This window comes from Herpailurus yagouaroundi, unplaced genomic scaffold (assembly GCF_014898765.1).
Source record: "Herpailurus yagouaroundi ecotype Mexico unplaced genomic scaffold, PumYag 196, whole genome shotgun sequence".
In the NCBI taxonomy this organism is placed as follows: Eukaryota; Metazoa; Chordata; class Mammalia; order Carnivora; family Felidae; genus Herpailurus; species Herpailurus yagouaroundi.
Window position 1 is genome coordinate 23572263 of NW_024412427.1, and position 144179 is coordinate 23716441.

Below are 144179 nucleotides of genomic sequence, written 5' to 3' on the forward strand. Positions count from 1 at the left end.
TATTTGTTGGGTTTCTTTCAAATCTTTGCTCTGCACTCAGGAATATGCTTATGTGAAAATATAAACAGCTGAAGTTCCTCAAGAAAATTGCTCCCTTCCAAATATGCATATTGGTGTCAACATTTTTTCTTACTCATCTATGCTGAAATCTTTCTGAAATCTTGTAAATAATGGATGCCCCAAAACAAATGCTATGCTGCTTGGTGGGAATGCAAACTGGTGCAGCCGCTCTGGAAAACAGTGGAGGTACCTCAAAAAATTAAAAATAGAACTACCCTATGACCCAGCAATAGCACTGCTAAGGAATCTACCCAAAGGATACAGGAGTGCTGATACATAGGGGCACATGTATCCCAATGTTTATAGCAGCACTTTCAACAATAGCCAAATTATGGAAAGAGCCTAAATGTCCATCAACTGACGAATGGTTTATATATACAATGGAATACTACTTGGCAATGAGAAAGAATGAAATCTGGCCATTTGCAGCAACATGCATGGAACTGGAGGATATTATGCTAAGTGAAATAAGCCAGGCAGAGAAAGACAGGTATCATGTTTTCACTCACATGTGGATCTTGAGAAACTTAACAGAAGACCATGGGGGAGGGGAAGGGGAAAAAAAAAGTTACAGAGAGGAAGGGAAGCAAACCATAAGAGACTCTTAAGGACTGAGAACAAACTAAGGGTAGATGGGGGGTGGGGGAGAGGGGAAAGTGGGTGATGGGCAGGGAGGGGGGCACTTGTTGGGATGAGCACTGGCTGTTGTATGGAAACCAATCTGACAATAAATTATATTTAAAAAATTAAACAAAAATAATTGCTATGAATTGAATCCTAACTGATACACTAGGCAAGAGTTTTATAATCAACATTTCAACGTAATACCTGTAGCAGATTATTTTTTAAAAAAACATACAGTAAACTGGGGTACCTGGGTGGCTCAGTCGGTTGAGTGTCCAACTTCAGCTCGGGTCATGATCTCACAGCTCATGAGTTCAAGCCCCGCGTCAGGCTCTTTGCTGACAGCTTGGAGACTGGAGCCTGCTTCGGATTCTGTGTCTCCCTCTGTCTCTGCCCCTAACCCACTCGCATTCTGTCTCTGTCTCTCTAAAAAATAAATTAACATTAAAAAATTTAAAGAAAAACATAAAGTAAACTTAAAAGTATTTTTTAAACAGTGATAAGTTTTAATGATAGCTTTCTAAGCAAAATTGAATACACCTTTTGTCCACATTTTAAGACATTTATTTCTGTGTCTACTGTATAACTTAAAATTATTTCTAATTGTCTTGAAAGTGCAATTTATTTTCAGTTTGAGTTATCATTAACTTATCTTATTAATAAGTGACATGTATTTTAATATGATACTTCTAGGAAGTTTTTTCTTTTTAATTAGAACAATGATGAGAAAATTTGAGTTACTTACGTGTGTGTGTGTGTGTGTGTGTGCATTTTCTTTTCCTGTGGGACCATGAAGTATGTTCAAATGATCCCAAGGTTGGGATGTTGGAAAAAACTGAACCTTTTTATTTTTTTTTATTTTTTTTTTCAACGTTTATTTATTTTTGGGACAGAGAGAGACAGAGCATGAACGGGCAAGGGGCAGAGAGAGAGGGAGACACAGAATCGGAAACAGGCTCCAGGCTCTGAGCCATCAGCCCAGAGCCCGACGCGGGGCTCGAACTCACGGACCGCGAGATCGTGACCTGGCTGAAGTTGGACGCTTAACCGACTGCGCCACCCAGGTGCCCCAAAACTGAACCTTTTTAAAATTTATTTGAATTACTCTTGTGGAAAATTACCTCAGATTAATACGTTTTTCAAAATGTGTCCTATAGCTGAGTTATAAATCTCTCGTAATTTACCCCCCTAATTTCTCATTTTGGTCTGTTACAAGTCGATGTTAATGTGAAATTAATAGTGTGTACACTCTAACAAATTAAGAGGAAAAGGTTATCTGTTTCATCATTCTTATTTTATATGAGTTTATTAAATACATTTTTGTTGGCATTGATGTGCCAGATACATTGCAAAATAAGTTAATCATTCATGTCCTGATCAGATCCTATAATAAGCTGACAGAAATGTGTTCTGTAGTGAAGAAATAGAATGAGTCTGTAAATAATTCAGCCTTTAATATTGGATGTAAGCAATGTTTACCACTACTTGGTGGTTTGGTCCCACTGATTCATTCATTAAACACTGGCGATTTCCTTGAATCAACACTGTGCTAGACCCTTGCATATGAAGTAGTTCTGTCATGAATTAATATTTTAATGGGTTTGGTATAAATACATAGACTTAAATACCTTAGGTGCTATAATAATTTATATGTAAAATGCTGGGAAAATCTAAGAGACAAAATTCCATCTAGCAGAATCCTTTCTCCAAGTGTGGGTCATTTGAGCAGAGACTTGAAGGGTAAATAGGGAATTTGTCAGGCAGAGAAGAGGAAAACTACCCAGGCAAAGGCACAGAAGTATAATACCACATTAATTGTCAAGGTTTGGAGAGAAGCCAGTGTGGGCGCCACACAAGGATTGAGGAGGGAAGGCAATAAAAGCTAAGGTGACATGATAAATAGAGCTTACATTATAGAAGACATATGCCAGGTATATAGATGAGAATTCTGAGTTACAAACAACTGAATTCAAAATAAATGTCATCAAAACCAAGGAAGACAGACTTTAAAAAAATTGGGAGTGGGAAAATATGACAGACAATGCTGAGATATTAAGTAAAACAAGGGTTGAAATCCAGTGGTTTTACTAGTTATTAAAGCTCTATTGCCATAGCAAGAGAATTTCTGTAAGACAGTGATTTTCAAAGTGTGGTCCACTAGATCAGTAGCATCCAATTATCTAGAAACCTGTTAGAAATGCAGAATCACAAGCTTGACTCAGAATCACTAAATCAGAAACTCAGGGATGGGACCCCTCTATTTGCATATTGTAAGATGAAATTTGAGAATCACTCCTGGAGTGTGACTAGTAAAGAGGATTTTTGTGGCTTGGAGGTTGATAGAAGTAAGGGCAGAAAAACTAGATTGCCCTTCTGAGAATTTTGATAGAAAAAAAAAGAAACCAAGTAGTTTGAGCGGGGAGGAGATGGGGTTATGGAAGCATAACAATCCATCATGTATTTCATTATTGATGGCATTTAATTTTCCAAATAGTGGTTTTTTCATTCACCAAAGTTTTACCTTTTTAAGCAGTCAAATATTTGTAAGTTTGGAGATTATTTTCCATTGCGAACCTGTTCACTTATATTCCCATATTTTCTGTTAGTTTGACATATTTTTTCATTCTTCCGTTTCACATTTAAAAAATACATATCTGGAGCTTATCTCAAGGAATACTGGGAAGAGTGGCTCCAAAGTGATATATTCTTTCCCCAAAAGCCAGTTTCTTCATTTTTACGTACTATTTGTCTCTTCCCAATGTTATGAGCCCCTTCTTTTATGAGATATTAGGTTCTTATACATACTGCATGCCGCTTAATGCAGCAGACAACTTCATTATATCTTCTGCTCAGAGGCACCACACTATTACCTCCTGTTAAGTTTATGATCAGTTAAATCTTCGGGTTGTTTTCAAATCACTGCTTTCAAGTGAAGTCTTCCTTATTCAATTTTTATATTGTATGAACATCAGTGTAGATATACTATAAATCTATACTATAGATATATAAATTTAATATTTTAATCATAAATATGTTGGAGCTCAATTTCAGGCTAGGAATAGAGATCAGCTGTAGGTCAGTGATTCTCAAAGAGCCAGGCCCCACCCTACTTTAGGGGACCTGGGCCTCTGTGTTCTATATTAGCTCTGTAGGTGATTTTGTTACATACCAAAGTTTGAGAACCACCACTCTTTGCCTTCAGATTTTAATTTATTCTTTATCCTTATACACACCTGAGTGGAGGTGGAGTAATGAGGCCAGAATTCAAATTATGTAAGGCCTAGACACACTCACACAGAGACACCCATATTTGTAAAGAAAGATGGTTCTTGGACTGGCTTATCCAGAGAGGGCATCAGTAGCTGCCCTGAGTAATTCTAATGGTTTTTCCAACTGAAATAGTTAACAGTCATGATCAGATAAGCATTTTGGAGCAACTGGCTTGCAACTGTTTCTCATGATTAAGTATTGGAAGATAGGTACAATTTGGACATGTTTCTGTATCTTAAAAATCTGTGAAATTAAAATTGCCTTAAAGGTAGGGTTTGAGTTATATTCATATTAATATTCCAGTGAGTAGTACAGTGTTTATCTCTTAATGGATGTTCATTAAACCTGTGTTTATCATGGAAGGGTGCTAGTATTTATGAAGTATGCACACTATAATTGATTTAAAGTTATATTTTTTATATTTTGGTAAAGATCAAAATTCTCTTTAGTTTCCTTCAAATATTAACTGGAAGAGGGAAGTTAACTCCCATGGAAAGATATTAGATTTTCAAATTGGCTAATACCTTTGTATGTTTCTCAGCTGTAAATCTTTTAGCAAAACTGAAATATATTGGACCAAATACATATTTTTCCTTGAGTACTTTTAAACCAAATTTATTTCAAAGGAAAATTAATCCATCTGTTTCTTTGCATTACATTAATAAAATGGCCATTTTAAAGAACTGCTTAATGGCCATGCAATTCTTTGAGAGATTTTCTAAGAGAAAGCTAAAAAGACCTTTGAACAAAAATTGATAATAAAATAAATCATAAATATTCAGGTCTGTAGTTTGGATCCTGGAAACCAAGGTACTGTTAACATCTAAACATGGGGCCGGGATATGGGGAGGAATTGGGAAAACCCCTTATCCAGCTTCCTGAGAACGCCTAAGCATTGTTTCATCTTTGTATAAGGTATCGACAATAGGTATTTAACACAGAGCTCTGCCCAGTCACAGCATTAAGTTTCTTTCTTATCTTTAGTTTTCAAAGAAAGCATTTCTTACTTTTCTCCACCTTTTTCAAAAGTTTTTTAATTTTAATTTCAGTAACCCCACCCCTTTTTGGATAAATTCTACAATAGGATCTTCGGAAAGTTACCCCCTGCCACACATATATACTTCCTAATCCTCCTATCCCAAAACGTGACCCACCACCAGAAGATAGACATAGAGGGGTTGAGTCAGTTATCAGAAAGTACCTGAAAAGGGAAATTCAAAAACTGTACATTCACATCGTAAGATGAAAAAAGCAGAGAAATGAAAACCCTTATGTTTCTGAAGCACTAGATTTCCAAGTGCTTTCTCATTACAATGGCTATAATAATTACTAGTGATGTGTGGTTCAATTGGTAGAGTGATTTAGTGGGAGTTGAAAAAATGTTCTAGTACCTGGCTTATCACATACAGTTACATTTGGCAAATAGTATAACCAATTGTAAAACCAAAGATAATCATACCACTGTATCAAATTGAAAATCCAGTGTACCTTCATCAATGAAGCAGTGTTTTCTGTCTCTTTCCTCTTTGTAGGCATTGGAAATACATGCCTTTATTATAGTGTTGTTGTGTTGAAAAACATGAAATTAATGCATCAGGGACTTAAACAACACGCTCAAGGAAAATAATTTCATCTTTTCTGAATCACAAAATCAAAATTTTATCCATATTAACAGATACTTCATAGATTACAGATACCTTTTTAAACTGGCGATCTTCCATGTGTTGTAATTAAATTATATGTATTATCTCAGACATTTGCATTTCCCATATTATAGTCATGAAATTCCTGGTATATGCTGTAATGGGTTTTTGGCAAATGAGAGTATATTTTTACTTGTTAGATTGAAGTCCTTTTTGGAGACCCAAGAGAACTGTCAACTCTCCCAGGCTCACTGAGTATCTGTGACATGTGAATAGTTCAATATGCAGTATGGTCATTTTTCTATTCTAAAGGTCACCTTGTAAATAAAACTATTTAGTTGAGAAAAGCCATTGAAAATACACATACTTATCTTACAATGCTAGGAAAACACTAAACAGCAAAAGGATATGGCCCACATAATAAAGTAAATGACATAAGGTCAGTATTTAAAATATGATTCCTGATGTATTACACTTCCAGGAAGTGTTTGGTGGACTGATACATTTCACTTTATGTTTTTTTTTTAAAGTAAAAATGAAACTTACTAAGGTTTCCTATGATGTAAACTGAATCTAAGAAGGAGAAAGTTATGGGTACAGTTACAGGCTTCACTTTATAGAAGTTGTGATGTTTGCATAGTCAGGGCCAGTTCCTCAACAATCTAGTTCTCCCTGCAGAAGCATATTCATCCTTTAGCAGCTAGTCAAGAGCAAAATTGAAATATTTAAATAACCCTGATGCCACAATCCTTTGCTGCTATTAGTAAACATAGGTATATAGAGTTTTCTCTACAGGACTTTTGGCAACAAGAACAAACTAGGTTACAAGCTGATGTTTTTAATTAAAACATCCATTCATCCTGGAATGAATAAGTCACAGGAATAAAAGATACAGCATAGGGCATATATAGTCTATGATATTGTAATAGCATTGTATGGTGACATATGGTAGCTGCATTTATGGTAAACAGCATAACATAAACTCTTTGAATCACTATGTTGTACACCTGAAATTAATGTAGTGTGTGTCAACTATATTTATAAAAAATTAATAAAAATATCTAGTCTGGTACGTTTTTAAGCTCCAGATCTCTGACAGTCATTTATTTTTGAGCATTTCATGCACTTTCCTTAATAGGACAGTAGGCTTAATGATCATAGAAGACTTGCTCTCTCCCTTCCAAGTCTTCAAATTCAGCTCAAGTATAAATTAAGGATGTTTACTTCAAGTTAACTTACAAGATTTTGATATCTATAACACTGTGATGGTAGAGTAATGAGGCTTAGTTTTCCATATCACTTCTTAATTCACACTGTCATTTCAAGTTGTCAATTTAGGGACTTTAGACAAATTTAAAGAATGCTGCCTTTGCTTAAAATAATCTTGACTTTCTTTTATGAAGTTACAATCAGGCACAATCACTTTATCAGCCTAAACTGTACTGCAAATCATCTTCTGGAAGGGAGATAACGATCTTTGGAAAATATGTGATGGGGTGAAAAGTCTGGTCCCTAATTTATGTAATCAAATACGGTAATGCTATTTCTCTTCTGAAAAGAAGTAAATGCCTGTATGTTCTTTAATGGCTCACAAGCCGAGATACTTGATAATTTAATTCATATTGATTAGGAACTCAGTATTTGAGCCAAAATACCATGGCTTTTACTCTGAGTAAACTGGAAATGAATGAATGAATTGGTTCAGGTAATATTGGTTGAACCCCTATTATGTGACAGGCACATTTCTAGATGTTGAGTTAATAGTTCTAAGCAACAATTCCTGCACTCTGTGTTTATATCCTACAAGGAGAGAAAGAGGAAAAAAGATGGGTAAAATAGATAAGATTAAGGGTGGCTTAGGTGAAAAATTAAGTAGGAAGGGAGAATAAGTCATGTTGGAGGAGGGTTACAAGTTTTAGATAATGTGCTCAAGGATTTTTTCACTTTTTATCACCTTGGAAAGATGCTACTTGAGTGGGGGCATGAAGGAAGTGAGGGAGGGAGCCATACGGATATATGGGGGATAAGCTTTCCATAAGAAGCAAATGACACATGGTAAGAACCGTTGGCAGAGCTCTTACTGGCTAGGCAAAGTGAATGAAGGTGGAAATAGGAGGTAAGGAGTGAGGAGATCATGTGGGACCTTGCGGGTCAACAAAAAGCTTTTATTCTAGGTGAATCAGGAAGCCATTTGGAAGATTTTTAATAGCCAAGTGTCTTGAACTCATGTATGCTTTAAAAAGATCATTCTGGTGGTTGTGTTGAGAACAGTATAGAGGCAGATAAGGGCAAAAGAAGTGGGACCTGTTAGGAGGTTATTATAGTAATTCTGGTAGTGATGATGGTGGTTTAGACTAGTGAAAAGTTTTGGTCAAGTCCCCAACAAGAAACAGGTAGCAAACTTTAATTTTTATAATTCATAGAATTTTGTTTGTTTCACAAAGGGATTAATTATGAAGTGTAGATGGCATATTGGGGAACCAAAAGAGATGGTGTAGTAATCCAGGATGAGTAACTCTTACTGTGTCTAAGCCAAAAAGGATAAGGGAAGAAAAGAGTTCCAGAACAGGAGAAAGTTGTGTAGAGAAAGTCCCTCTGAGCAGGGACTTCACAGGGTGAGCCACAGTAATAGACATCAAGACCTCACTTTCTTCCATCCATCCAATATCCTGTCAAAGTCTATCCTTTGACTAAACTCAGTCAGGAGCTACAGGGCAAGGGAACCATCAATGTCCTTACAAGGTCAAGCTCCTGGGGCAGAAAGCAGATGAAAAGTAGATCTGGAGAGACAAGTAGAAGTTATTCACCACAGTCTACTCTTGTCCTCCAGCTTCTCTTTTCTTTCTTCTGTGTTAAAAGTTTGTCGTCTTCAACCTAGGAAATGCATGAAATCCCATAAGATACCACATTATTGTGGATGTTGTCCATGCAGTCATCTTCCTACCTACCATCTATAATAATAAGCACCACTTGTATTATTCATATCAGGTGGTAGGGAGAGAGAAGAGAGAAAAAAATTAAGTGACATAGAACATAGCTACTACAGGCTATGTTTCTGCATTTGATCTTGAGCCAAAATTGGTAATCACAATAGTCTTCCACAGAACATTGCATACTTCTCCTTTCTGTTGGCTAGCACTTATATGGTCAGTGTTTTCTACCTGGTAGAATGACACAAAACTTCATTCAGGTAAGATCTGAGCCCTTGATTGTCTTGCCTTTTTTTTGGGTTGCCACAGTTTTCCACTGGTTAAGGACTTTTGGTAGGGGCACTTGGGTGGCTCAGTTGGTTGAGCATCTGATTTTGGCAAAGGTCATGATCTCATGGTTCATGGGTTCGAGCCCCGCATCAGGCTCTGTGCTGACAGCTCAGAGCCTGGAGCCTACTTCGCATTCTGTGTCTTCCTCTCTCTCTGCCCCTCCTACCCCATTCCTGTCTTACATTGAGGTCTTACATCCATTTTGAGTTTATTTTTGTGAATGGTGTAAGAAAGTGGTCCAGCTTCATTTTTCTGCATGTTGCTGTCCAGTTTTCCCAGCACCACTTGCTGAAGAGACTGTCTTTATTCCATTGGATATTCTTTCCTGCTTTGTCAAAGATTAGTTGGCCATATGTTTGTGGGTTCATTTCTGGGTTCTCTAATCTGTTCCATTGATCTGAGTGTCTGTTTTTGTGCCAGTACCGTACTGTCTTGATGATACAGCTTTGAAATACAGCTTGATGTCCGGGATTGTGATGCCTCCTGCTTTGGTTTTCTTTTTCAAGAGTTCTTTGGCTATTTGGGGTCTTTTCTGGTTCCATACAATTTTAGGATTGCTTGTTCTAGCCTGTGAAGAACACTGCTGTTATTTTGATAGGTATTGCATTGAATATGTATATTGCTTTGGGTAATATTGACATTTTAACAATATTATTCCTATCCAGGATCATGGAATATTTTTCAATTTTTTTTGTGTCATCTTCAATTTCTTTCATAAGCTTTCTATAGTTTTCAGTGTGTAGATTTTTCACCTATTTGGTTAGACTTAATTCTAGATATTTTATGGTTTTTGGTGTAATTGTAAATGGGATCAATTCCTTGATTTCTCTTTCTGTTCATTGTTGGTGTATAGGAATGCAACCAATTTCTGTGCATTGATTTTATATCCTGCAACTTTGATGAATTCATGGATCAGTTCTAGCAGTTTTTTGGTGGAATATTTTGGATTTTGCATATCGAATATCATGTCATCTGTGAAAAGTGAAAGTTTGACCTCCTCCTGGCCAATCTGGATGCCTTTTATTTCTTTGTGTTTTCTGATTGCTGAGGCTAAGACTTCCAATACTGTGTTGAATAAGTGGCAAGAGTGGACATTCCTGTCTTGTTCCTGACCTTAGTGGGAAAGCTCTCAGTTTTTCCCAATTGAGGATGATATTAGCATTGGGTTTTTCATATATGGCTTTTATGATCTTGAGATATGATCCTTCTATCCCTGCTTTCTTGAGGGTTTTTATCAAGAAAGGATACTGTATTTTGTCAAATGCTTTTCTGCATCTATTGAGAGGATCATGTGGTTCTTGTCCTTTCTTTTATTGATATGATGAATCACATTGATTGTTTTGTGGATATTGAACCAGCCCTGCATCCCAGGTATAAATCCCACTTGGTCATGGTGAATAACTTTTTTAATGTATTGTTGTATCTGGTTGGCTAATATCTTCTTGAGGATTTTTGCATCCATGTTGATCAGGGAAATTGGTCTATAGTTATCCTTTTTAGTGGGGTCTCTGTCTGGTTTTGGAATCAAGGTAATGCTGGCTTCATAGGAAGAGTTTGGAAGTTTTCCTTCCATTTCTATTTTTCAGAACAGCTTCAAGAGAATAGGTGTTAACTCTTCCTTAAATGTTTGGTAGAATCCCCCTGGAAAGCCATCTGTCCCTGGACTCTTGTTTTTTGGGAGACTTTTGATTACTAATTTGATTTCTTTAATGGTTATAAGTATGTTCAAATTTTCTATTTCTTCCTGTTTCAGTTTTGGTAGTGTGTATGTTTCTAGGAATTTATCCATTTCTTCCAGATTGCCCATTTTATTGGCGTATAGTTGCTTATAGTATTCTCTTATTATTGTTTATTTTTTTGCTCTGTTGGTTGTGATCTCTCTTCTTTCATTCTTGATTTTATTTGGGTCCTTTCCTTTATCTTTTTGATCAAACTGGCTACTGGTTTATCAATTTTGTTAATTCTTTCAAAGAATCAGCTTCTGGTTTCATTGAGCTGTTCTAATGTTTGTTGTTGTTGTTTCATTTTAATAGCATTGATTTCTGCTCTAATCTTTATTATTTGTCTTATGCTGGTTTTGGGTTTCATTTGCTATTCTTTTTCCAGCTGTTTAAGGTGTAAGGTTAGGTTGTGTATCTGAGACCTTTCTTCCTTCTTTAGGGAGGCCTGGATTGCCGTATACTTCCCTCTTATAACCACCTTTGCTGCATCCCAGAGGTTTTGGGTTGTGGTGTTATCATTTTCATTGGCTTCCATGTACTTTTTAATTTCCTCTTTAACTTCTTGGTTAGCCAATTCATTCTTTAGTAGGATGTTCTTTAGTCTCCAAGTTTGTTGTCTTTCCAAATTTTTTCTTGGGGTTGATTTCAAATTTCATAGGGTTGTAGTCTGAAAATATGCACAGTATGATCTTGATCTTTCTGTACCTGTTGAGGGCATATTTGTGTCCCAGTTTGTGATCTATTCTGGAGAATGTTCCACATGCACTGGAGAAGAATGTATATTCTGCTGCATTAGGATGAAATGTTCTGAATATATCTGTTAAGTCCATCTGGTCCACTGTGTCATTCAAAGCCATTGTTTACTTGTTGATTTTCTGTTTAGATGATCTGTGCATTGCTGTAAGTGGAGTGTTGAAGTCCCCTGTTATTATGGTATTATTATCAATGAGTTTCTGTATGTTTATGATTAATTGATGTATATATTTGGTTACTCCCATTATTTGGAGCATAAATATTTACAGTTGTTAGGTTTTCCTGGTAGATAGACCCCTTAATTATGATATAATGCCCTTCTTCATTTCTTGTTACAGTCTAGATTGTCTTTAAAGTCTAGATTGTCTGATATAAGTATGGCTACTCCAGCTTTCTTTTGTTGACCATTAGCATGATAGATGGTTCTCCACCCCCTTAATTTCAAACCGAAGGTGTCTTTAGTTCTAAAGTGGGTCTCTTCTAAACAGCATATAGAGGGGCGCTTGGGTGGCACAGTCGGTTAAGCATCCGACTTCAGCCAGGTCACGATCTCGCGGTCCGTTGAGTTCGAGCCCCGCGTCGGGCTCTGGGCTGATGGCTCAGAGCCTGGAGCCTGTTTCTGATTCTGTGTCTCCCTCTCTCTCTGCCCCTCCCCCGTTCATGCTCTGTCTCTCTCTGTCGCAAAAATAAATAAACGTTGAAAAAAAAAATTTTAAACAGCATATAGATGGATCTTGTTTTCTTATCCATTCTGTTACCCTATATCTTTTGACGGGGCATTTAGTCCATTGATGTTTAGAGTGAATGCTGAAAGATATGAATTTATTGCCATTATATTTCTTGTAGAGTTGGAGTGTCTGGTGGTGTTTTCTGGTCCTTTCTAGTCTTTGTTGCTTTTGGTATTTATTCATTCATTTATTCATTCATTCATTCATTTATTCATTCATTCATTTATTTATTCATGGATTTTTTCTGTCTTTTCTCCACTCAGAGAGTCCCCCTTAAAATTTCTCACAGAGCTGGTTTAGTGATCATGAACTCCTTTAATTTTTGTTTGTTTGGGCAGCTTTTAATCTATCCTTCTATTTTGAATGACAGCCTTGCTGGATAAAGAATTCTTGACTGCATATTTTTCTGATTCCGCACATTGAATTTATCCTGCCACTCCTTACTGGTCTGCCAAGTTTCTGAGGATAGGTCTGCTGCAAACCTGATCTGTCTTCCCTTGTAGGTTAAGGACATTTTTCCCCCTTGCTGCTTTCAGGATTCTTTCCTTGCCTGAGTATTTTTTGAATTTGACTACGATATGCCTTGTTGATGGTCGGTTTTTGTTGAATCTAATGGGAGTCTTGTGTTTCCTGGATTTTGATGTCTGTGTCTTTCCCCAGGTTAGGAAAATTTTCTCCTATGATTTGCTCACATAACCCTTCTACCCCTTTTTCTCTCTCTTCATCTTCTGGGACCTCTATGATTCTGATGTTGTTCCTTTTTAATGAGTCACTGATTTCTCTAATTCTTAAGTTGTGCTCTTTTGCCTAGTCTCCCACTTTTTTTCTGCTTCATTCTCTATAAGTTTGTCCTCTATCTCACTGATTCGCTGCTCTGCCTCATTTATCCTTGCCGCCATGGCATCCATTTGAGATTGCAGCTGTTACAGCATTTTTAAAAATTTTATCCTAACATTTACTTCTTTTATCTCTGCAGAAAGGGATTCTAATATATTTTGACCCCAGCTAGTATTGTTATTTTCATGATTATATATTCTGGTTCAGACATCTTGCTTGTATCTGTATTGGTTAAGTCCCTGGCTGTCATTTCTTCCTGCTGTTTCTTTTGGGGTGAATTCCTTCATTTCATCATTTTGAAGGAAGAAAAGTAATTGAGGTAAAAAAAATTAAATTAAAAAAAATTAAATTAAAAAATTAAACACACACACACAAATCAAATAAAAGATGTTAGATCCTAGGTGTGTTTTGGTCCAGGTGTTAAAAGGGGATTGGTAGATTAGGGAAATAAGGGGAAAAAGAAAAACAAACCAAAAATAAAGGAAAATGTTTGAAAATTTGAAAAAATGAATACAATGAAATAGAATGAAATGAAATGATAGAAGTAAAATAAAATTTGAAAAAATTACAAAAAAGTAAAAAATGTAGAAAAAAATTTTAAAAATAGTAAAAATTGAAAATAAAAATAAAGTTTTTCTCTTTCTGTATTCAAGAAAAGGAAAAGAAATGAAATAGAAAAGAAAAACATTGAATAGATGGACCAGCAAACAGACTGAAATACGATTGAAATTATATCGTATTGCCCTAGAAGTCAAACTGTGAAGGATTTTATAGTCCGTAAACTAAGCAGGCAGAGACTTGTAGTGTTACTGAAGACCGAGGTTAGCCCAGTCAGGCGGGGCTTAGTGTAATGGCTCCATTCTCTACTAGATGGCGCTGCTTTGCTTACTGGGGTGGATTGTTGTGGCACTTGTAGTTGTGTATACACACGTGTGGGAGGGGTGGAAATGACGTCACCTAGCTACCCAGTCTCTAGTATCAGAACTCTGCTTCCTGATCAGCAGTTGCGCACCTGTCCTTTGTCTCTGGCTTCTGTCCGCTCCCCACTTTTACACTGTCCATGACCAAGCTGTCAAGTTGCCAGGCACACCTCCCCCCTGAGTTTTATCTCAGATGCAGCTGTTTTTCCTGACCCCTTACTTCTGAGGGACTGCGGCTTTTACCTCTTCTGCCCCCTGCAGGAGGGTTTCACTGAGCAATGCTGGGTGCTGGCCACACCCAGGAACATTCGCAGGACTGTGCTGCTGCTGATGTCAGAGAGTGCGACCGGGTGCCAGCCCATAGCAGAAAAAGTTCACACGATTGTGTAGCAGGAGCTACGGGGATTATGGAAAATCACAACACACATCTGGCACCAGGCTTCACCCTCAACAACCTTGTTCCAGCACCAGCGAATATGGTTGTTCTCCGGGGTCCACTGGGGCCTTTGCCTATGGGGGTGCTGCACAGCCTCTACCAAATGTCCTCCCAGAAGGGGAACTGCCTCTCTACATGTGGCTCAAGGACCCCTGGACTTCACTGTGTTCCTGGGGATGCACCCTTCTTCACCAGAGCACTGTCAGGTATGGAGCAGCGGAGTTTCAGACTCTGCACTCCCCCTGTTTATAGAGTCTTAATGGAATTTTAAACCCTCTCATTTCTGTTTTTAGTTCAGTCTCTACGACTGTTTCAGCTTTTCCACTTTCTCTCCAACTGCTTTTGGGGGAGTGCTTTTCCCATTCTCTGTCCTCTATTCAAAAGCAAAAACATCTCCCTGTCCTCCGTGGCTTCTCTGTCCCCCAGTTTACCTCTCTCTGCCACCCACCTGCTGAGTTCTGTGGTTCAGTTCTGCAGATTGTTGTGTTAGTCCTAAAATCAGTTTTCTAGGTGTGCAGGATGGTTTAGTGTTGATCTGGCTGTATTTCATGGATGAGACACACAAAAAACTCCCATGCTGTTCTGCCATCTTGGCTTCTCCCTCTAAAAATAGCTTTTCAAATAGAAAACAGTTATCAACAAAGGAGAGCATGTCTTTACTCCAAAACCCTAGGTATCTGTATAAGATTCTATATTTGGGGATTTTCCAGAGGATACATTCAACAAATCTACTACAGACAACTATACTATTATTGGTTGGGCGGGGTCATAGGCCCAAGTGGTAAGGAAGTTTATACCAAAGCCTATATTAGCTGCAGAATCTTTTTTTGTGCCCTGAGCCCCATTTGAAATTGATGGTCCTATATGTTATCAAGTAAATGATTCAAATCAGCAAACCCAGTTGTGTTACATATTACCTTCGAAATCCAAACAAGTCTCCCAAGTACTGTGACTCTCTCTTTATGATAAGTGGTGCAAGGTGCAGAAATTTGTCTCTCACTTTAGAAGGGATATCCTGCCAAGACTCCTACTGCTGAGCTCCTATAAAATTCCAAAGTGGTAGGCTGTTGAACTTCGGCAAAGTTTCTCTCTCACCATCTGGAGTACCTAAGGTGTCAAAGGAACATGGTACTTCATGCTAACCAGGTCCAATCAATATAATGTGATCAATGAATTGGATTGGCATAATGTTTTATAGGATTTTAGGTTAATCACATTCCCTAGAGACTATATTATGATAGAGAACAGGGAGTTAATATAACCCTGGGAAAAGTGTTAACCTTCTTGATTGTAAAGGGAAGGAAAATATGAGATCAATAGCTGCATATCAGGTGCCACACCTTGTGTTGATTTGTTGTAGTAGAGATTAACCATTTTGTAACTGTATTTATGATTCTCATAAATTTTGATGACTAAATTTTGATAATCTACTTTCATTCTACCAGAGCCACTTGGTATTGTTTTCTTTTCTTTTTTTATTAAACCAAAAAGGTGAATTAAAAGACATATAACAGAAATGATCACTTCTGCATTTCTCAAGCATACCTCTGTAATTTTCTCAGGAATATGATGAATATTTTGGTACACTCTTTTACCTTTATTGGTAAGGAAACTCAGAATAATTTGGAATTTAAAGATTCTTAGCCTCACCCTTATTTACCCAAGTATCCCCATGCTATACATAATGGTTCTAATCCTTCCCCAATATTACCTTTACTTTACCATAAGAGACCTGGTAGAGTTGAACATGTAAAAGGCACTGAAATTATTCAGCTCTTATAACCGTCAACCATATTTGCTCTGTGACTATAGGGGATAAAAGATTCTGCCATAAAGGTCTTTTGATTTCTCTCATTTTCTTAATTTTATACATATAGTTTATGATTTTTATCATTCTCATGTTTATTCTCTTGAGCCATAATAAAAATAAAGTTTCCTTTATTATAGTCTTTATAATCACTAGTGTTGACACAATGACAAAGTGTTGCAGTCACTTGATTTCCTAATACCTTGCCTTACATTTGCACTGCATACCATGTTTACTGGAGAAATCTTGCTACTGTTGCTCTGGATTCCTCATGTCTCATTTTTTCCTTTGTTAAATCCTGTTTCTTGGGTTACTTTATGTATGTATGTGTGTGTGTATGTATGTATGTATGTATATGTTTGAGAGAAAAATAGTGAGCAGGGCAGGGGAAGAGAGAGGGAGAGAAAGAATCCCAAGTAGGCTCCGTGCTGGTAGCACAGAGCCCAATGTGGGGCTTAAACCCATAAACCGTGATCATTACCTGAACCAAAACCAAGAGTTGGATGCTTAACTCACTGAGCCACTCAGGAACCCCTAATTTTTTAATGTTTTGTTTTTACTTTTGAGAGATAGAGAGAGTGAGCACAAGCATGGGAGGTGCAGAAAAAGAGGAGGACAGAGAATCCAAAGCAGGCTCTGCACTGACAGCAGTGAGCCTGATGAGGGGCTTAAACTCACAAACTGTGAGATCATGACCTGAGCCAAAGTCAGGCACTCAACTGACTGAGCCACTCAGGCACTTTTTGAGTTACTTTTGATAGTAACTACTGTCATTCAAGTTCTCAATCAGGAAGCAAGTGCCATATTCAAATTAGGATAATTTAAGAAGGTCTGGGGTGGCTGGGTGGTTAAGTATTAAGTGTCCACCTCTTAACTTCAGCTCAGGTCATGATCCTACAGTTCGTGAGATCAAGCCCTTACATTGGGCTCTTCACTGACAGCACAGAACCTGCTTGGGATTCTTTCTCTTCCGCTCTCTCCACCCCCCCTCACTCATGCTCGCTCACTTGCTCTCTCTCTCAAAATAAATAAACTTAAAAAAATAAAGAAGGTTTATTCACAATATGACTATTTACAAAGATGTAAGTGAGTTATAGGGAAACTAAAAGGGATAGTGTGATGAACTGTTGTAATTACCAGAGAATTTGTTATCATCCCTGGTCAGAAGGGATTGGGATGACTGTTACTGGAACCCAGAAGGAGAAAGTGGCATCAAGTAGGCTGCCTTGGGAGGAACAGGAACCTTCAATTAGAGACTCATGAGCCTAGGAGGACTGCATGATGGGGACCAGGAATATGACTCCCCTGAACTATCTCCATTTTCTCAAGCTCTTGTCAATGCTTCCCATGGTTGAACCTAACTGACAGGGATCAAGGGAGCTAATTTAGGGGAAGGGTAGAGACGGGAAAATGGAAGATATCTGGATATCTGTGATAGAAGTGATGAGATATGTAGGATTCTCTTAATTTGAAGAGCGGATAGAATTTGCTGATAGATAAAATATGGGGTAGGAATAAAAGTAAGGATGACTGTAGATTTTTGTTTTCTGTTTTTTGGGTTTTAAAAAAATCTGAACAACTTGAAGGGTGAAATTGATATTTACTGAGGTGGAGAAAGTGAAAGGGTAAGGTGTGGGTGGGGTAAATGTAGATATTTAATTTCTGGACATGTTCCATTCTGATACATATTAGACATCAATGAAGAAGCTTAGTAGGATGTTAGATGTATGAAACTAGTGTTCTGGGGAGAGGTCCATGCTTAGAAATATGTAAAGCTATGAGTCTTGATGAGATTACCAAGAAAGTGAATAAAATAGAGAAGTGTCCTAAGGACTTAACCTAAGAAGGACACTGATTAGAGTTTAGGAAGACCAAGAGGAACCAGAAAATCTGATGGAAGAAAATCAAGTGAGTTTGATGTCCTGGAAGCCAGATGTATAAGTTCTTTCAGGGAGGAGAATAATCAAATGCTGTTGAGTGAATTAGATGAGAATTAACTACTGTGTTTAGCAAACTTTATGCCATTGATAACCTTCACATTTAGTAGAGTAGTTGGGAAAAATCTTGAGTAGAGTGGGTTCAGAAGAGAATGGAACAAGATAAATTCGACAGTAGGAATATAGATACCTCTTTCTGGAAGGTTTGCTGTAAAGGGAGAAAGGGTTTTTTCTGAGGGGGGGAGTGGGATTAATAGACAGTTTTGTTGTATAATGATGAGAAATATTAAGGGCCTGATTATGGTGATAGGAATCATCCATAGAAGAGGAACCATTGATAATGCAGCAGAAAGAAGGGAGAATCACCAGAGCAACATCCTCTAGCAGATGAGAATGGAGGAGTTGGCCTTAAATGGGCACATGACAGTTTACTGTAGTACTAAGAAGTCAGAGAGTAGGCATGGTGGTAAGAGCTTGTGGAGTTTAAGCTGATTGCTTCTATAATCTCCAGGAAGTAGAAGCAAGGGTATTAGCTACCCGAGAAGATGAGGGAGGAAGTATTAGATATTTAAGGAGAGAGAAGGGATCAAACAGTTCTTTGAAGAGTGGGAGAGTGAATGGACTAGGGAAATACAGTATGTTTGATGGACAGCGTTGAGGTACCACATAAGGTTACTCATTATTAAACTAAGAACAGCTATCATAGGCATGTGTTTTTCTGCAGCCACATTCAATTGCATAGGTGCAGGCATGGGAATAGAACAATAATTGGATTTAAGGAAGAGTATAGTGTAGTCAGGAAGTTTGAAGGAGACTGAAGATCAGATGTCATCTTATGGTTAAATGAGTGACAAGCAAATTCATTTTGTTTCTAATGCTGTTACCAAAGGTAATTATTAAGCCTTATAAAATTATAAGCTTTAATTGGAATATAGAAAGTTTCCAAGGTTAACTTTCATATAATACTAAGCATTTCAAGCCACATAATTAAATTCAATGAAAATTTTCATATGCTGATACCATTAAAAAAACAGAAGACCATATCTGGGGCCATTTTATCATATACTGATAACAAAGGAAAATTGGCTATTTTTCTCAAATGTTGCTTTGATTCTGTTGCTTTAGTTAATTTTATCAAATGTTGCTTTGATTAGCTATAGGGTGATCTTTAGTTCTCATCACCCACCAAGTCAGGGAAGGATTATGCTTAAGAAAAGTGAGATAATCCTATCCATTCTGGCTTTAGACCATTAGGTTTCTGTATTAGCTTCTACTTTTAAAAATGAGATATCAGTTCTACTTTATATAAGTGGAATGGGTGCATGGATGTCTACCCTTCAGGGTGGTTTCATGGGCACCTGATTCCTCCCCTAAAATCATATAGGTGCCTAAATTTCCTGACATTATTCTGTACTTAGAATTGAGGCATAACATCCTGGAGGATATTTAAGATGTCCTCTGTTTCTTGTAAGCGATAGTACAAAACCCATTGGTCCTAGTCATCATTCTTGCTTGATTTATTTTATCATACTAACGTGAGAGAAAGTGAGCCTTGAGTCTATGGCACACATTCAGGTGGGTTTTGCTAAAATGTAGGTAGTTGAGAATAAACTTGTCTCTGTAATAGGCCATGTCTGTCAATTTCCATAACCCCGAGGGCATGTTACCTGAATTATATCTCTCAGACAAGGAAAGGCATATATATCTTAAGGACATTCGAGGATATACTGATGATTGAACCCATTGGCTTTATAATGTTTCTAAAATCTGACTCTGGGCTCCAGCATATGATCTAAAATTGTTAGTTTTCTGAAAGATAAGTTTGTTTCCTCATCAGAATAGCTAACAATATTAGATAACATTTATTTATTACTTACTGTGTTTTGGGCAGTGTGTTAAAACTGGTGTACATGTATGGGTTTCTTTAAGACTAACAATGACTATTTGAGGTGGTTTGTTTATAGATGAGAGAACTGAAGCTTAGGTTTAAATTACTTACCTAAAATCATAAAATTAGTGGATGCTTTAGATGAGAATTTGGAAAAGATCTACCTGACTCCCTATAATAAAAAATCCATGAAGGCATCCTCCTATATCCTTTAAAGTGTGTTATGCAGTTTGCCACTGATACATGTTTATTCAGTGCAGCAAAGGGGATTTCTCTACACTGGGCAAAGTAAAGTGTGGAAAAGTAAAGTGGTTACAAAGTAAAGTGGAACATCAAGGTACTTTGCACAGATAATGAACACTGCATTAAATAATCTAATATACTATCATGTTTTCTTTTAGTTAGTAAGTTAGTTGAAGCCAAAATACTCTTGGAATTTAAGAAACAAAACAGATGAACATATGGAAAGGGGGGTGGTGAGAAGAGAGAGAAACAGATCACAAGAGACTCTTATTTTTTAATTTTTTTACATTTATTTATTTGTGATAGAGAGAGAGGCAGAGCACAAGTGGGGGAGGGTCAGAGAGAGAAGGAGACACAGAATCTGAAGCAGGCTCCAGGCTCCGAGCTGTCAGCACAGAGCCCAACGTGGGGCTCAAACTCACAAACCATGAGATCATGATCTGAGCCGAAGTCGGACGCTTAACCAGCTGAGCCACCCAAGTGCCCCTACAGATCACAAGAGACTCTTAAAGATAGAGAAACTGAGGGTTGATGGAGGGAAGTGGTAGAAGATGGGCTAGGTGGGTGATGGATATTAAGGAGGGAACTTGTTATGAGCACTGGGTGTTGTATGTAAGTGATGAATCACTGAATTCTACTCCTGAAACCAGTATGGCACTGTATGTTAACTAGAATTTAAATAATAAAAAATAAACTAAAAAAATATATACTTTCTGACACAAAGTAGTATATGCCTTCACATCTTTCACAATGCATATTTTTCAGTTTTGTGATTCTTCATAAACCAGCAGATATATTTTTGTTGTTGGGTTCATTTGAGAAGTTTTGCCTAAACTACATATTCTTAAGGCCTTCATGTGAAAACCAGGGCCATCCAAAGCAATATGAGATATCTGGCTACATTTTGATAACTCTCTTTTCCACTGTAACGAATTCCAGTTTACTTGCCAATAACTTTAGACATCAGCTGAACACTTGCTAGAGGGGTAAAGACTTGGGGGTGGAGATGTATTTTAAAGGATGTTTAATAAGATTAGATTTTGTAATTGGGAAATAAGAAGCATTGCTCTGGGAACATGCCTATACGGCAGAAGAACAGACTCAGTACAAATTTTGTAAATGACTCTCCTTTCTATGTCCACTGAATTCAAAAGTTTCTGGGTAAAATCTATGAAAGGAAATTCATGCAGGAAAGAGGGTGGAGATGGAAAAAAAAGTTCATACTTAAGTCACAGTCTATGGATAAGAAGGAATTTGAATATTAATGTGCAACATTGAGAATTAAATCCTCTGTCTAGCAACCTTAAGAGCTGGCAGCTGGCTAGGGGCTGATAAGGAATGCTGGGTGGGGGGTAGGTCCTGGGAGGAACCAGTTCCCAGGGAAGGCTCTCATCTCTGGCTGGCATTAGAAAGAATTACAAAGCATGATTCAGAATCTAATTTTGTCAGCTGGTGATTGGCTCCCACAAGGCTCTGGCCTCACAATGTGTTCTATTAAGTAATGGGAATTGGGTTGTGCTCTTTTTCTCTGCTTCATGCCTCCCACCCCATTTTCCTTCACAGTGCTTCCCATGTCTCCATTGTGAACTTAGGTGTACTTGCTTACACACACATTCCAAAAGGCATTTTAAAATATCTTCACAATGCACAGATGTTAAACACACAGAAGGATGCCAACGCCATGTTGATTTTTAAAATTTAATTTAAATGTTTTGACTCTTGGGCTTCATTGAGAATAACAACATTACCTTTTCAGGATAGGCAAAACACAGACAGGAAAAAGAGTTTAAATTTAACCTATTTCCTAACTCTTGTTTGGTGGCTTTCTGCAAGAGAGGCTTTTCATGAAAGGTAAATTTAGGTAAAATTCTGTGAAGAAATACCAAATAAACATACTATGTGAGAAATAATTTGATTTATGAAAACTTCATAGAAGGGAAATGAATGAAAATGGACTCTCTAGCTCACTTTTTTTTATAGTCAAGTGCCAGATACCTGTTGAAACATCTGTTTATCCTTTAGAATATGATTTATGTCATCAATGGTGAAACTCCTTTTAAGGGTAGTAATTTGCACATCTACAAAAAGGCGGTATTATGTGTTCAGAGGACATGCAGTATGGGTTTTATTATCCTCTTGCGTAACCTGACTGGAGTTTCTCAAAGAGTTATGTAACAGAACCATTTTCCCTCAATTTTAAGATTTGAGAACTTTGTTTTTTGTTTTGGTTTCCAGAACATACAAAAACATAATTAATTAGTGAGGGTGAAGTGTTCATTGGACAGAAAATTTTAAGCTCTATAAATATTTCTAAGAATTTTTTATTAAAATTAAATTATAGGATCCATTCTTTATCATTGAAACAATATCCATAAAATAAAATTTAAAGATCCCTTTATAAAGAGTTGAACAATCTTAGCTCTATGCTGTCCTTTCTTATCTTCAAGTTATGCCTGTTTCAGATAGGAAAAGCCAGCCTTTTATTAAAGAAAATGTTCTACATAGGATACCAGAAGACCTGGACTCTTATTTCTGTTCTGGCATAAACTAGCCATAGCAATTTGAGTAAGTCACTTTCTGGACCAATTGTCTCATTCGTGAGAGTAAGGGTATTGGCTAGCTCAGAAGGCAAACACTCTTGGCTGGCAGGCAGCTTCCAGATGTGTTTCCTATGGCAAGCAGAGTTCTTAAAAATCTGTATTTGAATTCCTCTAGACAGACCTGTATTACCACAGTTTACCACAGTCCTTGCCACTCTTTACTACCCTGTTTATATATATGAATGTATGTACCTGTGTATTAGTTGGTTTTTTGTCATGTAACAACCCCAAAACATAATGGCTTAAAAGCACAAATAATTACTCAGTTCAACATTTTAGGGTCAGTAATTTGATGGGCTTGGTCCTACCTACCCATCTGTGGTCAACTGCCCTTTAGCAAGGTAGCTCTGTTTCTGGGGTTGGCAGGCAGTCACCTGGGCAGTATATATTTCTGGGCCAACTCATCATCCACCAGGCTACATGAGCTTTTCCCCATGGAAGACTGTGGGTTTTAAGGGCACAAGAACAGAAACTGCAAGGCCTCTTGTGTCCTAGGCTTGGAATTCATACATCACTTTTCTGTATTTTATTATCCAAAGCAAGTAAGAGAGACAAACTGAGTTTCAAACAGTGAGGTAATAGGCTCTATCTCTTGACGGGAGAGACTGCAAAGTATTTTGGCCATTTTTGCAATCTATTACAACCTACCTGCAAGCATTTAATCTTGCAAACTGTAGACTGTGTGGCCCTGAATTTATTCCCAGACTAAAAACAAAGCAAGTAACAACCAAAACAAACACTCCTACTTCTATACCAGTAGCATACTGATAGTGCTCAACAACTTGTTCAAAGTAAAAATCACTTTAGAGCAGTATTGGCAAGTACATATCCCATTGAACCACAAGCCCCAAGATGGCTGGGGATTTCTGCCCTTGGTGACCAGACATTTGTGCCACAAACTGCTGGCAGCTCCTAAACTTGGGTTATGCCCTCGTCATAATATGGAGCCGCAATTCAGTGATGGTCAACCTCGGGGGTGGGAATTATGACTGAGACAATGAAAGCCTCCAACTGTATCCCAGTATATCCCTGAGGACAAAACACAGTCTGAATCACTTTAGAGGTTTGGAACTCCATTTCCAGACACCCTGCCTTGACTTTTTCCCAGAATGTTCTTAGTTTGAAATGATGATTTGGGGAAACAGCCTTCAGATTGGAGAATCATCTTTGATGCATGGTGTGGTATGAAGGAAAGACTGTCCAATTTTAAAATACAAATATAGTAAACCCCATTTTATAAAAGCAAAGATTTAACATTCTGTGGGCTGAGTCATAACCTCTGTGTATGTGTATATGTATGTGTATAAAGTTATAAAGATTTATATGTGTATATAGTTAGCTATAAAGATAATACAAGATATGGTCACTAACTGAGCATGTAGTAAGCTCAAAATATTACCCTACATACTATAATGACTGAAAATATGTGTAAGAAAATGTATCTTCTCCAAAAGGACAGAAGTTAGTCTGTGATAGGACCTGTTTAAATTGTTGTCTCCTTATTAAAGAATTTCTCTTTACATGAATCAGGAAACCTATAAAATTTTTCCTTCTGTTACAGATATTTTAGCTGTATCTAATAAACAGAGAAATACCTTATTTCATCACTTAAGTTTGAATATAAGATGGAATATCTACAGATAGATCTTAGCTATTTTCCCTTTGTGAGGTGACAAGGCAAGGCACATGGGAAAAAATACTTCAGTCATACTATTTTAAGCATGCTGAATTTCTACTTTGAAGTGGTGCTTACCCATTCTTCTTGTAGGAAAGACCTTTGGACCTACATCTCCCTCAAGTGTTGGGCTAACAAGAAGGGAGAAAGACAATTAAGGCCCTCCAAATGATTGGGCACGTGAGGAGACTGGGGAAATAGCTAATGTTCTATGAGACAAAACTTTAGGAAAAAGTAAGCAACTTAAGATAAAAAAGGCAGACAAAGGACATTGGAAACAACATATAGAAAAGTGTATACAAATGGCCAAAAACATTTGAAAAGATGCTCACACTTAGTAGTAGTCATTACAATGCAAATTCAAGTATAATAAGATATTATTTTATATATCTTATACTGTCAACAATTAAAAATAACATTATCACTGAATATAGGTGGTCATATCACTAGAGGTGAGGTCCAGATAGCTGTGTTTTTAACAAACTTTCCAGGACATTATGATGAACATGAACCTTTGAGAACCATTGCTCTATAAACCTATAAGCAATAAACCATTGTTATATAACCTACAAATTGCTGCAAGCTTTTTGGAAAGCAGATTGGCAAAACCTAATGAAATTAAAAATATATATGCCCAGCATTCCTAGTTGTAAAGATCTTTCCCACAGAAGGAAGCTCTAGGAAATAAAGATATTTCTAGGCAAGGATATTTTGTGCAGCTTTGTTATAAGGCAAAAACCTGAAAGAAAGATGAAGATATAACAGAATATTCAATAAATACATCCAGTATTAGGAAAAAAGGACTTTAGATATGAATTAGTTGTATATTAGGACAGCTTTCAAAAAATTTTTCCATAGAGGAAAGCAAGTTGTATAAAAATCTGCCAATATGATCCAATTTTATTATAATAAAAATTCTAACTTTGTGACAAGCAGGAGAGAGAGAAGGTAAAAAGGCAAAGAACATAAAACGATACTATTAAGAATGCCTAACATCAAAACAAAAAAATATAAAATAACAATGGTAAAAACATTTAGGCAGTTTGGTGACTTGCCCAAAGTCATGCAGTTATTAAGTGACGAAGCCTACACAGAAAGATAAATGCTGATTCCAGACTCCTCTGTGTCCAGGATTCAACATTATGTCTCATTCAAATGTTAAATTCTGGAATAAGCTGTTCTGTTCTGATCCAGTTTTGTGCTCATCCATAGGAGATCATATATAGTAGCCACTCATGAAACATTTTTGCAAGAATGAAAAAAAGAAAAAGCAATGTAAGCATATTTCAAATTGTCAGGCTGGCAATATTGTATTCATTTTACTTAATTGTCAGAAAATCTTCCCAAAGTACTATTTTGTTGCCTCTCTCGTATTTAGGGAACTTGCTTGATATTAAAAAATTTCAAAAGTGGGGCACCTGGGTGGTGCAGTCCGTTAAGCATCCAACTCCTGATTTCTGCTCAGGTTGGGATCTCACGGTTCATGAGATTCAGCCCCACGTCGGGCTCCGTACTGACCGTGTGGAGCGTGCTTGGGATTCTCTGTCTCCCTCTCTCTGTCTCTCCCCCATTTCCTCTCTCTCTCTCTCTATCTCTCTCAAAATAAATAAACATTTTTTTTTTAAATATTCAAAAGCTAAGTCCAACATACCAGCCTGTGCTTATTCCTTCTCCTTGTACACATGCTTCCACCAGTCCACCATTCTTGGCCTCACCAAAGCCCCTTTCTCAGAAGCCCCTCAGTGCTTTTACTTGAGACTCCTGCCTCTTTTCCCCTTTGCTCTACCTTATCTATCAACACCTAGTTTTTATTTCTATCTCTCCCATAAAATTTTCTCAGAATAATTCTTATATTTTCATAATTTATATTTACCTACATTATAAAGCACCTAAGGGCAGAGTCTATACTCTAAGCTATTTTGCCCACCCATAGGACCTTTCTCAATACTTTGCATATTTAGTAAGATTTTAATAAATGTCTATCCATGATTCAAGTTTTTGTTCTCTGTAAACAGGAATATTTGCCACTTGTCAATGTCAGCCTTCACATTGCTTGTTTTGATAGTGTCTGCAGCCCAGATGTCCTGAATGGAATCAATTATAGTCCCTCCACGATCCCTTATCTCTGTGTTTTCTGCCCAGTTACTGACACCACCATTAATTCATCTGTCCAAACCAAAAACATATATTAGATTCCTTATTTTTACCTCTTGTATTTAATTGGTTGCTAAATTTAATTGATTTTTCCATTGACACACACTGCCACTTAATGTATTTCTTTCCTTTCATCCTACTGTCAATGCCCTGGTTCATGTTGCTGTGCTCCCAGTTACTTTTGTAGCAGCTTCCCTACTGATACCTCCAGGTTCTCACTCTCTAGTCCCTTCTTCACAGGGTCACCAGAGTTGGCAAGTGTCATTTCCCTTTTTGAAAATCATTAAAAATAAAGAATAAGCATCATTGTATGGCATTTTATTTTTTGTTTGTGTATTTATTTATAAATATGAAATTTATCATTGAATTGGTTCCCATACAATACCCAGTGCTCATCCCAACAGATGCCCTCCTCAATGCCCATCACCCACTTTCCCCTCCCTCCCACCCCCTAACAACCCTCAGTTTATTCTCAGTTTTTAAGAGTCTCTTATGGTTTGCCTCCCTCCCTCTCTAACTTTTTTTTTCCCCTTCCCCTCCCCCATGGTCTTCTGTTAAGTTTCTCAGGAAACTTAGTTTCACATAAGAGTGAAAACATATAGTATCTGTCTTTCTCTGTATGACTTATTTCACTTAGCATAACACTCTCCAGTTCCATCCACGTTGCTAAAAAAGGCCATATTTCATTCTTTCTCATTACCAAGTAGTATTCCATTGTATATATAAGCCACAACTTCTTTATCCATTCGTCAGTTGATGGACATTTAGGCTTTTTCCATGATTTGGCTATTGTTGAGAGTGCTGCTATAAACATTGGGGTACAAGTGCCCCTGTGCATCAGCACTCCTGTATTCCTTGGGTAAATTCCTAGCAGTGCTATTGCTGGGTCATAGGGTAGATCTATTTTTAATTTTTTGAGAAATTTCCACACTGTTTTCCAGAGTGGCTGCACCAGTTTGCATTCCCACCAACAGTGCAAGAGTGTTCCCATTTCTCCACATCCTCTCCAGCATCTATAGTCTCCTGATTTGTTCATTTTAGTCACTCTGACTGGTGTGAGGTGACATCTCAGTGTGGTTTTGATTTGTATTTCCCTGGTGAGGAGTGATGTTGAGCATCTTTTCATGTGCCTGTTGGCCATCTGGATGTCTTCTTTATAGAAGTATCTATTCATGTTTTCTGCCCATTTCTTCACTGGATTATTTGTTTTTTGGGTGTGGAGTTTGGTGAATTGTTTATAGATTGTGGATACTAGCCGTTTGTCTCATATGTCATTTGCAAATATCTTTCCCATTCCGTCGTCGATTGCCTTTGAGTTTCATTGTATGGCATTTTAAATCCTCTCCCATTGATTCTAGTACTAACTTTTTTGCCTCGTGGTTTCCCTTCTCATTCACACACAGTGTCATGTGTTTGCATACATTCTCACCTTTCCTCATGTTTCTCTTCCAATTTGAAATACCTCCCTCTCTTCCCTACTAAATTCTAGCCCCATCACATAGGAAATACTATAACATATTAGATACTGTTGTTATTGTTAAAGGATGAATCCACATGATTCTTTGTGAACTTTGTCTTCGTTTTGCCAACAAATATCAATGGGTCTTTCCTCTATCTTTTTTTTTAAGTAAGTTGTCACAGAAAATTTTAATTTTTTTTTGTTTTTTTGTTTTTTCTATTTTAATATTTTTTAAAGTTTTTATTTAAATGTCAGTTAAATTTTTTGATTTTTTATGTTATAGTCACATTTCCTTCTCTTCACACTTGATTGCAAGGTCTTTGAGAAGAAAGACTATGACAGACTCATCTGTGTATTCTCACAGCATCTAGTCCAAACGTGGCACATAGTAATCACATAGTAATTGCTTCTTAATTGTTGGATGAATGTGAGAAAGAATGAATGGTTTCTCTCATCTAATTGTGCTGAGGAATTGTTTATACTAAATTATTCACATTGTCCCATCCATTTCCTTCACCTAGCAATAGCAATCATGTGTTTGTTTTTAATACATAATTTAATTTTTCACTTTATATTTTAATTACGGTGATATATGTACACAGATGAAAACATTTTTTAAATGATTAATAAAGAAAAATACCAGTTTCCCACTCATTAGCATGCCATTCGCAACTCTTTTAACTATTTCTTGTGCTTTTTAGATATATGTTCTTAAATATGTGTGTACTGAAATTAGTTTATTGATTGTAGATATTATCTACTGATTTCAAATTATACTTGGTAGATGAGTAGTTAGTTCTGTCTGGTAGAAAAGACCATAATCTCAGGCCAAGCAACAGAGTTTTGTCTACACACAGCCAGTTGATTCTCAAAGATACTGGGCCTGTGATTTTCCCTGTGTTCACCTCTGACTCTGTCACTCAACTGAAAGCTTAAATGGTATAATCATTGGCTTAAGTCTTGGGACTCTGTACAGAGTCTCCTGTAATGCTATTAAGCTTTAAGTTCATTCTTGTGTTTAAATATTGGTTTAATATTAATTTCTCATATTTTGTTTATTAAGTGTAATATTTCATTAAAGCCTTGGAAAACACTCTATATAGTCATCATCCACATACCTCTATGCATTCACTTATATGACTTTTGGAAAATGCTAGTGCAATTTCCAGTTTGTAAACCCATGGAAATACAAATAATGTAGAAATAACATCTATAGAGAGCAATTATTCCTTTGAAACTTTTAAAGAAAATATTGTATCAATATCACTATTAGGTAAAATTTAACATAAATCTCAGAGCAATTCCATACATCTCCAAGAGAAAATTTGCAAAGTTTAGTTTTTACTTCTCTTTCCTCATCTGGATACAACTTCATACCTCAAGGGGAAATGGTGTCAAACATAAGCTGTGTTTGTCCTAGACATGTTCATTTAGTCAGAAGAGGTCAACCAAAGGGTATGAGATGTCCAAAAGATTTTCTCCTCATACACTGGCCAAGAATGTATAATAAAGATAGAGATAAGATAAAGAAAGCAAAGGTAGGTGCAGCCTAATCCTAGATGGTCTGTGCTTAGGAAGAATGAAAGTTTTAATTGTTAAAATACAGAGCCAGGTGATGTTTCATATCACTGTGTGGTCAGATTATTAACAATGGTGTTGTCATGAGCAACATCATTATTATGTCTGAGCCATGTGTATGCAGGCTTCTTAGTGATTCACAGTGATATCATCAGTATGGGCCAGGGGGTACTGGCAGAGACAAAGACTGAACCCAACAGAGGTAGGGCCAAAGAAAGCTTGTTTTTGAGTCAACATTAATCTCTACAGGATCTAAACTGAGGAAAGCCCAGACTGTGTCCATGACGGAACCCAAGCAAACAATTTTAATGAAGGTAAAATCTTCATTAAATAAATAGGCTAACATGCAAATTTTAAATGGAGAAAAACAAATACAATGAAATAAAATAATACCCCATTTCCTAACATATTTTCAGAAGTCAGTCTTTGGGCAGTGATTGCTGGGTTTCTTCACTAGGTATCCTTTTGGAGTGTGATAGTTTTCATCTGGCATGTCTTTGTCTATTACTTTCTTTGTGGGTTGTTGAACTGAACAGAGGCAGACATTACTCAGAATGAGGATGGAGACTGTCTGTTTTCTAGTAACAGAGCTTTATTTTAAATGTCTGCTTGCCCCAGATTTTTTTTTTTGTAATGATGCAATAAAAAAAATCTTAGGATGTTTATCAACTTCTACATCTAGAGAAAGATTCAGATTTTTCAAGGCTTGAAGGTGCTTACAAAAGGATGGGTTTTAAGCAATAGAGTTGCTTTTCTGATGTCTAAAGCTTCCAAGAAAAGTTTTCTCATTTCAGAATTGGGACTATTTAAACAACTTCAAATCATTATTTTTCATTAAAAAAATCACAATTCATGAAAAAATACCTGTGTGTGTAGAAGTTGCATACAGAAAAGAGATCATGACTAGCTATTTTATCATTAAGTTAATATTTTTTTGTGTTTTTCTAACATATATTTATGTAAGATGACAGTCCTGCATTTGGCCAGAAAAAAATAATTCAGTTAATTTTGAATATTACTTCCTTACATGTTTAAATGGAAAATAATGAAAATGCCCTACTGGAAAATGAGAGACAGTTCATCTTACTTGCTCCTGGAGTCTTATATGAATCATAGAAAAATATTAATTTGACTCATATATAAGGATTTTCTCTGATTGAATGAGAAATGATTTATCTCTGTATCTTTCCAGTCTTGTTACCATATCAAGTATTACAGTTAATTTTTCCTCAATTTTTACTCCAAATGAAGTTTTGAAAATTTATTCTGATGTTGGAATAATATAATATTGAGGGCTAAATTATAAATCAAGACACCAGCATTGGGACTCCAACTTGGCCATGGATTTGCCATGTGGTCTTAGGTCTAATCCAATAATCTCCTTAGGCGTCAGTATCTGCATCTAGAGAAATCTACAGGGGATTGAATATAATGGTGTCTGAGGCTCCCCTTGGCTTCTGCATTAGGTAAAAGCCTTTGGTCACAATTGGTATGTATTTTACTTTGGTCATTAGAAGTTTGCTCTGGACCTACCTCATGTAAGGAAAGATGCTGTATTATATTCTTCTTACCAGAGTCAAACTGTTTTCAAATTCACTTGTAGCTGGGAATGAAGAGCTCTCCCCTAAGGGACATATGTTTCTCTCCCAAGAGGGGCATATGTTTTCTATTTGGAAAACAGATCTGCAGAGGCCATTCTAATCAGGCTGTGCACCTTCCTTTCAACTTGACTGTTCAGTAAACAAAACAATACCTCCAAACTATTCCAAATACCAGCATGAGCTGCCATCCTTGATAAGTTATTGTGTGAATCTCTCTTTCCTTTTTGCTTTTATTGGAAGTGACATAGTATTTCTGCATCAAATTAAATCTGGCCCACATGGAGCTCTTTTACACAGAAAATGAGAGAACATGGGTTGTTGGCAGATGTAAGGTAAATATAGAACCTCTGATGGTGTTTGGGTGCTATGAAGCTTATTCGTTGCCACAGACCAGCAATGGCTACATTGTTCACAAATAGTGAGGTTGTGATAAAGTTGTGCAACTCCTCCAAAAACTGGGGTACTAAAATTTATACTAATCACTTTACTGCCAGTTGTTTTTACATGTCAACATATATATCTAATTGTGCTAACTTTTATGGCCTGTTGTACTTCTTTCTATTCCTTTTTTGGTTACTATAGAAAGGATTGGCTTATTAGTCTGGGTGGAGCAAAAAAATGATGGCAGTCAGTCTTGATTCTGAAGTGTATTCTGGGGTCTGGGAAATGGAGTTTGAAAGAATTCTGAACTCAATTCAGTATATTCAGCAGTTTAAGTGAAACTATACTAACCTTAATATCATGAATTGGCAGAACATGAACTTGAAGACAGGTTAGATCTTTATGGGGCAACAGACTTATTACCCCTGGTATGAAAATATGACTAGTTGTATTTTGTTCAAAACCTAGTAAACAATACTATGACATTGTAAGTTGAAACATAACTTGATTTTGAATTTACAGTTTTGAGTTCATATGGGCTGTGCTGCTTCCTAGCTTATATTTCCTGTTCACTGATATATGACATTAATTAAACAGGGAATTAATGAGGGCCTACTTTCTGCCAGGTACTTTATCAGATGTTGGGACTATATAGCTCAAAGTTGACTGGAATTCTAGGGTGTTACAGAGTTTAGAATGTTGCTTATCTTTTGGTTTCTAGAGAATAATTAACTGCTGAGGTTCTTTGTGGGGGACATTCTAATTACTTCACTATTACATTCAAGGAGAGAACTCTGAGTTCTTGGCATACACAGGTCCATCTCACATTTTGAGAATTGGCTGAGGTACCCTAGAATGTTATAGGAACCCAGCATTGACATTTGCTAATAAATCTAGCATTTAATTCTTTTCCTGAGTCTTAAGAGCCTTGGGTTCAGAGTCTTTTCACCTATGAGTAAAGAAAAGGCAATTTTGAGTAAAAATAAAGCCAACAAAATATCCTGCTCATGGTCATGCATTTTTTTTCCTGAAAGATAGAGAAGATCTAGGGGGAATCACTGTATGATTCCTTCCATACAAGGTTCTTGGATCCTGTTTGTAAGTGATCAGAAGACTAGGAACAGCATACTTTATGGAAAGTTAGGACAAATTCATTTCTTTTTTTATGCATATTATTTCCTTTTTCTATGTTCTTTGTATTCACTATATTTTTCTTTTTCCTAATTTTTTTGTAATTTTTTTGTAATTTTTTTTTAAATTCATTCCAAATTAGTTAGCATATAGTGCAACAATGATTTCAGGAGTTGTTTCCTTAGTGCCCCTTATCCATTTAGCCCATCCCCCCTCCCACAACCCCTCCAGTAACCCTCAGTTTGTTCTCCATATTTATGAGTCTCTTCTGTTTTGTTCCCCTCCCTGTTTTTATATTATTTTTGTTTCCCTTCCCTTATGTTCATCTGTTTTCTCTCTTAAAGTCCTCATATGAGTGACGTCATATGATTTTTGTCTTTCTCTGACTAATTTCACTTAGCATAATCCCCTCCAGTTCCATCCACGTAGTTGCAAATGGCAAGATTTCATTCTTTTTGATTGCTGAGTAATACTCCATTGTATATATATACCACATCTTCTTTATCCATTCATCCATCAAGGGACATTTGGGCTCTTTCCATACTTTGGCTGTTGTTGATAGTGCTGCTATAAACATGGGGGTGCATGTGTCCCTTTGAAACAGCACACCTGTATCCCTTGGATAAATGCCTAGTAGTGCAATTGCTAGGTCATAGGGTAGTTCTATTTTTAGTTTTCTTGAGGAACCTCCATACTGTTTTCCAAAGTGGCTGCACCAGCTTGCATTGCCACCAACAATGCAAAAGAGATCCTCTTTCTCCACATCCTCACCAACATCTGTTGTTGCCTGAGTTGTTAATGTTAGCCATTCTGACAGGTGTAAGGTGGTATATCATTGTGGTTTTGATTTGTATTTCCCTGATGATAAGTGATGTTGAGCATTTTTTCATGTGTTGGTTGGCCATATGGATGTCTTCTTTGGAGAAGTGTCTATTGATGTCTTTTGCCCATTCTTTAATGGATTATTTGTTTTTTGGGTGTTGAGTTTGATAAGTTCTTTATAGATTTTGGATACTAACTCTTTATCTGATGTGCAAATATCTTCTCCCATTCTGTCAGTTGCCTTTTAGTTTTGCTGATTGTTTCCTTCGCTGTGCAGAAGATTTTTATTTTGATGAGGTCCCAGTAGTTCATTTTTGCTTTTGTTTCCCTTGCCTCTGGAGACAGTTGAGTAAGAAGGTGCTGCAGCCAAGATCAAAGAGGTTTTTTCCTGCTTTCTCCTCGAGGATTTTGGTGGCTTCCTGTCTTATATTTAGGAATTTCATCCATTTTGAGTTTATTTTTGTGTATGATGTAAGAAACTTGACCAGGTTCATTTTTCTGCGTGTCGCTGTCCAATTTTCCCAGCACCATTTGATGAAGAGACTATCTTTCTTCCATTGGGTATTCTTTCCTGCTTTGTCAAAGATTAGTTGCCTATATGTTTGTGGGTCCATTTCTGGGTTCTCTATTCTTTTCCATTGGTGTGAGTGTCTGTTCTTGTGCCAGTACCATACTGTCTTGATGATTACAGCTTTGTAGTATAGCTTCCTAACTTCTTGATATATGGATACTTAGATTATTGACTTTCAGCCATTTTTCTTTTTAAATATATGCATTTAAGGCTATAAACTTTCCTTAAACTATGATTTTAGTTATATCTTATAAGTTTTAATATGTACTATATATATTAAACAATTGACCCTTGAACAACAGGGGTTTGAGCTGCACAGGTCCACTTATATGTGCATTTGTTTCCATAAATACAGTACAGTACTGTTAATGTATTTTCTTTTCCTTATGATTTTCTTAGTAACCTTTTCTGTAGCTTGCTTTATCGTAAGAATATGGCATATAATACATTTAACATACAAAATATGTTAATCGATTATTTATGTCATTGGTAAGGCTTCTGGTCAACAGTAGGCCATTAGTAGTTATGTTTTGGGAAGTAAAAGTTATATGTGGATTTGTGACCGTGCAGGAGTTGGCACTCCTAATCTCTGTGTTGTTTGGGAGTTAACTCTTAGTTCAGTTAAAAATATTTTCTAATTTTAATTGTTTCTTATTTTACCCATGGATTAGAGATGTATTCCTTAATTTCAAAAAAGAGACTTTCTAGTTATCTTTTTTCTATGACCTCTAGCTTAATTCCACTATAATTATAATACATCCTCCATATTATTTCAATTTGAAATTTGGTGAGATTTTCTATATAGTACAATGTGTGTCATTTTGGAAAATTTCTATAAACATTTGAGAAAGATGTGATTTCTAAAATTTGGGGGTACAGTGTTTCCATAGGATGAAGTCAGGTTACTAATCATGTGTAAGTCTGCTCACTACTTTCTGATATTTTGGGTCTGCATATTAACAAAATTTTTATTATAAACTTATCATTTATATCAAATGTTTTTCTACATCTATTTAAATGTTATATTACTTTCTCCTTTATTAATGTGGTAAATTATATATATTGATTTTTTTTAAGTTTACTTATTTACATTGAGAGTGAGAGAATGAGGGAGGGAGGGAGGGAGGGAGGGAGAGAGAATCCTAAGCAGGCTCTGCACTGTCAGCAAGGAGCCCAACGCAGGGCTCAAACTCACAAACCATGAGATCATGACCTGAGCCAAAACTTAGAGCCAGATGCTTAACCAACTGAGCCATCCAGGCACCCCAATATTGATTTTTTAAATGTTATATGAAGTCTAAATTTTAGTCCTGATGATTTATCTTTTTAAAATGTGTCTGTGTTTTGTTTACTAGTATTTTGTGCCTTGATTGTGTTGCTTAATCTCTTTTGTCACTTTGGAAAACTCTTAGCTATTTATCTTTGAAACATTATTCTGTCACATTATCTTTCTCCCTTCTGGATTCCAGATACTTGTATGTTCCAAATACTTGTATGTTCAATATCTCCCATATTATTTTTACATTCTTTTTGGTACTTCTTGTTAATTAAAAAAAAATTTAATATTCTTTTATTTTTGAGAGAGAGTGAGCAAGCAAGCATGAGCAGGGGAGGAGCAGAGAAAAAGAGAGAGAGAATCTGAAGCAGGCTCCAGGCTCTGAGCTGTCAGATGTGGGGCTTGAACTCAAGAATGGTGAGATCATGACCTGAGCCAAAGTTGAACACTCAACCGACTGAGCCACCCACATGCTCTATGCACTTCTTGTTAACTTCTCAAGTTTTAGTTATGTGGGTCACCTGGGTGGCTCAGTTGGTTAAGTGTCCGACTTCAGCCCAGGTCATGATCTCACGGTTCGTGAGTTTGAGCTCTGCATTGGGCTCTGTGCTGGCAGCTTGGAGCCTGGAGTCTGCTTCGGATTCTGTGTTTCCCTCTCTCTCTCTGCCCCTCCCCAGCTCATGCTCCCACTCTGTCTCTGTGAAAAATAAATAAACTTGAAAAAAAAAATTAAAGTTTTAGTTATGTGTATTTCTTCCTGATCTATTCCATCTTCCTAATTTTCTCTTCACCTTTTTACAGTTATTAAAATTATTAATCATGTTCTTTTTTAAAATTTTTAAATGTTTGTTTATTTTTGAGAGAGGGAGACACAATCTGAAGCAGGCTCCAGGCTCTCAGCTGTCAGTACAGAGCCCTACGTGGGGCTCAAACCCACCAACCATGACATGATGACCTAAGCTCAAGTTGGACACTTAACCAACTGAGCCACCCAGGTGCCCCATTAATCATGTTCTTAATATCCATTATCATATTTTTTCAGTTCCATAGTTTTAATTTTAAAAAAGATAAGTATTCTATTCCAAAATTTTTCTTCTTTAAAAAACTTCCTGATTATATAATTAATAGTTAATTTCATGTCTGGTATCTTCATAGTCATGATATCCTCTGAGTTTGTTTCTATCATCTGTATTTCCTCTCAGGTTTTGATTCCTCTCAGGTTTTCAGTATGCCAGTTTTTTTTTTAATAGAAAATATTGCATTTGATAACTTTTAAGAGTATTTTGGAGCCCTGGCTCATTTTTATCTTTCTCCAAGAAATTCTGATAGGCATTTCTTAGGGTTGTTAACAATTCCAAATCACTTTAATCCAACTGGGGTTTGACATGATTTTAATCAGTCTCTATGACGTTTGGGATACTTGCAATTCAACTTTCTTTCCTAGGTCTGGTCTTTGAGGTACCAATTAAAAGACTAGGGTATTTACCAAAGATCTTCTTGGCATGCAATGTGCTACAGTATTTGTCCTCCTAGCAATATAAATCTAGCAAAATCTCTGCTGTTTTCAGCCTCTTTTTGTCCACTATCAAAATGAGAAAATTCCTTGAGGAAACCAAATGCATGGATCATGTTTCTGGATGACCTCTTCCTCCTCCTCCTTGTTCATGTTTTGTCATCTTCTTCTTTCTTCTTTGTTTCTTCTTCTTCATTTTTTTTTTTTTTTGGATTGTGTACCCTCCATATCTTCACTGACTCAATCTATAATGCCGATAAAAGAGATTTTAAACTGTTTTCTCCAGTTCTTCTTCTTGTTTTTAAGGAAGTGGAGATGGGCCAAAATTAGTTAATCCATTTTGCCTCGAGTTAAATCCAAAACTAAAATCTTGGTTCAGTGTACCCTATTCTCTTTACTCAGTCTTCTCTATATTAGGAAATACACACAATTCCTCAAGCCTGAAACATAGGAGTCATTCTTGATTTGTCAATTTCTCATACATCTTACATTCAGTTCTTGAGCATATCCTGCCAGTTCTTCCAGAATGTTTTTTTGAAATTCTCTGACTTCATTGCTACCTCCAAGTCTGAGCCACCTTTCTCTCTTGTCTATTTCTTTAAAGTCAACCTTTAGGGGAGCCTGGGTGGCTCAGATGGTTGAGCCTCCGACTTTGGCTCAGGTCATGATCTCACTGTTCATGAGTTTGAGCCCTGCGTCGGGCTCTGTGCTGACAGCTCAGAGCCTGGAGCCTGCTTCGGATTCTGTGTCTCCCTCTCTCTCTGACCCTCCCCCGTTCATGCACTGTCTCTGTCTCAAAAAGAAATAAACATTAAAAAAGATTTTAAAAAAATAAAGCAACCTTTATACTGTTGTATTTACTGCCATTTATTCTTCACAAAGAAGCCAGAGTTATCTTCCAATAAATGACCTGTCTCTTTAATGTAAATAACCTTAGAGCAGCTTGAATTTATTTTATTTTTTATTTTTTTTTTAACATTTATTTATTTTTGAGACAGAGAGAGACAGAGCATGAACAGGGGAGGGGCAGAGAGAGAGGGAGGCACAGAATCTGAAACAGGCTCCAGGCTCTGAGCTGTCAGCACAGAGCCTGACGCGGGGCTCGAACTCACGGACCGCGAGATCATGACCTGGCTGAAGTCGGACGCTTAACCGACCAAGCCACCCAGGCGCCCCAGAGCAGCTTGAATTTAGAAGAAAATCCACTCTTTAGCATAGCTGCTAAAGCCATTCATGATATTCCTGCTGACTATTGTCCAACTTCATCTCATATTCATCTCATATTCATTCCCGCCTTTTAAGCTTCATGTCAGCTGCAGTGGCCTTTTACATTTTTATTTTTAATATATGAAATTTATTGTCAAATTGGTTTCCATACAACACCCAGTGCTCATCCCAAAAGGTGCCCTCCTCAATACCCATCACCCACCCTCTCCTCCCTCCCACCCCCCATCAACCCTCAGTTTGCTCTCAGTTCTCAACAGTCTCTTATGCTTTGGCTCTCTCCCACTCTAACCTCTTTTTTTTTTTTTTTCCTTCCCCTCCCCCATGGGTTCCTGTTAAGTTTCTCAGGATCCACATAAGAGTGAAACCATATGGTATCTGTATTTCTCTGTATGGCTTATTTCACTTAGCATCACACTCTCCAGTTCCATCCACGTTGCTACAAAAGGCCATATTTCATTTTTTCTCATTGCCACGTAGTATTCCATTGTGTATATAAACCACAATTTCTTTATCCATTCATCAGTTGATGGACATTTAGGCTCTTTCCATAATTTGGCTATTGTTGAGAGTGCTGCTATGAACATTGGGGTACAAGTGCCCCTATGCATCAGTCCTCCTGTGTCCCTTGGATAAATTCCTAGCAGTGCTATTGCTGGGTCATAGGGTAGGTCTATTTTTAATTTTCTGAGGAACCTCCACACTGCTTTCCAGAGCGGCTGCACCAATTTGCATTGCCACCAACAGTGCAAGAGGGTTCCCGTTTCTCCACATCCTCTCCAGCATCTAGAGTCTCCTGATTTGTTCATTTTGGCCACTCTGACTGGTGTGAGGTGATACCTGAGTGTGGTTTTGATTTGTATTTCCCTGATAAGGAGCGACGCTGAACATCTTTTCATGTGCCTGTTGGCCATCCGGATGTCTTCTTTAGAGAAGTGTCTATTCATGTTTTCTGCCCATTTCTTCACTGGGTTATTTGCTTTTCGGGTGTGGAGTTTGGTGAGCTCTTTATAGATTTTGGATACTAGCCCTTTGTCCGATATGTCATTTGCAAATATCTTTTCCCATTCCGTTGGTTGCCTTTTAGTTTTGTTGGTTATTTCCTTTGCTGTGCAGAAGCTTTTTATCTTCATAAGGTCCCAGTAATTCACTTTTGCTTTTAATTCCCTTGCCTTTGGGGATGTGTCGAGTAAGAGATTGCTACGGCTGAGGTCAGAGAGGTCTTCCTGCTTTCTCCTCTAAGGTTTTGATGGTTTCCTGTCTCACATTCAGGCCCTTTATCCATTTTACATTTTAAATTACAATTTCTGGGGTGCCTGGGTAGCTCAGTCAGTTAAGCATCTGACTTTGGCTCAGGTCGTGATCTCATGGTTCCTGGGTTTGAGCCCTGCCTTGGGCTCTGTGCTGACCACTCAGAACCTGGAGCCTGCTTCTGATTCTGTGTCTCCTTCTTTTTCCGCCCCTCCCCTGCTTGTGCTCTCTCTGCCTTTCAAAAATGAACAAATGTTAAAAGAAAAGTTAAAACACAATTTCTTTATATGTACTTTCTTTCTTTACAATTTCTTAAACACACAAATATGTTCCTACCCCTTTCCCCACTCACAGAACATTATAGGGCACTTGCACATGCTACTTCCTGCCACTCTTTGTGAGATAAGTCCTCTTATCATTCAGGTATTCACTTAAATATCACTTTGGTGAGTTTGCCTGCATTTTATGATATAGTTATCATGCCATAAACATGTAGAAGAATGGTAAATATAAGTGAGGAAATAAGTAGTTAGGAGATGATATTTGAGAATATAAATTGAAACATAAACTGCATATAGCATATGGCTAATGCCAAGCTTTGGGAGGTGGTGGGTATGGAACAATAATAGAAAACATGCTTTCAGAGATAGAGTATATATGTGTTATGAGGAAACTTGGGAGGCAGACAGAAGAGCTTAAATTTCACTTATAGTAAAAGAAAAAGAGGAGAAGGAGCAGGGTGATATGATGAAAGCATGGGTTAAACAGTAGACTGATGGTAGTGTGTGGGATGGCCTAGAGGTTAGGAGGAATCAGTAAGGGTCAGCTTCGTGGCTGCCCTTGTAATCCAGGTGTGAGGTGATGAGGGGTTGGATGAGGGTGATAGCAGTCAGGATGCAGAGAGTATGAATTTCAAAGGACAATTTGGAAGGACTTGATGACTGATAGGATATAAGGAATTAAGAGGAATAAGGATTTTGTTCCTGGAAGATGGGAGGCCGAGAAATAAGAAGGAGAGATAATAAATTCATTAAATTTACATGTTGATTTGGAACAACAAATTATACTAGAGAAGACTTGCCCCAGAAGTGGAAAATGAGGATGTTTTGTCTTCAAAGGAGAGGATAAAGCTAGAGGGGTGGTGCTAGACCCCAGTGTCCTACTAAGAGATCTCTCTCAGCGCCCCACTTTTCCTCAAAGAGTCAGCAGCAGACAGACTGAAACCACAACGTCCGGCCTTAGAAAGTGGGTTGTAAGGCTGAGCAATCTCACAGCGCTCATCTACTTCTTGACTTCCTTCTTCTATAAGAAGATAACAAAAACTTTGCTGACCATGACAGAGATAAGGGAAGGTCATATTTTGGAATCCCCTTGCTATAGTTTTCTAACATAGTGGGATTATAAAACCCTAAGTGTGTTTTGCTCTGAGTACTTTTCTTATTTTTTAAACCCATATGTATTTTGGAGTCAATTTACTCCATATGTTTCTGATTAATTTATGCTTAGCTCATCAAAATGTTGTTTTAAGAAGAAAAGCTTATAAAAAAAAAAAAACAGAGTCATGCTTCACCAGCCACTGATGAAATCAACTCCAGAAGACTGTAGCTTAGTCAGAAAATCAGACAGGCTAAGGGTCCAATGGGTTCCAAAATTTGGAAACTCATTGTTATGACCCCAGTGAAACTAAGTATGTTCAACACTTGGGGGGAAAAATCTTAGTGTTTTCTTTCTTTCTCTCTTTCTCTCTTTATTTCTCTCTTTCTCTTTCTTTCTTTCTTTCTTTCTTTCTTTCTTTCTTTCTTTCTTTCTTCTTTCTTTCTCTCTCTCTTCTTTCTTTCTTTCTTTCTTTCTCTCTTTCTTTCTTTGTTTTTCTTTCTTCTTTCTTTCTCTCTTTCTTTCTCTCTTTCTTCTTTCTTTCTTTCTTTCTTTCTTTCTTTCTTTCTTTCTTTTTAACATGTGTTTGGTTTGATTTCTGGATGCAGTGATTTGTTCCTTGGATTAACTGTAATTTCTCTACTTAGTTGTTTAGGCAGTTTCCAGGTTGCTATTTATATAGCCAATTCAGGAAGATGGTGAGAGATGGTAGAAAAAGCCTGTTTTTATGGTGTGTGTATGTAATTGTGTTTTTGTCAGTTAAAAGGCATCTCTGCACTGTAGGCCGTGAGAAATTTAATAGAAAATCTATGCATTTCATCTACTTGGGTCATAAAGGTGGAATTATGTGTATGTTTCTGACACTGTCTTCAAGAATTAGAAAAAAAATAGTTTTAAAACTAATTCACTATTTGAGATTACTTGTGCCTTGAAAAAAATCCTAAAATATAATAAATATTGACTATATTCCAGAGGTAGAATTTAGATAAATTTTTTCTAATACTATAACATTTGATTAGAAATCATAAATAAATTTCAACAAAATACAATCTTGTCTACTTTATTTGAACATCCCTATAACATCACTAATAATTTATTTATCTATTTTTAATGTTTGTTTATTTTGAGAGTTAGAGGGTGAGTGGGGGAGGGGAAGAGCAAGAGGGAGAGAGAGAATCCCAAGCAGATTCTGCACTGTCAGCACAGAGCCCGATGTGGGGCTTGATCTCATGAACTGTGAGATCATGACCTGAGCCAAAATCAAGAGTTGGACACAACCAACTGAGCCACCCAGGCGCCCTAACATCACTAATAACTTAAAAAATAACTCTCTCTCTGCCTGTCCTTCTCTGTTCTCTTTGTAGGTATAGTTTCATATGCTTATTCCCTCAATGTTTGTTTTTGTCTTATCTTTCTTCTCATTTTACTCCTCACAGACTCTGGGTGATCTCAGCCACTCTAAGATATCATGGTCACCCATGAACTAAAGACATTTATTTAACTTTATATTCAGATTTCAGTCCACTTCCTCATGTTCTAGACTGATGTATCCAAATAATTCCATTTAAATACCCAGTGAAATAAAAAGATGGACATGCCCTAACAGAACTCAACTTCATTTTTCGGTTTCCCTTTTCTCTTCCTACTCTTTGTCACATAATTGCTATTCTGGTTTATGGTATCACTATTCACCTTGTGAGCCAAACTGTGTACCTTCCCCTCTATTCACTGCCAACATCTAATCAGGCACAAACCTTCCAACTCTACCTCTTACATGAGTTCACCTTTGTCTTCTTTCCTCTGTCTGCATTGCCACAGCCAGAAGCAAGAGTATCCCAACTAGTATAATTTTTTCTAGTCTTGTTCCTCTCCAAAAAAATCTTCTCATTGCTGCTGCTGTCAGCATTCTAACATAAAAATATGGTCATTTTTCTTAGCTGCTTAAACCTTTAGCATTATTTATTTTCTGTATGATAAAATCCAAACCATTGTGCATTGCTAATGAGATATAAGATGATCTTCTCCCATTTACTCCTCAAAGCTCATTTCCTGCCACTTTCACCCTCTCACATCAAATTTAGCCATAGTATATTTTAATTTCAAGTTCTTCAGACTCTCTCTTTTCTTCTTCAGCCCCATATTCTTACCGGTAGTGTCCCTTTTGCTTGGAATATTCATCTTCTACACTATTTCCCTGGATCACTACTATTTATCCTTCAGTTTTGGATTCAAACATAACTTCCTCCAAAAAGCCCTCTCTTACTTCTCTTATCCTCATCTTCTATAAGAGCCTTTGCTTGTTTTTAAAATCATAATATTCAGTATATTTGATTTCATCTTAATTGCTTAATCATAAATCTCTCAAGAATATAAACTCTTTGAATCTCATCATCCTTATTTGCCACTGAATCCCCAACTTCTAGCACACTCAACACCTGGCATATAATAGGTTTTCAGTAAATATTTGTTTAACAACTTAGTAAAAAGCTTTTTGTATCTCTATACTTTCACACACATTATTTCTTTGGTCTTGAAATCATTTCTTTGTCCTGTTTAAACAGTGAATTCCTACCTTTGCTTTGACAATTCATTAACATCCCACAGAACTAGTTTCTACAATACACACTCTGGGAAATGCAGATGTAGCCCAACTCTCTCCTTTGACACAACAGGAAACTGAAGTTTAGAGAAATACAGTGACTTTGAAGGTCAGACAGATGGCTATACTAGGGAACCAGAATGCAAGTGTATTCCTAATATGCATAGTATTCTTGCCAATGATAACTTGGTTTCATTTGTAAAATAAAAGGCTTCTCATTTTTTAATGACATCAGATCACTTTTTAATTTACTGTTTGCTAACAAGGACATATTTTGTCATCAGTTTCTGGTTCATTCAATAACAAAAGCTCAGATAGTAAAAGATGAGTACTCATATGCCATTGATAATGGGAGAATGAGGACATTAACAAAAGGATGAAGTGGGCTGCACCATCTGAGTAAATTTTTCCACAGTAATAAAATGATCAGTGCTGCACATCATAAGAGTTTGGAGTCTCTCCTTGGGAATTTGGTGTTTATTTTAACCAACACTTTTTAAAAAATATTTTGCTCCTCCCCAAAGATGTAAAATTTCACCATTTATTAAGTCTTCTTGGCGGAGTTGAAACTTATAGCATCCACATTCTCACATGCAAAATATTTCCTAATCACAGCAAACATTTCACATCTGCTCTGAGTAACTGGCCAAAAACCAAGAAATAGAGGCATTCTTAGAGGATCTTTGTTGATTCCCAGCCAGTCTCCTTGACATTAGAGAAGAGCTACAGTGAAAGGGACACCTCCCCCCACCCTCTCTATTCTCCCCAAGTTTTTTTTTTCTTTTGGTTACTTGATGACACCCTCTGCATGGAAAGCACACCCCTCTATGCTAATATTCAGGAACTGGGCCAGAGTTCCAGTTGTGTTTTTAGTTCTGTCTACTCTTTCCACACCCATTGTAAAGCCAAGAACAAATCTGTGTAACTTCCAACTGCTTCTTGGCTACTCTAGTCTCACTTTTACCACATGGAAATTCTTCACCAATTATAATCAAACTTAACTCCAAACACTCAGTGGTGATTTATAAAGATCCAGCTAATAGCATATTCATTTTCTTGTTCTGCTCTTATTTATTGGTAGTATTTTCTATAGTACTAGTAATTTCATAGTCTCAGTCTGTTGTGTTTTTGGCTAATCTATCAGAGCAAATGAGAAGACACTCTTGTCTCTTTCTGGATTAAAGAGGAATGAAGTTGTCCCAAAGATTATTCACACTGGAAATGAGTTTCTGTGCTTTCATTATAATCCAACTTCCTCTATTTATTGGAAGCTAAGGTTTAGCTAGTGATGAATGTCATAGCTTGTGGGTCATTTTCATTACTATCACCTGGTTTCTAGGCATAACTTTAAGTGGCAAAGTGAGAACACTGCTGATAAAATCTTAGATGGATGTGAAGTACTGGCACAGAAAGGAAGATTTTAAAACAAAACATTTGGTGGCAAGTGGCAGAAAACCTAACATAGATTGGCTAAAAACCTAACTCAGAAGTCAAAAAGAAGACACACTGGCTTAGAACTGAAAAGATCAGAGGTAGATTGGCTTCAGGCATGGCTGGATCTACTAACTGACAATGCTATCAGTATTTGGTCTCCTGTCACCTCTGTTTTCTTATGTGTTGGCTCCATTCTCAAACAGACTTTCCCTCTATGATTGCAGTTAAGCTTTCAGCACCTTCATGTGTACATTTTCTCCCTTCAGTAACTCAGTAGAAGAGAGAGAGCTTCTTATAGGTTTTTCCAGCAAAAGTGGTAAGATTAACTGATTGCTTTGACCTCAGTCACATGCTTTCCCTGAACCAATAATAGTTATGGTTCTGTGTAGATGCTGATTGGCCAGACTTAGGTCATATGCCTTCTCCAAGTCACATGGAATAAGAATAAAATTGAAATGGTTTCTCACAGGGTTGTCAGAATCTTGTTACTGTAAGAAAAGAGGACATATACTTGGCAGAATAAGATAACTTATCTCCACTAATGTTTCATAACTAGCTCTACTGAGACATATGCCTAAATTAAAAAAAAATGAATCTTGTAGGGAAAAGAAAGGAATAAAAATATCTCAAGGGAAAAAACTTAAAGTTCTTTTATATGGCTGTTGTGGTTGAAGACATACCTGATAGCTTAATGATGATGCCATGGCAGATCCACAGACCTTTGGTACCAGATACTGACCAGAAACTAATCGTTGCTTGGAAATGAGATGACTGTGCTCACAGGTGGGTTTTGAGGAAGTGGATTCATGTCTGTAGACAGAGATATAGTCTCATATCACCTGTGAGAATAATTAAGAATAATGGCCTATTTCAAAAGAAACCACTTTTATTTCCTTTATATAACTTTAGTTGGCAAAAGTCACACTGGGGGATTTCCAAGGGGATATGGTGAAAGCCAGGTAACTATTAATGTGTTTCCTGAAACCATGTGGAAGTAAGACCATTGGCCTGCCTCTGCCTAGGACATCAGGAAATTGCATCCTCATTAGCGAAGAAAGGGCTGGTAGGGGGAAGGTTCTGATAGTGAGAGGTGTTGAGGGAAAGAGAGAAAGAGAGAGAGAGAAGCTAATCACAGAGTGTGCTTCGCCTCTTCTCCGCCCTCTAGTCTTTGTATAAGTGGGCATTGTGGATAAAATGGACTGAAAGTGAAACAGTGATGGGCACCATAGGATCACTGTCCAACTTTTATGTGGAAATGTTTTTGGAGACCCTCATGCTAATTGGGTCTTCAGTAGCTGCCCAACTCTGTGCTCAAGTGATGAACTAATGCTATATCTGTAAGTTTTGGGAATTTTAGCTGTAATTGGAAATGTAGCCATTTCTCGGCTCCCTTGTTCTCTTTCTGATTTCCTCCTCTTGGAGTTTTGGATTTTTCCTCTTATGCCATCTTTGTCCTCAAGGGCAAACTCACTCCCAGGCAGCTGGAAGATATTTCTTTCCTTGAAAAATAACTGTTTGACATGACTAAATTTGTTAGTCTGTAATGTAAGAATGGTCCCCAAATGCATTTGAGGCTGTGAAGGCACTAAAGGAAGCATGAACCCATATATGTTGAAATGGAATTTGTCATTATCATGGGAAACTTTCTTTGTAGGAAGGAACCCTGCACATAGGCAGTACTTTGCAAGTAGAGGCTGCAATGAAGATGATGCTCCTTCATTTACTCCGTCCTTAGATAGAATGAGGAACCAGTGGGCCTCCTCCAACATGCCTTCCTCTTTCCTCCCCTTTGGCTGGGCCCACTTGTCCCTAACTGCTTCTTTTGTTTCCTTTCTTCTCTCTCATTTGCCTTCAGGCCTCTGTTTGGAACAAGCTGTCCTTTGCAATCTACCAATCTAAAAGGCTCCTTTGCTGACCTGTCCTCAATACTTTATCTCTGAAGACATTCAACACTATGTCTCTACTCTAAAGTCAGATTTTGGAAAGAGAAGGGGTTCAGAGAAAGCTTCATATTAGGAGAAAATGAAAACAATTCCTTCTTAAAGCTTTGTAGCCACTCACCTCCTCAGTATTTTACTGTTATTTAAATGAGTTGTTTCTTTTAAGCAAATAACAAAATTGTCATTCTGTACTTAACAAATAATGACGCTATGTATAGCAAAAATAATTATTTCTTTGAGTTTCCAATTCATTTCACATCCTTATCTCCTTTAATCCTCAAATGATTATTTTCATTTTATAGATAGGGAAGCAGATTCAGATTAGTTTATAGGTTTTGCTAAATACATACAGTTGTTAAATGTTCTTTTCACGTAAAAGAAACTCTTCCTATTATCAGAAATAAGCAGGAGAATGGCCAAAGCGTGATTTATTTAACTAAAGAAAGAAAGTTGATGAGTTTTCTTGAGGTAGCATCTAGAAAGATTGCATTAAAAGATTATTATTTTTTTTTAAAGATGCACCAGAGTTTGAGTCCCCCAATTCCTGGCCTGCCATTTCATATTGTAGATTCTCTATCCGGATTCTGAGGATAAAGACAACTCTCACATGCCCCCCAAAACAGGACCTGCCTGCTACACTATCTATCCTGTTTTCTGTGGCTCCTGGTTTTATTTAAGATACTCTCATCCATGTGTCAACCACCCAACTTGTCCTTGGTTATTTTAAGTGAACAAACTGATTTCTCATTGAGCCAGAATATAGCTAAAATTGCTTGCATATACAGTTTCTACATGGGCATTCAGTGTTTGTTCATTTTGTCATTCAATTCTAGGACTGGCTACTAAGGAATTTATTCTTATTTTCATTCTATATTGGTTCTCATGGCAGGAAATGGTATTCAATAACACTATGAGGGCTTTTTAAACCTCCATTTGGAAATGTGTTTTCTTATGTAGTAGACAAGAAATTTCTGCTTGACTTTAAGTAAATATTTTATTTCTTGTATCCCCCTAGCTTGCTCTACTTAGGGATATAGGGAGAAATGTGAGAAATGACATGTAGGAAAAACACTATGTGTGTTATTTAAAATTCACAGGCTGGTAGAAAAAAAAATCACTGAAACTTTGCAAAATTCACTTCTCCAGGTGAAAGGCACAGTTACGTGCTTCTTGATTTTTATATTTGAAGATATATGGAGCTTCATGTTTTGCCCAATACTTGGAGGAAAGCAAATGGTTATCAAGTAACATTGAGGACTTGGTTCAGCAGGCAAACACATGGAAATGAGTCTCATGCTTCTGGCAGGGTTTATGTATCTACATGAAATCCACTGGACTGTCCCACCAGAACTTAAATAATTAAAGCCTCTACTTATTTTATTTCACAGCTTTTTCAGGGCTTTTCCAAGAGTGAAAAACAGAGGCAACTACTGGTAGATCAAAATGGTGATTTGAGGAGACCTGGAAGTAGATGTGTTTTAAAGCTGAGACAAATTATTGGATGTGGTTTGACAGACGTAAAAGATAGGGTGTCTGTACCTGGAGGTGAAGTGGAAATTATCAGGAATAGTTCATTCTTTGCTTCTACTGGTTCTGGACAAGATTTATTTATGAAATGGAGCAAATTAAAATATAAGCTAAATATCAGACAGTTAAAAAATTCCATAGTGCAGAAATTATTCCTAAAGAAATATTTAGTGGAAATACCATGATTTGATTCATTTAAAAGTTGTCTGGACAAAGTAGTATGAGGAACAACACAAGGAACACTATTTTTATGGTGATGAGTAAAGAGCTATATGGTTCTATAATCAGGTATTTTGAAAACAAGGCAAAAAAAAAACAGGTTCACTAATTCAGACACTTGGAGAATGGGCTAACTTTTGGGAGGCCAATGTTATAGAAACAGACACCCACTGAACCTTGTGTGGAAGTGGAACTATGTCAAGAATTATTTGAGTATCATAGGAGTTGTTTCCACTCCCCTAAATAAGACTGTCTTTCCAGCAGTCCTACTTCTGGATATATATCCAAAGAAAAACTAAATGAAACCACTATCTTGAAGAGATATTTCTGATTCCATGTTCATTCCAGCATAACTCACAATAGTCAAGGTATGGAAACAACTAAAGTGTTTGGGTAAAGAAAAGAGAAAAATGTATATGTTATATATTATATTAAATATATTATACATTTACATATATAATGAAATACTATTCATTCTCAAAAAAGAAGGAAATCTTGTTATTTGTGACAACATGGAAAAATTTGAAGGACATTAAACTAAGTGAAATAAATCAGGGAGAGAAAGGCAAATTCTGTATTATATCATTTAAATGTGCAATGTAACTTGTCTCCACAAAGGGCTCATAACTGGCTCTTGAGACATATGCCCAAATAAGAAAAGGAACAAACCATGTAGGAAACAGGGAAACAGTAGAGTGGTAGTTAACCAGGGTCTGGGAGGCAGGGAAAATAGGGAGAGGTTGCATACTTTGAGTTATAAGTTCTGAGGATCTAATGTATAATGTGGTGACTAAAACATTACATTATATGATTGATAACACTATATTGCATAATTGAAATTTACTAAGGGGCACCTGCATGGCTCAGTCTTTTGAGCATCTGACTATTAATTTCAGCTCAGGTCATGATCCCAGGGTTGTGGGATTGAGCTCCACATTGGGCTCCTCTCTGAGTGTGGAGCCTGCTTAAAATTTTCTCTGCTCTCTATCCCTCTGACCCTCTCCCCCACTCACACATGCTCTCTCTCTTTCTCTCTCTCGCTGTCTCTAAAATAAAAAAAAAAAAGGAAGGAAAAATTTGTTAAGAGAGCAGAACCTAAATATACTCACCAAAATAAATAAATAAATAAATAAATAAATAAATAAATAAATAAATAAAACGCTCAATTAAATATGCAAGGGGATAGGTGTATTAGGTAACTAGATGCCAGAAATTCTTTCTCAGTGTACCTATATTAAATCATCACATTGTACACTTTAAATGTCTTACAATTTTATTTGTTAATTATATCTCAATAAAGCTGGATAAAATAAGATTTTCTTTATCTACATATAAGCTAGTTAGACCTGGGAGGGAATGAAGGTGGGCATTCCTCTGTATGTCAGAAAAGCATATTGATGCGCAGTACCTGGGTGGCTCAGTCAGTTAAGTGCTTAACTCTTGATTTCAGCTCAGGTCATGATCTCACAGTTTGTGACACTGAGCCCCATGCACTGCGCTGACAGTGCAGAGCCTGTTTGGGCTTCTCTCTCTCTTTCTCTCTATCTCTCTCTCTGCCCCTCCCCTGCTCATGCTCTCTGTCTCTCTCAAAATAAATAAAGACTTAAAAAAAAGAAAAGCATATTGATGTGAGAAAGAGAAAGGAGCAACTGGGTATTATTATTTTATCTTTTAATGTTTGCCACTTTCATCTTCAAAACTCTTACTTTGATTCTGATTCAATTTGTTCCCATTCTAGACTGCAACTCTATTAATAGTAACAGGTATGGGGAACAAGAGGATAAGAAAAATTATCCCTGTAGTTTTCCCTAATAATTATGTTGCTTTTGTATAAATAAATGAATGAATGTTAAATTTCCTAGGGAAAGATATGCTACATTCATTCCAGCATTCTCTGACAATGCTCAATTTTTCCAGAGGAAGAACAGAAACTCTCATTACAGAAACCTTACATCCGGGCTCCAGCTCTCATATCACCAGTTAAATTTCCTCCCTTCCCATCAGTGTGTCAGCCTATAGACAGCAACCTTATCTTCGTCCTTATGTTGCCATGAAACCCACACTAGAGTTGAGTTTAGCAGTCCTCACCCAGTTGGTAGCAGTGCTAGTAAGGATCCAGGGTGGGATATTTACCTGTGTTCTCTCCCCTCAACTGATACAGGTGAGATCTGAACTAAGGGCTAAAAGAGCAAGTTAGGACATTTTGATAATTTTGACTTGGTCCCAACTGACATCTTGGAAACGAATTGGCCATCATGTTTCTTTGAATTGCTGGAGATACCAAGATGCTTCCAAATATATAATTTTAAAGAGATAGAAAAATTTTCAAAGCATTTATTCTTCTGCCTGAAATGTGGTTCTCACTAACGCTTCTAAATTTGCTGTAAGGAAACATAGCCTCATATTCCCCTTTGCATACTGATTTCTTTGCTTCAATTTAACTTGGGTGTTTTCCTGTAATCCTAAAGGTACTCTCTTGTTATAGGTGGTATTGCATCCATCTTCTCTAGTTGGCAGGTGCTGTGATTCAGTGAGGAGATAATTTATCCCTGGCTTTATATTTAAGTTGTGAGCAGTATCTTTCAAATGTCCAGGTCTGTAGAGTCTAAGCAGTGATAAGAAGTGGTAAAGAGTATGGACCATGGGGTCAGACTGGCTAGTTCAAATCCTGGTTCTGCCACTTCCCTGTTATACTATCATGGATATGTCTTTTAATCTGTCTGTGCCTTCATCTTCTATCTGGAAAGTAAAGAAAATATCAGTACATTCCTATAAAAGTGGCTGTGAGGCTTAAATGTACAGCACTGTTATGTCTGTGAACTCTAGCTATGGAAGCCCAGGGATATGCATGGCGTGTGTCTAGGGTGTTCCTAGAACAAAGCCAGGGGAACACTCTGTAGCCATTTTTCTAACGTATGTCTTTTAATGTCCCAGTGATTCCCATATCCAGTTCTATGATGGTCTCTTAGATAAACCCAAGTGGTTCTGCCTACTGTTCATGGATATAGGTTAGTCATTTGAGCTAGAGAGCTCACAAGTAGCTGGTAAAGGTTTCACTGTTGTCATACATTATTATCCTTATTGATGGACAGAAGGTTTCAGCAATTTAAAATGTCCTGATCCTTTTCCAAAGCGTACTTAAAATTAGATTCAGAATGGTAAAGCAAACAAGCAACAGATACTGCAATTATACTTTATTTTTATGTAGAAAGCATGGAGTACAGATGTTGTATAATAAAGCATTCATCTGTTTCTAGAATATACCAGGAGCACATCTTCTAATTACAATCTACCTGACCAGTAATTACAAACAGTGGAAACTTTTGAGCATCTGCCAAAATGGCCATCTATCATCTTTCAACAATGCCTGTACTAACTCTATATGTCTGTAAAAATTTATTCACTATTTCTTTCCATTAACTTATTAACTAGGGCACTTTAGCCCATGAATCATATCCCTTATTTTTGGAATTGGAAGAGAAAGTCATGTTACTTAAAATGTAATTTATATCAAGGAATGTAAAGTAATTTCTGTTCAAGAAATAACATAAATAGCATTTGCCAATATTCTAGGTTTACAAGGTCATTGAGCTTCTCTACAAATGTTTATAACCTCATATAATCTATTGCCATCTATCAGGTACCTTTTCTATCTGATGCATACTAAAATCTTAAAGTATTATTGAAAGCAAACTTAGAAATAATTTAGTTCTCCCCTCTATTTGATGATTAAATTTCAAACTCATAATACTTTTTTTAGTTGACTGATTGACATGCTTGCTGCTCTTCTTTAAAAATAAAGTTTAGGGGCGCCTGGGTGGCGCAGTCGGTTAAGCGTCCAACTTCAGCCAGGTCACGATCTCGCGGTCCGTGAGTTCGAGCCCCGCGTCGGGCTCTGGGCTGATGGCTCAGAGCCTGGAGCCTGTTTCCGATTCTGTGTCTCCCTCTCTCTCTGCCCCTCCCCTGTTCATGCTCTGTCACTCTCTGTCCCAAAAATAAATAAACGTTGAAAAAAAATTTTAAAAATAAAGTTTATTTTTAAGCTCCTTTAAGTCATCTTCTCCCCATATTTACTAAAAGCAGTGATGGATATCAGATTCCTGGGAAGACCAAATTACAGCATTGGGGGCCCAAATTCCTTGGGAGCGACCACATTCATTTCTAGTTTCTTCAGCCCCATGAGCTCAAAAAAAAGTCTTCTCTGAAGGCATTTATTTCTCTTTTGCTTGTAGTCATCTTGAGTAATCCTTGTTTAGCAGGCCATTTCCCTGTTTCCTTTTCTTCCAGCTTTCCTTACCCAGTCTTGTGGTTTGGGAATATTCTATATGACGTAGTGATTCTCTTCATATTCTTTGGAAGGCTGGTGGATGTCTGTAGAATTTGTGGAATTGAGCAGAGTGGATTTCAAAGAAAAATAACACTTATTCAAGGTGAAAAAGTGTTCTCTTATTCAGACAGTGGTAAGTACCTGAGAAGTCACTGCCCATACTTCTGTAATAAAGCAGACCTTGGGCTGAGGTATCCTTCAGACCTGACTTTGAAGCTGAGTTTCTCCATTTTCTAGATGCTTGACCTTAGATAAATAATTTTACCCTTTTGACTCTCAGTTTCCCCCTGTAAATGGGGACCAGGGTGCCTAGTGCAGTGGTTGTTGTGAGGTTCCATTGAGTTGATACAAAATACTTAGTTCTCTTGCCATGTCAGGCACATAGTAGGCATTCTACATATTCATTGTCTTCAGAGTGAGCTCATTTTAGAAGTCTTAAGAAATCTCAAAATGAATTCCATATTTGCCTTGCTTGGACACAAAATGAAAAACAGAAGAGACTCCTTCTCACCCTGTGGGTGGGGTATCACTCCTCTATACTGATTCTTTTTAATAAGAAAAGGGCGTCTTGAATGTGGTGGGAAAGGCAAGCCCACATGGCAGAAAGTCACAGAACACAAGATACACTTTATTACATGGCGTGTTTCTGTACCACAGATGTGCACACAGATGTGGTCATCAATAGAGATAACTAGTTTACAAGCCCTCCCTGGAAACTCCTCACAGTTCTTAGTAGAAAAGTGATTCTCAGCCAAGAGCTGCACTGTTCAGCCCATGATTAAAGCGATTCCAACTGTTCCACGCTGAAAAGAATTAGAAAGGAGAAATGACCCGCACTGCATTTTTAGCCAAGGAACAAGACCAGGGGTCACCTAAGAAGCTAAAAGTCTATTAAAACAAGTATCTATTGTGGTCTTTTCTTTCTCTGTACTTGTCTGTTTGCCTTTACCTCCTTTTCTCTTTCTCCTTTCCTTCATTCCTTCCTTCCTCCCTCCTTTGTTGTTTCTTCGTTTTTTCATTTCTTTTCCTTCTCTGTTCTTTTTCCTTCTCCTTTTACCCTAATGGAAAAATATCACTTTATGTCAAGGAAACACTATGAAACATCTGTTCATTGTTGGACATGTTAACATGGAGAAGACACATTCATTCAAATTCTGAAGTTTGTAACTACATTATTAATTTTATTGGTGATATATGATGAAGTTGTTACTATAAATGTCTAAGGCAGCAGTTTAGCATAATAAAAGTTGACTATTTTTAGGAGCCAGAAAAAAAACCTGGGGTAAAGCCTGGTCTCCATTATATGGACCATCCTGCAAATTAAATGAAATAAATATATGAAAGCAATGTATCCGTAATACATATAGAACTGTGGCTTGACTTAGGTCCTCTTTAGAAGCAAAGTCTGAAAAAGGGATTCAGGCTCACATGACTTACTGGAGTAGTCTTAAGAGAAAGGGGAGGGAGTGAAGGAAACAAGTTAGGTAGGAGAAAGTGCTAAGTAAGCCAGGACATAGTTTCATAGTTTCTATTGGACTCTGCCTTTAGCTTGATCCAGTGGAGAGCTCTGTAGTATGAATTACATCATGTAGTTGTTCCTACCTTGATATTACTGGCTAACCTTTTGCATTCTTCATGTAAACCAGTCACTAGCATGGCCTGCCCCTGGGGTGGGACTAGGATGTAGCCTCCTGGGTAAATAGCTGCTATTTTGCCAAGAGAAATCATCTGGAAAAGGGGGCAGTTGTGAGCCATTAGCAACCAACAACTGCAGCAGCTGAAGGCAGGTGTACCAGTCCGGTAAAGGGCATTGGCGGGGATAACAACATTATCCACTCAAAGGCTCAGTAAATTATTGTTAAAATTAGTATATGTCTTGGTTGCATATGTCCAGCTCAAGTCCTCATAAACTATTACAATAGTTTATGGACTTCTCCAAACACAAGAAAGTAAATTGGTTATTTTCAGAAGTCTATATTATTCTGTATAGCTAGAGTCCTCTATCCACCCAGATTGAATTCTTGGTCAGTTGCCTGTGTGATGACTCACTGATGGGTATAAAAGCCATTCACTGCAACCTACTGAAGGTTTCCTTAGTGGGGAACAGGTAGGAGTAAATTCAGTACAAAATGACTCAGAGGGCTAATGGGATCACATACAAACTTGGGCTTTTCTGAAACCCAAAGACATTGTCTGCAAATTAGGGTAGTATAGAATAGAATGATAATGAGAATTGAGAGAGAATAGCTACTATAAAGAATAGTTCACTGGAAGTAAACTAATTTTAGTTTCTCCAAACACTGGGTCTGTAGAGATCTGTGATTTAAATATTTTAGTTAAAATTTCTTGGGGTACTTAGTTGACATTTTTAATCATTCCAACTTAATAATCATGCATGGGAAGGGTGGGGATTCACAGAAGATACTGTCTGGGTTTAGTTTTTATTCCACAAGCTTTGGCCATGTCACAATGTGAAAGAATCAGAAGAACAATGACAAGAACAGTAAAAGCCTTAATTCAAACTGTACCCATGGCTATTTCATCTAGTTCTATGGGATTTTACAGACCCAGGAGTTAATTTTTCCCACCAGGGCTCTTTACATGGACTGCTCTTGATAGCACTTTTATCGGTACAATGTTACCGTTGCTCACATAAGATCCTAGGGTTTTGTTTGTTTGTTTGTTTATTAACTGGAAACACATTTAAGATTGAGAAATGTTTGGGTGGACATCCTTATTCTCTTTCCCTTCAAATGAAAATTTCTTTTGTTCCTCAAAATGGTGAATCAATCTTTTCCCACTTTCTGATGGAATTGTAAGATGGTATTTATTTTCCTCTTAACAAAACAGGTAGCTATGATATAGCTTTTCTTTTTTTGTTGTTGTTTTATTTATTTTGAGAGAGAAAGAGAGTGGTCAGGGAGGGGCAGAGAGAGAGGGAGAGAGAGAATCTCAAGCAGGTTCTGTGTTATCAGCACTGAGCCTGACATAGGTCTCAATCCCACAAAACATGAGATCATTACCTGAGCCGAAATCAAGAGTCAGACACTCAGCCAACTGATCCACCCAGGTTCCCCTACAATGTAGCTTTTCTATTTATCACTTTTATCTTCAAATTCTATTAAACAAGGAAAACATAAATTAGCCTTCTCTTACACGCAAAAATTGTATCCCACATTCATATCTTACAAAATGTACATCTCTAAGGGAGACAGAGGTGATGAATTAGCCTTACAGAAAATGAAAAAGATCCTAACACCTAATGTTAGCATATGTGTGTCATCCCAGTAACTTCAGATTATGTCTCCTTCCTACATAAGACAGTCCCATTTTCCTTTGCTTTTTGGAAGGTAGAATGATAGTTGACCCTTAAAATTATTAAAATGTTGTTCAAAAGAATGGCCTGAATTTGGCTTGCTGCATAGTGCAGTTCATGGAATGAATAAATTACATTGTCCTGTGATTCAAAATTCTGTCTTGGCAAGACATTGTTTTCTGGACATTGGGCAATAGAAATGCTATCTGTTTGTTTGTTTGTTTGGTTGGTTGGTTGGTTGGTTGGTTGGTTGATTGGTTGGTTGGTTTGAGAACACCAGAGACATCTTTAACTATCTCTGGCTTGTTCTCTTTACATAAGTGAGATGAGTTAATGACAAAGTAATGTAAAAAAAATCAAAATGATGACAAAGCCAAGAGCATGAAATGACTAAGGCTTTGTTGCTTGTGGCTTGAGGGGGTGGGAGGCACCACCCTCTGAGGTGTCCGAGTGGGTCACCCAGCAGACTTGCCAAGGACTGGGAGGGAAAAAATAAGTTGGACAATTCTTCTCTAGGGACAAGGACCAGAGTTGCATTATTTGTAGTGATAAAAATATGGGTGGGAATTAGGGTATGTATTGGAAATGAAAAGAAAGAAAGGAATGAATTAGAGTGCAACAGAGGTAGAGAAGAAGATGTTTTAAATGTGATGAGTCTTTGGATTTAATTCTAATACTTCTTATCTTTATAAAGATCTAAGGTCCACTTTTCTATTAGATAGTCCTATAATATGCCCACATATTAATGGAAAACTGAAATGTTAGAATAATACCTACATGTTTCTTCTTTGACACAAAAGATAATCATATAAGCAAATTAAATCACAAGTCATCTCAATGGCTGATTTTGTCTTAAAAACTTGAACTTTTTTTGAGTGTTATGCTGAAAACTTGGGGGAAACTGGGGGGAAATACAGGTTTCTAAGTCAGGTCACAGGCCAATTTAATTTTGGTTCTTTCCTTCAGCTTTATAAACTATGTGATGCTAAAATTATAGTCATTTCACAGATAAGAAAACTGACCCCAGTGTAGTGAAAGTCATACTGCTGCCACTCATTGGAGCAGAGTTTTGACTCTGGGTAATGCTAATAAAGAAACTAGGCTGATAGGCATTGCTGGAAGCATTATAATAGGCCCTTAGCCTTTCCAGGCCTCAGTCTTGCCCCCTCCAATCTTTTCTTCATGCTGTCTGTAGCGAACATGACTTTTCAGTAATGTGAATCTAAATGTTTATCTCCCCTGCTTAAAATCCTTGGATATTGTCATGGGTTAAATTGTGTGCTTCCCCCCTCCTCATATTCATATGTTGAAGTCCTAACCCTTAGGACCTCAGAATGTGATCTTATTTTGAAATAAGATCATTGCAGATGTAATTAGCTAAGATGAGGTCATTGGGGTGGGCCCCAATTCATTATGACTGATGTCCTTATAAAAAGGCGGAATTTGGACACAGAGATACATATAGTGAGATGCTGTGTAAATGTGAAAATGGTCATCTACAAGCCAAGGAGAGAGACTTGGAACAGATCCTTTCCTCACAGCCCTCAGAAGAACCTGACCCTATTAACACCCTGATTTCAGATTTCTAGCTTCCAGTACTGTGAGGCAGCACATTTCTGTTGTTTAAGCCACCTAGTTTGTGTACTTTGTCATAGTAGCCCTAGCAAACTAATATAGATACCTTTCGATTATTTTTACAATGATGTTCAACATCCTGTAAGTGGAAACAGGGGTGTAGAATATAAAACCAAAGAGAAAATGTAACCCAAGCTAAACTTAGTCAGATTTTTGGAATTGTCAGTAGTCTTAGTAAAAACTTATTTGAGTAATGGCCATAATCTTACATGCCAGGCATTATTGTGGGTGCTTGGTATTTAGCTGTGAATTAAATTGGCACATTACCTGTTCTCAGGGAGCTTACACTGAGACAGGCAACACACATTACACAAATATTTAATTATGATTATAAGAATTAAGAGCTTCAGTGAGATTTTCTAAACAATGGAATACTAAGGGAACCAACTCTTTTCTTGGAGGAATCAGGAAAAGCATGAGAGGATTCTTTGAGGCAGTTGTGTTTAAGCTTCTATTTGAAGGATGAGTAGAAGTTAGTTAATGGAAAGACATACTGGGAGAAGTGGCTTTAAGGTCAAGGGAACAAGAGTTATTAAGATTCCAGTGTCAGAGGCAAAAAGAGAGATAAGATATCAAAACAGAAATGAGATAAGCATAGGTGGAACAGGAAAGAAAGCTAGGTAGAAAGTAGTATTGGATGGGACAGGTGAAGCAGACAAGAGCCAGATCCCATGGGCAGTGACACAATCAAAGTTGCATTGTTAAAAGCTCCCTCAAGCTGTATGGTGAAGAACAGATCTGAGGAAACCAGTTGGATGCTATATTAAGAGGTAAGGATGGACCAGGAATTGGACAGGAGTGGATGGATTTAAGGAATAAATTACTGGTCGGATCAAGTGGATAAAGTCCAATAATTAAATGAAGATTGCAGAGGCAGGAGATAGGCATGTGTCAAGGCTGACTGCTAGTTTCCCAGCTTGCCCAACTGAGTAGAAGGTGGTATTATTCACAGAGATAGAAAACAGTAGATGAGGAACATTTTTTTTCCTTCTAGGGGAAAAGAGGGATGGAAGATGAAGTCTGGTGCCTAATTTGAAGCAATTTTGAGATGTCAGATATCAACATCATTGGTCAGGAGGTCTGAGCTACCAGAGATACAAGTTTGTAAGTTGTTGTGATATAAATGGTAAGTGAAGCCATAGGGACAGATATACTTACTCAGCAAGAGAAAGATGAGAAGAGGAAAGGAAAGGGTCCTAACATTTTAAGTTTAGGTGGAAGAAGATAGATCAGAAAGAATTAAAAAGAGTGGCAGGAGAGAAAGGAGAACACTCAGAAAGATGTGTTGTCCTGGAGCTTCAAGAAGGAAGCAGTGGCTGATAGTCTTTACTGACTAACAAGTAGTATAATTTCTGAAATTAGTCTAAGCACTTTAGCCACACTGATACCTTGTTAAAGCTCTTACAGGGGCTTGAGTGGATAAATGAACAGAGGTATAGCGGGTATTGATAGCCTGCCTATATCCCTTTGGTAGTCACTTCTATATTCCAAAGGTTGCTTTGCTTGAGGCCTTTCATTCTTTCATTCATTTATTCATTCATTCATCATTTTGGCTAAAGAGCACCCTTAGCCTAAGCACAGAGCAAGCCAAAATGACAGAGTTAAAGTCCCCAGAAACAGACATCAAACAATGACAGAAAAAAGTTTGATACCTAAATACCCTAGTCCTTTGCCTTTCTATTGAGATAACTCTATGCTATCTCTCAGAGACCCCCAGGGGGACTTACCTTAAGTTGCCCCCGTGGTGACTGGTTGGATAATATCCCCTCTATGAACTTTCTGCCCTTCCTCATACTTTTCTACTCCCCTATCAGTTTTTCTAGGATCACACCCTTGAATCCCTGTCTGAGAGGCTGTTTCTGGGGGTATTCATACCATATAGAAGGTGAGGAGTGGAGTAGTAAATGTACACTTAATTAGAATAGCCTAAGAGAGGGGTAGCAGGAGGAACAAGAGTCAAAGATGGTTTATTATAATTGTGAAAGACTTCTGAGCTTGTGTGAATGTTGGTGGAAAGAATGTGTGAGAGAGGGAAGGGAGAGAGCTTATAGGAATCCATGACAAATACTTTTTTTTCTGATGCTGTTGGCTAAAATATGAAAGAAGAAAGACAAGAAGAAAAGGAAAGGAAAGGTTTGCATTACAAAATGTAGGAGACCTCTTTGTACTGTTTGTAGGTGTGACTAAGGCATAGAAGTTTCCTCTTCAAAAGAATAAAACAAACTCATGTACTTGGACTTTTGTGGGTTTAGGAATTTCCAGCATCTCTAAAATCCACTTAACTACTCCATGACATATTTTTCCCTCCAGATGTGAACGCTAAAGAGTTGTCAGTTGAACACTCTTGCATTATTTTCTCAGCAATTATTTTAAGGAATGCATTTGAATAAAATGCACTTTTGGCATCATTTTTAATATTGGATGATGATTTATGCTATTCTTACAAGGACAAGATGGCTCTGGGCATGAGTCATGACTGTATGCTGGGAAGATTCCGATGGGAACCTTGCTATTGCTGGTTGATCCGTACCTTACATGGACTTGAAGCCGTGCATGGGTTTTATTAACATGTGCATTTTGCTTGTTAAGGCTTGAGCTTCAGCTTTTTCTTTCCAATTCAAGCCCTGTTTGTATTTCACACGCACCTGATTCAGAGTATGTGCTTGGGACTCAGAGTGGCTTGGGAATAGTAATTTGGAAAATCTCTGATAATCTGTCAGCTAAAATGGGATGATATGTTCCCAGCTGCAGCTGGGAAATGGGCTATTTCTCTCCAGAGGAGTAGATTCAGATGGCAGACAAAGTTCTAATTCTTTCAGCATCTCTTATCTGCATGAGGCAGGTTTGATGCAAATCAAAACTGTCCATAGGCCAAGAAAGATACAATCCATAGCATAAATCTTGGCTTTTCTCAATTGTAGAAGGATTTGCTTTACATATAGCCTTCAGATGTAGTTTTTGTAGTGAAAATTCCCTGCGCCAGAGCAGATGTTCTTTGGAAGTAATACCAGAGTTTTTCGGAAGCCAAGGTGAGTGAACTGTAAGACTGATTCTTAAAGTTTTCCAGGTTACAACCATTTCTGTCATTGTCTTTGGCACTGGTTCTCCAAATGTGTTCTCTAGCCTTGCTTCTCAGACTCTGATGTACATACAGATCTGCTGAGGATTTTGTTAAGCTTCAGACTCTGTTTCAGTAGTGCTGGGATAGGGGCTTGAGATTCTGCATTTCTGACAAGCTCCTGGGGGATGCTGATGTGGATCCTTGTTGATTCCTGAATCCTATTTTGAGTATCTTTGGGATACAGAAACTTGGTCTTAGAAGATTCTGGCCAACACAGAGTCTCTGGTCCAGTAAGTTCAAGAAAAAGATATTTGCATTTTTACCTTCCTCTTCAAAACTCTGCCAATTAATAAATTAAAGACTGAGAAAATCTGTTCTGAGGAAGTCAGATAGACTATAGAACCATATTTTAGTATGCTATCTCTTAACAACCTGGGGAATTTGATTTTTGTGAAAGGAAAAGATGGTCTGAGGTGTGGTCCCCATTCAAATATTTGTTCAGGCACTTGAGCAGATTAAAAGGGAGTATTAGACCCTCTTTGTTTGACCTTCTTTTTGGTGACCCTGATAATCCTTCTCAGGTGAATGTTACTGCTTCTCCAGCTGAGTGAGGCTGTATGTCTGGCTCTCAGGGTCTCCAGTAGAATAATAAAGTTTCCACGTAGAGTCTTGGTATTCAAAATATATGGTTCTGGTTCTCCCTTCACTCAGCTCTAAATTGTTAGGGGTTTAGCTGCACCATGCTGTTGCAAAAAGGCCAGCTGAGAAAAGCAAGATACAGAAAAGCTGGACTAGGGAAATTTAATTCCATCCCTCCAACCATTTTAAGTTGTTTTCAACTTTTAGTGTGTTTATGTATCAATTCTCTAATAAGTTCCTATGAAGATTCCTGGGCCTCTGCTCCAGAGGTGATCATCCTTTGGGGCATGAATGAATACACACACACACAGACACACACACACACACACACACACACACACACAATGTTTATTATTTTGAGAGAGAGAGAGAGCGAGCCCAAGAGGGGGAGGGGCAGAGGAGAGGGAGAGAGAGAATCCCAAGTAGGCTCCATACTCAGTGTGGAGTACTAGTTCCACATACACAGGGCTCAATCTTACAACCATGAGACCATGAAATCAAGAGTTGGACACTTAACTGACTGAGCCACCCAGGCAACCCTAAATTTTCATCTTAATAAGCATTCCCAGGGTTTTCTGATGCAAGTGCTCTGAGGACCACATTTTGAGATTAACTTGCTTCCTTAAGAGTTAGACCACAGGCAGCTTGGCCAAAAACAAGCTTCCCTGTTTTGGTTCTGGGAAGATGCACCTTTATGAATCATGTTTTAATGTTCTGCCCTGGATTTTTAGGGACATATATATATGTTGGTATTTTCTCTAAAACTGTTATTATGATACTGTCATTATGTCAGAATATCAGAAAATTCTGCAAAAGGACTCCACTAGCAGAGGAGTATAGCCTTGGGGTGTAGGCTATCTAGAAGAGAACATTTCTAGACATGTTTTTATTATGAAGGCAAGTGAAAATTTTGCTCCTGTTTGATAAGACATGTTTATACTAATATAAACATAGGTGAATTTCACCCCAAATTGTTAAGTCATTTACCCCAATTGCTCTTAGTCCTCTGTGGCTTTAGGTACACCCTTGGCATATCAACACATTCCTAGGGGCATGTACTCCAAAGCTTGAGAATTGTAGCATTATATCTTGATTAGGGTTCTAGAAAGAACGAAAGGGTGGGGGGAAGGGAGGAAGGAAGGAGTCAAAAGGTACAAATTTCCAGTTATAAGATCAGTAAATTCTGTGGATGTAATGTATAGCATGTTAACTATAGTTAACAGCACTTTATTTTTAAGTTGCTAAGAGAGATCTTATAAGTTCTCATCACAGGAAAAAAAAAAATAGAACTATGTGAGGTGACAGATGTTAACTAAATTTGGTGCGGTAATCATTTTGCAGTATGCACATATCAAGCCATTATGTTGTACACCTAAAACTAATACAATGTTATATGTCAATTATATCTCATTAAAGAAGAATAAATCCTCTTTATAATTTGTTCCCAGAAATAAAAGTTGTTTTACACTGATATTTTATATTGCGATGTTTTATAATGAGAATTACATCATTTCTTTTTTTTAAATTTCAGCTTGACTGGTAGAAAGTTCAGGAAAAAAATGATTAATTATGATGTTTTTAAAATTTTTTATTGACTTATTTTTAAATTCCAGTATAATTAACATACAATGTTATATTAGTTTTGGGTGTTTAATGTAGTGATTCAGCATTCTATACATTACTCAGTGCTCCTAATAATAAGTGTACTCTTAATCCCCTTCATCTACTTCACCCCCCATCTACCTCCCCTCTGGTAACCATCAGTTTGTTCTCTATAGTTAAGAGTCTGTTTTTTGATTTGTCTCTTTTTTTTTCTTTGTTCACTTGTTTTGTTTCTTAAATTCTGCATGAGTGAAATCATATGGTATTCCTCTTTTTCTGACTTATTTCACTGAGCATTATAGTCTCTATAGCTCCATCCATGTTGTTGCAAATGGCAAGATTTCATTCTTTTTTATAGCTGAGTAATATTCAATATCACACACACACACCCCATCTTCTTTATCCATTTGTCTATTGATGGGACACTTGGGCTGCTTCTGCAATTTGGCTCTTGTAAATAATGCTGTAATAAACATAGGGGTGCATATATCTTTTCAAATTAGTGTTTCCTATTCTTTGGGTAAATACCCAGTAGTTCATATGGTAATTCGGTTTTTAATTTTTGAGGAACCCCCATACTGTTTTCCACAGTGGCTGCACAAGTTTGCATTCTGACCAACAGTGCATGAAGGTTCCTTTTTTTCTACATCCTTGCCAACATTTGTTGTTTCTTGTGTTTTTGATTTTAGCCATTCTGACAGGTGTGAGGCCATATCCCATTGTGGTTTTGATTTGCATTTCCCGGATTACTGATGCTTAGCATCTTTTCATGTATCTGTTGGCTATTTGTATGTCATCTTTGGAGAAATGCCTGTTAATGTCTTCTGCCCATTTTTAAATTGGATTATTTGAGGTTTTTTGGTGTTAAGTTACATCAGTATTTTATATATTTGGATACTAACCCTTTATCACATATATCATTTGCAAATATCTTCTCTTACTCAGTAGGTTGTCTTTTTGTTGATTGTTTCGTTTGCTGCATAGAAGATTTTTACTTTGATGTAGACCCAGTAGTTTATTTTTGCTTTTGTTTCCCTTGTTTCAGGAGACATATACAAAAATATGTTGCTACAGCCACTTTCAGAGAAATTACTGCCTGTACTCTCTTCTTGGATTTTTATGGTTTTAGGTCTCACACTTAGGTCTTTAATCCATTTTGAGTTTATGTGTATGGTATAAGAAAGTGATTCAGTTTCATTCTTTTGCATGTAACTTTACAGTTTTCCCAGCACCATTTGTTGAACAGACTGCCTTTTTTCCCTTGCATAGTCTTTCCTCCTTTATCATAGATTAATTGACCACATAATCCTGGGTTTATTTTGGGGATCTTCATTCTGTTCTGTTGATCCATGTGTCTGTTTTTGTGCCAGTACCATACTGTTTTAATCACCACAGCTTTACAGTATATCTTGAAATCTGGGATTATGATACCTCCAGTTTTGTTGTTCTTTTATAAGATTACTTTGCCAATTGGAGATCCTTTGTTGTTCCATACAAATTTTTGGATTATTTAATCTAGTTCTGTGAAAAAAGTCTGTTGGCATTTTTATAAGGATTGCATTAAGTCTATAGATTGCTTTGAGTAGTACAGATATTTTAACAATATTTCTTCTCTGAACCCATGAGTATGGAATATATTTTCATTTATTTGTATCATCTTCAATTTATTTCATTGATGTTTTATAGTTTTAACAGTACAGGTCTTTCAACTCTTTGGTTACGTTTATTCCTTGGTATTTTATCATTTTTGGTATAATTGTCAATGGGATTAATTTCTCTCTCTGCTGCTTCATTATTAGTGTATAGAAATGCAACTGATTCCTGTATATTTGATTTGTATCTTGTGACTTTACTGAGTTCATTATTTCTAGTATTTTGTAATTTTTTTGGTGGAATCTTTTGGGTTTTCTATATATAGTATGATGTCATCTGCAAATAGTGAAAGTTTTACTTCTTCCTTACTCGTTTGGATGCCTTTTATCTCTTTATGTTGTTTAGTTTCTGTGGCGAGGACTTCTAGTACTATGTTGAATAAGTGGTGAGAGTGGATATCCTTGTCTTGTTCCAGACCTTAGGGGAAAGCTCTCAGTTTTTTCCTACTGCGTATGATGTTTGTTGTGGGTTTTTCATATAAAGCCTTTGTTACATTGGGGTATATTCCTTCTAGACCTACTTTGCAGAGGTTTTTCATCATGAATGGATGTTTGTCAAATACTTTTTCTGGATCTCTTGAAATGATCATATGGTTTTTATTCTTTCTCCTGTTGATGTGATGTATCATGTGGATTGATTTGCAAATATTAAACCATCCCTTGCATCCTGGGAATAAATCCCACTCAATCGTGTTAAATGATATTTATTTATTTATTTATTTATTTATTTATTTGTTTGTTTGTTTGTTTTGAGAGAGTGAGAGAGATAGGGAGCAGGGGAGGGGGAGAGAGACAGACAGAGACAGAGAGAGAGAGAGAGAGAGAGAGAGAGAGAGAGAGAGAAAATCCCAAGCAGGCTCCGTGCTGTCAGTGCAGAGCCCTATGGGGGCCTGAACCCACAAACTGTGAGATCATGACCTGAGCAGAAACCAAGAGTCAAGATGCTTAACCAGCTGAGCCACCCAGGCGCCCCTTGAATAATCTTTTTTTAATGTATTGTTGAATCTGTCTTGCTAGTATTTTGTTGAGGATTTTTGCATCTACGTTCATCAGAGATATTGGCATATAGTTCTCTTTTTTAGTGGTGTCTGTATCTGGTTTTGGTATCAGGATAATGCTGGCTTTATAGAATTAATTTGGAAACTTGTCTTCTATTTTTTTTGGAATAATTTGAGAAGAGTAGGTATTAACTCTTCTTTAAATGTTTGGTAGAATTCGCCTGGAATGCCATTTGGTCCTAGACTTTAATTTGGAGTTTTTTGATTACTAATTCAGTTTCATTGCTGGCAATCAAGCTGTTCAAATTTTCTATTTCTTCGGGATTCAATTTTGGGAGGTTATATGTTTCTAGGAATTTATTTCTTCTAGGTTGCCCAATTTGTTGGCATATAAATTTTCATAATATTGTTACAATTGTATTTATTCAGTGTTTGTTATTATTTCTCCTCTTTCATTTCTGATTTTAATTTCAGTGCTCCACCTCTATTTACAGTGATTTTTATCAGTCTAATTGTTTAGAACATTTGCTAAAAATTTCCACCTTTTGTATGGACATTTAATTTCAACTTTCATGTTAATTATCTTACTACATGTTATTTAAAAAATAAGGCACCCAGTATTTTTAAGCTCATAGAACATTTACTTGTGAGTTTTTATTTTGACTTAAATTCTCTAAACCATCAATATTTCTTACCATTTTTTTTTCAATCAGAAATACTCTTCAAGTTTATTGTGGTACATTCTGGCTCTTCTTGAGGGCTTAGCAGCAAAAATTCCCAATGGTTCTGTCATTAGGGCAACTACAAGGCAAAGTGACTGACCAAGATCTGGTACTCAAGAGAGAACAAAGTTTACTCTGAGTGATATCTTCAGAAGACTTCGCGGGTGGTTCTCCCCTCTTTGTATGAAGTTGCAGAAACCATACTGCAGCATTCCCCTATATAAAACATTTCTGTACACCATCTCTTATCCAACCCTCCCCCATAATACTGCAAGCCTTGTGTATCATCTTTATCTGAAAGACAGGATTGACACCCAGTAGACATTGAAGGGTCTATCCAGTGTCAATCAGGCAAGAAACAGAACCTACACTGCAACTTGGTCTTCAGATACCAAATCCACAAATGTTCCTCATAGACCTTATTTTCACCCACTTGAAGCCATACTGTAGGTGTGAATAGCCACATTTGTCAAACCCTCTTGGTTCTGCCATCTGTTCAAATGGAAAAGTACTTGGCTGGATGAAACTAAGAGGTATGTATAAGAAAACAAAGTAAAAACATGTTAGTTTTAACAAATCAACATTCTAGAGTTTGACAAAGTGCTGATTGAATGCTTCTCTTTGGTTCTAATATATTTGGGTTGGTTTTGAAATGAGATATAGGGATGACTTTAGCACAAAGGAATTTAAAAAAAAAATCCCAACTCATTGGCTAAATAAAGCATCTTATTTTGATAGGAATGAAGTCCACATGAATATTGCACACAGATAAGTTTTTCATCAACAAACCACATTCTCCCCATGCCTAAGTAACATCCTGGACTGTGAATTAAATGACATCCACAGAATATCATGGCAACCAGTTAACATTGGAAAACAAAATTGAGCAAAACAAGTAACAACAACAGTCAGTTAACCTGTTGTTTGTTCAATGTTGCATCAAACATCTATTCTCATTTTTAAACCCTTAACTTCCCCCTTCCTTTGGTAAAGTAGACATCCAGTTGTGGATCATTGGGTGCTGCATTGACCCTTTCAGATTGATATTTTTAAAGTTAATGTTGAAGCTATATAAGTTAAATTTCTCCCTTTTTCTTTCTTGCACACACACAAACACAGCCACACTCAAGATTAAACAAATATGTTTGCAGTGGGTCATGATGAGCACTTAATAAAAAAAAATATTTTTTTAAGCTTTATTTATTTATTTTGTGAAAGAGAGAGGGAGAGCATGAGCAGGAAAGAGGGAGCAAGAGAATCCCAAGCAAAGTCTGTGCTGCCAGTGAGCAGGGCTTGAACTCATGAGCTGTGAGATCATGACCTGAGCTGAAATCAAGAGTTAGAAGCTTAACTGAGTCACCCAGGTGCTTCCAATAAATAATTCTTTTAAAAAGATGGATGAGATTACCCTGTATCTCAGTGTTTTGCACCACAGGCATCCAGGGGGATCCACATTGATTACTGGCCATTATATGGCCAGTAGGAGGCTTTTATATAAGTGACAAAACCCCAACACAAAGCCATTGTGGGGATATTGTTAGTGGACTGTAAATTGCTCAAGACCAGGACATGTCTTACACTTGCTGTTTATCCTCCATTCTATCTAGCACAGTGTAGAGCATTTAGAAGATGCCCACCAAAGACTTCCTAATTGGCAGAGTGAAAAAAACAATGTCTGCTTCTCGCATTGTCTGAGTGTAGGGTAGGGAAAGGGATAAAAGCTGTGTGGGAGATAATTATGGACTGAATAGAAGCCAGGAGAAGAGAATAAATATTCTCTCTTTAAAAATTTCAGCTTGGTTGGTAGGAAGTTCAGAGAAAAATTAAATGCTTAATTATATATCCTTAAGATATTTATGTATCCAAAAGTTCTACATATTCAATATTTAACTTAGAAACAAGCATTCTATAATATAAGGAGCTTTATTAAATGTAATATTCCAGCCCAGTGACAATAAAGCATATAACACAGAGACGACTGTCCTTTAGAGGGAACTTCCTCTCTCTCCCTAACGGAAGTAAAAACTTTGACCTATGAAAATGGTGAAACAAACGTCTGCTCACAACCATGTGCCAGTAAGAAGGCCCACAATGTCAACACAGGAAGTTCAGTATTTACTTTGCATTACAAGAGTATTGGAGCCATAAAGATTTTTTTAAATTTTGATTATTAAAGATTCATGCAATGTTTACATACAAGATACCAGTCTGTATGACACTATATACTGGCAGCAAGCCAGCCTGTACACATACAGCCCCTATTGTGTACAGCAGACAGCATCCATTGGGCTTTGGCTTTTATAAATTAAATTAACAAACATTTAATGGGAACCAGCTTTAACAGATAGCTTGGCTAGATTTAAGAGGAAGTTTTATGTTGTTGTTGGTTTTTGTTTTTTAATTCCTTCCCATTGACAGTTATTGATAGAACCAGATAGTTATTAACTCTTCATCTCATGTACTGATTCACACTGACAAAAGTCTTTTACATTTAATTTTTAAATTTTTTACTTTATATATATATACATATATATTTTTTACTTTATGTATATATTTTTACATGTATATACACATACCTACATACATACATACATACATACATATATATATATTTACAATTTTGGACTCTCTCTGCTACTCATATGCTTCTTTTCTTCACAAAAATTGTGTTTGGAGTTCCTAGGGAGAAGGAATTAAATCTACTCAGTGATATCTTCTTGCCAGTAGAGCACTGAAGGGCACTGAGAAGAAATTACTGAGGCCAATGAACACATATCTCCTTATTATATCTGGGTCAACCTCTTCCACAGTGATTGTGGAATCCAGATAGCTCCTTCTCTGTGTTTTCACTTTTCTGGCCCATCAAAGGCACAGCAAAGGTTCCAGAATCTTAATACATTTATTGTTGTTCCTGTGCATTCAAACCCTATTATGGAATCAACTGCCATATATGCATATGAAATCCTACTGTTCCTTTTTTTAATGTTTATTTTTGAGAGAGAGAGAGAGAGAGAGAGAGAGAGAGAGAGAGAAGGAAAGAAAGAGTGTGAGCAGGGGAGGGGCAGAGAGAGATCCCAAGCAGGCTCTGCACTGACAGCACAGAACCCCGACGCAGTGCTCAAACTCACTAACCTTGAGATCATGACCTGCACAGAAATCAAGAGTTGGCCACTTAACTGATGGAACTACCTAGGCACCCCTGTTTTTTCTTATTTATGTAATTTTGTGGAAAAACTTGTTTTGGAAGTTATTAATATGCCAAATTTGACAATAATTTTCATTATAAAAGTACCTTTATTCTGAATACTTCTGGTAATTCTCCTCTGAAAAAAATTGATAATGAATTATTAATATAATGCATGTATATATTGTTATGATTTATATGTATTTTTAATCTGCTAATAGAGTTAAGATTTCCAGGTAAAATAAGGGATGTTTAGTTAAATTTGAATTTTAGATAAATAATGACATTTTTTCACTATAAGTATATTCCAAAGAAAATGCATAAGACATACTTATACTAAAACATAAATCATTATTTATGAAATTCTTTTTTTTCAATTTTTATTTAATTTGAGAGTGAGTGAGCAGGGGAGGAGCAGAGGGAGAGAGAAGGAAAAAATCCCAAGCAGGCTTCATGCACAGTGTGGAGCCCAACTTGTAACTGGATCTCATAACTGTGAGATCATGACCTGAGTGAAAATTAAGAGTCAGACACTTAACCAACTGACCCACCAAGGTGACCCTATTTATGAAATTCTAATTTAACCTAGCATCTTGTATTTTTTAAATATTTTTAAACAATATTTATTTTGACAGCTTGAGCATGAGCAGGGGAAGGGCAGAGAGAGAAGGAGATAGAGAATCCCAAGTAGGCAGCACAGAGCCCAACACAGGGTTGGAACTCATGAACTATGGGATCATGATCTGAGCCAAAATCAAGAGTTATATGTTTAACCAACTGACTCACCCAGGTACCCCTATTTATGAAATTCTGGTTTAATTTAGCATCTTGTATTTTTTAAAATGTTTTTTAAATGTTTATTTATTTATTTTGACAAAAAGAGCAAGCACAAGTGGTTAAAGGGCAGAGAGAGAGGGAAAGAGAGAATCCTAAGTAGCCTCCATGCTGCCAGTGCAGAGCCCAACTCAGGGCTTGGAGTCATGAACCACAGATCATGACCTGATCTGAAATCAAGAGTCAGAAGTTCAACCAACTGAGCCACCCAGGCATCCCGCATCCTGTATTTTTATTTGCTACATCTGGCAACTCTTAATAGAGTATGTCTCCAGCCTTCATAGTTTGTTCTCTTTTTCTAATAGTTGCTTTGCCTACATTGCGCTAATAGCATAATATTTTAACTCCTAAAACACCAGACCAGGGAATGAAGGTTTTATGTTTGGTTCACATATATTTTATTTTATTAAATTTTTTTAATGTTTATTAATTTTTCAGAGAGAGAGAGACAGACAGACAGACAGACAGCATGAGTGGGGGAGGGGCAGAGAGACAGGGAGACACCGAACTTGAAGCAGGTGCCAGGCTCCACACTGTCAGCACAGAGCCCGATGTGGGGCTCGATCCCATAAACCGTGAGATCATGACCTCAGACAAAATCAAGAGTTGGATGCTTAACCAACTAAGCCACCCAGGTGCCTCTGGTTCACATGTATTTCATAAATTCAGTATTCTTAGGCATTATTTTGGAGAGTATGGGTTATATTTGATAATACTGAAGCTGATTATGGGATGCTTATGTCAGTCATTTCCTTGCTCTTTAATAAAGGCAGTGAATGTCTTAAAAAGAGGAGTAAACCATAAGTCGAGAGACTTGGGTTCTAGTTTCATCTCTGACACAATCTCTGGGTCTCTGTATTATCATCAGTGACTGTGAATACATCTATGACTGATGTAGATTCACTGCCTTAATGACTCCCATTCTCTTCTACTTGTAATCATACCTTTTGATGTATAAGGTAATGGAGTCTATTTATGTGCCTCCTGATTTTGACTGTGGCCATGTGACTAAGTTTGGCCACTGAAACGGTAGCAGATGGGACACATGCAGAGCCTTGAAAGTCAGTTGTACTGACATGTTTCTGGTTACACCGGTGCACATCTGCCTTCATCATGAGAACATGCCTGGCTAGCCTGTTGGAAAGATGGGAGAGTAAGGTGGAGAAAAATATTTAGTTTCTGTGCATTCCTGTCTCTCACCCATGAGAGGAAACAATAAGATTGAAATATTTTACTTTTCCTAAAGAATCATTAATCATTTGTACATAGACATCAACAAGCTTTTGAGAAAACATATTCATACATGAATATAGGTGTCTTAGGCAAAATTTTATTCGGCCCTAGAATTCTGAGCACACTAAGGAACTAAAGATAAACTTTATTTTTCATACTATGTCACCCCTTCCACAATTAAGAAAAATAAAGAAATGGAAGACTATAGGATAAAAAGCAAATAGAAATGAAGGGTGAAGCTGAAAGCTGGTTGGTCCATATGATAAGAGTTTTGTGGGCACTTAAGTTGAACATATGAAGGCAAAGTTTAGGTGTTTGTCAGTGTAGGCATGGCCTTGGAGGAGGCTGGAAATGGATACTGCATGGAACTTATTTCATCCAACTACATGCATCAGTTTCTCTGATAGACTTTTTCTTTATGGCTGTTGAACAGGATAGGAAGACATGAGTGCTTTTCTGTTTGTGCTGTGATTGACAGAATATTGAGTTTTTGTCTCACATCTGCATGTTACTGAACTGAACTTTTTTTTCTGACTTACAGTGAAAATATGTTCACTTTTTCTGGGTTAATTAAAAAGGGAATGTCATCCAGATCATACAGGGATGGACATCTGCTAGCTCCTCTTCACCAATAGGCTCCTGAGTTTCAAGGGGCTGTGAGAGAGGAAAGGGAAAGGAAGGATTTTAGAGTGTCCCGTTTCAGGCCTCAGTCCTTACTGTGTCTCCATATATTCGTGTGCCACTAAGTAAACTGAACCTGTACAGAGCATTCATGCGTTTAACCTGAGCTTAAATAAAACACGGAAAGCATCGTGGACCAAAATTCTCACCAGACTTTGACAAGGATACAACAGTATATACTCAGAAACCTGTACAAATACTACAGCTACTACTAAGTTCACATTACTAAGCAACCCTAGTCTATATGCCAGTGGAACTCAGGATAATGAAAACAGATGAAAGCAGTGTATATTTTCTTCAAAGTTTCTAACTTCAGAAGGAATTCCTAGATATAATAGGTATGTGGGGGAAAAAAAAACTGTTGACAGGACAACAATTCATTCACTTCCTAACATGACTAGTCATGTACTGTACTTCAGTGTAAACAATAAGGTTATTGTTTGGATGGGAAAACAAGAAATTCGTTGGAAGGCGAAAAGGTGAAAATGTTCTGTAAGCTGATTTTGTTTTGGCAAGCTGCACATTATTTTCCAGGTAGTCTTAGAAGATGTATTTAATAGGCACACATTTAAAGATTTGGCCACTTGTGAAAGTAAGAATTCTTTCTAGTTTTCTTATTGCTTTGGGGAAAGATATTTTTGTTTGCTTGTTTTATGTATTTAGATCCAGTAGCTCAATGTTCTCATTAAGTTAGGACAATAGGGCTTCAGATAATATTGCCTGTTCTGTTTCTCTCTAGCACTGAAGCATTGGGGATTTATGGCTCAAAATCCTTCAAAGGTGATAACATGCCAATTAGTTAATGTGACCTAGGGTTGTGATAAATGAAACTGCTGGTAAGTTGAATTTATACTCAAATCAGAGAATTTTGCAAGAGCAGCCTCATGGTTTGGGTTCCCTCCTTTCCTTATTTTGTGTCAATTTCTTGGTGGATGGTAGATCAATCAGGATGGTGTGGGGAGGAGAAGAGAAAGAACCTGACACTCTGAGAGAAAGAATAGAAATTTGGAAGGCCTTATACGTGGTTGAATACTACATTTCAGGGTTCTACAGAATTAGAGAGTTTTTTTAGTGGTTAATGGTGTTTGGATACTTATAAGTTGGGTTTGGTGTTACTTGTTGATCCCCAAACAGATACTGCTTATGGTATTTAGAGTCTATTTTGGGGCACCTGGGTGGCTCAGTCGTTTAAGAGTCCAGCTCTTGATTTCAGCTCAGGTCCTGATCTCATGAGTTAGTGGGATCGAGCCTGCATCAGGCTCCATGCTGATAGCATGGAAGCTACTTGGGATTCTCTCTCTCCCTCTCTCTCTGTGCCTCCCCCATTTGCATACCTGCATGTGCGTGCATACTCTTAAATAAATATTTTAAAAATCTATTTTTACCATTTTCCTTTCTTAATTGAAATATACCTTAACTTGGCTGATGTTTTTCTCTATGTTTTAGAACCTAGGGACAAAATGGCAGATACCCAGCTGTCCTCAGCTCTTCTGAGCCCCCAAAAGGGAAATCTTTTGTATACACACACACAATGAATAAGCTTTCCCCAACCTGCTCCTGTCAATTTCCATCCTTCCATCCTTGTGAAGTAGCTAGGTTTCTAAGAAAGATTTAGGCAAGTTCTCAAATGTAGCTTTTGGGAATCCAGCCCCTTATATTCTGTCTACAGAAACTTTTATGGGCGCCATGGTCAGACTGGATGCTTCTTCCTGCATTTGTTTATAGGTTCCTCCCAAGGATTTGGATCTCTCTGGTTTCTATTTGAATGTCTGTGGCTAAGAGCAACCATATGAGCAAAAATAGTCTAGGGGTAAAACAACCTCAGACAGACTGCAGTGAACAGGGAACTGCAGCCTGAAATATCTGCATTGTCATCAGTCAGTGCAAAAAGGAGGTCAGTGGATGTTTCTGGATTTGCAGCATAGGCAGGATATGGAATCTTGGAAGATTTTTATTGTATTGATATCCATGTGATTTGGGGGGTTTTGCTAATAGTTCTTGCTGCTAACTTTGAGTGCCAGAGTAAACAGTAGTGGCCAGGAGAAGAAAGCCCTCTGGAGCTTATTTAAAGAAAACTGAATGGAGATTTCTCCTGCCAACCTGGGCTTCATCTTTCAACCCATGACTGAGCAGATGGAGATAGAGACAGATAGGCTGTAGTCTGGCAGACAGTTCATAAAAGAGCCATTTTCAATTTAAGTTTTATGTGTTGGTTTGATTATTGATCTGATGATTATTGTATCATTCTCTATTTACCATGTGCTCCTCCTGAATGATGTCATTCCCTCCAACAATATTTGAAGTACATACTACCACTGACCCCAATTTACAGATGGAGAAACTGATGCATAGACAGTAGGTGATTAGCTCATGGATACATGGCTGGCAAGTGGATATGAACTAGGAACGCTGGTTCCAAGTACCATACCTTGTATTTACTCAATATTTTTATTATCCCAACCTTTGTATCTTTATATCACTTCATGTTTTCCCTTTTTCATCTAGGCTACCTTTGAAAATGCCTGGGATCTAAATTAGAGGGTAGTAAGAGATTAATCATCTGGAAGATCAGAGTCAAGTGTGTGGGATATTGGAGGATTTCAGTGCCCCTGCTAAAACTGTCACTAATTAACACAGATAATCAGGAATTGACTCTATCTCAATAGGTCAAGCTGGCTTGTTATTTCTAAGAAATATTCCCCTTTAATGCTTTTCATTCATAAAGATAATTCCTGGAATTTAGAGATATACTCTGTTCCAAAGAACTGAAATACTGTTTCATAGTTAAAATTGGTATAGTTAAAATTGGGTACCTGTTGGAACTTAGAAATACCCTGTAAGTGAGGCCACAGGACCAACGTGTGTGGGGTAGGAATGAGTGTAGCTCAACATAGTGATAATGATGGGCTGTGACATCACTAATCAGGTCCATATCTTGGCTTTCACACTAATTTTTTACTTTAACCCTTTACATTCCTGTTTCCTCATTTGTGAAATCTTTGGAACCCCTTCTTCATGAGGTTGTTATAAATTTCATATTGGGTACTTAAAGGTTTGAGAAATCATGTTTCATATTAGAAAATGCTCAACAAAATAGATATTTCTGCTCATTCTTAAAGATTCCCACATAAAATTAACCTGGTGCAAACTGTGTGCACTTTCTAAACGAAATATCCTACAGTTTTATTCATCAGTTACATAAAACTGAGTTTCAGGTATTTAACTTTACATGTAGTTGATATGACCTCCCTGCAATCCAGTAGGTTGGAAACATTAAGTGTCACCTTCAGCATCTCTTTCTCACTCCATGCATGAAATCTGTCACTCAAACTTATAAATCATTCCTCCACTATAAGTCTGAAATTTCCTGCTTTCTGTTCCCCAAATTAGATCTACTACGTTCTCCCAAACCCCCACTTCCCACCTCACCTGGACCTTCCTCTCACTGATAGCCTCCTTGACAGTTGTTCTATAGAAGGTTTCTCTTCTCCATCAGTTGCCTTTCGGAATCTGTCCAGAGACTAAATCCAGTTACAACCTGGTCCTGCCTACGCAGTTTTGTGGCCCTTTCATTTCTGAGCAAGTTCTCCTATTTCATGTACACTTGGGGGCCTTGAATCTTTAAATAATCCTCCACTTCCAGAGTTTATCCCTGACCATATATCAACTTCAGGTTTTGTTTGGGCCAGTCTCAACTCTTTGAGAGGCAGCCTTGCCAAGCGGGGCATACACAACATTGTCAATTAGAGTACTGATGCTTACAGTAGATATTTCATTAAAACAAGAGATTACAAGTTGGTAAGTCTGGGATGGAGTGTGAAATTCTGTATTTCTAACAAAATCCCAGGTGATGCAGATGCCGCTATGAGTGCCAAGGACTGTACATCTCATAAAGAAACCTTTAACTCTTCACTCTGCCTTTCATCCTGGCTTCACCAGTTGTCCCTACTGCCAGAGCTATTACCCCAAACAATCATGCTTATTTATCTTTAATAGCTCCTCACAGCTTATAGAAAAAAATCCAAACATGTTTACAGAGTATTTGGGGCACTCTACTTAAAATCCTATTAAATATTTAAAGAATAGGCAAATGACTCCCCATATCTCCTCCACTCCTGGTAAGCTTTATTTACCCCTTTGCTCACTGGTTCCTAGTTTATACCTTTGATAAGTCCCTTTAGTCCTTTATATTCATGGATAGTGTTTGTACATCCCTCTGCTCTGAAGAGCTGTTTGAGGGTCTACTTTTACAATCCCAGTCTAGATAGAGACTGAACATGGCCAGCACCCCCACAGTGCCTGGTCACATGGTTTGTGTCAGTAACCAGGGCATGGCCACACTGATGGAGGCAGCAGAAGGACTGTAATGGATGGTTTCATTGTAAATCACTTTAGAATATTTGGGGGTGGGAGGGGCCAATTGTAAATAATACAGCTATGCATACCAGATTCAGAACCAAGAAGAAAAGGAACTAAGTTAAACACTGAGAATTTTAAACACCAATTGAAGACTCCTGTCAGCTTTCTTATTTTGCAGTGTTATTTCCAGGACACAATGGATCTGAGAGAAATATATCATTAATGTCTGGGTATTAGTTATGTTGAGGTATGTTCCCTCTAGTCCTACTTTGCAGAGGGTTTTCATCATGAATGGATGCTGTACTTTATCAAATGCTTTTTCTGAATCTGTTGAAATAATCATATGATTCTTATCCTTTCTCTTATTGATAGGATGTATTATGTTGATTGATTTGCAAATACTGAAGCATCCTAGCAACTCAGGAAGGAATCCCACTTGATTGAAATAAATTATTTTTTTTTAATGTATCATTGGATTCAGTTTGCTAGTATTTTGTTCAGGATTTTTGCATGTATGTTCATCAGCGATAGTGGCCTGTAGATTTTTGGGGGTGGGTTGTGGTGTCTTTCTCTGACTTTGGTATCAGGATAATACTGACCTTATAGAATGAATTTGGAAGTATTCTTTCCTCTTCTATTTTTTGGAATAGTTCAAGAAGAATAGGTATTAACTCTTTAAATGTTTGGTAGAAATCACCTGTGAAGTCATCTGGCCCTGGAATTTTTTTTTTTTTAATTTTTTTTTTTTTTGGGACAGAGAGAGACAGAGCATGAACGGGGGAGGGGCAGAGAGAGAGGGAGACACAGAATCGGAAACAGGCTCCAGGCTCTGAGCCATCAGCCCAGAGCCTGACGCGGGGCTCGAACTCACGGACTGAGAGATCGTGACCTGGCTGAAGTCGGACGCTTAACCGACTGCGCCACCCGGGCGCCCCAGGCCCTGGAATTTTTATGGGAATTTTTTGATTACTGATTTAATTTCCTTGCTGGTAGTCGGTGTTCCAATTCTTTATATCTTCCTGTTGCAGTTTTGGTAGGTTATATGTTTCTATGAATTTATCCATTTCTTCTAAGTTGTCCAATTCATTGGCATATAGTTTTTCATAATATTCTCTTATAATTGTTTGTATTTCTGTGGTGTTGGGTGTTATTTCTCCCCTATCATTTGATTTTGTTTATTTTCATCCTTTTTCTTTTTCTTGATAAGTCTGGCTGGAGGTTTATCAATTTCATTTATTTTTATTTTTTTTCAGAGAATCAGATCCTGGTTTCATTGATCTATTGTTTATTTAATTTCTATATCATTTATTTCTGCTCTAATTTTTATTTCCTTTCTTCTGCTCATTTTAGGTTTGTTTGCTGTTCTTTTTCTAGCTCCTTTAGACGTAAGGTTAGGTTGCTTTTTTCTTGCTCCTTGAAGTAGGCCTGTATTGCTCTAATTTACTCCCACTTTTGCCACAACCCAAAGGTTTTGAACCATTGTATTTTCATTTTCATTTGTTTTCGTGTACTTTCTAATTTTCTTCTTGATTTCCTGGTTGACCCATTCATTGTTTTTAGTAGCTTGTATTTAACTTCCATGTATTTGTGTTCTTTCCAGGTTTTGTGTGTGTGTGTGTGTGTGTGTGTGTGTGTGTGTGTATGTGTGTGTGTTTGACTTCTAGTTTCATAGCACTGGGTCAGAAAAAATGAATGGTATGACCTCTATCTTCTTGAATTTGTTGAGGCTTTGTGTGTGTGTGTGGTCTAATATGTGATCTATTCTGGAGAATATTCCATGTGCACTTGAAAAGAATGTGTATTCTGTTGTGTTTGGGTGGAATGTTCTGAATATTTCTGTTAAATCCATCTGGTCCAGTGTGTCATTCAAAGCCATTGTTTCTTGATTTTCTGTTTATATGATCTGTCCATTGATGTTAGTAGGGTGTTTAATTCCCCTACTATTACTGCATTATTGATTAGTTCCTTTGTGTTTGTTATTGACTTTTTTATACATTTGGGTGTTTTCATGTTGGGTGCGTAAATATTTACAATTGCTATATTGTTTTGTTGGATTGTCCCCTTTATTATTATATACTGTCCTTATTTGTCTCTTGTTACAATCATTGTTTTAAAGTCTGTTTTTTCCAATATAAGTATTGATACTCTGCCTTTCTTTTTACATCCTTTTGCATGGTAAATTGTTCCCCATTCCCTGTCAATCTGCATGTGTCTTTAGGTCAAAAATGAAGTCTCTTGTAGGCAGCATATAGATTAATCTTGTGTTTTATTCATCCTGTCACTCTGTATATTTTGATTGGAGTGTTTAGTTCATTTACATTCAAAGTAATTATTGATATATATTTATTGACAATTTATTATTCATTTTGTGGTTATTTCTGAAGACTTTCTCTGATCCCTGTCTTTCTGTCTTTCATGGTTTGCTGGTTTTCTTTAGTGATATATTTGGATTTCTTTCATTATTCTTTGCATATTTAGTAGTGGCTTTTGATTTGTGATTACCATTAGGTTTATATATAACATCTTCCACATATAGCCGTGTACATTAGGTTGACAATAGCTTAAGTTTCACCCATTCTTTACTCCTCTCCTCCCCATGTTTCTTATTTAGCATCCTTTTATTTTATGAGTTCCTTGAATGATATTTTATAGAAATATTCATTTTTATTGCTTTTGTGTTTTCTACTTTTATACTGTCACTTTTGGTCTTTCCTTTCCAAAGAGTCCCCTTTAATATTTCTTGCAGGGCTGGTTTAGTGGTCATAAATTCCTTTAGTTTTTGTTTGGGAAACTGTTGATCTCCTTCTGAGTGATAGCCTTGATGGATATAGTATTCTTGGCTGCATATTTTTCCCATTCAGCACTTTCCTTTCTGGCTTGGAAGGTTTCTGCTGAAAAACCTGCTGATAGCCGTGCAGAGTTTCCTTTGTATGTAACTGTCTTCTTTTGCTGCTTTTAATATTTTTTATCATTATATTTTGTCATTTTAATTACAATATATCTTGGTGTGAATCTTTCTAAAAATTTGTTTTATTTTTATTTTGTAGGGGGTTGTCTGTGTCTGGTAGATTTGGATAACTGTTGCCTTTCCCAGATTAGGGAAGTGTTTAGCTATTATTTCTTCAAATAAATTCTTTGCCTCCTTTTCTCTCTCTTCTTCTTTTGACTCCTATAATATGAATGTTACTATATTTAATGGAGTCACTGACTTTCCTTCTTCTGTTTTCAGCTTGATTACTTTCCATTACTCTGGCTTCTAGGTTATTAATTCATTCCTCTGCTTCATCCAGCCTTCTGTTTATTCCATCAAATATGTTTCTCTTATTTCATTTATTGAGTCCTTTCTCTCTGCTGTGTTATAATCTCTGTGTTAATGGTCTCGCTGATGTACTCCACTCTCTTCTTAAGTCCAATGGGTATCCTTATGATCACTGCTTTAAATTCTCCATCAGGTATGTTACCTATATCTGTTTCACTTAAATCTCTGGCTGTGGCCGTCTCCTATTCACTTAGGACAAATTTGTCTTCTCATTTTGTCTAACTCTCTGTGACTGTTTCTGTGTGTTGGGAAAATCAGCTACATCTCCTGTTCTTGAGGGGAATGGTTTTATGAGGAAGAGGTCCTGGAGTTCACTGGAGTGTGGTACCTCTTATTCCCCAGCAAGTACTTCTGGGAGTGTCTCCAATGTGTACTGTGTGAGCTCTGCTGTTGTATCCTGGCTGCTTTATCCTTCAGGCCAGTTGTCTGCAGAGGCTTTCTGCCTGTTTTGAGAAATGTTTGGTCCCTGGCATGAATGTGGCACATTTTAACTAGGTGTGCTGTAGTCTGCTCATGAAATGAGACCTGTCACCACTGCTGCCACCAGAACTGAGGCTTTACAAAACTTCCAGACCAGGAGATGTGGTGTTGGCAAGGATTTTGGCTGGTCTTCTGGGGGAGGGTACCTGCTACACTGGGACTGAGGCAAGCATGACTGGGAAGCATGGTGCTTCTGGAGCACGGGGGTCTGGGGGAGCAGGGCTTGAATTAAGCAAGTTAGGTAGTAAGTGTTGATGCTGCACTGGTTCCTGCAGGTGGCCCTGTGCTTATGCTGAAGGGCAGAGGAGGGAAATGGTGCCTTCCATTTCCTTTGTTCTTAGGAGAGTCTCTCTATGAAGGCTGCCTCTCTGGGACATGCTTCAAGATAAGCAGCTTACACCTCACTGTGTGCCCTAGGTGCTCTTCAGATCACTGTTTCCATGCCGTATGTCCATGGGCTGTTTGCCCTGCCTTCTCTCCAAGAGCTCTGCTAGTGTCTTCCTAGTTCTTCTGGAGCCAAGCACACAGATATTTAAAAACTTCAGGCTTTAAGCCCTACTGGTTACAAGAACTCATGAAATTCAGGCCCTCTTACTTTCCAAGCCATTTGCAACAGGGATTTGTTTTTTCATTATGTTCCCCTGTGTTTTAGTTTGTCTCTCGCTACTATCCACAACCATGGCTTTCTCCCCACCGCAGTGGCCATGATCGATTTCTCTCCCAAACTGCATTTCTGCATTTCCTACCTTCTGTGATATGGCCTCTTCTCTACCTTTAGTTTGGGAGTTTGTTCTGCCAATCTTCAGATTGATTTCTGGGGTATTTATAATGATCTGATGGTTATCTAGTTGTGTTTGTGGGCTGAGGTGAGCCTAGTATCCTCCTACTTTCCTGCTTTCCTCCCTCTTCAAGATGGGTTTGGTTATTATAATATTCCTGAATCATGTATTCATTAGAGACATTTTCTACGGTGAATTCAATAATGCCAATAGCCAATACCTACTTTAAGAAATCAACATTCAAATTAATTTTCCATTGTCAATATTCTTTTGATACACTCACAGAAAGCTGAAGAGAGTCCTACAATTCAGGATTTGAATGGGAGTTGTTGTGGCAGAGTTAGACATAGTAGTGGATCCCAAGATTGTTTTAATATCTGCTTTGTCACCTAAACTGTATGTGATTTTAGACTGTCCACTGTATCTCCCTGGACTTCTGTTTCCTCAATTACAATAGAATGCAGCTGGAAAAAATTCATTCAGAAGTATGTATCGAGAATCTCCCACACAGTAAGCTATGGGATATATTTGCAAACCAGGTAGGCATGGTACCTGTCCAAAAGAAACTCATAAAACAAATATGTGTCCAGTATAGATGAGAGATAACATAAGATGGGAATGATGAGCTAAGGAGATGAGTTTTCTGAACTCATGAGCCCTGTTCATATCATATTGAACTTTCTGACAATGTGTAAACTCAATAGCATCCTCCTAATTCTGTGCTCTAGGGTTTGTGCCTATGCATAAGTAGATGCCTCTCCCTTTTTTTTTTTTTTTTTTTTTTTCATTTTGCTTTTTCCTGCTTATCCTGAGACTTGACTTAGGAGTGACTTCACATGACCAGGTCTCTCCGGGACAGGATCTTTCCTTTGTACATCTTTAGCCCTTGTTTTTGAATTTTATCTTGGCACCATATTACAGAATCTACTTAATCATCTGCCATCCCACTATATATAAAATTCTTAGAGTCATTAAAAAAATTTCAGTTATATTTAAAACTTCTGTATAGTGGACTCAATGCAGTGAAGGAAGTAATTATTGATGACTAATTATGTCAGTATTTTATACCTCTCAGATATAGAATTAAAATTATTCTATATTGTGGTAGTAACACTGATTTAGTTATATAAGGTAACATTCATTTACTTATATAAGCAGAAATGTCTCTGTAACAAAAATTCAAATATGATGACTTTCAGTTTGACAATCCATTTTTATTTCATTCACATACCCTTCTCTGACCTTCCCAGGCCACTCTGACTTTGAACTCTGAGTCCTGGCTGAATCTCTTACTGTTAATTTGACCATTCTCATAGCCTGCTTTTTCTTTCCTTTTAATTTGTGTATGATCCTTACTGATGCTACTATAAGCTTCCCAAAGGAGTATAGTTTGGTGGATTGTTAAGAAATGTATAGTACTAATCCATAAAACACTAATTGGTCTGTTGGCTAGATGCAGTCAGTCAAGGAGGCAATATACCAACCTGTGGTATGTAATCAGTGAACTTTGGGAAAGAATAGACACTCTAGTTTGGTTCAATTGAGACAGCCATTTGCCAGTTACTGCTTCACTTGTTAAATATTCACATATTCGAGTGATCACAGAGAGAATGGTGAGAGCTATACCATAGAGGAGCAATGGAGCAGCCTTTTCCAACCATGATTTGCACCCATGGGATTTTAAAATATTCAGATGCCCAGATCCTGTCCCTAGAGAATCTGACTTGGGAGGTCTATGAGGGCTACAGGATCACAGTGCTTAAAACTCTCTACACTTGTAATTGAAAGAAGTTAAGGTTGTGAATCTCTGTAGTAAACTTCGGAGACATATTTTCCTCTAGGACTTTGTGATTCCCTCAAGAACTGTGAAAATGTTACTGCTTTTGAAAAGTAACCCTGAGTGCCTCAACTGTCTTAGTTGCTAGGAATATTTGTTGATTTTAAGCATGTTGGGGTGAGCTAAATAAAGGGTTTTAGTGAGCACAGAAACCATGAGTTAATTAAAATCAACTATTAAGTTGAAGCAGAAATACCAGTAGTCTGCTGACTTGTTGGCTGTTGACAGACTAGAGCACAGGGTGTTGAGTCAGATCATATCCTACATGTTGCACCAATAGGGGATAAATGAGTCAATTTTTAAAAACTGTGAAAGCAGACATTTTAAATGTATTCACAAACTTTCTTAGAAGGTTTGGAAAACAAGAACACTGTGTGGTCTAGAGAAAAAGGACCTTGGACCTCCTCTGAGGGCTGTTGCTAACCACACATGTGACCTTGGGCCTATTATTTGACCTCCTGAGGTCAGTTTTCTTATCTGTAAAATGCGTGGGCTATGTTAGTTATTCTCCAAGTCTCCTCCCAACTTAAAGACCTATAATTTAATGTTATCCTTGCTCCCCCCCAACCCAATTACTCTGTTGTCCTATTTTTCCCTGAATCCTATGAATCAATCATTTATGTTGGTTCACCAGTGTTTCTTAGTGTAAACTAAAACAGGAATCTAGTTAACTCATTTTTTGTTTAACCACTTGGCATTTGATTATTGATATTTATGAAAGAGAAGTCTGAATGACCCAAAATAACAGAACATTCAGTTCATTTGACACATACTTTTAATTTTTGTGAAGAATAACACACACATAGGTGTAAAAGTTGTACCTATGCAGTTTGATGATTTTTTCCAACGTGAACACACCTATGTAACCAGCACTCACAACAATAAACAGAACATTATTGGTGCCCAAGTGCCACCCCATCATGCTCCCAGTTCCTATCTCCCATTCCCTTAAGAGTAAACCACTATCCAGAAGTGTAAAACTACTGATTAGTTTGTTCCTATTTTACTGTTTATTTATATCTGTCTCCTTTTGATCAACATTGTTTTGAAATTCATTCAGACAGTAAGATACATATGGACACTGTTCATACCCACTCTGTAGGGTAAACCGTGTATGCAAATATAACAGTTTAATGTTGATTAGCGTTTGGATAGTTTCCAGTCTGGGGGTCTTACAAATAATGCTGCTCTGACATAAGTCTTTTGATAACATATTCCTAGAGCTGAATTGTTGGGTTGTTTTATATAACACACTTCTCTGAATGTTTCGTATGTAAATGGCCTATTATTTGGTGCTGGGGTCGCAAATACATTCTCACCCTCAAGGGGCCAAACCATTGCTTCTTGGATTAGAAATGCAGTAAGTACCCATGTACGTATATTTTAGCTACAGATAAACTTCCTGTTTTAGCCTGCTAAGGGTAATGTTGAAGCACATTTCTGTTCATTGAACAAAAACCCATAGTGGCAGAGGAAGAGACATCCTATTATACAACATAGTAACAACAGGCGCTACAGTGTCACAATGAGTTTGAAGAATGCCCTTTTAAAAGAAAAAAAACAAAAACAGGAAAGAAAAACATGTTCTAATAATCCGTGTGTATTCATTTAAAGTCATCTGGGGAGTATTAGGCACAGTGGGACTGTGCTTTGTTTTGCTTTGTTTTTAGTTTGATGGAGGGCTCAGGCAATGCACTTAGGACCTGGGACAAGGGCCTCCCACACATCAGTCCCTTAAATTGATCCTAAGATTTGGTATGTTAAAAGTTTTATGGTTCTTTTCTTCCAAGCCTTCCTGCAGGATCCATTTTTAGGCATCTCAGAAAGTCACCTGCTCATTATTTCCACTGTGTGTGGGTGGAGTAGTTTGGCCCAAAAAACAGTTCCGATGTCTTTGTGCTACTATTATTGGAAATTTGTTTCTGCCAGAGGTCACGTCCACCTTATCAGTCGGTAGCCTGCTAGACCTTGAATGGATGGGGTCATTTTAGGCAGTGCATTCTGCTTAGGTTAATGGCAGATTATGAGAAAGTCTGCAGCTGACTAAGTAGTTACTTCAAAAAGGTGGAAAGTCATTCATCTTCTGTAGAGAGCCAACAGGGGTCTGAAAAGGACTAAGTGAGCCATAAGGCCTTTCCCAGTGGGCTTATGAAGAAGGATTTCTCCTATCATACACGTGGGATCTTGGATCAGGTTCCTAGGCAGAGCCTGAGAAGGGATTTGGTTGCATGTGATTTACTGAAGGTGTGCCTTTAATGAGCAGTGGGTCAGAGAAGCAGGGTATGCCATCTTACCCTGATCCTATCATCTTGCCTGATCCTATGGGGGCCCTGGAATATGAGATGCACTACCTAGAGGCTTGGGAGTCCAGCATTTTGTACCCCCTTCTCATTCATGTCAATCATCTATTGCAGGAAGTCATTGTGAGAAGCAATGAGCAATCTCCCAGGCCAAGGAGGCTCCCACTCAGCCAAAGGTACTACTTCAGAGAAGGGGGCAGTGGAGAGCAAGTAGTAACCAGCAATAGCTAGGGAATTAATACCCCAGTCAGTAGTACAGACCCAGGTGAGTACACCAATAGTATTCACTACACACAAATCGTGATTCCTGGAGATTTGCCACAGAGGGGTGGGAGTAGAGGGATCATTTATTTCTAAACTCCTAACCTGTATCTTGGCCATACAAGAAATAACAGAGGATACTTTATGATGGTATCTTCTGCTTAGCAATAGGTATCTGGGCCAATTTTCATCAGACTTGTTTCTGAAACAATCTGTCCCCACTCAATCCCTCACTCTAGGCTCTTTTCCTGACTCTTAATACCTCTTACCACTCATATCCAGCTGTAAAGCCACTATGTACTCCACAGTCTGGCAAAATATCCCATTTCCTCCCCAAAGTACAAAATATATCTGTCATCTTCAGCCTAATTTATCCTCTTCTTTCATGGCAGTTAATTCCTGTCACAGTCCAACATTTAATTACTGGTGGTGTTTGCTTTCAAGATCTATTGTTCTATCTTCATAAATAGGCTGTGAGTTTGTCTCAGGTTGGGATTCCCCAAAGGCAGAACCTCAGATGAGGGTTTGAGTATTAAGGATGTGATTCCAGGGAGCACTGACAAAGGAATGAAGAAGTGAGATAGGGACTAGTAGGCAGGAAGTTTGAGGCACATTACTGAGGTGAACCACTGCCAGCAACTGGAACGTGATTCCACTGAGGACCTCTGGGAGAATCTGCAGAGCACACGTCAGAATTGTTCCACCCTAGGGGTGAGGAAATGGGACATTTATCCTCCAACTTTTGTCAATCATTGAGGGGTGCCTGGTGTGAAGCAGCTAACTCCCTGGTACTTCTGGGAATGTACAGACCAAGTATGTTCTGTCTACCAGAGAGTGCTCTCCAGCCAAAAGAGGTAGCTGATTACAGTCAGAGGCCTTCAGATAATATGTCAGCTGTGAGTGCCAAGGAGATATGGGTGGGACACTGACCCACCTCAGCTTCTGATGATAAGAATCATATATGTATCCAAATCCACCATTCGAGTTTACAGGGGACATGCAGTAACATCTTTATAGGTTTGACTGATTTGTTGTTTGCTAATGACTAAGAAGTGGTGTAAATGGGGTTGTTAAACACATATTTATATTAGAGGTCTTATAAAATCTGAGGAGAGCCTAACACAATAAGTCATCAGGTATTCCTAAAACTAAATTTTATCAAGATTTAATGCCACTGTATTTGTGCTATACTAACTGATAAAAGTTGTGGATACCAGGTGCTATGAAGAAGTTTCCCAAATTTGATGGGTCTGTGTTTTGTTTTGTTTATTGGAAAGAGGTCTATTAGAATTCAATACAGCTTAGACCACCCACCACAAAGGCAGATTCCTAAGTTTAACCTTTAGCTGCCATGTCATAAACTCCCAGTTCTCATATTCTTTCTTTATGACACTTAATGCAATCTTCTGTCTATAATGTTTGCCACTTTCCTGTAAAGTTAGGTTGGCTCTAAGAGAAGATGTAATGCAGGGCTTCTATCCTCTATGTATCACGATCAAGTGTCCCTATTTTATAATAGGAAATCTCACAGTTCAAGTTCAGTATGCAACCTTGCCTCTTGAATACTATATTGCTCACTCCTTCATGCATTCAACAAATGTGTTTCAAGTGCTTGCTGTATGACAGGCAGCTCCAGATGCCTGAGTTACATCATTGAATAAGCAACTCTCTGCCTTCAGTGGGCTTCCACTCTAGGTAGGGAAATGATGACATCCAATAAAGAAAATAAGTGAAAAACTAATATAATACATTAGAAGGTATTGTACTATCAAAAAAGAAAAAAATTAGGGCTGGACAAGGCCGGGTAAAGAATGTAAAGGGAAGAAGGCTAGGATGAGTGATAATCTTAAATAGGATGGTCATTCTAAGGGAACTTTAAGAGGGTAATACCTTTAAAAGGTGAAGGAAAGGGGTGCATGGGTGGCTCAGTCAGTTAAGCGTCCGACTTCGGCTCAGGTCATGATCTCACGGTTTGTGAGTTCAAGCCCCAAGTTGGGCTCTGTGCTGTCAGCTCAGAGCCTGCTTCGGATTCTGTGCCTCCTTCTCTCTCTGTCTCTCAAAAATAAATAAATGTAAAAAAAAATTTTTTTTAAGTGAGGGAAAGAAGTTTTTCCATCTTCCCTCCCCCCCACCATCAGTTGGATGCTACATTATTCCCTTTTCTTTGTGATATCTCATCCATTTTCTGAGACTCCTAGTTCCTGAAATTAACCACCAAATTTCCCTGCTCCTGAGTTCTCTAAATCTATTTAAACCTATTGTTACCCATTTCCTTTCACATGTCATAATTCTGACTCTCATGGCTTTCTTTTGGCTTTTTCTAACACAAATATCACTTTGCCCTTCACAAAAGCAAAGTCAAGCCCTAAAGTCAATCTTATTACTACTTTTGAAGTACTTAATGTATTGCTGCTTTGAACCTTGTTTTCTTTCGTTTAAGTTGCTTGGACTATCTCCTTTGAGGAGAATTTCTCTTTTTTCTCACAAAAAAGAAAAACACTCATAGTGGTAAGATACAGTTTATACATTTCATGTTCTGTTGTTGTTGTTGTTTTTGCTCATTCTATGTGCTTTGATGCACACAGGACTGAGTGACCAAATAAATGCCACCTAGGACTTCTTTCCCATCTAAATTACTGCTCTTTCAAGGAACATTTCTAAAATATGGCCTCAGCTTGTTACCCTGCTTTTTAAAAAAAGTCTCTAAAGAGTGTAAGCAATGTAAAGATTGCATTTCTCTGGAATATCCCAAATGGAATGCCTTTTCTCACCTAATCATGCTCTTTTAGCCTGTGATAAGATGCTGTGGACATTGAGTTTGTTCTTTTGGGATCTCTACCCAGGTGTTGTTCTAGTCTGTCTTGTATTTATCCTGTTCTGTCTTTGAGAGATATGCTGTACATTTATAGATAATAAGGAATTCATTATTCAACAACCAAACATGATGAAATTTCTCTCAATCTATATCAAGGTATTTTGTTTTCAACAATCAACTGAAATCTACTTTTGCTTCCTGATTTCCAAACATATTTTGGAACAGGAACAAGTTTTATTGCATTTCCAATTCATTGGAGCTTTGGTTTTATGACTCAAGTTAAATATAAATTATTTCCTCTAAGACCCAAAAGAAATTTGTGTCATGGATCTTTTTTGAAAAGAATGCATTTAAACCAGATCTGGGCAAATCAAATCCTATATAAAATGTACAAGAATGGTTCAACAAAAGGGAAATTTATCCTGTCTACAAATAATTATTTTACAAATTAATATTCAAATTTCTGTCTGGATGAGCTTAAAAATTATTATTTCCAGTTAGGTTGCCTGAGACTAAGCTGAAACCACCAGTAAACATTTATCCATTTTTGACATACTTATGAGCCATACGTTTAATTTACACAATTCTTTTTATCTCCAGTTAGGTTGCCTGAGACTGAGCTGAAACCACCAGTAAACATTTATCCATTTTTGACATACTTATGAGCCATACGTTTAATTTACACAACAAATTAACCGAAAATGTATAGTTCTGACATATTTCCCCTGTCCTTTGATTGTCCAGGGGATGTTATGGTGTGGTCTGGTGGGTGTCTGTACTTTGCTAGTATGTAGGAGTGGTGGTTGGCCACTGAGGTGACCCAAACCACATGAGGATGGTACATTAATGCAAACCCCTCTAACGAGACCTATTCATTTGGCAGGATGCTGACTCCAACTTGGACGCTGTGAAACAGTGGATACACTAGCTTAATTTGCTTGGGCTGACACTCCCCTTGGGATTTCTAGCACAGTTGGAAGGATCAACAAGACAAACAATACAGCTTTTCTGTTGTCATTTGGCCTTGAAATTAGGAAACACTTTTTCTTCTTTACATCTAGAACCACCTCCTATATTCCATAAAGTTTTTTCCTATTACCTATCCTACTCCAAACAACAAAATCTGGAGGAAACAAGAAAGGCCTAAATTTCATTTTAAATCACCTGATGCTGACATTTTTTATATAAAAATTGGTAATCTGTTTTTTTGTCTTTATGTTTTGGAAGCCTAGACTCATCAAGTGGCCATTAGTTGAGGTATAGTTACATTTTTATTTACTACTAACAGATGTGGAGTAGAGAAGGACCTGTGACAACAAGGAAGATTTGCTTAAGTCAGAGGAGCTCCTAGTATTTTGAGTATGGAAGTGCTCCATATCTGAGCCTCAAAAGTTTATAATGCTAGCATTATCGGAACTTGTTTGGCTACATGGAAGAAATTATGAGTCCAAACCAAGGCAGAGGATTGTAGCAATGATTACTATTCCATCAGAACCATCTCAGTATGTATGGATGCATATGCTCTGTTTCCTGAGCACTTCTATTTTAGTAGCTTTTGGTAACTTTAAGATAATATGTTAGTATTCCCCTATGAGTTTCTCCCACTGGATAACTGGTCATAAAAAATAAAAAAAAAAAATTCTTCCAGGGCTTGTCTTTCTTCATCTGTGAAATGGGAATAACATAACTTAATCTGGACTCTAAAACAATGATTAAAACAAACTAAGCAAGTTATTGTGCAAAGAATCTCTATCCAGTATAAAGTATTTTTATTAGCAGGGCTATGTTGAGGGTGAATAAAGGCATCATGAGGCCGAGAAATCTTAAGTTCTTGGTTCAAATCCCAGATCCATTGCAGCAAACTCACCCTGGAGACTGTCTATGTGCAGGTAATACCTGAACTTGTGAGCAGTGACAGGATCAGCAGGCATCATGGCCTATGCAGCCCTAAAGTAACCAGAATGACCTGGAGCCTGTTTTCTGCCACTTGGTAATAAAGCTTGAACACCTGATAATTTTATCTTCGTACATAAAAAAATGCCAAAAAGCTGTAAGGCAGTTCTCACAAATCAGTTTACAAGGAGTTATTTTTATCCAAACAATAGTCATTTTGAGATATTTCATTGGCTGGTGGCTAAAATCACATTCTCACTTTACAAGCAAAGAACTGAGAAACTGTTAATATTATTTAGAATTATTGGGGCACCTGGGTGGCTCAGTTGGTTAAGTGTCTGACTTTGGCTCAGGTCATGATCTCGCAGTTTAGGAGTTGGAGCCCCGCGATGGGCTCTGTGTGGACAGCTCAGAGCCTGGAGCCTGCTTCAGACTGTCTCACGCTCTCTCTGTTCCTTTCCTGCTCATGCTCTCTCAGAAATAAACACATTTTAAAAAATTAAAATATTTAGAACTATTTAAATTCTTAGAGACTGTCCTAGTCAACCAACATTTCACAGGGGAGGGTACTAAGACCAAGAAGATTGTTTATTCTTTCACTATCTCACTCAGAACCCTCAGTGATGCCTGTTTTTGTTTTACTTTACTCTTTCTTTTCCCTTTCTTGCTCTGCATTTCCCTCATCATTCTCCACTTCTGTATCCAAAGGGAGACACATTTGAAAAAGTGTAAGTTACCCACTTACATCAATGGACAGATCATCCAAATAGAGTCAATAAGGAAACCGTGGCTTTGAATGACACACTGGAGCAGATGGACTTAACAGATATATTTACAACATTTTATTCTGAAACAGAATACATATTCTTTTCAAGTGCACATGGAACATTCTCCAGAATAGACCACATATTAGGCCATAAAACAAGTCTCAACTGGTTAAAAAAGACTGGGGTCATACCATACATCTTTTCTGACCACAACACTGAAATTAGAAATCAAGCACAAGAAAACAACTTGAAAGAGTACAAATACAAGGAGGTTAAATAACATGCTACTAAACAATGAAAGGGTCAACCAAGAAATTAAAGAACAAATCAAAAATTACAGGGAAACAAATGAAAACACAGTGGTCTAAAACCCTTGGGATGCAACAAAAGCCATTCTAAGAGGGAAGTTTATAGCAATACAGGCCCACCTCAAAAGCAAGAAAAATCTCAAGTGAATAACCAAATGTTGTATGTAAAGAAGCTTAGAAAAAGAACAACAGACAAAACCCCAAACCAGAAGAAGGAAAGAAATAATAAAGATGAGAGCAGAAAGAAATGATAAACTTAGAAAAATCCAATATAACAAATCTGTGAGACCAGGAGCTGTTTCTTTGAAAAGATCAAAAATGACAAACCTTTAATCAGATTCATGAAAAAGAGAAAGAGAGAAAGGACTCAAACAAAATCACAAATGAAAGAGGAGAAAAAATAACATCACCACAAAAATACAGTTGTAATAGAATATTATGAAAAAATGTATGCCAACAAATTGGACAACCTAGAAGAAATGGATAAATCCACCGAAACATATAACCTACCAAAACTGAAACAGGAAGAAATAGAAAATTGGAGCAATACTGATTACCAGCAAAGAAATGGAATCAAGAATAAAAAAACTCCCAAAAGTCCAGGGCCAGATGACTTCTCAGGTGAAGTCTACCAAACACTTAAAGAAGAGTGAATATCTATTCTCAAATTATTCTAAAAAATTGAAGAGGAAGGAAAACTTCCAAATTCTATGAGGCCAGTATTATCCTGATACCAAAGCCAGAGAAACACACCACATATACACAAAACAACTATAGGCCAATATCTCTGATGAACATACATGCAAAAATCCTCAACAAAATACAAACAAACCGATTCCAGTGATCCATTAAAAAAATCATTCACCACAATCAAGTGGCATTTCTTCCTGAATTGCTAAGGTAGTTCAGTATTTGCAAATCAATCAACATGATACATCATATCAATAGGAAAAAGGATAAGAATCCTATGATTATTTCAACAGATGCAGAAAAAGTATTTGATAAAGCATCTATTCATGATGAAAACCCTCTGCAGAGTAGGTCTAGAGGGAACATACCTAAACATAACAGAGGCCTATGTGAAAAACCCACAGCAAATATCATACACAATAGGGAAAAACAAAGTTTTCCCCCAAAAGTCAGGAACAAGATAAGGATGTCCGCTTTCACCACTTTTATTCAACATAGTACCAGAAATCCAAGCCATGGAAATCAGACAACAAAAAGAAATAAAAAGGCATCTAAATGAGTAAGAAAGAAGTAAAACTTTCACTATTTGCAGATGATATGATACCGTATATAGAAAACCCTAAAGACTCCACCAAAAAACTACTAGAACTGATAAATGAATGCACTAATAATGAAGCAGCAGAAAGAGAAATTAAGAAAACAATCTCATTTTCTTTTTTTAAATGTTTATTTTTGAGGGACAGAGACAGAATGAGAGTAGGTTAGAGGCAGAGACAGAGGGAGACACAGAACCCAAAGCAGGCTCCAGGCTCCGAGCTGTCAGCACACAGCCCAACAAGGGGCTCAAACTCACGAGCTGTGAGATCATGACCTGAGCCAGTCAGTCACTCAACCGACTGAACCACCCAGGCACCCCAACAATCTCATTTTCAATTGCACGAAAAATGACAAGATAACTAGGAATAAACCTAACCAGGAGGTAAAAGACTTGTACTCTGAACACTATAAGACACTGATGAAAGAGGCTGAAGATACAGAGTGGCTAAAATTAGCAACTCAGGAAACAACAGATGCTGGTGAGGATGTGGAGAAATGGGAACCCTCTTGCACTGTTGGTGGGAATGCAAACTGGTGCAGCTGCTCTGGAAAACTTTGGGGAGGTTCCTCACCTCAAAAAATTAAAAATAGAACTACCCTATGACCCAGCAATGGAACTACTAGGAATTTATCCAAAGGATAAAGGAGTGCTGATTCATAGGGGCACATGTACCCCAATGTTTATAGCAGCACTTTCAACAATAGGCTAATGTACATCAACTGATGAATGAATAAAGAAGATGTGGTTCATATATACAGTGGAATACTACTTGGAATTGAGAAATAATGAAATCATGCCATTTGCAGCAATGTGGATGGAACTGGAAGGTATTATGCTGAGTGAAATAAGTCAGAGAAAGACAGATATCATATGTTTTCACTCATATATGGATCTTGAGAAACTTAACAGAAGACCATGGAGAAAGGGGAGGGGAAAAATAGTTACAAACAGAGAGGGAGGTAAGCAAACCATAAGAGACTCTTAAATACAGAGAACAAATTAAGGGGTGATGGGGGGGTGAGGGGAAAATGGGTGATGGGCATTGAGGAGGGCATTTGTTGGGATGAGCACTGGGTGTTGTATGTAAGCGATGAACCACGGGAATCTACCCCAAAAACCTAGAGCACACTTTGGATACTGTATGTTAGCCAATTTAACAATAAATTATATTTTTAAAAAGAGGTTGAAGATAACACAAAGAAATGAAAAGACATTCCATGCTTACAGATTGAAAGAACAAATATCGTTAAAATGTCCACACTACCCAAAGCAATCTACAGATTTAATGTAATCCCTGTTGAAATACCACTAGCATCTTTCACAGAACTAAAAAAGTCTTAAAATGTGTATGGAACCACAAAAGACCTCGAGTAGCCAAAGTAATCTTGAAAAAGAAAAGCAAAGCTGAGGTATCACAATTCCAGATTCCAAGTTATATTACAAAGCTTAGTAACCAAAACAGTATGGTACTGACACAAAAACAGACACATAGATCAATAGAACAGAACAGAAAACCCAGAAACAAACCCACAATTATATGGTCAATTAATCTTTGACAGAGCTGGAAAGAATATCCAATGGGAAAAATACAGTCTCTTTAACAAATGGTGTTGGGAAAACTGAAAGTTACATGCAAAAAATGAAACTGGTCCACTTTCTTATACCATACGCAAAAATAAACTCAAAATGAATTAAATACTTAAGTGTGAGACCTGAAACCATAAAAAATCCTAGCAGACAGCACAGGCAGTAATTTTTCTGACATTGGCCATAGCAATGTATATGTCTCCTGAGGCAAGGGAAATAAAAGCAAAATTAAACTATTGGAACTATATCAAAATAAAAACCTTCTGCACAGCAAAGGAAACAATCAACAAAACTGAAAGATAACCTACTGAATGGGATAAGATATTTCCAAGTGGCATATCCAGTAAAGGGTTAGTATCCAAAATGTATAAAATACTGATAAAAATGAACACCCCAAACACAAATAATCCAACTAAAAAATGGGCAGAAGACATGAGCAGATATTTTTCCAAAGAAGATTTACATTTGGCCAACAGACCCATGAAAAGATGCTCAGCATCACTCATCATCAGGGAGATGCAGATCAAAATTACAATGAAATATGGCCTCACACCTGTCAGAATGGCTAAAATCAAAACCACAAGCAGCACAACAGTATGGAGGTTCCTCAAAAAATTATAGATAAGACTACTCTATGATCCAGTAATCACATTACTAGGTATTTACCCCCAAGATAGAGAAACACTAACTTAAAGGGGTATCTGCACCCCTATGTTTATTGCAGCATTATTTACAAAATAAGGAAGCAGCCCAAGTGTCCATTGATAGTTGAATGGATAAAGAAGATGTGGTATATTTACAATGGGATATTATTCAGCCATAAAAAGGAATGAAATTTTGTCATTTGCAACAACACAGATGGAGATAGAAAGGATATTGCTAAGTGAAATAAGTCAGAGTAAGACAAATGCAATGTAATTTTACTCACACATAGAATTAAAGAAACAAAACAAAAGAGCAAAGGGAAAAAAAGCCAAACCAAGAAACAGTCTTGACTCTGGAGTGCTGATGGTTACCAGAGGGAAATAGAGAAAGTACCCAAATAAGCAGTATAAATCCAAGATGCTAAATTATGCCCCTATTCAAATTACAATATTGGTATTTAAGTTCTTTTTCTCTTCGAAAATATGTTTTTGACAATAGTTTGTAATGACAGCAGAGTCTCTTATGTGTCAGAGACCATACCGTAAAAAACCAGAGAAAGTGACACTCAATTTAGGATATCTTTCAATGTAATTGTCCCAGTGCCAACCTGGTAGATTTAAGCTAAGTTACTTTGGAAAGTAGTCCCAGGCATGACTATAGTCAGGAAATCATTCTACAATTTGTAAATATTGCTGTAAGGCAAAATGTGGAAGTGGGAATAAATTGAATTTAAAGACACAATCATGCCTTGTGTGTGTGTATAAGGGAGGGAGACAGAATGAGAGGGGGAGAGAGAGAGAGAGAAGCTTGCTCTGATCCACAGAGCACACAAGAGGAAGTCTTCTGATTTTCAGAATAGACCAGAGGCAGAATGAAATCTAAATCTGGCAAGCTACTTTCTACACTGTCTCCATCTGATGAGTTTGCAAATCTCCAGTGGAAAAAAATCCCTCTATGATTCCATTCATATAGCTTTAGGGCATCATGTCTATAAGCACTGTAATTGTTTGACCTTCATGAACAAAGGGGTGGTTTTAATTCTTTGCAAAGCTGTAGTTTGTGCAGCTGTGGACACTCCTTCAACATTTTGGGAGAAGGTACTGAACATATTTAAAATAACACAAGATTCTTATTCACTTTCTCGGTCGGCCAAAGTTGGTGGTTTCCTAAATGCTATATGAAACCACATGAGATTTCTCCTGGTGGTCTAAAAAACTGGTGTTCCTTCAAATATGATACTTTTTACATATTCACTTATTCTGTATTTTGGAGGCAGAAAGTTAAATTCATAAAAAATAATTTTACTTTGTTTAAAATGAGAAATTCATAATTTTTACATAAGCAACTGAATAAGAGGCATATAAATCCATATTCATTTAGAAAACAAATTACTAATTGTAGGTGAACAGCATTTTGTTACATGTCATTCAGTTTTAGAATTTCTGCTCACTTTTTTTATATTCCTGGTGAAGCTCAGACACCTGAGATTACACCATGAAACCTACACTTAAATGAGGCAAAAACATTTAACATAGCTAGGGAATTCAAACAAGAGGTGCTTTAAAAATTTCTGCTGAGGCTATTCCCTACTTTGGGGTATAAGGAAAATTTGACATTTCACCAGTTATCGCAGAAGGACTCTAAAGTGGAAATCCAAGTAAACTGGTACCATAGCTCTAGTCCATCACTGTGATAATTTTATACCTATTCATGGATTGGTAATCAGGACAGCCAGTAGCTCCCTGCCCTTTAACCTGGTTTGGTGTTTTTATAAAACAGACAAACATAATAAGGCTTGGCTCTTGCCTATCAAGTCCTTTTTTCCATTGTACTTTATCCTAGGAAGAGTAGCTGGCTTCAAAGATTTAATTTTTCCAGATCTCTCTAGCTGATGCTTTCAGTCCTCCTCCTGCATCCTTGGCCCTTACATTTCAGTATACATGCTGGAATCCCAAATTACAGAGACTGCACCTTGGCCAGAGGACTTGCTCTGAAGCTTGATTTGCCTGTGCAAGAGGGAAACTGGAAGTACTTGGGAATGAGTATTCCCCTGGAGCAGCCTTCAACCAATGACTGATGGGAGTTAGTGTTCAATATGCCAGCTCCTGCTACCTTTGAGGAAGCTAATCCTAAAGCACGTGTTCTACACTGTCTCCCAGAGTTCTCCAGTTAGAACTGAGCCCCAGTTGTCCACAATCACTTGCTTGATAAAGCATCCTTATTGGCTGCCTTGCATTGCTAGTCTCACTGTTCCTCACTCCTCTATCAGTGCTTCCTGAAATCTCCTCTGGTACAATTTACTTTTAAATATTTGTCTCAGAGCCCTCTTCTGGGGGAGTTCTGGAGAATTTTTAATAGAAACAGCTTCAACCTGACTTCCCTCCAACCCCCCAAATAACTAAGTCACCTCCTATCTCCTGTTATTGAAGGTCTAAATCTCTACTTTGGGGCATATTTTCTAGGCTTTTGTTTGGGGCATACCATTACTTTGGAAAATCTGCCAGAAAACAAAATATACATAGAACATCTTCCAGCATATGTGTGTGTGTGTGTGTTTGTGTGTGTGTGTGTAATTACACTCACCTGAACTTCGTTGTGCTTAATGAGCACTTGCTTCATACTGAAACTCTGGTCAGCAGCCAGCTGAAGCCTGGCTCATATAGTCCTTAGAGCTGTGCAGTTCAGCAGGTCTGAAAAATGAAGTTCAGTCTTGAAATTAAAATGTTGCAAGGATAATTTCTGACATTAAGCTTTTCAGATAATTGGCCTGCATAGAATAAAAAGATCATTCATCTTCTATCTTTCCTTTTACTCTAAGCAATGTAAGGACTTAAGCAAATTAAGTTTAATGCAGTTTACAGAGGCCCAAGTCAGTGTTCACCAAATAAAAATCACTTGTGAAACTTTCTTAAAATATTTTTTTTTTCTAAATTCCATCTTGAGTCTACAGAATCAGAACTTCTGGAATTGAGGAATTTACCTTTTACAATCCCCCTCTAAAATAATGTGTATAAGCTCTCAAACATTGGCTTGGTGCTGGATAAGTTTTGTGTTTTGTTTTTGTTTTTTTCACTTTTCCTTTCTTCTAATCTCATAGTTAAGTTGAATCAGATTGCCCCATTCTTTTGACAATCTAAAGGAAACATATTTTCATGTACACCCTGAAGAACAGTATTTACTTAAGCCTAGGCTTAACACAAAATAATAAACTTAATAATATGTCCAAATTCCTATAATAAAAATGAAACAATAAATGCATAGAAATATGAGGAAGAAATTACACCCATTAAATGCATCTAGCCTGATGAGTGATAGGATGGCTGCCTATTCAAGCTGGAAATTTTACACATGATCGAGGCTTTATTTAGTCTAATGGAATGTGCTTCCTGAATTTGGCTGTGACTAAGCCAGAGCACAATAGCAAGTATTATGTGATTGGCCTGAGCTCATTCCCATCTCTAAGTCACTGTGATTCAGTCTTGACTGCCTCTTTCTCTCAGGTAGCCCATAACCCTGCTGTTCCTCTCGGGTTTAAAAATTTATTCAGGATATTATAGAAACAGACTTGTCAGCCTTTATGCAACATGGGTTCATCTTTGTAGTCTTTTCTCTTAAAACTTCAGAAATCATTGTGAAGGTTTAGCCTTGTTCTACAGTGCAAGAAAGACAAGCTCAGTGATCTGTGGAAACAAAATTCACAGCAAATGTTACCAGTGGCCAAGATTTATGAGCCTGTCTCACTGCTAGATAATCACATGGGTGGACTAGTGCCATACTTATTGCACCAGCCAAGTAGAGATAACCCGAAAATAGTTTTTTTGGGAGAATTTAATATTTGAAATTTCCAAGAACGATATTATTCTTAGAAGTTTGAGAACACTGATACATATCCTTACATTTGTCTTTAAATTAAGAGAGGTAGGGGTGTACCAAACTCCTATTTGGAATTTGTGGCTTCTGAACATTCTTAATCCAAACTTTTCCTTTTCTCATATGTTTCTTAGCCACTGAGCATAAACCCATAAATGATAGCATCAGATGTTCATAATGTCCATATAACCCAGAAAAATTTTGTTATTCCATAGTCACCTTGGGTTGTCCATGCAAGCGTCCATGCTGATACTTAAATCTCAAACTGTTTTGACAGTCTGAATTGAGCACATGGGAGACCTTGATTTTAGGGGATATGTACTCCAGTCCCAAACAATCTCTCAAGGGTGATACATTTTTCATGTAGGTGTTTAAAGTTATGATTGGCCAGAGGTGTTGAGAAGTGGCCATCTACTGTAGCCCTTCAAGCTTCCCAGGAAAGTGGCAAACTTCCTTGCTTTTGTAACATTCTCAAGCTCAGGTCAGGTCTTGCCTTTCTAAGACCTCTCTTTATGTACTGTGTCTGTGTGCTGTCACCACACAGTAAGGAGATATTTGACCCTTATCATCAATCAAAGAAAATCCCATGTTTCTCTTGTCATTTTCTTCAGAGATTCAGTGTTTACTCATTCTGGACCACTGGCCTATGAATTCTAGGAAGTGTGCAGTTATCAGATAGTAATCTAGAATTCATACTGACCAGAAAAGACATAGTTTATTACAACTTAAACCACATCTCAAGTTTCCCCTCCTCTAGAGTCTAGAGTGAAGGCACGATATCTTCAGGCAATATCCCTGATAGAAACATTAGATGCTCATTCTGGATCTCCAGCAATATAATCCCAAGCATGTCAGCCTTGCTGACAGCATTTTTTGCATTCTTTACATTACGGAACTTATATGGTTAGTCCAGGCTGACTTCCATCTATTTCCTACTTGTGGTCCTGGACCTTTTCCACTTCATTGCCACATTACTAAGTTAAGGGTAAGAGAAGGAAGACTCCTTCCTCTAGTATGGCAGTGTTATCATATTGATCAGGTCCCTGACAGATTTGATGACTTAATTTCATTTAAATTCTTTTAGTATAGCCACTCACATTTGACTCATGTTTCCATTTCTTAGGGTCACTCGTTGTGAATGTAGGTTAGGTTCTCTTAGAGACAGTTCTAGAGATTATATAAGTAAAACTATACAGTTGAACACATCAAATATTTCCTTACTGCTTAAAATCCTTGGACTAAGCTCAGTTCCTCCTGAATCTAGATAGGGCAGCAAAAATGGGGAAGGATACCAACTGACTGAAAAAAACCCACGCACCAAGCAACCAATTTGCTGAAAGCCAACTTGCCTGCCATATGCATATGCACATTGATCATTTGAGAAATCTTGGGCTCTTAAGGTGAGAAGTTATTTTTGTTTTATCTAGTATCATCTGTGAATTGCTACCAAATCTAGGTAATTTCGTTGTACTTTTTTACAAAGTATAATAGTAATATTTATTACTTATTATATCATTATTCATATCATCACTTGTTTTTTACTAATTTGCCATTGTGATGTGATCTGTATATCATAAAAAATAAAGAGAAAATACATACATACATACATACATGCATACAAGAAATGGTAAGGAAAAGTCAGTGTTCCAAAGTGAAGAATAGGATACTATAGAATAACACATCACATACCACACACACACACCATTTTAAATCCAAGTCACTGACTTTCTACATATTTTTAATAGACACAGTTGAATGCAGATTTGGTATGGTACATTTTGGATTTATGACCTCTTATTTACTATTTTATATGCAGATGGAAGGTTGTATCAGTCAGCATTGCTGAGGTAACAAATACTCCCCATAATTCAGTGGCTTACAATCATAGACATTTTTATGCCTTGCTCGTATTTTATGTCAGCTGATTTGATATTGCTCTCCTCTGTCTTCTCACTCTGGAACCAAGGCTGAAGGAGAAGACCTTTTCAGCTGTGCCATGCTCAGAGAAAGTAAAGAAAATTAAAGCCGACCTTATAGCCTAATACTTCTGTTTATACATTATGAAATTTTACATTCCATTGAAGAAAGCAAGTCATATAACTAGGTCCCACATCAAGAAGTCAGGAAAGTGTATTTAGCTTTGGAAGAAACTGCGAAAGTTGTATCACTTTGCATCACATCACCAATGAATGAGAGTTCTGTTCGCTTCAGAATCTTGCCAGCATTCAAATAAATGTGTAGTGCTATCTCATTGTTATTTTTATTTACATTTTCCTGGTTGTCATTTTCATAATCTATCACATTCTACATAGCAATTGTTAATAAAAGTAATTTTTGATGAATGTATAATTTGAATGAATGGTCTTTTTGCAAGATAGTGTTTCAGTAGGCTTTCAGCAAATGGGCTATTCATCATGTGGCTGTTGACTAATTGAATCTGGGGAATATCTAAGGCCATAGGAGTCATATTTATGTTGCTTACTTTCACGTCATCAGCACCAGACACATATTAGGTGTTCAATAAATATTCCTTCTATGAAAGAATGGATAAGCTTAAATTCATCTCTACTCATCTCAGAGACAAGCCCTCTGAGAAAGAAAGTAGCCTTTTCTTTCTTTTTAAAATCTTATTCTCAATTCTCAACAGAAAGGTAGCCTTACATATTCCTTGTTCTCTCCATGGATACTATCGGCTCCCCTTTTTAAATCTGTAGCTCCGTAACATTTTGGAAAAGAAATATTTTGCCCCCAATTTTTTTTGAGCCCAATGAAAATACCAAATAATGTGACAAGAGACCCAGAATGGCATAGAAATGCTTCAGAACACTGCTCTGTTTCTTAGGTCTTTTTCTTTTATTCATGCTCCCCTGTTTCCCAGCCCTTGATGGCAACATTTGGAAAAATTGAAATGCTTGCCTAATCCCTACCCTCTTTTAGCCTCTTCAGCAGGTATCACAGCAATAGTTAACACTGATGTATAGGCTTATGTCCGGAAGTCTACATGAGAAATGAGTGACTCTAGCAAAGTTAACTGGGTTGCTAAAAACAAGGGAGAGAGACCTTTAGTTTTCAGATATAATCCTTGCTATTTTTTTTTTCTGTATGCATAAAAAGACAAATACCCCACATGTATTTTCTTGCTTTTCTGGTTGTTCAAGCCTAAAAATACATACTTCTAACATAAAATGAATTTTACCATTTATCCATGTGCACAACTGACTCAAATGTTTTTACTGAAGAAAATCATTAATTTGCTTTGTAAACTACTATTAAACTTGATTAAGAAGTCAGGTTTCAATTGTCATTTTAATAATTGCCCATTTTTAATTAAGGGTTTGAACCAGCTCGGCCTAAAGTGACTGCATTATCCACACAAGTGGAAGTATTTTTTAAGAAACAAACAACATAGGGGTGCTTGGGTGGCTCAGTTGGTTAAGCTTCCAACTTTGCTTCAGTCTGTGGGTTCAAGCCCCGTATCGGGCTCTGTGCTGACAGCTCTGAGCCTGGAGCCTGCTTCATTTTGTGTGTCTCTTTTTTTTTCCCCCCCCCCCCCCCCCCGCCCCCGCACCTTGCACTCTGTCTCTCTCTCTCTCTCTCAAAAATAAACATTTAAAAAAATTAAAAATAAAAAACAAACCATGTCAACAACAAAAACAATTATAAATGAGTGTGTTAAGCTCTGGAGGGAAGAAACTATTTTGATTAATTCTTCTCTGTGCAAAAATCTGTTAATTCTTCATAATAAAACTGTTTAGGTTTCCACCACTGTGGAATTACATGGAAACTCAAATGCTAAGCCATACTAGTACACTGGTCTTCATGAAGAATCCAGGGCACCTTCCTGGTCTTTCTCTTACCAGCTGAGAGTTGGAGGACAAGACTCACTCCCTCAATATCAGTTTCTCAATTTACAAATGAGAATGAAAGTGCTAGTTTCTTGGAGAGCTGAAATATGTTATTTTTATGGTGGAAAAACAATATGGCGGGGGGAGAGGGTTTCCCATTGTTTACTGATGACTGAGTATATAAGTAGAATATTCAGTCTGCTAGCTAATAATACAGACAACTCGGGGTAGCCTGAATCTAATAAACTCTGGCAGAGTATTTAACCAATATATTGTAGTTGGACTAAGGGAGACTGTAAATCCTTTAGTCTGAGGCTCAATGCAATCATGCTTACTGTGGTTCTGTGAATTTGCCTGCTGCCCTGGGAGAGTGATAATCAGTATTGCCCAGACCTATCCATCTAACATTAAATCCACCTATTTGACCAGTCATGCTAAGGCCATATCAGTCACTGGAAACTGTATTCTTAGACTGTGTTATTTCATTTGCTCTTTTAAAAAATCAGCATTTTCTATTATGCTAAATATCCCATTGGCTCCACAAAGCAATGTTTTATTTCAGGTGGAGGAAATATGTCCACCCAACTCTAGAGGACATTCTAATTATTTTTTTCCTTTAAATTTTAGGGGGGGGGAGTCGATTGTTTTATTATAACCAATTATTCAGCCCCCTCTTGTAGGAGAATCATAAATCTCTTATGTGTTGCCATGTGAACTTCAGGGACTTCCCTTGGAGGAACGACTTCCCTGGCTCAGTGATACCACTCTGCCTGTGTGACTTGCTTTCATCAGTGGAATGTGAGCGAAGTAACACATACCATGTCTGAAGTTTTGAGTCATGTACGATTCAACCGTCTTCATTTTCTTCTGCAATGAGAAAGATATGTAGCAAGGAAAGGCTGCTTCTTCTCCTTAGGTTCTGGGTTGAAGAATGTATGTGGAGCAGGGTCACAGTTAATGTGCAGCTACCACAACCTAAATATAAAATAAACAGGAAATAAAAATTTACAAACTTTTGTTGCTGGATTTCAGAAGCTGTTGGTTATTGCAGCATAATGTGGTAAATACTATCTTATATATCTGTAAGGATTCTGAACATAGTGGGAAAAAAAATCATCTCAGGAACTTACAATAGCCCAAATCCTCCCCAAGCCAAATTTCTTTTTCTTTTTATTACAAACATACAAGACATTTCCATTTCATGGAGCTTGCTCCTTTAAAATCTAGTACTTATGACACACAAACTGAGACTTTATTTTTATATATACCTTTTCTGTCTCGTATTTCATGCCAGGTGCTTACAAATATATTCCAAGTCTTCAAAATAAGAGTATAATGAGAAATTATCCTTGGATTCTGAGAAGGAAATCGGGGCTCAGAGGTTCACATTATATAGGCCACAAAGACACAGTATTTCAACCAATGCCATAGCCCCTATCCATGCACATTTTTAAAAATCACTTCTTAATCATCCTTCAAATTAAATATTTTTGAAAAAGCAGTTAGAATTGGTTAGAGAGAGATGTGATTCAACAGAGAAGACATAGTTACTCAACCAAAGTCCTCCCATGTCTTCCCCAGAGCTCCACTTGAGGGATAAATTGATCCTTAATGGTTTTTCTGTGACAGCCTCCTGGTAGTGTACTACTCTTCTCTACTTACCTTAGACATTGAATATTTTCTATGTTCCAGTGTAACTATGCAGATTTTAAGAACATGAATTAGATAACTACAGACAAAAATTTTAGCAGGATGGGATTTCCATTTAATATTTTCATTTCTGTTGCTTCTACTAACAAAAGTACTCATATTTTTTGGTAGATAAATTGAAAAATGCATAAAACCTTTAAAAATAAAATGAAAACATGCCATGATCCATTTCTCCAAATGTCACTTATATATCAACTAAAAACTGACATACACTTGGGGCGCCTGGGTGACTCAGTCAGTTGAGCATGCGACCCTTAATTTCAGCTCAGGTTATTATCCCAGGATTGTGGGATTGAGCCCTGCATCAGGCTCTGTGCTGAGCATGGAGCCTGCTTAGACTGATATTCTCTATCTCTATCTCTCCCCTCACCCCTCTCCCCCACTCGTGCTCTCTCTCCCTAAAATAAAACATAAAAAAACCTTTTTGACATACACCTAACAGTGATGCTACAGGTTTAAATTGACAGACTCATTTACTAAGTCATTTATTTAGCAGCTGCTATGTACTTGACTGAGCCTTTGGATATAGTGAACCCCATAGATAAGGATCTACACTTATATCACTTACATTCTATATGGAAGACAGACAGTGAACTGGTTTTTTAAAAAAAAGGACAATCAAAACTGTTAAATACTGGGATATAGGCTATAAAGAAAGTCATCAAGGCTAAGAAGATGGAGATGCCTACTTTGGGTAAAGTGGACAGTTGGAGAAGTAATAATTAAGTTGTAACTTAAAGGATGAAGGTAAGCCAGCCAAGCAAAGAACTAGGAAAAAATTACCTTAGAGAGAAGAGTGAGGAAAAAGTGTGGAGCCAGGAAAGGACAGGATCAGAAAGAAGGCCAGTGTGCTGAATGAACAAGGGTGAGATTGATCAGAGGTGGTGAAGAGATGGAGGAGAAAGTAGAATCTGTCTCAGGTAGAACCTTGAAGAATTCAATTAGAAGTGTGGATTATTTTTCAGAGAAAAGGACAGCCATCATAGTGATTTCATGACTAATGATTTAGCAAGCTCACTTCAGATTTTGTACAGCAAAATGCACTGAGAGAAGGGAGATGTAGACACTTCTAATTTGCCTAACATACTGTCAGTATTGATGACACAATTTCCATTCTGGGCGCTGGAAGTGTTCGAGGGACAGATACGTAGAGATATGAACTGTGAGATCCAAATGGTAAGCACTGGCTTGAGACATAAATTTGAAGAACCGATAATTTAAATCAGGGGTTAGCACACTACTGCATGTGGGCCAGATGTAGCCACTGTCTGTTTTGCATGGCCCCACCAGCTATGAATGCTTTCACAGACTTAAATTGTTGGGAAAAAAATCAACACAAGAAGAATATTTTAAGACACATGAAATTATAGGAAACTCAATTTGTAGTGTCCATAAATAAAGCTTTATTGGAACACAGCCACATTGATTCGTTGATGTATTATCTATGGCTGCTTTCATGCTATGACCGCAGAGTTGAGTAATTGTGACAGAGACCATATGGCCTGCAAAACCAAAAACATATACTATCTGGCTATTTACAGAAAATGTTTGCCTACCACTAATTTAGATATCAAACCTATGGGATTGGATGGTAGAAATCCTAGAAAGTTTTGCTTTGCCTTTGCATCCAGCTACCCAGATGTCCTAGAAGAATGTGGGAACCTGGAGAGAGGACCATCTATTCATTTGCCTGCTGTGAGTTCCACTTGTGGACTCTCTAAGGATGAAATAACATCAGAAGGGAATGATGAATTAGAAGAGCCAGACAGAGTTCCTGCATTGCAAGCTCCAAATTAACTGTACAGTGAACAGATTTGCAAAGTTAAAAAAAAAACACATGGGAAAAGGGCCTTCTGTTTATTTTTTCTCCTTATTAATTCACCACAACCACCATCAAGTGTCCCAGTTTTTGTCTGGGAAGAGAGGCTGGCAGGACCAGTGATCAAAAAGCAGCTGGAAAACCCCAAGAAATTATGGAATCCTCATAAAAGAATCAAAGGACAATGTTTTTTAAACCACTTGAAAAACTGAAGAGTCCATTCTGGTTATGTTATTGTGTTTTTCGTGATGTGTTAACAACTGTAATGAAGGACATGAGCAGTTGTGGACTGGAGTGGAATGTTGGCAATGAAATTCCAGGCTCCTAAATGACAGGATTCACAGGATTTTTTAGGGAAGCCCATGTTTAACGTGAAAATAATGCCCATGATGTATCTTAAGAATGCAGACAAATAATTATTTAGTAAAATTTCAAACAAATGAATGTTTATAATAAAGTACAAAACATATTACTTATTAAATACATTTATAATTATATTTTACTTGATATACACAAATTATATTTATTATGTAGTTTCTGTCTATGTCAGAAACAATGATAACATCTCTTTCTGGAGAGGTTTAACTAATAGAAGAGAGAAAAAAGGAGGTTTCAGTTACTTACTTCAGAATTCAAGCTTGAGAGTGAATGTCAAGGAAACCACTGAATCATTAAAAACAAACAAGCAAACAAAAAAGCCAAAATACCTCTTTACTTCAATACATCCACCAGGCATTTGAGTATAGGTAGTATTAGTGTTTTTGAAATATTGACTGTGACGTAAGAAGGTTAGAAGATGCCACATCCATTCATATTTTTTTCTAGAATTTTACTGCTTCTAATTATGGCGAACCAGCCTCATTCTACCAGTCATTCCTGCTTATGATGACATGTCAGCTTTTCATTTCCTGGTCACTTAAGTTAGCCATCTCTTTACTTACCTCTGATATTGCCAAAAACTACAGTGAGCAAAAACATTATCCCAGCCATTATATGTTGAACTATTATTATTAAAAAAATGGTATTTATGTATAAATAGTTCCAGGTGTAGAACTAAGTGTGTATATTAAACTTTTTGGAAACTTCCTTCCAGAAAATTTTATCATTAAGACAGACTCATAAAATTATTTTGTCATAATACATGTCACAATGTAATATCTGCTTATTTGTGCATATGTGCACATATTCATACACACATCAGCCACTGTAAATTTCTTAAGGCAGTTTGTGGACTGGCAGTTTGTAGACTGGGAATTTATTTATTAAATAAATAAATTTATTTAATAAATTATTCAATAAACGTTGGAAGAAAGGAATGGAAATACATGCATACATATATGGTAGTTTTGACCTAGACGAATTTAACATTCTAGTATTCATAACCATGTCATATTCTATTTAGAGGGCACCAGAACCTTGCATATGCCAAGTACCCAATAAATGGTGACTTAATGTGGAATAAAATCAGTACTGACATTTTTCTTTCAATCCTGAAGGGTATAGCATAACTTTCAATAAATACTAGGTTCTTTTCAGATGAAAATAATAGCATTTTATTAGTTTACAAAGTGCTCTTACACCCAATTTTTCATTTAATCATTATTGCCCCACAAACTAGATATTCCCACTTATATTTTAAGATCAGAGAATTCAGCACAGAGAAGTTATAGGACTTGCACAGGCTCATCACAAAATAAGTCACCATGTTAGAATCAAACCAAATCTTGGTCTCTTTGCACCATAAAATTTCTGTGTAGCCTTGATAAGGCAAAAGTCTCTCATTTACAAGCAGGGATGCTAATGGACAATTTGTATATAGTCACCATTTTAGATCAGCATTTATGGTATCTACACTTACAACCACCTCCTTTTTTATTTGTATGTTTAAGAGCTGGGTATTTGTCTTATAAAAATTCACTGAGGGGCGCCTGGGTGGCTCAGTCGGTTAAGTGTCCGACTTCGGCTCAGGTCATGATCTCACAGTCTGTGGGTTCGAGCCCCACATCAGGCTCTGTGCTGACAGCTCAGAGCCTGGAGCCTGCTTCTGATTCTGTGTCTCCCTCTCTCTCTGCCCCTCCCCCGTTCATGCTCTGTCTCTCTCTGTCGCAAAAATAAATAAAAACATTAAAAAAAAATTAAAAAAAAAATTCACTGAAATGAAAAACGTCTTCTGCACTGTATCTCAAATGATGTCAGGCTTAGATTCTTCGCTCTGCTGCCTCCTTAAGTCTTTGATGCAAACTCAAAGAAGTTCCCAAGTCCCAAAATGTCTCAAGTCACATCTTTACCCTTCCCATCTTGTGTAGAATTTGTCTGTAACATCAACTTATTCCACTGAAAGTTTTAATAAATTATTGTTTGCATTCATAATTTCATGCTTCCGTCATTTATCCTCATTTATTCTTCTCATGAGCTCCTTTAAAAAAATCTAGTTTAATTAGTTAAGAGATGATTTTTTTTCCATTTTGGTTTTAGTGTTTTGTTTCTGTCTGTTTTGTCTTTTTTGATATCACATTTCAGTGTTAGTCCTGTACAAATTTAAGTTTAAAAGGCATATGTGTACAAATATATAACCCCATACTTCTAAAGTTACAATTAACAAAAAGACTTTTAGGAAGAAGGTATAAAATGTCTTGATAAACTGAAGAAGGCTGTTTTGAGGGGTTTGAAGACCTACATTTGAGACCTCTGCAATGGCACACTTTGTATCAATTTCTTTTGACCCAAGCCAAGTCACCTAGCATGGCTCCACCACAGTTTCTTTATCCTAAACTTATGGGCATGATGAACTTTTCTATTCGAGTGTCTTTAAGGGTCTGGAGAGGATGGACAGAAGCACAATTTGAATGCTGGGGCACTTTATAATCGCCAGGTAGCATTATGTATGCAAACATAAAAATAGATCATTAAATGTCATCAAAGAGAAAAGCAAATGTCCAGGGTTTATCTCTGATCCACTGTTGCCAGAGAAAGAGGCTCTTTGTCCCTTTAAGAGCTCTCAGATGCATTTCCAATTACATCCTAAAAGCCTTCCTGGTTGTGTAGCTTAGATGCATCCGGTAGCACAGCCGTGTTCCGATCTTCCTGGCAGATGTCATAATTTACTGTCACCCTCATGCAGGAATGCAGTGCAAGGGGCCCCACACTGGCTCTGTGATCCATTGCCTGACAAGTCCCGGGTGTCAACCTTAGGCAGGCCCAGCGGAGGTGAAACGCCATTTACCTGATAGTGCCTGTGATAAAGTGGGCAATTAGATGCACTTGGAAAATCCTGGCTGGAAACTGGCTGGCATTTAAGAAACATTACAGCCAAGTCAGGCTTCATAAAAGTTAATGGGGAAAAATTAAGTCTTTCAAGATCTACCTTGGTCTCTAAGGAAGTTAGGAACACAGGATTCTATAGCTTTATCTCTTTTTGTGTCTCCCTCACCTTCCCACTCTATTTCCCCCAGACAGGGAGGGTAATATATTCTCTTTGGAGATGGGAGTAAAGGGAAGAGAAGTGAGAGTTAAGGTTTCAAGTTTTTGATCTCAGAACCATGGTATTTATTTACTCTTCAATTCCTTCTTCTTTCCTAGCCACAGTCACTGTGCTAGTATTAATCTGGCACATTAGCCTACATTTTGTCTCTCATGGAGTTTCTTGAGTTTGGTGCTAGCTTGAGAGTGTGATTTGTTTGACATGTATTCAATGCCCCCCTCTTCATTTCCTCCTAACTGGATAGCTTCAGCTTGTCAATGATTAATGAGTCTGGAAGGTGAGTGACAGTTATCTTAAGGGCTCTCAAAAGTTCATTTCAAGAGACTAGCCAAAATCTCCTGCTGCATTAACTACAGTTAGATTTCCTGTTGATAACAGCCCATGGAAAATAACTGCTTGCCCCCAAAGCTGCCATGAACAAAACTCTGTTTATCAGCCAACATTGTGCATGTTCTCTCTATTGCCCTGTGCATTTGCCATTTCCCTTCAGGCTGATAAACATTTTACCTATGAGAAGTAGGAAGTACATCATGAATCTGGTCCAACACTAGGCCTCATTTAGAGTGGACCTTTCTGAAATTGAAAAGTCAGGAATGATCTGGAAAATGTGCTTACAGACAGTGGAACAGGAAAACAATTCCCTCCCCAAGGCTAGTTCCTCCTCTGTTGGGTGGAAAAGGTGGGAGGAAGGGACAGGGTGTTCTCTGTGTGATTGGAATTCCCCTCTAGAGTCATAGGGAATGAGCAAGCCTTTGGTTTTCATTTTTTTATAGTTTATTTTGCACCTAGAATAATACACTTACAGAGAGGAGACAGAGGTGTCCACATGAAGTTTTTTCCTTTCTAAATAATGATGAGCTCTACACCAAGCTGAGGACTATTAAAGAATGCCAATGTCTGGATGGTGGGGTCTATCTGGCTTCTGGCCTGATTATAAGGATACCAGAAGGACATCCAGGGTGTACCCTGATGCCAGCCACTTCACTGGAGTAGGGAAAGAATGACTGGGTCTGTTCCCCAAAGTCTTGAAAGGACATCTGGGATTCTGGGTCAATATAGTCACAGTCTCTTTAATAAATAAATAGGCTTGTTATAGGTTGTTGGAGGTTCAGGAGCAGGGAACCTAAGAGGAAAGCAAATGCTTCTAGACCCCAGAAGAGTTCTGGAGACTGAGATGATAAAAGTGCCCTTCACCCATATATACATTGGTTCCTCATGTTATTCTGTGGTGTTGCCAGAATAGATCCAAGTTACATTTTCCTTATGATACCATTTCACTGGGCTTGAAGCCCACTCAACATCTTTGGAGAATACACTTGAATGAGGGGCTGTAAGATAGTGTTAAAGGAAGTAACGTGTGTGTGTGTGTGTGTGTGTGTGTGTGTGTGTGTGTATAATACTCCCCAGAAAACTTAAATTTTTGAAAACTCTGTTTATACATACATACAGCATGTTTAGTTAAATGCAGAATCAGAGTTTTCAAAAATCCAGGTACCCTGGGGAGCATTCCTACCTTCAAGGATAGGCACTACAGAGAACCAGAGATGTTCCCCACTCTGTGCCACAAGAGCTCCAGGGTTGCTCTGGTAAACTGTAATCAAAACCCAATTCTTTACCTCTCCCTCTATGTACACTGTTTGAAGCTCTCCCTTTCAAGAGATGGGGTCTATATCCCTACCCCTCGATTCCGTCCCCGTTACTTGCCTGGGCCAGTTGTGGATTATGTTGTGTGCGTTCTGTCTATACCCTAAGTGACTTGTATGTTTTCTCTTGCTCACTCAGTGTTCCCTCTATCACGGCCATGAGACAACATGCCTTGAATAACCTGCTGGAAGTTGGGACAGGAGGGACAGAGACATGTTACCCAGTTGTCCTAAATGAGACCATTTTAAATCAGCCAAAAGCTAACTGACCTCCAGAAATGTAAATGGGCCCATCTGAGCCTAGCCTCAATAAATCTTACTGTTTTGAGTCAGAGTTTGGGGGTGGTTTGTTATACAGCATGATTGTAGCAATAAATAGCTGATATAGTTGCCCTCTGTTTAATATTCTATTTCCTTGTCTCTGTTCTTTGGTTACCCATTCAGATCTTTCCTAGTGAGCAAGTCCGATGTCCCCTTTTACCTTACATTGTTGCTTTACGTTCTGCTTTACATTTATTCTCTCTTTCCCCATACCTACCCTCTTCTCATCAGAACTTCTTTTCCCTATAGTATTTTAAATCAACACTAGACAACCATAGCAGTAGCAGGAAAATTTTCTGAGTTCTTCACAAGCATCTTCCCTATTTTGGGTTTTGTCATTTAAGAAAAAGAAACAAAAACAAAAAATAAACAAATCTATGCCATGTGAGGTGATACTTGGTGCTATGGAGAAAAATTAAGCAGCATAAGCCAATTATTGAGTGTTGAGGGGAAGAGGACTAGGCAAGGCACAAACACTGCTGTTTCAGAAGATTCATTAGACAAGGCTTCTCTGAGAAGCAGACACTTGAACAAATTATGGGTGAATTTTTCTAGACCATACTGAAAAGGTATGAGGGACACAAAGACATTATTTCCCCAGTTATCCACTTCAAGGATAGATAGGCAGACTTACGAAAAGCCACCATGGCCTACCAGTGAAGTGCTATTTGTCCACAGTCACTGTGGGAAGGAAACAGCATTTTAGGGCCTGCAGTCCTTCACATGCTTAATCCTTCTGATATCAGACCTACAACAAGCACCTGTTGGCTCTGTAGTACACAGGTGTGGATGCTCCTATCTACCTACACTGCCATAAGGAAATCATGTGACTCTGGCAAAGTCATTTATTTTCTCTGAGCTGGATTTTTTCTCACTTGTCAAGTAGGGGGTTGAATTAGATGTAAAGAAACCAGCTGGTCTAACATCCCATAGTTTTATGAGATTATACAGTTGGTGCTGAATTAGCCTTTGCAGGAAAAAGAAGAAATAATAATGATAATAATATTGCCCTTCACATAGTCACTTATAATCTTCTCGAATTTTTCAGCAAGATTAAAGAGTAAGAAAGGATAATGCAAGGTGGTGGTACAAAACAATGCACATTGTAGGATCCTGAACAATACCTTTTCTCTCCCCTACCAAGTCCTCCTACCCTCTGCCCAAATCCGGAAGTAGCTAGTCTGCTTTTTTCATGAACTATCCTAAATCTACAGGGCTTTGATCTTTTGGGTATCCACCAAGTCCCACTTTGAAAGGATGGTGTAGGATTTGGACATCAAAGTTGCTACACTGTTCCTCAGTTTGGGCTCTGGAGTATCCCTGAATGATAGGAACACACTGCTAGTGGTAATTTGGGATGGTAGAGCACCCACACTGATCCTTCACTCATTCTCCGCCAATCAGGGTCTCACTGGAATATGCCTGTGGTCGAGAAAAATCATGGCAAACCTTGGCTTGTGGACGTGCAACAAAATGGTACTCTGATGTTTGTAGAGAGGGGTAGGTTGCCATCTCTTTAAACCTCCTAGAGTGACAGAACTCTTAACATAGATGCTGACTATACAGATGGCAAGAACATCACAAGCTTAGTAAAGGTTCACATGATGTATAAGCAGAGAGGAGGGCTGGTTGGCAAGGAGGAATAAGGCCAGGAAGGGGAAGAATGCCTAAGCCAGAAAGAGGCCAGCTTCTAGAGGAAATGTTGGTAGCCAAAACCCGCCTGCTTGGGTCTGGCTCAGCATACTCCCTCAATTCTTGACGTCAGTGCTGTCAAGGTTAGAGCATGCTGAAGGGCTGGAACTGCACCGAAAAACCAGGGAGGGAGAGGAAGTGGGACTGCAGCAGCCAGGGAGGGGCACTGGGTCTTCCTGCATGACTATTTTCACATGGTGAGGACAAGGGAATGAGGAAACATAATTTTTCAAAGAAAAATTGTTAAAAGAAACAAACATAACCATCAACACACATGTACACACACACACACACACACACACACACACACACACACAGAGAACAGAGTATTGACTGCAAGGAATATAGGATACTGTTTTCATCCCATTGCCAAAAAGGCTGGTTCCTTCTAGCTCTTGACTACTCACTGTATTTTCATTGTTTCTCTTTTTATTATCCTGAAATTATTTATAAGCTGTTAATCACTTTCCACAATTTCATATCGTGCAGTGGTTACAAATGGGAGTCCTGCAGTCGGACATCCTGAAAGCACACCCAGGTTCCACCACTTCCTAATTTTGGTCTAGGTACTTCATATTCCTTAACTTTGTCATCTATAAAATGGAAATAATAACAACTTAGAGCTCATAAAATTGTCACGAGGATTATATAAGATAATGCATGTAAAGCACATAGAAAATCAATGTCTTATTATAAATTTTTTTCAACTCAAATAAAATTGAGCATTTTCTAGATATCTACTAACATGCAAGAAAAAAATGGACAGAGATTTGGAGATATTTAAAAAGGTATATGTAAAAGCAATTCCTTATTTTAAAACATAGCTAAGGAGGAAGGCTTGCCCATGTAAAAAATCTAAGACAAATATTAAAAAATGACAAACATAATCAAGCAGAAATATTGATTCAATAGAGGGGTAATAGGTGGATTCTTTTTCAGAATGTATTAACAAGAAAACATAATTTGTTGAAAACATATTTTAAGGGAGAAAAGAGAATCCCCACATTTGTTGATTTAGATAGCACTTTAGACAGTGTTGTAATTTAGCTCAATCTTTTATTATAGGAATCTTTTTTATAATCTTTCTTAAAGCCTATCAGTGAGTGATTTTCTCATGGGCTTCACAGTTCATTCACTCACAAAGCAGCGATCTATTCCACTGCTAAACAACTATAAAAGTAAAGATGTGCAAAAAACCACCTGGAGAAGTATTTATGGCAAGAAGACAAGAGACTAATAATGTTAACTTATGAAGAACATAATTGTAGTACTTCTGTTTCTAATATGAGGTTAGGTTATACTCATATCAGTCTTTCTGCTGAATACAATAAAAATTATGGATAAAATATTTAAAGATCATTTTTATGAAGTGTGAAAGAACTGATAGAACATAGTAAAGATTTACAAGGCCAAAATTGTAGGAAAAAGATGTAACTCAAGAGATAGGCAAAAAGCAAAGTTTGATTTTACACTGAAGGCAGTTGCCAAAACTGACAAATGTCAACTTTCATTTTGAGAAATTTAGCCTTGGAGGAAAGGAGAGGAGAGAAATCAAACCCAGAGCTCTTGTAGGTTGTGCAATCATCAAATTCAGTTGGGACTCTGAGGAATGCAGCATCAGAAAATGGTAAGGCAAAAATAAGGTGGCTCTTGCATGGATTTGCCAACAGATTTGCAATTACTGGGTATTCCCTTATGAAAAAAGAAAAAAAAAACCACCACACACACACACACACACACACACACACGAGATTAAGCTCATTAAAGTAGTACTAGCCTTCATAATAACAATAAGCAGATGGAAGAAGTAATGCAAACCCTGACTAGAGAAAGATATCATTATCATAGGCTTCAAAATACTTCTATAAAAATAAATTTCAAGTAAAATGAGAATACAAAGTCAAAGATTTCTAAGCATCCAAGGAAACTAAAAATCAGGAGCAAGAACTGGCAGGAAATTAAAAATAAAAATAGAAAGAAAAATGACAAAAATGTTACTGGAATTACTGGAAAAATTATAAAACAATTACATTTGCTTGATTAAAGAAGTAAGTTTGAAAATATCCGCAAGAAATAAGAAGTGATGCAGCATATTTTTAAAATTAACATTCCTAGAATTTAAAAATCTGATAAATATTTATAAGTTTAAAGTATGGATTTAAAAACAGATTAGATATAATCCAGGAGATAATGAGAATTAGAAGAAACTTTTGAAGAAATTATCCAGGATGGAGCATGAAGAGACAGCAGATGAAATACAGAAAGGAAGCCAAGAGGCAAGGCAGACATTGAGAAGGTCTACTGTTGGAGTTGTTGAAGTTAAGAAATGAATGAGGGTATGAAAGAGCAGTAATATTTGAATAGGTGATAACTAGGAATTTCCAGAACTACTGACATTTCTATTTTAGAGATTAGAGAAGCCTAGCATATCTTTAGTAAGGTAAATAAAATGTTATTTACATATAATCATGACAAAGGGGGAAAAAGTCCTGGAATAAACAACAGAAAAGCAGATTTTAAAAAAGGACTGACAGATGAGTTCATAGTAGCAATGAAAACTAATAAGCAATGGAATGATGTCTTTAATGTGCTTAAGAAGGTAACTGTTAACCTGAAAATCTATACCCTATATAAATATCTTTCATATGAAGAAGGAATTAAGATAATTTTCAGACAAGCAAAAATTCAGAACATTTGCCACTAGCAAACCCACAGTAAAGGAACTATTAACAAATGTTCTGAAAGCAGAAGCAAGTTGAATCCAGAGAAATCTAAAGTGCATGAGGTAATGAAGAGCAGAGAACATAATGAATATGTGGGTAAATTTAACAAAATATACAAAAAAAACAGTAATTAGACATAGTAATAATTTATTAAATGTTAAATTAAATTAAAATGAAAGATTAACTTGGAATGGATAAAAGGGAAATAAAATATTTTAAGGGCCTTGTATTTTTTAGAAGTTAATAGAAATTTTGATTAATTTTATACTTAGGTGACTATTCATATTTTAATCTCTAGGGTATCATTTCTATATGACTATCAGGAAAAATTAGAATAAAAAATAAACCAAAATATTACAAGCAGGGAAAGAAACAAAGCAGAACAAGTAGGAAAGAAAGAATATTAAGATGGTACATTTTAGATTAGTAATTATTTAAATGTAAACAGATTGATTAAACAGTCAAAAGTAAGGAGCATTAACTTGGATTAAAGGAAATCCCAATGAAATCTGGCTTAGCATAATTCCTGGAGAAGAGGCATTAATATCATAGTTTATGAGGATGGTATTCCTAAAGTTGTACAGTGCACATCTGTATGTGGTCCTGGATCCAAGAATAGAATAGATGAAAGTGAAAGTATGAAAAATATACACATTAAGTGAATAAGAAACAAAAGATAGTTGGTGTAACTATTTTAATATTAAATAACAGATTCAAGGCAAAAGACATAGTTAGAGAACACTTCATAACAAGTTCAACTTCTAGGAAGATGTAATTATTTTACATATCCATGTACCTGATGATGAAGATTCAAAATATATAAATCAGAAATTAATGGAACCACAAGAAGACATAGACAAGAGAACTGAAGAAAGATCCAATAGGAGACTTCAACACAACTCTCAGGAACTGGAAGATCAAGCCACCCCAAAATAGCTACTCATATCTCTAAGTAGCTGATAGAACTACAGGCAGAAAAAAAATCAGTAAAGTATAGAGGCTGAAAATTAATGAACTAGGCATTTATTACAAGGAGCTAATAAAGTTTCACAAAGCAAAATAAAGCAATAAAAGTGATAAGAACATGATAGAGAAGATCAACATTACTGAAATTTGGTTTCTTTAAAAGACAAAATTTAAAAACATCTGACAAATTAATGGAAAAATTAAAAGAGAAAAAAGGAAAGAAGGTACCAATAACCAACATCATGAAGGGGTAAGGAAACATTGCACAAATAATATAGATACACTGTTAAGACATTATGAACACATGTCAATGAAATAGAAATTATAAATAAAATTCTTAAGAAAAAAATGTAACTTATACGTAAAATCTCTCAAGAAATATAAAACCTTATGTATTTCACAACTTGTATATACTCTTAATGGAAACTGAGAGTGGTTTAAATTTTAGAAGCAATTGTGAAATGTCTTTAAAATGTTCATACACTTTTATCTACTAGTCTCAATTCTTCGAAACTTGCCTAAGAAATTGTGCCTAAATGCACAACAATTGTGCCTAAATGTTTGTGGCACAAACATATTCCAGAGTTATTTATACAAAAATGAAAGGACTGAACCAAATATAATATGAAACTACTGTTGAACATTTAAGGCAATAGAGTCAAGTGAGCCAAAAATTCATGTTTTTTCCACTTATTTTTCCATTTATTTTTTATTTGAACATACATTATAAATGTCCAGCCACAGAGGCATTAGGTCAATAAATTATGGTGTCATAGAATGGAATACAATGAAGTTTTTAGAAATGATTGTGCTGAGGTAAATGTACTGAAATGAAAAATGCTTTACAATACCTTGTTATAATATGGATTTTTAAAAAGGATGGGGAGAGCTTGTAAAACACATACAGTGTGCTGCCATTTGGAAAAATATATGCTCCTGTGTATGGAGAGAGACAGATTTCTATAAATATAGAATGAAATCTAAGCAGATAAATAAAAAAAAAATTTGGGGGTGGTAGGATCATAGGTAATTTTTACTTTTCTCTTTGGCTAAAGCAAATCACAAGGCCAGCCTAGATTCAAAGGGTAGGGAAACAGATCCCATCTTCTGACTGGAGGAAAAGGTGTGGATCAAAATGGTAATAGAGAATTGAAGCCTCTTTTCTAATCCTCAGGAATAAACTTCAGCAGGCGGTAGCATTACTCTTGGAAGTTATATAAGGGAGTTTAAACACTGATAAAATAAATGGTCCCCACCATGAATCTATTTACCATTGAGAGGCTTTATACCTTAAATCCTGAGATCTGGCTCCTAATGAGATTTTAAGATGATCAACACGTTGACAGCTAATTTTTTTTAATTATTAAAATGGTATGAGTCTCTCAACATTAATTTTTAATGAAGTCAGTTGTAGTCACCAATCCTTCATTACTCAGAGTTAGTGCCAATCAACTCTTTGGTTCACTACAATAATCACATTTTCAATTCTGTTCCTTTAAATAATTGAATAATATCATAACATTCTGTAACACTTTATAATCTCCTGATATATATTCCTCTATCAACTGAGTTTTAAAAGGAAATTCTAAGTGAAATGGGCTGTTGATATGGTGACCTTAAATCCAGATACATGTGTCAGGCTCTGGGCTGATGGCTCAGAGCCTGGGGCCTGTTTCCGATTCTGTGTCTCCCTCTGTCTCTGCCCCTCCCCCGTTCATGCTCTGTCTCTCTCTGTCTCAAAAATAAATAAACATTAAAAAAAAAATAAAAAAAAAATCCAGATACATGAAAAGTTCTTGATATGTGGCTTATAGTCATTGCTCACTGATGCTAATTTTAAACAAAGCTCTGACAGTCACTAGAATCCTGTATCTAAAGATAGGATATATAAGAAAGAAGAAGAGATTTGAGTCCCTGAATCTGCAGTGTCAGAATTAGATGCACAATTTTGAATTTAAAGGTATGGTATTTGTTGTTATATAGAACTGAGATATTTTGCAGAAGAAAGAAATATTCTTTTATTCATTTGATATTTGTCAGTTACAGTGTTTTTTTATATTCTTGCATCAGCTTGTTAGGGTCAACTTCAAGGACCTAAGTTTTATATGCATTGTGCCTTATACACAATTATTGTCCAAAGGAATCACGGTTGCATCTAGAATTGCCTGGGGTAGTTAGGAAAAAAAATCAGCATGAGTTATAGGCTCTAGTCTAGAACAAAAAAGTCAGAATCTTGGGAGTGGGGCTTAGGCAGTGATGTCTTTAAAAAGCTATTTCAATGAGTCTTCATGTGCAGCCCTGGGTTGAAAACTACTGATTTAGGCAGTTGGGAAAACCTGAAGGTCCTAGACAGTTGACCGACCTCAGCACTGATGAATTGGGGCCTTTGATACCCTTAGATAGACAGGAAATTATTTTGAAGAGCTTCACCCTTTTGTATAAGTTCTCTTGATTGTATTAGAGGGAAATATAAGACCAATAGGGGAAAAGGGACAAGATCAGGATAAGCTGACAAGGCACAACATCCCAGTAAATCAGGTCAGGGTTCAGAGAGAAACCCAGCTTTATAGGGAAGCAAGATTAATAAGAGCAAGACCAAGAATTATTTGCTGTGATGCTTAAAACAGAGCTTCCTATTTCAGTGGGCAGAATTATTGCCACTCTGGGGAATCACAAGCACAAATCCATCTATTATCAATGCAACCCAGTTCTAAGTTCCACTGGATTTGGGGCTGATACTACTGGTAAATCTTATTTATCAGTCCTACAGTAACAATTACTTTTTAAGCCATATTGCTTTTGAAATTGCAGTGCATTTTTAGTCAATGGATACACTTAACATAGCGTTTTTTTATTATTATTACTAAATTGATGGTCTATCTTAAAATTCATGACATCCTAGATTCAGGAACACATGGTGTTTCCAGGGTTCTCTAGACTAGCTCAGGAACTGGACCATGGGCGAGAACTGACATTAGAGTTAGCTGTGAAGACTTGGGGTCATTGAAAGGAAAAGCAGACCAGAACTGAAATTATAGATCTTCACACAATCAAGGTGTTGAAGACAACTGCTTCTGGTTCTCAAAAGCTTATGCTCTACTATGGGAAACAGTCTAAGAACATGATATACCATGAGAATGTTGTCTAGCAAATGTAAGTGGTTGATTCATGAGACAACTTTTCCAAATGCTCACACCCTCTGTTGGTAGTAGGCAGTCAATATGTCTCTGCCCCATCACAGAGTTTTGCTTATGGCTTTCAAAGTAACTTGGAAGGTGTGGAAAGTGGTGGAGTTTCACTGTCAAGTTCTATAGAACACACTATATGCTCTAAAGCTCTAAAAATTTAGAGGATTGAGATTGAAAAGAACTATGGAGGACTAATGAGTTGGAGTTGGGGCTTAAAGAATTTCAATAGGTTACAACAGGGCTTTTCAAGGGCTAATAAATGTGAAAATCTTGAGGGGGGGAAAGAGCAAGGTGCATTCCTGGCACAGTGCGTTGTCTGGAACACTTCCCGATTCAGCCCAGGAAGTCCTTATTTGGTTAATCCAGGGTTAATTTGCAAAAGCAAACATCTCTTCAAATGGTTGAAAATGTGACTATATGCTTCTCTCTGCTTTTCCTTCCTGACACAGAATTGGAGCCTAAGCCTCCCTGAGAATTTTCGATTCATGCCAACGTATCTTAAGTATAGAGGCTCATTTCTCATCTTGAAAATCTTGTGCCAGAAAAGAACTCCCACTGGCTTCCAGAGCATTTCTGGCACAAACAAACCCCGGAGGGCACAGAGCAGGATGAGCAGAAGGAGAACTGTGCATGTCTCCCCAAAGCCTGACAGGGCAGAGAGAAGGCTCTGGTGCTATTCCCCTCAGGGGGAAGAATCCCACACACTAAGTATAATTTCCAGGCAAGTCAAGTAATGGGGCAAAATTAAATTGGACTCTCCTTCTGTCTTAAATCTAATTAATCTTCCCCTGCCATGCACTCACTCCACTAAAATATGGCACTAAAATTCCAGCACTTTAGTTTGCAGCTAAACTTTAGTTTCCAGCAGCTTTTTGTAAGCAGCAGTAATCTGATCTTCTAGCTCATGAAATCCTAATATGGGGCTGACTTAGAAAAGGGAAAATATTGGTCCTCAGCAAATGTGTACTGAGAGTTTCAGATGCCAAGAACTAGTATCCCAGGAATAGAATAATAATATTATCATTATGGTCATCATTATTAAGGTTGTACTGAGACTAAGAAATCATCCATTGTGTTAGTTGTTAGTGGAATTACATTCTCCATGTACACACTTAAATATTTCCTGGGAATGATTTGTAGAAACAGCATTGCTTAAAGCAGTCTATAACTGTTGGCAATTCATATTTAATTCTGAATTCGTTCTGGCTTCTGTTTTTTTGTTTTGTTCTGTTTTTGTTTCTGTATACAGTTAGGTGGCTTTGACCTGCTATTGTCTTGGGGGAAGAAAAGTTTGCCTCAAAATCAAAATCAATCTTATCGAAACCAACCCTGACTCCAATATATCTTATAGCTTCAGGATAGAAATATACAGGATTGAGTTAGTTGAACAAGGGTGTATTTTAGTATTTCTTTAGAACTAAGTTCTTACTAGAATCTTTTCCTCCCTCTCAAGTGAGGAAATCCCAGATAAAACTTCTCTTGTATTTACTTGTTTTGTCCATGCCAGAACTACAAAAGGAGAAACTGTATTCTGGCAACAGTTGTCCTAAGAGGGAGACATTGAAAAATAAGCTAGCATGTTGAAACACTTAGAAATATACCACAAATATTTATGTATTATGGGTTGTTTATTTGTACATGTACATATATATGTTTATATTATAATGATAGCACAAGAGCCAAGATTCTTGCATATTATAAAACTTAGATTTGGGGCGCCTGGGTGGCGCAGTCGGTTAAGCGTCCGACTTCAGCCAGGTCATGATCTCGCGGTCCGTGAGTTCGAGCCCCGCGTCAGGCTCTGGGCTGATGGCTCAGAGCCTGGAGCCTGTTTCCGATTCTGTGTCTCCCTGTCTCTCTGCCCCTCCCCCGTTCATGTTCTGTCTCTCTCTGTCCCAAAAATAAATAAAACGTTGAAAAAAAAATTTTTTTAAATAAAACTTAGATTTATTACCAACTCTAGTTTTGTGACATTGACTAGAGAGGATGGACTAGAAATAATCACCTCTTTAGCTTTAAGTTTCATCATTTTATAATTTATATATATCCTATCTGATTGACTTAATAAGGTGGAATACATGATCAGGTCACATGCATGCTTTTCTTTCCCTCCTGGAAGCCATGTGTGTGACACTGTATGCAGGGGTGAATTTCTAAAGGATTTTGTGCATCAATAATTGCAACAGGATGACGACTGATGTCTAGGTATGTTTTGAAAGGACAGGAAATTATTTTATGCTTCTTTATATTTTTATATTATTTATTTAATTGCTTTCATTATTAAATTGTATACAGAGTGAGGGAATAAAGGAATGAGTGAATGAAAAATGTGCTTATATCAAACAACATGTATAAATCTAAAACAGTCAGATAGTAAATATTCTAAGCCCTGAAGTTCATACAGTCTCTGTTATAACTACTCAACTCTGCCATTTTAGAACAAAAAAAGCTATAGACAATGTATAAACAAATGATTATGGCTGTGTGCCAATAAAGCTTTATTTACAGAAATGGTCTGTGGGCCATAGTTTGCTAGTTGCTGAACCGAAGCATCAAGGGCAATCCTTTATTTTCACAGTAACTGTTTAACTTACAGATATTTGGATGATTTGCAAGACTTCCTTGGAGGGTCAGCTCAGAGGAAACTCTATTTATCCGAACTGTTCTATTGGTAAGCTATCGATACATAGACAGTCTCTAGGACGAGGCAGCCTTTAGTACTTTTCTCCTCCCTGTCAGTAAATTCCTATTGGCTTTGCTGCATTTTATGTGCCCTTCCCATTTCCAGGCTAAATGAGGGAAAGGGGATAGATGGCATAAGAGGACATTGAATGCGACTACAGGCATCCCAAATAGTCTACCCATTAGTCACTTTGGATTTCCAGCGGGGTGAATGCAGCATTCATTAATGCCCAGAGACAGCCCGGGCAAGGTCCAGACAGTCTGCTGGCAGAAAGAAAGCTAAAGGCAAAGGAAGGCCTGTGTCGATTGTCGTCTGTAGTTATGAGCCTGAGAAATAGTAGCTATGAATCAGCCTGTCTGAGGCTCAGCTGTCTTTATTTGCAACAGTAAGGAAGATAATATTTTAAAAAGCTTTTAGGAATAAAATGAGTCTTAACCACTAGAGAGAAGAATCACAGTCTGCAGCTATATTGCTTCAGGGCCTAATGATGATTCACTGTAAAATTAGACCAATTAAGCACCCTCCCCCAATTCTGTAGTCTTGAGTGAGTTAGATAAGATCATTGGTTCCTTTTGACTCATGCAATCCTAAAATAAAAGGGATCTCAGAAATTTTCTGGTTATGGAGTTATGGGATGTTAGAAGCATAAGACATCTGGTCACCCCTTTTATTTACAGATGAGAAAACTGAGTCCCAGTGAGGCAAGTCATATCCAGTGATTCATAGCTAGTGGGTGGTAAAGGTAGAATATGAACCAGCACTCTTGATAGATTGATTGGTTCATTCATTAAGACAATTATTATTCATTCAACTAATGTAGTTTACACATTGGTTCCCAAAGTGATTTTATCAGAGAAGCCGTTTTGGTTTTTCATGAGGATCAGAGAAGACCAGCATTCCCCAGAATCTACTTCAGGAAATGCTGTAATTATTACTCCACACCTTCAAGCCCTTTCAACTCCACCCACACATCCACTTTACAGGTAAGGGAAAGGAGATCCAAAGAGTCTAGCTTGATGGCTACTGTATTTGTCTGCATATTAGAATGACATAGGGATCTTTTTAAAGTGCCAAAGCCTACACCGCATCCAGACCAATAAATCACAATCTCTAGGGGGAAAAGCATAGGATGCCACATTTTTTGAAGCTTCCCAGGCAATTTCAGAATGTAAATAAGTTTTGGGAACCACTGGGACAGGTGATCTCTTCTTATGTTATACCTCATGTAGAAGGACTCACCATCCTTTGTGGAAAAAAATGATTTGGGGACATCAGAAGAATTGGAGTTATACTTCTCTAAAGAAGGCCCCATCTCATACACACACACACACACACACACACACACACACACACCCCAAAGATTGGTCCTGAAGAAGAGATAAACCAATATAGGTGAAAGTGCTCTAGGAAACCAAAGGAGTTATATACTCTAGTACTGTTTTTATCTTAGGAGACATTCAAACTTCAATTAGGTGTTGATGTTCTTTTGTCTATTTACTTGGAAGAATTATTCAGAGATTCAAAAATTGGTAAATTTTCTAAAGCACTTAAGCTTTGAAAGTAGGACTAAAATTAGTTACTGATTCTCCTGATATTTCTAATATTGCAGATGTATGATGGCATTTTAGTGGGAGTCTTTCTGTTGTACGGTCCTAACTTAGCAGCCCACCTGTACTGTCTTTCAGAAAGCTTTACCATAGATGATGTTCAAAGATTGTAGCAGTAGTCATGGTTCATTCACGCTTTATACAAAGTAATTTACTCATGCTTTCTTGAAAATTAAAGCCTAAAAACCATTTTAGAAGAAACTGTGTTTATACTATATTTTAAAATTTAAAGTTATATTGCAGATGTATCCAATCAAAGATGATGCAGGACTGCCCCCTTTAACTCAATGCTTTCACATAAAAAGCCTATTACCACATTCCACTGAAATACCATATACAATTTTTTCTTGAGTTTTCTTTATCAAATCTATTCCTATCAGCCTCAACTGGGAAGTAGGTGACTTTGGTATAATAAGTTGGAAGATTATGATATATTCAATGTTTCTGTTTTAATAAAATTCCAAATGCTTTTTTAAGGCGGTTGTTTCTGGTTGCAGTTTTAGTGTCTTCAGACCTCGCTTCCTTTCTTCAAGTCAAAATGAACTTTCTAGTCCTTGCTACGCTGGCTCATTTCAGCTTCCACTATTTGTGTTTACATTTTTGGCTCTATCTTATTTACCTGAGGCTCACCCCCTCATCCCCTTAGATCCTCTATCCTTCCAGGGGTAAGGCAGAGCAGCAGAAGCCCCCTACCCCAGAGTTGTTCATCTAAAACCAGTTAACTGTCTTGACACAGTCAAAATGCACTCTTGCTCCTAGTGACTGAAAGCAGTGTAGCATTGTGAGCACACTATTCTTACTGAGATTGTGTTTAATTGGGGTTACTTTAAGAGATTATGGAAGGAGCTAAGTAACTCCCACCTCCAGCCATCCCGAGTATTCTCTCCTATAGAAGTGTGGAATTTAAGGCAAAATAAGATCTTTTTCCTGCTCTTTGGGTGTCTGGGTGGCTCTTCCATATTCTTACATTCACAAATCTTGCTTTCTGTAGGAAATTGTTTTGTGAGATTTAGGAAAGAAGAGCCAAAAAATGCTTGATCTGGGCATGCCTAGGTGGTTCAGTTGGTTAAGAATCAGACTCTTGATTTCAGTTCAGGTTATGATCCTGTGGTTTATGAGATCAAGCCCTGTGTCAGGCTCTGTGCTGATAATGCAGGGCCTGCCTGGGATTCTCGCTCTCCCTCTCTCTCTGCTCCACCCCCACTTATGCATGCATGCATACATGCTTTCTTTCTCTCAAATAAATAAACTTATTTTTAAAGAAATACTTGCTCTGAAAACTGAAGGACTGAGTCAATAAGAGAATAACTAGAACCTTGATTAAAAAAATTTGAAAGCACTGAAGATCTCTTTTCTTGTAGTGACAGAGCTATAAAAATAAACAGGTCATGATGTTCCACTACAGTGACAGAAATACCACTTGAAAATCCTGGGAAAGTGACCACAGGAAGAGCTCTGCCCCCCAAAATGTCACTCAACTTAGGAGAGGAAAGGAGGAGAGGGAAGATGTGCTGCCCTAACAGGAGAAATGAAAAGGATGGATGACAAGTCCTAGTGTTTGCTTTTGTGAAACCCAAGACAGCATTACATTTATAAAACTTTCTCACCAATCAAAACAGACAAGTTGTTTTTAACCTTCAGTACATGCAGGCAGCCTGGGTATTTTTATCCTTTGGCCAGTAGATGCTGATCATAGAAACCATGTATCCTCAGGTGCTTCTACTTCTGGAGCATTGTTCCTGGCCTATGTTAACAAAAAATGAACAACCATCATATATTCCCATGGGAGAAAATGGAAAAGGACAGGAAGGAGAGAGATTGAAATGCATCACACTAGGACGACAAAGATAAACAAAAGAATTTTCAAGTGATATTTCCACCACTGCAATGGAGTGCCATAGGAGGGTCCCTGCCCTACCTGACCCCAAGAGGAAGAAAAAAATTAAATGAAAAAACAAGTCAGGAAACCCCAAAATATTAGAAAACATAACTGTCTTCTGCAATAAGAAGTGAAGTCACCATCTGCTTATTTTCATCTATTTATTGCCACTAGGACAATAAACTATGTGTCTTCAGTGTTTGGGGATTCGTTTTTCATGATAGCTGTAGCTCTTCCCTTACTGGCTCAGTCCTTTGGTTTTCAGAACAAGAACTTCTTGGCTCTTCTTTCCTAAATCCCACAAATAGAAACTGAGGGACTACTAAGTGCCAAACAATGAAATGGGTGAAGATCAATTCATGAGATGTATCTTTACATGTAACAAGTCAAACACCTCTGCTCTTTGTTTTTTTTATTTATTTATTTATTTATTTATTTTATTTATATATGAAATTTATTGTCAAATTGGTTTCCATACAACACCCAGTGCTCATCCCAAAAGGTGCCCTCCTCAATACCCATCACCCACCCTCTCCTCCCTCCCACCCCCCATCAACCCTCAGTTTGCTCTCAGTTCTCAACAGTCTCTTATGCTTTGGCTCTCTCCCACTCTAACCTCTTTTTTTTTTTTTTTCCTTTCCCTCCCCCATGGGTTCCTGTCAAGTTTCTCAGGATCCACATAAGAGTGAAACCATATGTTTTTAAGAATATCCATACTCCCGGCGCCTGGGTGGCTCAGTTAGATAAGCATCCAACTCTGGATTTCAGCTCAGGTCATGATCTCACAGTTTGTGAGTTCAAGCCCCGCGGCAGGCTCTGTGCTGACAGTGCGGAGCCTGCTAGAAATTCTCTGTCTCCCTCTCTCTCTGTCCCTCCCCACTCATGATCACTCTCTTTCTTTCTCTCTCTCTCTACAATAAATAAAAATTTAAAAAATTACCCATACTCCTCATTTTAGAAGATAATGTCAATGTTTTTATGACTGTTGCTTTCCTGCAAAACATTTTGAGCCATTTTCTTTCATGAGTGTGGAAAACATGACTGAGTATATGAGGACACTGGAATATCTCTTTGTGACATTATTACCAAAATATTGCCTGAAATTCTGATTCCTCATTTTCTATGAAGCCGATGGTACTTGTTTTCTCTTGTTTCTGTTTTCGTGTGTGTGTGTGTGTGTGTGTGTGTGTGTGTGTTCCTAGATTATTCACCGAGGAGTCATATTTCTTTTTATCATCTCGGGCAGTAATATTTGTTACTAGAGAGAAATCTATACCAGGCTCAACAAAGCAGGAATGGTGACTTCACTTCTTATTGCAGAAGACATATTCCATGTTATGTTTTCTAATACGTCTGGGTTCTATACTTATTTCTTCATTTATTTTTTTTTTTCCTGTTGGGGTCACATAGGGCAAAGAACTTCCTATGGTATAAATAATAATAACTGATGCCCTTATCACTGTCCTGGACTTTTCTTTCACCCAGAATCCTTTATTTACTTTGCTGCAAAGAAACTGATTGAAACTCCTCTAGCAAAATATGGCACCTGAGAACTGACAATACTAGAAACTTTGTCTAGCTCCTCTTATAGTGGCCCTGATTTTTTGGATAATCAGCCACTCTGAACTTTCAAAAGAGATACAGCAAACCACCGTGTGAGTGTTGAAGGAGGACAGGAGGGTCTAACGCACGTGTCTCACTATCTGCTTTCATCAAAGATCCCATGCACATGTTGTTTTTGTGATACATTTCCATACATTAAATGGGAAATAGCCATCAAAATTAATGTGGTTTCTTGCTGGGGTGTATGAATTTAAGTGATCTGGATGTGTTCATTCATTTATATAGCAGTTAGTGACTGAGGACCTGGGTGCTAGGCACAGCACACAAGGAGTGGTTCTGCCTACAAATTAGCAGAACACCCTCAGTCTATGAGTCTGAAAAAAAATTACAATATTTCTAGAATCATAGAGAGTACCTTCCCCAGATCTGAAATTTAATTAATGTGGAACCATAAGCAATGGACTTAATTTCAACAGATCTCAATTTTCTGAGAACGTAATAAAGAATCAGGCCCAGCTCACAGGGATGGAGTAAAACTAAATGACATACTATATGTAGAAGGTCTGGAAGAGGCCAGGGGATCAACAAAAGTTAGATCCTTTTCTCTTGGTACGGTTTGTCTTTCTATGCCCTAAGCGATAGGACCCACTTCCATATCCCTCCATTTGACCTTATTTTGGTCAAGAACAACCATGTGGAAAGATTCAAGTTTCCTGGAAGCAAGACCCATTGGCCTTCACTTGCCAACAGACATTTCATTGCCTTAAAAGGAGCTCTGTGCAGCATGAAAAGGAGAAAAGGATGCTGCTTCAGAGCAGGGTGAATTTACTGCTCTCTGCTCCCTGTAATTTAAAGGGTTAATTTGCTTTCATGTTGCTCCTACTGAGAAACACTGTTATTATGATGCAGGTTCCCACAAAAATGAAGAGAGAAGCTTTTTCAAAGCATAAACTGGAAAGGCCACAGTTAATTTCCATGAGAGTCAAGAGAGCAAAACTTTGGGCAAGTCTTTGAAAATTCACTTGGGACAGTTTATATCCAGGAGACGGTGCTTAAAAGACAGGAATCCCATACCTTGAATTCACTTTCCCATGAAAGCCTGCAGAAATTACTGCAGGAAACAAAAAGCAATTTACCTTTACCCTAACCAACCCTCCCTGCCTTCTCCAACCTCCTCTCTCCTACTCCATCCAGCCCACTACCTGAAAAATTCTAGCAGTAGGAGGTAACTTGCTTTAACTCATTGCTACTCCAAGTGTAGTTCATGGAACTGGTAGCTTTGGCTTCACCTGAGGGGTTGTTAAAAATGCAGTCTTGGGTTCCACCCAAACCTACTTATATTTTCAGATCTTCAGGGATTCTTATGCATCCCGGAGATTGGGGAGCAGGCCTGGAACTGTCATCAATGTGGAAGGGCCACACAAGGCTTCATTCTTAATCTTAGAAATTCTGATCAAAGCCCTGTTTATTATGCATCTTTTATGTCTATTTTCCTCTTGTAAAAAGGAACAAAGGAACACCATAACACCAAAGAAACACCATAACACCAAACACTTCATGTGGAAAATTTAGACTCTAGGAGTTTTAGAACTATGCATTGCTTACCACTGGCCTTATATTATGTTTAGGCCCACTGAAAACCTGCACGTACATTCAGTGGCATTTTGACTTTATAATGTCATTGTCTAATAAGAAGTGTATCACTTTTACTTATGAATAACACAGGCCAGCTTTGAAAAACATACTCTACTTTTGTTTCCTTAAAATAGCAGTTTAATATAAGCCTCTGGATAAAGTAGATACTGTTTGGCTGACATACACTGTATTAAGAAAAGGGTGAAAAAAATCCATATAAAATTTAAACACAGTCAATTGTTAAGGATACTCCAAAAAACTCCAAGACCTGTTTGTGTGTTTGCTTAATTTGTTTTGTTGTTGTTATTGTTGCTTTTTAAACTAAGACATGGATGTGGGATTAATACTGTTGAGCATGCAAAATATGCAATTAATGTCTAATATAATTATATCATGAAGTATAATTATATCATGAAGTCATGAATTTCTGACTCATTTGTAAACATCATTTATTAGCAGGTAGATGTTGAGCATCAGCCATATGCAAATGATGTTACAAGATCCCTTGAGAAATATGAAATAAAGACATTTTGCCTTCATGAGCTTCCTGTGAGTAGAAGAGATTAACCTGTTTATGGCTTATCATTACTCACCACCCAAGAGAAAGCCCTATGAGTGACACAGGGAAAAGGGAGCAATGAGAAGTAGAAGATGAATCTGGTCAGGGTCACGAGGAAGGCCACATCACTGAAGGGATCACCCAAGAGAGGTATTAACCAGAGACACAACCTACTGTCCATGCCATCCTTACCTTCCTGAGCCTATACATCATAAGCCCTATATGTTCCTTCACCCAGGAAAGGGTGCAGCAGAGAACCTTCTGGTTGGATTAGGGGCAAAAACCCTCTACTCATGAGAAATAGGAGAAGTGAGTTGGCGGACATGGGCTGTGACCCCCTGACAGGCACGTCCCTTCACACTGTGGCATAATGTGGCTCGGTATGCTTTGAAGGTCTCACATGGCGGTGGTCTTGACATGTCTTTCAGTGGACACTGATTTTTATCACCAATCCATAACAAACTATTTTGCCGACAGAAGGAAAAGGAGGGAGGGGCCATGGGAGAGGAGTGGGGTAGCTGATAACAGTCTGCATTTAGAAAGGGTTTAGAAAGATCAATATAAGCATACTTCTGTGACCACATCTGGCTGCCAGCTAGCTGTTCAGGATTTTTACGTGTACGTAGTGGGGGACTGAAATCATCCCTTGTGCTTCTGAGTTCCTAGGAATTAAAGAGAGCTCACACAGTCACAAAACAAACTTGTAATGCTCTATGTTTATATCAGTTTATACATGCATAAACAACTGTCAAAGCTCATGGAACTGTATATCTTAGATCTGTTCATTTTACCTCACGTAGATTATATCTCAATAAAAACAAATAAATTAATTAAATGACTTAACTGGGAGGGGATGATGAGAGCAAGAAATGGGGATTATATGAAACATGATTGACCTGTCATTGATAACTATTAGGACTGAATGATTGTGATTACATGGGGGTCTCTTTACCATTCTTTCTTTAAAACAAAAAGGCAAGGAACTGGTCATTTTAAAGTCAGAAGACTGGTTTGCCTTTACAGGGGAGGAAGGGATAGCATTCAAAGCAGGCAGAAGGGGAACTGGCAGTGTCTGCTTATTGACACCTGGAGGGTGGTTACAAGGTTGTTTACTTTGTGATAAATCAGTGAACATATATCATTGTTTTCTGTATGTATGTTACATTTCACAATAAAAGTTTCTCAAACATCTGTACCACAAAAAAACACTGTAAAATACATGCATATAAATTAACTAAAGGATTATACATTGCAAGCATTTCTAGGTGCTGTTTTGTGCATAAATCAAAGTATCCAAGACAGAGATGAATATAAATCCCCTACCCTTTAAGAAACAAAACAGATGAACACTGGGGAAGGGAAGGAGAAATAAGATAAAAACAGAGAGGGAGGTAAACCATAAGAGACTCTTAAATACAGAGAACAAACTGAGGGTTGCTGGAGGGGAGGGCGGGGGGGTGGACTAAATGGGTGATAGGCATTAAGGAGAGCACTTGTTGGGATTAGCACTGGGTGTTATATGTAAGTGATGAATCACTAAATTCTACTCCTGAAACCATTATTACACTATATGTTAACTATATTGGAATTAAATAAAATGAAAAAATAAAACATAAATAAAATAAATTCCCCCACCTGTCCCCCCAGTTTTTGCGCTGCTGCTTGTCTCTAAGAGAATAGTTAGATGCTCAGCAGTCAACCAGAGACTGGAGACAGCTTAAAATATTCCACATCTTGGGATGTTCCGTAGCCTGGGCTCTCTAATCAGACAGTTTCATCTCCTTCCTTGTAAACAGGACCCAACAAGCATTTTCTCACTTCAGTTTAAACAAATCCAACCTGTCCCAAGGCCTTTGCACTTGCTGTGGCTTTTGCCTAAGACTTGGCTCCCACAGAAACCAGACGGATTGGTTACCTCCTCAGTCACTTGCTTCAGGACCTGACGCAAATCATACTTTCTCAGTATGAGAACCTAAAATTGTCACCAAAAAATTGACATTTCCTCACTCCTTTCTCTGCTTTGATGAATGTCAGCTACACAAGGGCAGAGATTTTCATCAGTTTTGTCCACTGCACCCTACAATAGTACCTGCCTGGCACATAACAGGTCCTCACTAATTATTTGCTGAATTAAGTGAATAAGAGGAGAGGTTGGAGTAGATACCAATTTTAAAAAGAAAATCAGTCTTTGGCATAATAAATTCATGTTTAAAAATGACATTGTGGCTAAAGAGTCTATTTTATACTACTCCATAATACTAAAAAAAATTTTTTTTAATGTTTATTTATTATTGAGAGACAGAGAGAGACAGAGCATGTCCATGGGAGGGGCAGAGAGAGGAGGAGACACAGAATCTGAAGCAGGCTCCAGGCTCCGAGCTACCAGCACAGAGCCTAACGTGGGGCTCGAACTTACAAACCGCAAGGTCATGACCTGAGCCGAAGTAGGACGCCCAACCAACTGACCCACCCAGGCACTTCTACTCTAAAATACTTTTTACTATTTATTTTGTAATTGCTGTAGGTAGAATACATTTTGCATGTTATGGATTGTAGAGCCCAACCTAGGACCCTTTTTTGTACCATGGATTTAATCAGAACTCGTATGTTCTGAATTCCAAACACCACCATGGGAAACAGCCCTTGAAACACGACCTCTTAATGTGTTAGGACTGTACATCAAGCCACCGCCAGGTCAAGCTGTGTATTCCATAGGCACTACCCAAATTTCTATTACTGTAATCATTACACCAGCTAAAGAACATATTTTAAAGCTGATATCCTGCTGTTGTTATGAAGGGAATTGATTCTAATTTCCAGTTTCCTGCGTTTTTCTTAAACATTTAGTCTTTGCAAGAGAAAAAAAACCTCATGATTAAAATTCCACACGTTACTAGAATTACTTCACAAACAGAACACTCTTGACTTTGGAATTCCCCCCAGACTCTGAATGGAGCTTACCCATACAGAAAACCTGAATTCATTCTGAAATGGGAGGAAATAAGGGGCAAAATGTTATCTTTGAGCTATGACATTTGGCTTCCAGTGGAAATACAAAATGGACACACATCAAATGTCAAACAAGCTGATAATGGACAGGAAGCACCACTGTCAACACAGAGAGCCCAACCTTCACTGGCAGCAAAACCCTGGATGAAATGCAACTGTTCTAACCTCAAGTCACCCAGGGCATGGGCATAACTGAACCTGCAGGTAAGGATGCAGGATCACAGTGCCTGAGGATCACAGCACATTTCACAGATAATAAGACTGAAGTCTGGCCAACAGGGAAGGCCCAGTGTATTTATCCATTGTTGGGAGATGAGCAAGGCAGAAACATAGCCCCTGGTTCCAAGTCTTCCCTGGCTCCATTATCAGGAAAACAGGACAATATAATACAGACATAAAATACTGAAACTTCCTCTTTGCCATAATTTTGAATCTGTCCTGGAACAGATTTGTACTGACATCAGCTCCCAGTGGGTCTAATATGAAATTTATCTTCATGGCAATGTGACCCTTGGCTGCCAGTAGACTAAAAAAATATAGCAAACAATGGGGCAAATAAAGATAAAGAAGTTTATGCAGGACAAATGCTGCATTTCCTACATACAGTTTTATAATCCCCTTGTCCCATGAATGAATAGGAAACAAGTGGATGCAGTCAGCCATTAGGAACGTACTGTGTTATCTGCACACTGCTCATGGTGATAAAGTAGATAATCTTGCACAGATTGGAACAGGATAACTAACTGATACTGCTATGAATAAATGATGTGTGATACATACATGGTGCGTAGGCAGGGACTGTCATGAAATGTTTCCTTCAACTCACTAGCTTTGTGCACTGAAGACCTTATTCTGTTTTCACACTCAGGCCTCCTTAGCTTTAGGGTTCAGGAAATGATTGTGTGCATGCACGTTTTTGTGTGTGTGAATGATTTAAGATTTTTGAAGTGTCACACTTATTGTCTTGCTTAGCCATTCTTTTTAAACACAAGTCAGATTTTAATTAAATCACATATGTTTTGAACTCAACACACATGTATATTTTACTTTGACTATCTTTAGGTTATGGTTTAATAACTTTGGTCTTATTTTGCCCTAGTGCGTATTTTGGCTTTCCCTATTAATGTCTTACATTTATACAGCTGTTTTCAAAGCAGCTGTGAAATATATTTAAAATTTCTTCCCAAGGGGAAGAAGCTTAGTGTAAGCAATATAGAAAAAGAAAGGGTAAAAAAAGACAAACATTCTTCTATGGAGTTCTGTAAGTGTATTTCAGATATACCAGGAAATCAGCAAAGCTAAGCAAACACAGATATTTTATGTAGCAAGAACAAAGTAATAGCCCTTTTACGTCAATAAATCACTGTCATAATTGTCCTAAAGCAATTTGATTTGAGGAATAGACTTTGGGGAAATCCTCCTTCCCAAAATATCCACCTTATCTGGCTTTCCCTGATTGCTGAAATTCCACTGTTTGAGAAGGCTGCTATGAAGCCAAGGGGTGCAAATATATCTGTGAAAGGAAGAGCCACTGAAATATTTACACTTCAGGGTGAGGTGTTTAATCAAATGTGATAACTAACTGGGATATGTTTTTCTTGTGAAGTACTGATTTCCAAGAGGGAAGGGGTGTCAAGATAGTGGTGGAAAGACCTGACAGTGAAGGTAAGAAGGTGTTAAAGACAAAAGTCAACATCCTCCTAACATGTAGAGGAGTATAAGTTTTAGTCCATGGGTCTGTGCAGTTAAACATCTGCCCTGAGAGTCTCAAAGTGGAAATTCAATATGAAAGAATCATGGGATGTGGCCCCTTCTTCCCACTTGCCTGAGCTTCCTCTTTACCCCAGAATTTCTGAAATTAAACCCTGTTATTAAAAAGATGTGCCTGATGGAATTGTTCTTTGCATATGGGTAAGGAGGAGGCAGAAGGAAGTTTGAGAATTTCTATTCAAGCTTATCTGTCACTAAAATAATTTGAGCCCCGGTGGAACACTGCCAGGAATCAGCTCTATACCTCTATGAAGAAAGAAAAGGGTATTGCAGTAGTCAATTTCAGTCATTTACATAGATAGCTTCCCTCCTTTTCCCAGTCTACCTGTTCTCTTCTCCAACCACATACCTGCTACCATATGGCCAAGGAGAATACAGAGTTGCCCCAGGCATGGGGGAACACTGGATCTTGTCTCAGAGAAGGGCAATGCTACAATTGTGTGCTGGACAGATCAGATGATAACTGTTCCAGAGCTGTGGGCTTAGGGTAAGTGGATTGGCCTCCTTGAGTCTCTAGGAATCCATGTTTAAAGGGAGATAACCATGTACTTCAGAATTTCAACCAACCACATGTTACCTTCACAATTTTACTATGGTCTATGAATGACAAATATAATTACTTATACATTTCTAACTTCCTTTCTTTCATTTCTTTGACCCTGAAATAAAAACCAAGGTCACTTTACACCTCGAAGGCACTTACCACAGTTTTTAATTACGTTTATTTGTATGTCTGGCATACTAGACATGGTTAAGAAATAATTGCTGAATTTTACTTGCTCAGTATTGTCAAAGAATAATTGTTTTGTTTTGTTTTCAAAAATTTAAAACATGGCTCACTTACAAATACAGAATGAACACATGTCAATGATTTCAACTCCATTATGTGGGGTCCTGGACCATGGAAAATTAGTTTCAAAGAGAAATAGAGAATCAGAGGTAATAATAGGCATTTGACAAAGATAGATTAAGATGTCTAGGTTAGACATAAAAGTGGTTAATATCCCACAGGGCAATCAAACAGTCACCTTAAGGTTCCATGTTGTAGTGACTATCACATCTGCTTTACACACAAGATTCTGGGTTTGACTCTCAGTGGGACCAAAAGACTGCCTATATTTCCATGCAAACAATTACCTTTGGGGTTATCTTTCCTACCAGGCAGAAGATTCTTACATCCTCACTAGATGAAAACTAACATCTATCATTGCCATTAGGTGTTGAATCTAACAATAGTAAAGATCATGCCTTTTTTTTTTTTTTTTTTTTAATTTTTTTTTTCAACATTTATTTATTTTTGGGACAGAGAGAGACAGAGCATGAACGGGGGAGGGGCAGAGAGAGAGGGAGACACAGAATCGGAAACAGGCTCCAGGCTCTGAGCCATCAGCCCAGAGCCTGACGCGGGGCTCGAACTCACGGACCGCGAGATCGTGACCTGGCTGAAGTCGGACGCTTAACCGACTGCGCCACCCAGGCGCCCCTAAAGATCATGCCTTTAATTTTATTCAAATTAATTTTTTTTAATTTTTTTTTCAACGTTTATTTATTTTTGGGACAGAGAGAGACAGAGCATGAACGGGGGAGGGGCAGAGAGAGAGGGAGACACAGAATCGGAAACAGGCTCCAGGCTCTGAGCCATCAGCCCAGAGCCCGACGCGGGGCTCGAACTCACGGACCGCGAGATCGTGACCTGGCTGAAGTCGGACGCTTAACCAACTGCGCCACCCAGGCGCCCCTATTCAAATTAATTTTATAAAGAAACTTTATGCCATACACACAAATGGGAAACCAGTATGATTTTCTACCAAGCCAAAGAAACATCTTAAAGTTGGCACTACAGGATGGTAACATGTTCAACAGAAAGATGAAAGCAACACATAAAGGTTTCTTTAATCTATGCCCTTACTAAGCATAGGTTTTAGAGCTGCTAGAGGTCTCTTCTGTCAGTCAACATAAACCATCACAATGAATACTGTGGTCTGCCAAAGACTCTCAATCTAGACACTGTTCTCTCTTTCCTCAAAAGGGAGAAGTGGTAGAGATGTGTTGAAGAAATCCTAGCACCACACAGAGACTTTCCTCATGACAATTAGCAGGATGCCCTACCACCAATGAAAGGTGAGCAACCACTTCACTAAGTGACTCTAACTTTTTTTAGTAGCATGTTTGTTCTACATGTTGGGAAACACAGGGCTGGAGATGATGGGTAATAACCTTTCATGCTCTAACACTGTTTTTCTTATTGTAAGAATAGCATTCCAGAGAGGAAAGAGATATTAATCTGAGCTTCTAATCTAAGACTTTGGAGGAAAGGTTCAGACATAGGGACAGAAGTTAGAATTCATGACTCCTAACTACATTACAGGTCTACTGCCAATCTAACCATGAATTCTCCTAGAAGAGATTAGGGTATCTTTGTTCCATTTCCATTCAATTTTATGTCTGGGTTGATCAGTCTAGTCAGAACAAGACTGTATAGGGTAACAGGACTGAGTGGCTTCCAAGATTGCTAGGAGTCCTGGTAGGCAGTACTAGAATAGCCTTAGTAAGAGTAAACTAGACCTGCTAGGCTTTTGCTTCCCATCGCCACCTCTTACCATCTTGGGTAAGTTATTTAACCTCTCTGAACTTCAGTTTAGTCATCTGTAGAATGGGGATAGTATTCAGGCTTCTCTCACTGAATTACCATGAAGATTAAATGAATTTTCACAAAGCACTTAGAAGAGGAGCTGGCACGTTATCAGTAGTGTATAAATGCAAGCTGCTTTGTGATTGTCCTGCCTGCCTTTTAGATGTTTCCATTCTCCTTTCACTCTCACCCTGCAGCTATTCTTGTTGGTTTTAGGAAATAGCATTTACACAGTAGACAAGATCATATTCTCCACATGTTGGCAGAGGAGCCTGGCAGAGAGAAAATCCCCAGCTTGACTTCAGAATAAAGTCCAAATGGATTGGTTTTTTAAAGTAAAATAGGACTGTTTAAGCAAAAAACTCCAACCAGCATTTGTTCCTGTAAGACCAAATGATGGTAAATGAGCTAGAACTTGGGAGCACAGTAAACATGGAGAAACTGATTGAAGGCAAGACAAAACAGTGAACCAGACATAACAATGGAAAAAGATTTTAATGGAATAAAAAAAATAAAGGGAATTTAAAAGTTGTCCTTGAATAAGAAGAAAAAGCTTTAGGGATCACTAACACATGACTGTTAGGTACCTTCTGTAGGAAACACCAAGATTCCGCAATCAGGTAAATGTTCCAAATGGTTCCAATCCAGATAATAGCATTAAGTTATTTGGATATTCATGATGGAATCTTCTGATTTCTACCTGGTGATTTTTAAGGAGTCAATTCAGACAGACTTTCTGGTGTAAACAGAGAGGCTTTCTCTGTTTCAGAAACTTCTTTTGAAAAACATTTGTGGTATGATTCTTATGTTCAAACCCTATGGTAGGAGCTTCCCTCAAGGAGTTTGTAATCAAACGAGTGAAAAACAGACCACATGAATAATAGGAATATGAAACACTGACAGAGTTTGGTCATCCATTTGTTATCAGACTATGACTCTGGAGAAAGGAAGTGGCTAGATAATAGGAAGAAAATTCTGACACTGTTTGCTGGCCGGATGCCACTTTGTTCAGTTCTGGTTGCACCATTTTAAGAGGGAGACCCATGGAGTATAAGATGATGGTTGCAGTAAACCACAGTGGCAGTTGTGACACTTCTCCAGGGATAAAATAAAGAAGGGATCTCTGAAATCATGAGGCCGGCAAATCAGGAGAATCATGGAGAAGAATATCATGGGAAAAAGTGGATTCTTTGTATCTAGTGCCTTTCCAGATCAACTGGATGGAAATAATGAGGAAGCAGCTTTGAGCACATTGTGAGAGTGTAATAAATCATGCATGTTACTGAAAGTGGAATAGGTTATATTTTGAGATAGTGAGCTCTTGACCACTGAAAGCATTCAATTAATTTCTGGATCACCACATATAATGGTTGCTAACCAAGTGACCCCTACATAGGGAACACTTGAGTAGTTACTTCCTACTCTAATATTCTGTGAATAGTAAAATTAAAACAATTAAAATAATTGTTTATTTAAAAAATTTTAAGAATGCATTTCTTCTACAGAATGACACAGCCAAATGTCATTTTGTCCATAATCAGCCCAACAGATTTAGACCCAAATTCTAGCCCAGATCCTTCCTAATTAGGCTGTCATTTCATGGAAATATGTCCTTAACCCCTTCAAATGAAAATTATAGCCTCCTTGTTACTCTCCCTCATAGCATTCCTTTTCTCTTCCTACCATTATCACAATGTGTAATCATATCTCTACCACTTGCCAAAAGCTCAAAAAAAAGGCATGAAACACTGAATTGTTCACCTTTGGATACTAACTACCCAGTGCCAGTGACAATGAGCAGCACACTAAAGGCCTGCACATAGTTGTTGAAATGAATAAAAGAATGCAAGTGTCTGCCCTTTGGTTCCAGTTTTTCCTACGAAGTGGAGATAAAAAGTATCTGCCTTCAGAGGTTTGTTTTTCAAAAAGTAAGTGTATGTGTGTGTACACATGTGACTGTACTTATGATCAGCATGCATATGATAATATGTCTAAATGCACACTGCATACGTTTATATATATGATATCTGAATTTCAACTTCTATATGTTGTGGCACATGGAATGCATCATAACATGAAAATTATCATTGGTTTATTATTATTATGGCCTCCCCACCAACCACAAACACAATATTGAGGGTGCTACCTTTGTAAGAGAACGGTGGGCACCAGGAAGTAGAGACGTGAACTCAAGTTCCCACACTCACGGTTCTGTAAATCCAGTAGGGAATTCAAAACCTGTAAGAAATGGTGATAGTACCAGATGCAGAGATTCATTTATTCACTCAACAGTGTATCAGGCAAGAAGGATACAAAGACAGATTCTACTTGGAGCCTGCCCTCACATATCACAAAGTCTGATACAAAAGATGACATGGAAATGTCCATGTTCTAAGGTGGTGAGATGAGAGCAAGAAGAGAACAGATTAGAGTGAAAACTAAGCCCAGACTTTTTGAATCTGGGGAAACCAAGGCAAGTGATACTTGAATAGAAACTCAGATCAAGGACTTATAGGAGACAGGGCTATAATTCAAAACATACAAACATGTAGGAACGTACTGGTGTCTACAATATTGGCACGTCCACACCAGTTGATAAGTCGTTGCCCCATGCCTCACCCAAGAATTTAGCACCCTGCTCACCCAGTCCTTCCTGTGGAACCATACCCCAACAAATCAGCTAGCAAGGGGTCCATTACTGGAGCTGCAGGAGTCCTTCAGGACCTTCCTTGTGTACCACGCTTAACTGGTCTCTGCCTGAGCATTATCGTTTATTGACTATTATCCTTTTCAGGAGGATTTGAGAGTTGGGGGGGGGGGGTGCAGGAAAAGGGAAAGCTTGAGGAAGAAGGGAAATATATAAAAGTAAGAGGCAATATGGTTTGAAATCACTGAAGTCGTATGAGAAGGCAAACAAATGGGTGAGTGGGCTTAGGTGCATCAGATGATGAGCAAACTATTACACAAATAGGACCCTGGCATTAGGCTATAGGCATTGACATTTACCACTTTCTAGCTCCACAGCCAAGGGCAAATCATTTGACCACACTAAGCCTCAACTTCCTCATCTATATAATGGGAATAATGGGGGCACCTCACCTCACTGTGTAGTTGTGAATATTGCCATGATCCATCACAAGCAATAAATACAGAATCTGAAACAGAGAAAGCTATCACTATGATTACGATTTAGTGGCTCTATTCTTAATGCTTTACATGTACCATATAATTCAACCCTCAACATCTGAATGCATTATTGAAAAAGATGGTAACCTCCAGGTAACATAGCACATGAGGATGGATGGGTTTCTGACCCTGAGTTTGTGCTAAAGTTAATTAGGTCCATTATTACTCTGAGAATCATGGGTGTTTAGCTGGGCTGACACAGCTTTGCTGCTATGGCAACATAGGCCTTCTTGATGTCCTTGCCTGATAATTTCACAGGCAATGTTATAAAAACTGCATGACCCTAACCCAATCAGAGCACCCTGATAACAGAGAGGTACAGACAGTAAGGTATCAACATAGCTCAAGAAATACTGTATAAACAATGAAGAAAAAGAATTAGCCCTTAAAAAGTAGCTATGAAAATGCCACAATAGCCATAAAGGCCATTTCTAACTCACGTTTTCCATATTACAGTTTGGACTTTGTTTTGCTTCCTTCAATGGAAAGATGTTAAGAGGTTAATTTCAAAATGAAAAGTAGATGCAAAAGTGAGCAGAGAGCAGAGATATGTCCCAGGTTAGTGCACACAAGGAAGACTTCCTTGATAAATAGAGAGAAGAGAACGTCTTTGGGAGGCCATATTTCCTAGAAGTCTTCTTTTCTGCTTTTTAAATTCCCTTCCTCAGGTAGCTGTATCATATAACTTCACATGGCATCCCATCAGACCTCATACTTGTGAAGGAAGTTTTCCTCTAAACCCCTGTGATTCCCCTGACTGCTGTTTGAGCCTGTCAGATTAAATATGGATGGAGACTCTGATTTCTAGTTATACTCGGTCAACACAGTGTTCTCAGAAAATGGTGGTAATATCCAAAGAGAATGGACTTCCCAAGTGCACCTGCATTTGGAGATAGCTGGCTCCAAGACTTCCATCTTTATTGGGATCAAGTTAATTTAAAATACAATGAAATCCCAGCCCTCCATCAATAATAGCCTGTTTACTCTTAGGAGACAGATCTGATTTAACCTTTAAGGAAACTCATTTTGGCTTTCTTCCCTGTCTATTGATTTTTTTGTTGTTGTTCTCTTCCACATTATTGGATAGGAATGATTAGAGTAATGACCTACTTACCTACCTTTCTTTTCTTTTTTCCTTCCTTCTTTCTTTTTTTTTTTTTTTTTTTTTTGTTGGAAGAATATGGCTATACCCATGTCAGTGATGGGAGTTGATGGTAGCTCAGCAGTGGGGAGTGCATGAAAAGACTCTAAAACCCCAAGTATGGAGGCACCTGAGCACCTCAGTTGGTTAAGCGTCTGACTCTTGATTTTGGCTCAGATCATGATTTCACGGTCTGCGAGTTCAAGACCCACATTGGGCTCTGTGCTGAAAATGCAGAGCTTGCTTGGGATTCTCTCTGTCCCTACCCCCTCACGCTATCTCCTTCTCTCTGAAAATAAATAAATAAACTTAAAAAAAATGTTTAAATCCCCAGGTATGGTCATGATATAAGTGGAGGTCTTAATTCAAATACTAATTTCACCTCTCACAGATTCTATGCTTGTTTATGATCCCTCCTCTCTCCTGCCTTGCCCTGGAAATCTAGGACATTTATCTTCCCCCTGGACTCTGAGCTTTCTACCTAGGGCAGAATTCCAACATCACTCACCCAATAATGGACACATTTCTTTTCTCATCCACCATCCTTACCATTATGACATATATCCAAACATCTGCACACTGCCCCCAATATATCCACCACTCAGCAATTAGAAAGGATTAGGGTGACTCATTCTATGAAGAGTAATTTGGTTAGTGTGACAGGGATTTGCATTTTAAAGTAAACAATACTCAAAAGTATGTGACATTTAAGACATACAGGGGAGGCTATTGTGCAAGATATTTTGTATGGGAAAGTGTCTGGTGATAAGTATTGATCCAAAAGGAAACATAAAGTGGGCACTTACTGTGTCAGATCAAATAAAAGGTATCCTGGTTAGTTACTGTGGGCTTAAGAAAAAAAGTGAAGTTAGTAAATTCAGAAGAAACTCTGTCAGTCAGGCTTTGTGGAGAGCCAGAATGCCCACTAGAGAAGGGAAAAGAAGCAGAATAGTGGACTGCTTTGCATTTGTCTAGCCACAGTTATAAAAGGAGCTAAGAACATAGTTTGAATCTGAGCAGAGTGCCTGTCAAGAGTGAACTATACACTTTCACTGATGATAATGGCGTAAAAATGAGAAAATCACACTCAAAGGAAGGAGGCAGCAATCAGAGGTACTGCTATATACCCAGAGGTGGGACTGAGCCCCACAGCCCAACAGCTCTCTACAGAGACCTCCCTTCACCCATCACTTCCTTTCCACTCACTGCTGTTTCTCATGTCCTATATGTAGCTGAGTGATTTCTGAGTGGGGAACAAGCTCTCATAGCCTTTTCCTTTGAAGCTCTACACATGCTGGTTTGGATTCTAACTAACCAGTACCTGAGCACCTTTGTGGTTTTGCCACCAAACAGCTGAATGACCAGAGTCACTTAATCTATTTGGACGTCATCTATAAATGAGGGTGCTGGACTAATGTAATGAAGGAAACTAGGATTCCTTCAATATAGGATATATGTTATATTTGACAGATTCTGCTGTTTAGGAAGTAAAAATACTTGAAAAATATTTGAAACCCATAGATCTGCAGTAACCAGATCTATGTGACAAACCCTGAAGTGGTCCAAGAAATTCTGCTGCTTTGACTGAAATATGTCTTTGGCCATAATGATTTCTGAATCATTGGAATTCACTTTACTGTAAAAATCAGACTTGAACCAGGTCACCTGATATGGTGCTGCTATGATAGCATCCAAAGAAGCAAGCACAGGGACAACTGAGAACCAGCAGTACTAGGCAGCAAGAGAGAGAAACTGAGGCTAATGATAAAGGATTTATCTTGATTTTCTAAACTCATAGGGGAAGGAAGAGGTTTCAGTTCACACTAATAAGCAATAACGCTAACTGGTAACCTTTTTATATAGTATTTACAGTGTGCCAGACAATGTTTTAAGCACCATACATACAGGAAAGTTCATTTAATTTTCACAGCAACCCTATAAAATAGGTATTGTTATATCCCCACTTTACAGATGAGGAAACTGATGCAGACTAGTTAAGAAGTTTTCCCACAATTATGCAACTATTAAGAGATGGGTTTAGGATTTCAAACCAAGAATTCATATCTTGATTTGACAGTGGACCATTCACTTCTAAATCTCCTGGTCATTATATTATGAGGCCAGCAAAATTTCTCCTAGATGTCAGTTCCCTCAAGATCAGGCTATTGAGCTTTCAGGCTAAATTCCCAAAAGACACTAGAAAGAATCTGGATTTCTAATTAATCTAAGGGTTGGCAGGATGTGTGAAATTAATGAAAAGAGTTCTGGTAAATTCCATT

General features: G+C 37.6%; 2 long non-coding RNA genes across 2 annotated transcripts; one reads left to right on the top strand and one right to left on the bottom strand.

Annotated features, from left to right (window-relative positions):
• Nucleotides 1–29518: 29518 nt before the first annotated feature.
• LOC121012495 (uncharacterized) lies at nt 29519–87216 on the top strand. The gene is made up of 3 exons (XR_005782138.1): nt 29519–29907; nt 58729–58860; nt 85529–87216. It is a non-coding gene; the product is annotated as an uncharacterized LOC121012495 (long non-coding RNA).
• Nucleotides 45438–103872, bottom strand: LOC121012496 (uncharacterized). The gene is made up of 3 exons (XR_005782139.1): nt 103512–103872; nt 97562–97668; nt 45438–45580 (listed from the first exon to the last, which is right to left on the bottom strand). It is a non-coding gene; the product is annotated as an uncharacterized LOC121012496 (long non-coding RNA).
• Between the last annotated feature and the right edge of the window lie 40307 nt (nt 103873–144179).